The sequence below is a fragment of the Macrosteles quadrilineatus genome, unplaced genomic scaffold (assembly GCF_028750875.1).
Source record: "Macrosteles quadrilineatus isolate MER2022 unplaced genomic scaffold, UCM_ALF_1.0 Scaffold_4__1_contigs__length_99947679, whole genome shotgun sequence".
NCBI classification, from domain to species: domain Eukaryota; kingdom Metazoa; phylum Arthropoda; class Insecta; order Hemiptera; family Cicadellidae; genus Macrosteles; species Macrosteles quadrilineatus.
In genome coordinates, this window is record NW_026542597.1 from 33,760,897 (window position 1) to 33,893,730 (window position 132,834).

At 35.6% G+C, this 132,834-nt stretch overlaps 4 protein-coding genes across 4 annotated transcripts in view; 3 read left to right on the forward strand and 1 right to left on the reverse strand.

Moving 5' to 3' along the window:
* The window catches only part of LOC128992732 (CXXC motif containing zinc binding protein), an 11,951-nt gene extending 2,085 nt beyond the window's left edge, over positions 1-9,866 (forward strand). The window contains exons 2-6 of the mRNA XM_054416458.1: positions 1,037-1,104; positions 6,445-6,525; positions 8,055-8,193; positions 9,185-9,294; positions 9,663-9,866. Of these exons, the coding sequence (XP_054272433.1) occupies positions 1,099-1,104; positions 6,445-6,525; positions 8,055-8,193; positions 9,185-9,294; positions 9,663-9,815 (489 nt within the window). The 5' untranslated portion in view covers positions 1,037-1,098 and the 3' untranslated portion in view covers positions 9,816-9,866. The remainder of the gene's footprint in view (positions 1-1,036; positions 1,105-6,444; positions 6,526-8,054; positions 8,194-9,184; positions 9,295-9,662) is intronic.
* A 2,604-nt stretch (positions 9,867-12,470) lies between these two features.
* LOC128992837 (serine protease 27-like) lies at positions 12,471-22,237 on the reverse strand. The gene is made up of 8 exons (XM_054416581.1): positions 22,204-22,237; positions 19,219-19,342; positions 17,470-17,814; positions 16,614-16,681; positions 16,043-16,219; positions 14,559-14,723; positions 13,489-13,682; positions 12,471-12,758 (listed from the first exon to the last, which is right to left on the reverse strand). The coding sequence occupies exons 1-8, from the start codon at positions 22,235-22,237 to the stop codon at positions 12,471-12,473; spliced, it is 1,395 nt and encodes a 464-aa protein (XP_054272556.1).
* Positions 22,238-27,223: 4,986 nt separating this feature from the next.
* LOC128992839 (hemicentin-1-like) lies at positions 27,224-121,321 on the forward strand. Its single transcript, XM_054416582.1, has 62 exons — positions 27,224-27,313; positions 28,140-28,944; positions 46,056-46,171; positions 46,804-46,917; positions 47,518-47,640; positions 49,904-50,030; positions 50,642-50,760; positions 51,709-51,859; positions 53,175-53,359; positions 54,042-54,114; positions 54,396-54,540; positions 55,791-55,918; positions 56,767-56,898; positions 57,551-57,685; positions 58,360-58,532; positions 59,269-59,377; positions 60,087-60,271; positions 63,085-63,235; positions 63,758-63,904; positions 64,632-64,727; positions 65,114-65,280; positions 65,981-66,095; positions 66,458-66,596; positions 67,206-67,330; positions 67,753-67,903; positions 68,543-68,637; positions 69,520-69,655; positions 70,238-70,362; positions 72,252-72,399; positions 72,894-72,988; positions 73,619-73,772; positions 73,997-74,115; positions 74,480-74,617; positions 75,341-75,472; positions 76,056-76,174; positions 76,515-76,659; positions 81,229-81,368; positions 82,149-82,338; positions 82,683-82,815; positions 83,186-83,319; positions 84,527-84,790; positions 85,851-86,111; positions 86,956-87,131; positions 88,225-88,324; positions 88,926-89,065; positions 96,362-96,512; positions 96,868-97,055; positions 97,496-97,680; positions 98,100-98,251; positions 99,108-99,241; positions 111,047-111,244; positions 111,850-111,985; positions 112,690-112,821; positions 113,444-113,573; positions 114,702-114,862; positions 115,421-115,549; positions 116,125-116,244; positions 116,864-117,007; positions 117,494-117,614; positions 118,372-118,571; positions 119,427-119,508; positions 121,160-121,321. The coding sequence occupies exons 1-62, from the start codon at positions 27,224-27,226 to the stop codon at positions 121,263-121,265; spliced, it is 9,414 nt and encodes a 3,137-aa protein (XP_054272557.1). The 3' UTR covers positions 121,266-121,321.
* A 10,512-nt stretch (positions 121,322-131,833) lies between these two features.
* On the forward strand, positions 131,834-132,808 carry LOC128992840 (uncharacterized protein K02A2.6-like). The gene has a single exon (XM_054416583.1). It carries the CDS (start codon positions 131,834-131,836, stop codon positions 132,806-132,808), a length of 975 nt encoding a protein of 324 aa, XP_054272558.1.
* Positions 132,809-132,834: the final 26 nt, after the last annotated feature.

Consider the following 132,834-nt stretch of genomic DNA (forward strand, 5'->3'; position numbering starts at 1 on the left):
AATTTGAGCTTAGCGAACCGACATATTTAGATCCCTACCATATGTTATGTTTTTTTTGTTCCCTATTTTGGAGTTACCCAAAAACTATGATTTTTGAGAACTACACCTTTTCCACTTTTATTTCAGAAAGGGTCAATTGTATTTCAGAATAGTCATTTGTATTTCAGAAATGGCAATTTGTATTTCAGATGTAAGATTTTAATTTTAGAAAGTGTCAATTGTATTTCAGAATAGTAATTTTAATTTTATAAATCATCACTTTTATTTCAGAAATGGTCATTTATATTCCATTAAAATGATTATTTGCATTTCAGAAGATACCAATTGTATTTCAGAAATAATTTGTGTAAACAACTTTGTCATCAGCATTAGGAATTAGCTATGAATTTGTTATGAGAAAAACCCTTCAGTTAGTATAATTTTTATATCATAGGATGAGATTCAACTCGGAAAAATATCTCATTAGGCCCTGGTCAAATCAAGAAAAAAACGTGATAAACTTTTCTAGGCTAACCTAATTAACCTAAACTTAACCCTGGGCTTTTTATAAATTAAATTTGAATCAGATCCACTACGACTGTGTAAAATTGTCTAATCAATCATTTCTGAAATACAATTGACTTTGTCTGAAATACATTTGACTAATCCTGAAGTATATGTGACAATTTCTGTAATACATATGATACTTCTGAAATTCAATCGATGTTTTCTGATATAAGAGTTACTAGTCTGGAGTTACTAGTCAGTTAGAGTTACTGGTTGCATCATTCTGAAATGCAATTGATGCTTTCTGAAATAGACTTGACACGTTCTAAAATAGAATTTGAAAAGGTGTAGAAACTTCCGTTTTCCGCACAATATGATGAAAACATATTTTTATCATTTTAACAGATATGGTTTAAATGTTTTTCTTGGGATCTTTGCAATAGGACTATTTAGCTAACTAAAACAGGCCTTCTACCATACATCTGCTTGCTTTTTTAGCAACCAGTATATCAGCAATACATTAATAATTAATAATTATTTTTCATTACAGGTCTAGAACAAAATATTATATTTATTCAAGAAGTTTAAAACATACATCATTGACATTGCAGTATGGTGGTAAGTGACTTAGTAAAAGTTACAAACTTATAGTCCGTGAGGTAGGCGAAGGACTCTGAGGGATTAACGTCCCTTCCACCAATGCACGCGCACTCGACAGCAGGGCCCTACCTACCCCACGTTGAGTGACTCATGTATGTGTGTGTAGGTGTGTCTCTGTGTGTGTGAGGGCTGTAATCCCTTAGAGTCCTTCGCCGGCCTCACGGACTATAGACTAAATAAATCTAGCTATAAGCCTAAGTTAAAGATAAAAAATAAATTAAACTGTTAAAAAAAACTTTTTATTTATAGGGGCGGCCCCAGGAATAATTTTTTGGGTAGGCCTGAGCTGAGAAGGATCAAGAAAGAGTTTGGAAGGGGAACAAGAGATTTGAAGGGCTTTCCCCGCAAAAAGGGGAAATTTTAAAATTTAAATGCAAAATAATTAGTTTGAATGCTTTCCCTTTATTTATCTATTATCTATTATATATTATTAAAGTGATACAATCAAATTTTATGTAAACGGTTAACCCCTTCGCTTAAAGCGACGGCGATTCGCCGTCGTGCTCCCGCGAGCCATTGTGTGAAGCGACGGCGAATCGCCGTCCGCCATTAAAATCAATATTTGCCGAGTTAGTTCCCAAAAAATCCAACAGATCGCATATGCTTCTTGTTCTGCAAGCTTCAGGCTTTCATTTGGTTGTATTTTCGTCGTCCACAGCCTGCCCAATCGGCAAAAACAATCAATTGAAAATTACGATTTACCAGCTGACGTTGGGAACGTTGTCTTGGCAGCTGTCTGCCTTGTTTGTTTATGTTTACATCGTCATTTCACAACAGTATTTTATTTATATCATGTTGAATTCTATTTTTCGTTTGCAAATAGTTGTTTTATAAAATAAATAAGATGAGTAACTTTTTATTTGTTGATGAGTGTGGAAGGGAATTGGACGAAAGTGAGATTGCTAAACTTATTGAATGTGACAGTGACTCAGACAGTGATTGTTATTTATTTGAAGAAAGGCTTGAGAGTGATGATGAATTATTGGAAATAAACAATGAAAACGTAAGTGAAGCATGCAATAGTATAAGTATTGCTGACTGTGAACCTCAAGATTTAGCTGATAATGGTGTGACAGAGCATGCTAGCCCTAGGCCTGTTATAAATAGTGATTGTTTGCATGACCTAAGCCTGTAAATAATGATTGTTTGCATGACCAGCCCTCCTGTAGTTATGCCCGACCTATGTCCCCTCAAAATGTGCCTCATAGGCCTAGTCCTGTGTCCTATGAACAGCAAAGTTCTGACGATGAAAACCCTGTTGGATTTATGGAAAAAATTTACCGAGGTAGGGTAATTGCACCTGCACTATCTCCTACACCCAGTGAGGAGGCTGAGGCTGATGACCCTAGTTTTATTGAAACAATTCCTTGTCAAGTACCTGAGTATAGTAGAGGTGCAACTATTGGTAGATCAAGGGGAAGGGGAAGTCAAAGAGGTAGGCCTAAAGGAAAAAATCCTAGTTTAGTGGTACCTAAGCCTACTAAACGGTCTAAGGGCCAACCTAAAACAGCTAAGAAAAAGAAAAAACAAGGTTGGAAATGGACCAACACCATAGAAGACAATAGTATTTTCAAAATACCTTTTACAGGCTGTCCTGGTGTCAGGGCAAGCTTAGCAAGAAATTTAGGTCCTTCTCCATCTGAAGTAGAAGTATTCAACGCGTTTGTCGAGGATGATTTTTGGCAACATGTTGCTACAGAAACAAACAAATACGCCGAAGAGACAATTGAAAAAAATAATGCAAGTGGTAAAGATAAACATCTACTCTCTGAATGGTTTGAAACAACTCCTGATGAAATGGCATGTTTTTACAGTCTATGTGTTTTGATGTCACTTGTGAAGAAAAGGACCATTCAATCGTATTGGGCCCCTACTGCTACTACTGAGACTCCGTTTTTTCGAAAAGTTATGCCTTTTCGTAGGTTTTTGCTCTTATCAACAATGTTCCATATTTGTGATAATAAAAATAAGCCTCAGAATGACAAACTGTGGAAACTGAGGTATGTCATTGATTACATGAATCAAAAGTTTTCACGGTTATATTTGGCCGATGAAAACATTGCAGTAGATGAAAGCTTGATGAAATTTCGTGGGAGGTTGGGGTATGTGCAATTCAACCCCAAGAAAAGAGCCAGGTTCGGAATCAAATTTTACAAATGTTGTGAGTCAAGCAGTGGATACTGTACAAAATTTAAAATATACACCGGTGCTGAAGTGAAACAAGGCGAAACAGTGGAAGAAGGGGGTGGAGACACTGCTGAGGGTGATAAACTTTTGGTGAGTGAGGCCATTTTTTTTTGTATTATATGGTATAAAAAAATAATAAAAATACTTTTAACCAATAAAATGTTTGTTTTTTTAAATCTAAATTCAATTCTGATTAGAAAAATAACAGTATTTGATATACAAATACAAAATTCTGAGTGCAGGTAAAAATATTGTAAATTGTGTAAAATTAAACAGAAATAATTCATTTTTTTTGGCCCGGTTAGGTGTAAAAATAAGTTTAAGCGAAGGGGTTAAGGCTATTTACCAAATAAAAATATAGGTAGTCATTGAAATGGTCAAGGAATGTTCCGGTAATGGTCATACCCTCACAATTGACAACTGGTATTCCTCACCTCTCCTCTACTATAGATTGAAACATATTGTTTTCAATGTGATTGGGACGGTAAACTCTTGGAGGACAAATATGCCTGACAGTTTCAAAAGTGGAAAACTTGAGGTCGGTGATTATGAAGCTGCGTTTAGCCATGACATGATGGCCCTTAGATGGCAAGACAAGAAAGAAGTGTGTCTCTTGTCTACTTTCCACAGTAAGGGAGACAAAAAAACAACTGGAAAGAGAGACAGAGTCAGCGGTGAGGTGATTACCAAGCCTGAACCCATCCTCTATTACAACAGCTCGATGGGCGGTATCGACCGAGAAGACCAACAGCTTGCTTCTTTTCCTACGATGAGGAGATATGCTAAAGGGTATAAGAAGATTTTTTTTGGACATAGCTCTCTTCAACTCTTATGTTGTTTTTAAAAAAATCACCCAGAAGAAGATAGGATTTGCTGAATTCAAAAGTAAATTTACGGAGCAAGTGTTCCAGACCAGACAACTACCGGCCTACAAACGAAGAGGGCGGCCATCAACATCTGAAACCCCTCTACGGCTTCAAGCAGCTTCTTGGGGTCATTTCCCAAGACAAATCCCACCTAATGAAGTAAAGCAAAACCCATCAAGACGCTGTAAAGTTTGTAGTGCACAAGGGAAGCGGAGTGACAGTCGGTGGGAGTGCGAAATGTGCCTTGTTGCGCTTCACCTACCCGAATGTTTCAAGACATATCATACTAAGTTGAACTTTGCTTGATATCTTTTTGAGTCTACAACATGCCAAACAGTATTTTAAGGCAGAACAGTAAGATATTTTTAACTTTTATAGTCAACAATTTTTAAAAAAGGCAAAAAAAAAAATTTTTTTTTAATTTTTTTTGTATTATATGGTATAAAAAAATAATAAAAATACTTTTAACCAATAAAATGTTTGTTTTTTTTAATCTAAATTCAATTCTGATTAGAAAAATAACAGTATTTGATATACAAATACAAAATTCTGAGTGCAGGTAAAAATATTGTAAATTGTGTAAAATTAAACAGAAATAATTCATTTTTTTTGGCCCGGTTAGGTGTAAAAATAAGTTTAAGCGAAGGGGTTAAGGCTATTTACCAAATAAAAATATAGGCATATGGCACATCAAAATGAACCTTAGAGTGTTTAGATTTGCCGCAAAGTATTTATACGGACAAACTTCCTAAGGGCTCTTCCCCACGGGCTGATTTCCAAAGGGCTACGCCTGGCATGCTTCCAAAGTTTACATGATTTAATTTAATTCAGTAATGAAACAGCTGGTCAGTACAATGAAGTGGTGTTTGTTTATTTACTCGAAAAAGATGTTTGTGACGCTTTATGTAGATTTAGGAGGGTTATATTTGGTTTTAAAGAAAGGTTGTATACATTTTTTAAAGCATTGCTCAACATTCTGTAATTTATATAGTAAGCTACATGTAAAGAGTCTTGACTAAAGTTGAAGAATACATTATGGTATAACATGTAAAACATGAATTTGCTGCAGGAGATTTTTTTACCTTAGAGCAATTGTATTCTTTTATTATTGATGTAGCATAAATCATAAACTTTTCTATTCTAATATAAGGCCGCGGAGGAACAAAAGTGGCAACATCCCTGTCAGGGCAATCCAGAACAACTTTTGCACTGATTTACAATGGAGCGTAGGCATATGCGCAATGTTAATGTTTCCACATTTGTTATTACCATTGTAATAATTGTGGATGTTTATAGGCATGTACTGTGGATGTGATGCTCCCTGGTGTGGATTGACGTCCGCACTAGTTAGGACTACAGCTATCCACAGTACTATCCTGATAATTAGACCAATCCGTTAATTACTAGAAAAAATGTTGTTCAGATTCCTTTATAAACTGTTGGTCCCTTATTTGTCATTGGCTGTATGGGCTATTAACAGCTGTGTCTAAGGATTGTGTCGGTCTTAGTCACTAACAAGACTACAATATCGCTCCACTCATCCTTCACTGATATTTGGGTTAAAATACGCAAATAGTGGAGTCACCACCTTAAATACTTTTTTTATACTTTTCAATTAAATGGCGACCATACAAAGTAGGTACAAAGTGGTGCGATCTTGTGGTCTTGTAGTGACATATTTCTTAGACACAGCTGTTAATTAATAGCCCATACAGCTAATGGCAACTAATTGATATAATAGGCATGCCGGTGTGATGTTGCCACTCACCAACACCGTGGCCTAGTATTAGAGAAGGCTATGCATAAAGATGTGGTATTAACTTTAGGCCTACTTATATGATAATACCAGTAGCATATTCCGGTTTGCAATCATTTTGGAAAAGGCAGTTTTAGGGCAACCTCAGGTTACATCATTCTTTGTTAAGTAAGGTTAAGTTATACCATATTGAACATACAATACTCTTCCAAGATATACCACAGAAAATATACTACTATTACCTACTATTACCCAGAATGCTAACCTCGTGTTAAACACTGTTAAGTACTCGGAGAGAGCTTTGCCTGTCAATTCGTAGGCAGCGCCACCAGCATTGCTATGCCGGTGCATTGTATGCTGGTGGCTCTGCCTACAAATTGACAGGCAAAGCTCTCTCCGAGTACTTAACAGTGTTTAACACGCGGTTAGCATTCTGGATAATAGTAGTATGTTTTCTGTGTCAATACTTATATTACAATTTTCCCCCAGCTTTTCACTCTTCAGGCAAAATGCAATTTAGAAGGAATTCAAACACTCTACACCCCAGAAGATTTTACTTGGGTGGTAAAGGTAAGTCGTTTTAAATACAAATCCCTGGGTAATTCTGAGCAATTACTTGGTCAACCCCAAACTTTACTACGGTCATAAGAAAACAAGAAACATATAATGTCAAGCCCCGCAAGGCTAGGTTAGGTTAGGTTATTAAGTAACAATACGTTAGCATTAATTGTGGATTAATTAATTGAGGAATAAATTTTTAGGTTTTGAATTAACCTAACCTAACCTAACATAACGGTACCGGTAAAACTGTCACAACTGGCCTTCCGCGTGTCTCCCGCAAGCCACTGTTATCGCGTGGACTTTGAACCTGCATATCGCTCGGCAATCTGTGTGATGGTCTTGCGGGGCTTGAATTATATGTTTCTTGTATTCTGAAAACATCCTTATAACCGTAGTAAAATATGAAAAAGTTTGGGGTTGAACAAATAATTGCTCAGAATTACCAATCTTTGTTTCCTCTGGACTACATTTGAAAGAAAAAAAGGGATTTTTGCAATCACAATTTGTCCTCATACTTTTAGTTTTGTTGTGAACAAAGGTGGAATAACTCATCTATAGAATAAAAAAGTTTGTTTATTAAGAAATCTTTGAGTAAGTTCTTAAATTTTTCAATATTATTTTCAGACTTGCATAAAAAAAACCCAAATATGTTGGTTTTTTTCTCGTATATTTTTTATCAATGATGAGTTAGGATTATTTCATTTTTATGTCTTGTATTGGTGTTGTGGCATGTGGAAGATTTATAACTTACTGCCTCGTTTTTAGAAATAAGTATGCAGTCATAGATGTATTGTGCATTTTAAGATTTACAAAGTGTTTCTCTTTGGCTGATTGATGATAATTTTGTTTAAGAATAATTTGTATGGATCTCCTTTTGTTGTTTTAAGATACAGTCCAAATTTATTTTCCGTGTGGCTCCAAAAAGGCACCATCCAAAACTTTAGTGAAAGTGAATATATGAAAATAAATATGGCAAAATGTGTAGAATCCACAGTATAACGACATTTTCCTAAGAGCATATATTCCAGTGTTAATTCTTGTTACCACCTTACATGACCATTCCAATTGAAACTCTGGCACTCGGCACATTTGATTTGTTAATATCCGTTGAACTGGTTTGATTTAATTGTTTGTGATTTCTGCGGTCCTGTAAGTCATTACTGACTCTGTGGTTTTGAAGGATAAGAAAATTTAAGCTATAAGAAAGACACATTTGATATCAGTGCACTCAAGGTCATCAACATGAAATGCACATAAAAAGAGGATTACAATTTAACAATATAATGAGAAGTCTACTTGCATATATACGACTCTCTTCCACACACAGAGGTATTCCTTCTTTGTGGAAGATATTTCGCTAATTTACAAAGCTTTTTATATATCTATGTTTATATTAAATTTGTATATTATTAAAAAACCAAACAATATTGTAAAAAAATTTTTATGGGACTAACATGATGTAATTTGTAAATATTTTGGCGGAATAAATGCTTTTTTGATTTGATTTGACTGTCAATGCTTATGATCTGTAATGGCAGGTGAAATGCTCTGCCTGTGGAGAAGAATCGCCCAACTGGCACACAGTAAATGCCCAGGATTCTTCGGAAGGCAAGGGTGGAAGAGGGTCTTTCAACTTTGTCTACAAATGTAAATTATGCAGTAGAGAAAACAGCTTAGGTGAGTTTTTTTACTACTGTTGAATCTATTTTGTAATTACTCTACTTGCAAAAAGTTCATTGGTTACTGCTAGAGTTTAAAATTATTATTTGTACGAACCTAACACAGTGACATTTTGTTGAAAGAGAATCTAAATGCTTTTAAGGAAAAACTTTCCAAATAATTCTTACACCTAAATTCGAGACAACTAAGCTAGCAATACACCAACAGATTTATTTGAAAATGGAATTTATGTAAAAATTTAAAAGCCAATATTCAATTTATATTTTGATTTTATACGTTCATACTTTATGGGGCAAATGGCCAGGTCACAAAGAATCAAGACGTGTCAGGGGTTGGATTATGTTACCTTTTCTTCTAATCTAATACATTGTTGTAGTAGTGATAATAATACAGTACTTACTTTGTTTGAACCCCAAATATACTGACAAATACAATCATAAGCATCTGTAAAATAGCATTGACAGTGCTTTATTCCATAATCAAATGTTGCATTGATAGTATTTCACATGCATACCATTGGCATTTTTTCAGTTTTTTGTGATGCAACAGTAGTCTTGTTACTATTTATTTTTATGACCCATTGTTGAAAAGTGCTGTTCATGAATAGTCAAACGGCAAACGGAAACTAGTTTCTGAATCAACCATTTATTATAACTTATGATCAAAATTTGGATTTCAAGGGGAGCACGGAATGCTCCGGGCCTCATATCCAAGTCAACTAGAAGAGGCTTTATATACAACTTCCTTGGAAATGACAACTACCAGTAACAAAAGTACCTACAGCGATATTCAAATTCAAATCAATTTATTTCAGAAATAAAAACATTACATTGATTACATTGAAGCAAAGCAATGCTTAAGTGCAGGGACCGAGTCGCAACATCAAATGAATAGTAAATTAATTTAATGTTGAGCACCATCGTTAATTAGATTTGTACAAGACATCATTTCTTTTATGCTTAGTGGTTATGGCTTACTTTTTTTACAGACATAATTTCAACCTCGGTGAAAAGAATAGAGGCAGAAAAATGTAGACATTTTTCACCGTTGGTTACTTTTGACTGCAGAGGTCTAGAGCCCATTGAATACAATCCTGGGGTAAGTTACTTATTTGTTTCTTAGTATTATTACATGCTTACACTGAGCGTAGGATAAGTACTTTTTTTCAATGTGGCAACTGAAAAAGCTTTATTGATTTATTTTGTTTTTCAAAATAAATGTGATTCTCAAGATTTAATTGTTAATTTTTGTTTGGTCGTGTAGAAACACTTTTCTGGATTTTAAAATAGACTTTAAAATCCTACATGTTTACATATTTATCCTACATATTATAGCTACATACTACACCAACGGAAATATGCTTTGTCGGACAATATTAATGGGACAACACATTAAAGCACCCTAAACCTTTCCTCCCTGTTCTCCTATTGACTTCAGTAAAAATGTTTTTCTAAATTTGATTTCAGATGGGATGGATAGCAAAGGCTGAGGAGAGTGGAACTTGTTTTCGAGATATCGACCTAGGGGAAAAGGAATGGGTTGATTATGATGAGAAGGGTCAGCAATCTGTAGGTGTTTATGAATTTGAGTCACAATTTAAGACTGATAAAAGTAAGTAAAAAATTATATTCAATTTGATTTTTAATAAAAATGTATCATTGTTTATTTACCTTTTTGTGATAATCATTACCCTCATACTTTTACAATCAGATATTTTATACTGAAAGAGTAGAAATAAACAGACTTAAATACAGTAGACATCTAAAACACATCGCTCATAAGAACAATGGTAACATTTTGTCTGAGTTGTTTGATACCAACTTGCTTCAGATCCTTGTACGCAGCACTAGACTATAAATTAAACCAGAAAGAGGTACAACCCCAGAGGTCCATTTGAAACTAGTCTAAGAAGTTTGAGTAAAACACATTCTGACAGTAGTCTTCATACATTTAGGCAGAACTGAAAAACTTGTAAGTATGTAGTTTTCAACAGCAATTTTACAAACAAGTTTCTTACTACTTACTACTTGGACAATTTTGAGTCTCTCATAAAATTCATGTTACAAAGCACCGTGATTTTTTTAAATAGCTTTGTCTACAACTGTTAAAGATGTAATTTATTCATATTATAATGTCCATAATAGTTAACTAGAGTCTAAACCTTCGCTAAATCATCACGATGTTGCCCCCTGGCACTGCGGAGTGGGGGAAGCAAAGCATTCTATTGGCTGAGGGAACACCATTACCGCAACGATACGGTTTGTAGGCACCGGCCTCGGTGGTCAAATGGATAACGTGCCGGGCTGAGGATCTGAAGGTACCAGGTTCGAATCCTCTCGGTAGCACTAACTTTTTGTCTAAGATTTTTGCATTATCAGCAAGTTTGGTTAGTTTGGTTAGGTTATGACAGTTTAATTTGTTAATTAAAACATTATAAAATTCAATTTGAGCTATTATAATTTTAGAACTATTTTTTTCTATTAGTAAACCTTGTTCGATTTTTCATTATCAGCAAGTTTGGTTGGTTTGGTTAGGTTATGACAGTTTAACTTTATAATTAATAAATTCTAAACATTGAATTCAAGGCATTTATAATTTTATTTTATAAACAGAACTATTTTTTCGATTAGTAAACCTTCATTCGATTATTATTTTATATATTTTTTTATATAATCAGCATGTTTGGTTGGTTAGGTTAGTTTATGACAGTTTAATTTTATAAATATTCATTTTTTAACTTATTGAAAAACTGCAGCATAGGTTTATGCTTGTAAAACAACGCGGGCTTGTTTGGACGCCGTCTAGAGGGGAGGTGGAGGGAGAATCATTTCCTCCACTTTGCAGCGCCAGGGGACAACATTGTGATGATTTAGCGAAGGTTTAGACTCCAGTATAATAGTTATGTTAGAAAAGAACATATGATGTTTCCTTGGCAACAGAGTTTAGTTGTTTGATATATTTTGATGAAGTAAGATGTATACACAAATCTAAGTTTTTCATTCTATCAGTTTTACTATTAAATTAACTTAATTTTTGATCCACAAGACGACTTGTTATTTTAGACGATATTTCCAACAACAACCAAACAAAAAAAGGTTTTTAATTATCACTTAAGTTTTAAAAGATAATCTACAAGTTTTAAAACACCTTCTTGCACCTAAATATACAAATTTATACAGTCTTACCATTGACTAAAGACACAGTTGGTAAATACCACACACCCTTTGTAACCTACATGTTTTGGGAGTCTAGATGCAAAGACACTGGTTGGATTTGCCTATATAAACCATGTGTAAGTGTTGAAAGGCCATTGGTTAAGATCAGCTGGGTCAAGTGTAGAAATACGCTCCAGCTTGGACACAACTAGAATTATCTTTTGATACCCAAATCTGAATCGGAAGAAGGCATTTTATAATGGTTAGGTCAAACAACATATGCTCCTTTCACACTATACAGATTTTGCCATCCAGTTATAAACCGTACGATGTTGTGCCGTGTCAATGTTTCTTTCATATTTGACAGTTTCTGACTGTTCTGCGAGATTGAAATGTGCAATTTCCAGTTCGCTAACAAAAACAATTAACTGTGAATAACTTTTGGCATTGTGGTTGTTTCATCGACGTTATAAAAAGCGTCAAGGAATCGTCTTCAATGGATGTATTAAATAAACCTCATTGTAAATTTTATCCTATAGGTTTTAATTCAATTAGGTCAATTGACATTTTGGCTTCTATATAAGACATAGCTAACAATATTAAAATGTAAAGAAAAACACTGTAAATGGTAAACAGATATACACAATAGTCAAAATACAAGTAAACAGTGGGACAAGGATATTTAAAAATTGACAAGGACATTCTCACTAACCCTATTCATCATACGGGTACATATATGATTAATGGAGAATTTAATTTCATTTGAAGGGGCTGGTGGGCTTCCGTCCGACTAAAAACCGTGCAGTGTGCAAGCTTGCATTTAACTACATAATCCACTAATGCAAGGCAAAGGCACAACAATAATGCTAGGCACTGGCAAGTCAACCGTCTGGTTAGCAGTTGCTGCACGACAGCACAGTACTCCGCTGCCATCAAAATTTTGTAATTTGAAGGCTGTCGCACTCTTCCACACATTAGTACAAAGTTTTCTTGTACGGTTTTTAACCTGGCGGCAAAGTATAGTGTGACAGGAGCGTTACAATATTTTCTTTCTAGACGGGTATGGGATATCTAATGGAGTAGCCTATGGTACGGCTTATCCTATAAATGACGGAGATGTCATGTTGCACCCATGATGACAGGCTCCTCAGCCAAATGACTAAGGTCATTCTTGTCGTTCTTGTCCCATGATGTCAACTGTTGTGGCAGGTTGAGTACATGTGGCGCGTTTGCTAGAACGTTTTTTCCGTTGTTTATGATGTTGCGTATCCAGTCTGTGAAGCAGGAGACCTCAGTGTAAACACCTGGCAGTTTAGGCCGAGCACAGCCGACGCCCCAGCTGACGATGCCACAGAGGTAGTAGTGTCCGTCACTTTGTGTACAGGCCAGCGGACCCCCTGAGTCTCCCTGTAAGGATGAGAAGTAAATTGATGTTGTGTTAGATCTATAGGCTCAACAACCCAGGGTGAGTTTACAAGTTTCTAGTCGGTGAATAAAAAGTAAAGCTTGTCGGTGGGTATAGATAGAACTACACATTCCATTCCCATGTTAAAGTTGTGGTCAGTTTTTTGATAAAAATTGCAAATGAGGTAGTTTAATTGATCACATGTTATTTTGCTTACCCCAACTTTTTTTGTAAGTCATGTCAATTATCAAATAATTTTTAAAAATACAGGAGAAAATGGAGTTTGGCCTGTTGCAAACCCTGTAAATGGCTCATTCAAATATATTCTACTAGAATTAAAAATTTGCTTACGGTGGTCCACATAGACAGGACCAAAAGAACAAGAACGCTGTCCTGACTTAATCTTAAGCTTGAAGAAGATAAGAAACACTCAAAATCATTCAAGTTTATCCAGCTCTACAGATTCATGTCAAATTAGATCAAAATTGGACCAAAATTCCTCAATTTATCATTTTTTATGGACACATATGTACACACACATATAAGTATGTAGGATAGGATATCTTTTTTTTCAAAATAGATAAATGGAAATTTGAACGAATGGTGTAATTGTGTTTTTGATCAAAATGAAAATTGAAAGGTCTTAGCTTGCCTACGGTAGTTGCTACTTCCCTGTAGTTAATTCGCTAAAACTAACATAACTAACTTGTATAACTAAAATATATCTTGTACCTGGCAAGAGTCGAAGCCTCCCTCCTCAAAGCCACTACACATTTGGCAGGTATGAGTGAACTTGCTGTAGCCCGCTCGCTTGTACAGTGAGTGACAACGTTTGGTGTTGAGTATCGGTAGAGTCACATGCTGCAGGATGTGAGGTAGGGAACCACTCTCACTCAGCCGTCCCCACCCAGCCACTGTACTGTCACCTGTCACATTGACATTGTTTTGTTAGTGGCAATGACAACTTAATCCACTATCACCTTTACCAGCTTCTATAATAGAGTAAAGTCTATCTAAACCTCCATGTTATCTTGTGATATGACTCTCCTTTTGTTGTATCATCTAGTACCGTCGGACCATGTCTTTTTTTTAGCTAGACTGTACACCATAGCATGTGCATTGTCATCACCCTAACACTGCCACCCGGACCCGACTGTACTCAGAAGATATGCACTAACCTTCACTCACCTTTATTTGACTTTATTGTAGACTGCCTATTACACACTTTAACTCCTCATATCTGCAATCCTCTTTCCTACATGCCTTAGTCTCGGGGAATATTGTGGAGTTGCAATCTCAGTACAAGTTGGAGGAAGATTTGCTTCTAAAAATACTTTGAGATTTGGTGACAAAAATATTGAAAGAGCTGGAAAGCAATCAGTTGAGAGCATTTTTGAGTTTAAAGTAATTTTTTACACCTTATATTTCACATTTTTTTCAAAGTGTCAAAAGCTAAGAAAGAAAATAGCACACTCTGTAAGCGGCCCAATCAACTATGTACTATTGGACTGAAACATTTGCCAAAACATACATGGGGTGTAGACTCTAGTATCCCAAAGTCAATGCTACAACACTAAAAAATTATCCAATTCTTAACATTAAATAAACAGTAGTAATTAAATCAGCGAATTTGTATACTAACCTACAAAAACAACTAATTTTTTTTTATTCATGGTTTTTGGTTCATGGTTTACCTTGAGGGAATTTAGTGATCGCAAAACTAAATTGAGTTAAATATTGGATCAAACTCTCATATGTGATTTTTTAGAATAATATACTGAAGATTTGAAGTTTGTACTTACCTTTGAGAAACTTAGTGCCTGGCTCTGGGAGACAGATAGGTGCGATCCACTTTCCATCTATCTTGAGTGGAGCGGCCAGTTGGAGCAATGCGATGTCATTGGTGAACGAGTCTCTGTAATATCCGTTCACAATGACTCTGGCAACTTGAGCTCGCTGTTCATGACCTGTAGTCAAATTATCAATAAAAAAATGTTCCTATCGGTTTTTTTCACCGTATTGGTTTTCTAATCTCCAATACATTAACAGCAGGTGGAATAAGCTGAGCTAAAAGCATTTTTCCTACAGTCACCCGACAAAGTTGGCTTCCCTGTACTGTTTATAGTACAGAAAGCTGCTAATTGCTGCATATTTATACTTTGCCGTACGGTTTATACTTTGCCGCACGGTTTATACTTTGCCGCACATCAGGATTCCAACCAAACAATACAAAACAGCGTGGTTTTATTATGCACGTAATCCGTGTACGCTTGGAAATAGGTTGGCAACACTTAAAGATAATAATACTATGAACAGCTGATTGACTATTATAACTACGATTTAACCTGTCATTTCGTGTTTATAGTTTTGGTATTTCTGAACTTTCTGGACTTTTCTTTTAAACGTTTTTAAAACATTCCTACGGTCTTAATAAACAAGAAAATACCTTTAAAGCATTTTTTTTAGGCGCGGAAACCACTTCAAATTACAAAAACATACGGAACTATATTCTCAAAAGACGGAGCACATTTCTTGCCGAGGAAAAATAGCGGAGTGATACGGACCACGGGTACTACTTTCTCCAGGGCACCATTTGTGTAATTGTGTTGCTAGCTGAACCTAAAAACGTGTTGTATAGTGTTTGAAAGACTAATTATTTATGTTTTATAGTGACTGTAGGAAAAATATAATGTGTAACACGAGTGAAAAAGGCCTTTGCTGCACTCGAGATCATTCCGCACGAGCCTGCGGCTCGTGCGTAAACATTGCTCTCGTGTGCAGCAAAGTGCCACTTTCACCACTAGTTACACAAATAACTATTTACACACTGTCAAAAATGTTGGTTGATCTTGTCAGGGCACTACTTCTTGTTAGTAATATAATAAGGGCTAGGCATGGTTTTCTATCCCCATCTTCACACCCTAAAACACTAGACTCCAGCCTGCAACAGTTTCACGTTACTTCAGACTAGGCTTAGAAGGTCGCGTTATTATCAAAAAGATAAAATCCTTTGGTGATTGGCAGGATTTGAACCCGGTAACTTGGGGACACCGAAGTCATGCGCTCTACCACTATACCTACCTGCTTGTTTCCCGAAGGCTTGGTATATTAGGATTGTCCAACGTGAATATTTTTTAGTCATGACAATAATAATGTATTCCATATTTCAAATTTACAGAATATTTTTATCCCTGTTTCCACAGTCCCAACACTCATTACCCACCTAACTATAATGATACGAACTTGGTAATGATCTAGTTTGACCTAAATTACCAGCTTGAGGCACCTTCAGGTAAGTAGAGGTCGTGGTCGCCAGCTACGATGGACAGTTTCTCTGGTTTGAGCTCCCAGATACAGTGGGCCGCTGTGACGACCCAGTAGGCAGCCAGGACTGCCCCTCCGCAGATATATCTGGTCCGGCCTCCGACCTGCAACTGCAGCGACACTTGCCACGGAAACTCTCCTGGGAACGATCACAAAATCATAATAATAAATCATGGCAAAAGCTTTTACGAAAAATATTTATCTTTAATTTAAAATGTGACATTATTGTTTTTCTTGGCACTCTAATTTCAAACAGGAAAAAAATTGGCTGAATTAAAATGGTCTAGTGAGACTAACCTTTTTGGGTTACAGCTCTATAGGCTTTGTGTCAGCCGATATATCAGTCAATTGATCCACTCGAACAACTGAGGTGTGACAAGGTTTTTTGAGGATAAAAATTGATTGGGTAACAATTTACCACTTGTGATTTATTTCAAGTTGCTTAATAAAGTGGCTTTTGAATTTCTCAGTGTCTGAATAACAACCTTCTTTCACTTACAATATAAACTTAATAAATACTTAAAGGCTCTTACCAGGTTGAGCGTCAGATCCTCCGACAATCCTAACATCATATAGGGTTCCCCGAATCCCACAGGATCCACTGAAACGTGAAATTTATAATTATACCATGTCTGGATCTACCTCCACATGATGCGAAAGTCATTGAGACTGGAGGGTCAGTATGGTGACTCCAACTTTGATAATGTTCAGAAAAGGAAAAGAAACTACATTGGGGTGGGAAAATGATAGAAGGGATCTTGCCGAACACACTTGTTTGTCCAATGTCGTCTAGTCCCAAATATTTTGGAATACTGCTGGAGCATTTTCTCCAGGGGGGTACTGAAAGAGAAGATTGACACATGTGATGTTCCATCCCATCTAAACCCAGTGTAACATCGTGGATGAAGTGCTATCTCTGGTGTATGAAGGTACCCTCTTGAAGTATGGCAAACAGGGTTTTCGAGAGTGCTTATAGTGCCTGAACCGATGGGTGGGGGAGAATCCTACACACATAGATAAATACACTACGACCTGATGGTGCATATTTCATTTTTCTATCATAAAAAAACCACCCTTGGATCCACTGTAACATAAAACATACAGTTAATGGATAGATGATAAAGATTATATCAATTATTTAAGATGGGGCGCCACTATGTGCATGTGTATCATCCTTTATTACTAGGGTCTGAGTGTCTGTTTTGCTTGATAGGACATAATGTCTTACCTCTTTATTAGCTTTCATTAATAGTTAAATAAAAAAATAAAAAATAGAGTAAATGACAAATATGTTGCAACAATAAGCCTTACATTCCCATTTTGTTTGCTCTGAGAGATTGTAGCAAACATTAAATAAGATCTTCCAAACTGCATGAACCCAGATCATACCTGGAGGTGCTGTTGTCTTCGGGAGGTTTAGGCTTGTGTGAGATCTGCGTTTGTGTGTGTTCCGGCGTGTGAGATACTGGGTGCGTTGTAAGATGAGCTGGTAACTGCGTCTGTGTGGACACGGGAGGTGGTGGGGGTGGTGGTGGTGGTTTGTTTGCAGGTTTAGGCTGCGTTATCGGTCGTGGAGGTTTCTCTGGTGGTTTTTGCGGAAGTTGCGTCGGTCGCTGAGGAATAACTGGTACGACAGTCGGCTGCTGAACCCACACAGGTTGCTGAGGCCATTGTTGCAGAACAGGAATAGGGACCGGCTGCTGCAAAGGCAACTGTGGCTGATTAAGCGGGTTGCTGAAATAAGAGAAATTTGGTTATACAAAGGTGTAATTAGGTACATAGGAATTTGTCAAAATATGGCAAGAAAATTAAAAAAAATATTTTTTGAGAAGGACGTCTTAAAAATTATAACTTAGAATGGTTACGTTAGATCTTGAATCTGGTAATTCATATTGTATATATTACAACAGATATTGCTGAGAACCCTACAATCTGCTTATTTGTTTAATAGTTTTGTAAATATTTTTCATCACATTATTGAACTGTCTTACCTCCGTATTATTAATGCCGTATTTTACAATGGCATTCTGTTAAGGCCAGGGTTCTTCTGACTAGTATTTGACGACAGCAGCTCCGTTTCTGATTCTTTTACCCTTTACCCCGTTTGCTTAGTTTAATTTTTCTTAGGCTCAGTAAAATCCTGTTTAGAAGCTTCAAAACAATATATTGATATTCACATGTACTATATAGACACTTGTTCTTCATAATCTTTTTTATCTGCTGACCATTTCAAAATAGGTAGGTGCTGTGTTAACTAAAGTTGGGTAGACTGGTTCATATACATCAAAGTAGCCACTGAACTTAAGGTTTCACGCTGTTGTTTCCTCCTCACAAAATGAACAACTCAACGGTATCAGCAATCTGACACATACTTTCTCCCATTAGCTTAGGCACCAACAACTCTTATCAAGGGTAAAGGATGGGAGTAACTTTGATTTTGATGGGGAAAATCGCAAAAGTTGCAATAACTTTCAATCATTTTAACTTTTAACTAACAATTTTGTTTATAGTTAAACGGATTGTAACGTACTAACTTTTAATAAAAACCGGCGAACTATTTTTTGGAATTCCTTTTATCTGTTGTTTTATGGGTGTTTATGGAAAAATCCCCAAGTTAAAAAAATCAAAATTAAAAAAGGGAAAACACCTCGAGATTCCATGGGTTACCTTCAAACCAAATGTACATGTCCACACACACACACACTTAACATCACTTCAAAAACCAGCAAAACAATTCAGACACAATCAATTTGCAAGTTAGGGAATTAGTGGTCAGTGAGGCTTTTAACTGTTATATGTTTAGATACTGTGTAAAACTTATTAAGGACAAACATTGACAATGGAAATAAGTAGACTTTCCAGTCAGAGTATTATGCTATCAATTATTCAATTATGTCTCTCTTTTACACCATTATCAAGCCAAAAATAAAAAGACAACTTGCACGTAAACTATATCATATTTTCTGTTCCGTATCATCAACCATAAGAGAATTGAAAACTTGTGGAGAAAATCAAAATTGTACAATACCAGACCAGTAGCTAATCGTTGAACTATATGTTCAATTTAAATAAACATTGGCTAGTGGATAAGATGTATACTTTGGTATCCATAGTCAATGGTTTTACACAGCTACTCACAACTGAGATGCCGGGTTCTGTGAGAAGTAATTTGACAGATCACCCAGCTCACTGAGGTTCTGTACAAGCACGAATGTGAAGTCATCCTGGCGAGGATTAAAGCTTTCCTGACTTCTAGCAGAACCTGCTGAGAAAAAAACAAATAAACACACAAATACTTTGTCATTTAATGATTTGTTTGTTTCTTGTGGGCCTACATCGACGAGAAAGAGATAGGTAAATCTATATAATATAATATGAGTAACGGTTGTGCACAATTATTTCAAATCGGCTGCTATGATTTTCCCCAAATTGTTAGAAATATCTTTAGTTTTAGGCTAAAAACAATATCCATGCCAGGCTCTGTTCTGGGAAAATTAATTTCTCGTTTAAAAACATAAAATGAAATTTTAATATTTTTAACATTAGTCTTATTGGTCTGATGGACTGTCAAGTAGCTATGACACAGTTTTACGAAAATGTAAACAAATTGATTGTAGCACATGCTTGTAACAAATCATCTACACTACAGTCGCAAATTACAAAATGCAGTACAAAGGAAAAGGACATTACTGACCTTACTGCTATTGAGCATTGTTTATATAATAAATTTGGATTTTATTATAATAATTGCCACTGTTCAGTTCAAAAACTTTAAGTGTTTTACCGCGAAACTATTCACTAATAATATTGAACTAAAAGTCCTAAAGGAAAGGCGAAGGACGTTTCTTAGTTTTCGACGATGCGTCGCTAGAATTGATGCGTTATTCCACGATCCCGTATTTATAGTTGTGACACTACGTGATCCCAGTGACTAACGCAATAACGGTCAATAGATTTTACGTATCATGAGTTTTTATATTGAAGCTTATCGTATAAATTGTATAGATTAATCGTTCACATGAAAAAGTTTGTTAGGTAAATTTAGAATGATGGATGTCTACCGAAAACGAATTGACTTTACATCGTAATTAATCGTAGCAAAACTGAAAATATGTGTAGGCTTTTATTTTTTACTCCTTGAACAAATCAAACACCTCGAACAATGGAACAATGCTCGGTCCCCTGGTAGGCTACTAATATAAAGCACCAAGCAAAAAATAAATAAATAAATAAAACCGTTTGTTTATTTTGATTTCAATCTCTCACCCAAAATAATCCAATTCACAAAACACCAAATGTTGTAAGAAAATAATCCATTTTAAAAATTAATAGAATTGTTATTGAACGTACAATGTCACAGTTATTTGATAATAAACGGAATCAGCAATCTGATACAAACTTGCTTCCTTTCTCTTATTAGCTTGTCAACAACCCTTTATCGGTAAGCGGTGGGAGTAACTAAAATATTTTAAGGGAAAAATCACAAAAGTTGCAATAGCTTTTAAACCGTAATTTCTAAACCAGTGGGTATTATTGTGCCATTTTTTTTTTCTAAGTTAAATGGGTCATAACATACTATATTATAATCAAAATTGTTTGAGCCGATTTTGTGAAAGTCTTGTTTTCTGTTATTTAATTGTGTTTTACGAGAAAACCAGCATTACAAATCAAAATCTCAAAAAAACCTTGGAGATACCATGGATTAGTACCTTCAATTCGAACAAAGGTTCATCAAAATCGTACCACAAGCGTAGTCTGTAGCTCTGTACACACACAAAGATATCTCTTCGAAAACCACTTTCGTCGAATTAAAAATGTACTGGTATATTTCTACCCAAAATAGTTAGTTTCAGCTCAAACTCGAAAATGTTGACGAAATAGTTATTTGTGTAACTAGTGGTGAAAGTGGCACTTTGCTGCACACGAGAGCAATAGCGTTTTGAGAATATAGTACCGTATTTTTTTGTAATTTGAAGTGGTTTCCGTGCCTAAAAAAATGCTTTAAAGGTATTTTCTTGTTTATTAAGATCGTAGGAATGTTTTAAAAACATTTAAAAGAAAAGTCCAGAAAGTTCAGAAATACCGAAACTATAAACACGAAATGACAGGTTAAATCGTAGTTATAATAGTCAATCAGCTGCTCATAGTATTATTATCTTTAAGTGTTGCCAACCTATTTCCAAGTGTACACGGATTACGTGCATAATAGAACCACGCTGTTTTGTGTTGTTTCGTTAGAATCCTGATGTGCGGCAAAGTATAAACCGTACGACCAAGTATAAACCGTACGGCAAAGTATAAATATGCAGCAATTAGCAGCTTTCTGTACTACAAACAGTACAAGGAAGCCAACTTTGTCGGGTGACTGTAGGAAAAAACACATTATTCTCTTCTGCATTCTCATTCCATTGCAAAGCAAGGCATATCAGTTAATTTTGGACTTTTGGAAAATCAGCTGACTAATTTCAATGACAGGCAAATATACCAGGTGACCAGCTGATTCTTTTTTGTCTCAAGTAAAAATAACTTTAGTTCCGCAACGCATAATTTAACAGCCGTTGGCTCTGTATAACGAACAAGCTATTTCATGTACAGTATAATTTTAGTTTCAATCAACATATTTATTTTCCTACAGTTACCTAACAATGTACATGTTCTCTCACTGATTTGAGAAAGCAAAGTGGCCAATTCGCTCATCAGTGAGACAATGTTAACATTGTCTCACTCTAATTACTTTGTCTCACTCCAGATTTGCAACGTGAAGGCACGAAATAGTGAGCGCGTAACATGCAGGCAACGTCGTATGCGCGCGAAATACGTTGGCAGCACTGGCTGTAAATCAGCTGGTCAGCTGTTGTACTGTTGTATTTGTCACTTCGCATTAAATGTTATATTAGAAGTTCACTTCTGTGTAAAAATAGGTTATGTTTCTTCACAAATTTATTTGTTTTATGGTAACTGTAGGAAAAGTATAATGTGCAACTCGAGTTCAAAGTACAATTGCCTCACTCGAGAAACCATTCCTCACTCGCCTATGGCTCGTGAGTAAGGATTTCTCTCGAGTGAGTCAATTGCTCACTTTTCTCACTTGTTGCACAAATAACTATTGTTTTCTGTACTTACCGATCACAACAAGCACAAACACAAAACACAACATGACGTTCACTCAGCAACTCGGTTACTAATGAACTTCTATCATCTCGACGTTTATCTTAGAACAACGTTATGTTTCCAATAATGACATCTACTCAGGACGTTGTGTTAGAATTTCCAGGAAAACGGCGCTTGTTTGGCCAACAAATTACAAATCCAACTTGGACCATTTTGGGAGATTGTTAAGATTGGTGAGGATTATAGGTGTATTATCGCATTTAATTTAGGCCAAAGCATCGTTCTGCCTTTGTTTTGTATTAATCAACATTTTAACGTTAATCGTTGCGAAACAGTTTTTCGTGAATAACTGAACGAAACAAGAGCTTGTATTTGACAAATTGCGTTGTTTAATTCGTTTCCTTGAAAGTTTATTGTGCCGTACCAAAAACGTCGATTGGAAATCAATACCTACAATAAATTAATTCAATTTATACTTTTAGGTATTAGGTATTATAGTAAAGGTCCACAGTGATGGTGGTTTTAATTCTGACACCATTTAATAGTTTGCATTTTGAAATTTATTTATTGGAGTTTTTTTTTATGGTATGAGTGAAAAAGTAGGTTTACAGTAGCTTTCCTTTTTCTGTATGGAATTTCTTAACACAATTCATTAACAACATGATCATTTAAATTTTGAACAACTAAAAGTGATACATGCAATTCTGGGCTAATTGTAGTCCAAAAAGTGTAAAACATAAAATAGCTTCTTCTCTAAATAGAAATTCGTTAAACACCTTTATGACAATTTTAGCAACAAAACTATTCGGAAGGTCAAGTGAATGGATTCCTTAAAAATTATCATAGGTAATAAAAAACAAAATAGCTTTCTTTACAACCACATCCAGCTTAACAGAAGGTTTGTAATCATAAGAAACGCTGGTTATTATAATAAAAATAAACTACAACTTATGCTTACTTTTTCACCCCCACATTGGAGGATTTAAGAATCATTGGTAAGTAATTATATGATTTGACTTGCTGTTGCAAATTCGAAAGCTTCGAAATTTGCCATTCATTCAGCCTGAATAGTTCAAGCTGGTGACTAGCAGCTCGTTATTTTACAGTTAGGAACCAGGCCGATATCTTCAGGCTATAAACAATCAATTAACAAAGTTGAACGAACTTTTCTAATGTTCCTGTTCGTCAATTGTAAAACTACATCCCCTTGCAACGCTCTTAAAACGGATGGCGTCTTTGGCCTCTGGGAACCTGAAAACGAAAAGTAAATCGGTCTCGGGTCTATGGGTCTATGATACCTACGGTGATAGCTTTTCCCTGATGGGAGACTCGCTAAAACTCTTTTTTATATCTAAAACATTCCGGCTTTTTGTTAGAGGGACTCTTCCGATGCTCTCCTATGGAGAGGCACTTTAAAATGCATTTAATTTACTTAATCCATAAAATAAAAATAACAATTTTAATATTTCTAAAAACAGTGTTGCATTCGGAATCGTTTGCAAATATTACAGTATCTTCCTTATGAAGGACTGGTCAACATTCTTCATCCTTTCTCCATCTCCAGTTACGATTTATCACTCAACATATCTAAAGTGACAAGTGACAGACGGACAGACATCACTCTGTACCCAGATACCAGATGAGGAAGGAAGATAAGCTTGCCTAACACAAACAACAGTATGTTGTCCTGTGCACACTGCACCAAAAATTTTAAAGTGGTCATTAAACTTAATGTAATTTAAAAAATGAAACGTAGGTTTTACGTTTTACTCATACAAATTTATATTTTGTTTATATTTTTAAATAAAGACTAATTTTAGAGTTTACATTTCAATCTAGAAATTAAGTTTCATACATTGTAAAATAAAGGGAATCTTTGTGCCGTAGTATGTGTTTTTGAGTGAACAAGACGCTGACATTTTACACAAAATACTGTTACGAACCTAGACGAATAAAAACCTCAAAATGTAATTTTACAGTCAAAGTTAATTCCTTCAGACTATACTCCTTGTGAATCAACGTTTCGAGGCCAAGCTTTTAAAGTGCATATTAATTGATTAGACTACTTTTATCTCAACTAAAGAAAAATGTTTTAATCCGCTTTTTAGCCTGCATTTACTTTGGCTATGAATTCTGTGAGGTTTTAACTTTTCACCACACTACAGTACGATGTTATTAGCCGTTCTACAAACGTTTGTTGGAGGCCAAAAGCTACGTATTGCTGTCTAACCAGCTGTCATCGTCATTTGGGGACCGAGCAGGTTTTTACATCCCTAAATCCACTATACTGTATTATAAAAACTTCAAATTAAATACTCAATCCATAGCATTGCAATACATGGAATGTATTGTCACCGGTGCCTGGCAACTATTTATTATTATTTTTGCTGATTCCTCAAATTATCTCTTCACATAACCTTACATTTGTAGTTGTGTTGACTATTAATGTGCATTATTATTGTGGTGAATAGTGATAATAGGGTATAGTGTGGTGAAAAATAGCGTTCGTACCACGGACCGAAATAGTTTTGCAGCTCTCGATCGCGTTTTAAGTTCTCGACTTTTTCTCGAACTTAAAAACTATCTCGAGCCGGCTAAACCTCATTTTCGGCCCTAGTTACGAAATATTCTAATTATTCCACCTCACAAATTATGATGTTGTACAAACGGATGACAGCTGTTTAATGCGATGATTTAATGCTTCTTTAATCTTCAACTGTGTTACTGCCAATCTCAGTTATAGAGATGGATGGTGAGACAACAAAATTGGGAACCGCTGATTAATAGTATTTTCAAATCCAGTGACAATGAGTTTCAAGGTGTAGAATTTGTTTGGGAAAACTGAAGTACGTAATATCGGAAGCACAACTTATCAAACTATATTTTGATTCTATTTTCCCTTAAGTTTAGTTGAGACCTAACTTAATGTGGTACTTTCCTGTTAAAGGGAACATTCATTATTATCGATGATTTTTTCGATGTATCGATATTAAAAAATTGAAACATATCAGCTGACAAACTACGATAAATAAATATATTGTTCAGAATCAACAAACAATATTTAAAAAAAATTTGAAATGAAACTGTTCTAAACTAACCTAACAAAACTAACCAAACTTGCTGTAACATTTAAAAACTTGGTTTAATATTCTCCTATCGCCTTTTCTGTACCCTTAGTCATAATCGCGAACCTCTCTGTCTATTCGTGCGATCTTAATACAATCCTATAGTCCTCCTCTCCGATATTACCATTGACTATAATGGGAGTATTGCACGACGTCCAAAATATAATTCTTGAGCTGCCTGACGACGTCCAATATAATATATTTGACAGTTTCACGACTACTAATCTCGTGGCGTCCAGAGCTTGTAGAAAGACTACGTTTATTACAGTTGCTGTACTTTTGGTTGGACATTGGGAGATTTGGATGGAATCAATGACATAATTAACCTCAATGGTTACATTAGTTCACTTTTCCTCTGTTTACATTTCAAAAGGTTGTCGCAATTTGAAAGCTAATTGAAACGAAGCAAAAACAACATTTTGTGAAAAAGTAGTATAATTGGTATGCTGATGTTTAGATAACTTTGTAGTAATTCTTTCTGAATAGCAAAACAACTACTTACAATAAATATGTCTAAATATCCCTAAAATTGCAAAAAAATTAAGCGAGTTACTGAGGAAAAAGTTTAATAAAAGATTGTGTTCGTTTCAGTGATCGACTCTTTCAAGTGTATCGCTGCTTGAATGAATCGTACAATCCAATGACGTAACTGATCATAGTGCAAGAATAATCAAGTCCTAATACGGTATAACATTTCACCCAACTGATTATTGTCATTATCTCAATATTTCTCGACCGTTACACAGTTTAAACTTAGGTTATTGTTCCCAGCTGTCATTGACGTTGAATACTGCAAAATAGACTTTTACGCCACACTACATTATTTTGACGAACTTCCCACGCAAGGATTTAGTCCAGAAAACAGCTGTTTGCCGCCAGCTTATTCAAATGGGGTTTCATTGCGTACTACTGTTCTGCAATGAGTTTTACCGGACACCAATCAGCTGATTATACTGTATTTAGGTGGCAATGAGTGGTTGGTTATAAACAAAAACATAACCTCTACTTAGTTGGTCTTAGTGATTTTTAGTCCTTTAGTTGGTGGAAATATATAAGGATTTGTACAGAGTAGTATGGCGTAAACTATCGTACGTAACTCGTCCAAAATGTGTGTACCGGACTCGTATGGTAATCCCGTACTCGACTTCGTCTCGCACGGGAACAACCACACTCGTCCGGTAAACACTTATTTTCAGGACTAGTAACGTAATATACTATTTCATCATATTGTAAAATCTATGCGTGTCTCGATTTTTATAGGTGATGGCGATTAAATGTCACTCTCTCATTTTGGAATATATTTTACAACGAACCTTCTTTATAGCCTAGAGAACTATAGTTTACAATTAGGGCTTGTATCTGGTTGTATGCTTGTTGAAGTTACTATTCATGTCTTGATATGCCATTACCTTTAACATTAATTCAATTTATTAAGACGAATAGTTTTTTTAATATTGTTCGTCCTCTGAAAAGAATGTACCAAAGATACGCACGTTGAAAAAATAATCCAAATTAAGAGATACAGTAGTCATAAACACCAGGTAGCCTTTACACATACTTTTATACCAAACAAAGCAATATAATTTACAATGGAGTGAGACTTTTATGAGTAAACTGAATTTTTGCAGTATGTGCTTACTTCTGGGAGTACCCATAACCCAATTAACCAATGTCTACATATCTATGTTTTGGCAAAAAAAATTAAACAGAATTCACACCAATGTTCCCAATGTTAACCATAGTTTTGTTATTAAGTTGGTCCTTGAAATGTAAATGTGTACTTTAATAGGCTACTTTTAATTGAAATGGTGACCATACGAAGGTAGGCATTTTGAGCTGAGTATGAATGGAGATGAGTGTAGGATGAGTGGCGTGATCTTGTAGTCCTGTTACAGACTTTGGCCGACATGTTTCTTATAGACAGGACTGTTAATAATAGCCAGCCAGGCATCTTAAGGGACCTACAGTTTATGGTCGAATCCGAACCTCTTAGCTGTGTAATTTTCGAATTGTAATGTACATCATAGTTTTCAAATGTTTATCCTGCGAAATCAGTAATTGGCCTACTACATGAAAACTGTCACGCGGAATAAATTAATCATATCCTCAGCGCAAAAGGATAAGATTTTGTCCGATGATTTCTTACACTGATCTCTAGCTTCGCACAGGAAGCTCCGAGGATAAGACGATAAGATGTTCCAGCATCCCGTCTTATCACGCTGATAATGCATCCCAAGAACAAGGACATGTTTGGTGATAATATTTAGGATTGTAAATATGATGTAGTAACGAATAAGTCAAAACCAGGTCAAAATCTCGTTTAAGAATAGTTGACCTGAATCTAAAGAACGATTTCAATAAACTGAAACGAAGATATTTTCATCTGCTGGAGCTCTGTATGATTAAAAAATCAAAACAGTCTAAATGTGAAGTAATTATTTTGGAAAATATAGTAAAATAATTCGTGGCGTGTGACGTTTGTTTGGTAAAAAAACCAGTTTACTTACATTCGAGATTCGACCCATAAGATAAGTCATTACATCGAAATACATCACACACCCTAAATCTGGTGGTGGAGCTTAAAAAGGGAATGGAGGCAAAACAAGTGAATTGGTAATGTTTAAATTAAGTCATGACCTTCCCTTCTAACAATAATGAGTACCAAACCATGAATTAGCGGAAATATCATATCATATCTTTTCACAAATCTGTCTCCATGTATTTTTGGTTAGTACTAAAATTTACAATGAACTAAAATACAAGAAGAGAAACTGTGTTAGTCAAAGCATAGTTTCAAAATACACACAAACACTTCTTTTGAAGATATCGAAGCCGTATCTACAATGTTGGTTCAAGAGCGGCCCAAAATACTTCACATCAAAGCCAGACCAAAAGCGGCAAGAGCGGTTTACGGGATTCAAAACATGTGCTCTGACGAGGAAGTGTGAGATAACAGCTGGCTATCAGCTGATAACGGAGAGTTCAGAAGGCAAGGCAGGCAGTCAGTCCCTAGCCATGTGGCCGTGTACGTGCGCGTGTGTGTGGACGTTGGCGTGCGTGAGTGTCGTGTCAGGACTCGACTACGACGACAGTTTTGAGACTTTCAGTGGCTACAGCGAAGACTATCCAGGTAATGTGAGTGAGCATTGGGATACTTTGGTGAAGTTGTTGGGTAACTCTACAAATCTGAAACTTCTTGAGGATGAAAGTTCTAAAAATGTTTCAACTGAGACACTGAAAGGATTGAGCGACAGTGAGATTTGGAGTGCGATGATCAACGATGAGGGTTCAGAAGTGATGATGAACGATGAAGCACCTACACTAGATCAAGATTTTTCGCAAGAGAGTAACGAATCTTTGAACTCTCAAAAGCTTGAAGCGACTGACAAGTTTGCCCAGGAGAAAGTCCTGGACGGGTTGCTGGAAGATCCAGACGTGCAGAGTGACTCAGCAGGTCCAAAGGACGCCAAGGGTTCCTCCACTTTGGCTTTCGTGTTTGACACCACAGGCTCCATGTGGGATGACCTCGTCCAGGTGCGTCATGGAGCGGCTAAGATCATGCAGACGATGCTGGAGCGGCCTGACAAACCCATCGCTGACTACGTGCTCGTCCCCTTCCATGATCCACGTAAGTGACTTGCCATTCCTATAAAGTAGACGGGTTTAGAATAAGAGTAATCGCGGTTAAATGAAACCACCTGAACCACCATGATATGCTGTAAAAATTGTTGATTTCTGCACTACGGAATTTTAAACTGAAAGGACCACTTTCAGTAGGCTAAATAATGTTTGTGTCATCAATTAACTCTCAAAGTATCGATGGTTAGATAGTAATAACGATAATAATTTATCATTACAGTATGTTGAGACAAGGAAACTTTGCTTCGTATGTATCCTTCCTTTGACAGTGACAGTGTAGAATGGTGAGAGATACATTGTTGCGTTCCTACCATGATCAGCTGTTCCTTAGCTAACAGCCTGTGACTATACTTCGTTCACGATATTTAGGCGGTTTTTGGGGACGACTATCCCCTCCACTTGACTCTTACTTTTAAAATAATAGCTCAACAGCTGATTAAACATTACATTAAAAGAAAGTGGTGAGGGAACTTCTCCTCAAACCATATATTGTAAACGAAGTATAAGTTTACCTCTAGACAGTTTTCTTTTTGAGAAAAATCCTTTAACAGCTGTTAAAGGATGTATGTTTGATGTATTTTCTAAGGATAATTTCAAATCCATTAGTTTGCGATTTGTGGTCTTCTTAATTGTGCAATATACATATCCTTTTATTGTTACAGATAAATCATCTGGGATGCCTCATGGTTATGCAATATTTTTGAATTGTTCAATGAAGATGACAAGTTGTAGTTTTAGATAGAGGCAGAGACACTAGTTGGTTACAGATAGATAGAGAAAATCTGCATCATCAATAAGCAGCAAATATTAGACATTTTGTACATCTTCAGGTCAAATATTCAATTTAATTTAATGGTTTAAAATGTTGTTCTTTGACGAAGTAATGACCATCGATATATAACTACTACTGTAGTACTGTACTACTGTAGTGGTTATATATCGATGGTAATTCGGTACTTAACTAATCCTGTGCATTTTATTGCGTCTGGGTATAGAATGAATAAACACTATAAATCAATCTATTTTATGACCTGAGTTTTGACTTCCACACAACAAATATACCGTCCGAACATCACATAGTGCTACAGACGATACAGTAGCAGCCTTGGGCGATATGACCAAGAAAAATAATAAGGCTTATTGAGTTAAGATGAATTAAGAAAGTTGAATGGCCAAGGCCGGCAAGGAGCAATGTCCCAAACTATTTTTTCCATGTACAGTGTATACGGACTATTCAGACTATAGTCAAACAATTGACTAAGCGTATGTTTTATCTAAGGTCAAACTGAACCATTCGCAAAAAAACTATGACTACATAGATATTGGAGCAGACACGGAATGGATCATAAACATAAACAATGGGTGTCATTGACTCGAAGCATACTTAAAAAGAAAAAAATCAATTATAAATGCCAAAATATAAACAATACAGTATTTAAGTTCATTTGTTTACATTCGATCCAGTTACGCCATTTGTTGTTTATACCTTGAGTTTCCGTTCTATTATTACCCTAGTGATTAATAAAATGAAATTCAAATTCCCCGAAATTCGTCACTGTCAAAACCGAATTTCACAAATTCTTTCCGAGCCATTTTGTAGAGCTTGTAAAAACAAATAATTTATTACATTCAAGCGTGTTGTACACGCTAAATGGTTACAAAATATACCCCCGCCACAGCAAACCTGCCGACTAAGCGAATTTCCATTTATCTGAATAGATTTTCATTTAAATAGCTAAACTAAATTTAGCTAATTTAAATAACATTAAGTTGAAAAAGTACCTAGGTTTGCTGCTACAAGGAAACTGATGAAGTGTGTTTATTCATAAAATATTAGGCCTAATAGCTTAGTATAGAATAAATAAATTTGCCAAGTTTGATCAAAATATATATAAAATAAACAAGCAAACTACAACATTTTACAATAGATTAATCAGTGTGGCAGATTGCGTGTAATAAATATAAAGGTTACTTACAGTCTTCGCAATCCTGTTAGTTGAGCACTACGGCCGTTTCGGAGATAACTCCATCGTCGGGTGCGTAGTCATTATAATGACTACGCACCCGACGATGGAGTTATCTCCGAAACGGCCGTAGTGCTCAACTAACAGGATTGCGAAGACTGTAAGTAACCTTTATATTTTACAATATTCTCCTTAAGACACAGACATGGGAATTTACATGGGAATTTTTAGTTTACAATTTTTTGAATTTTCTCCGTTGCCAATAACTGTACAAAAACACTTTGATATACTAAATTATTTGTTTTCTTAAGCTCTTTAAAAAGGTCTAGAGAGAAATTGGTAAATGTTGTGGTTTGAAGGTTAAAAATGAGAAGACACATTTTTCACCCCATAAAATGGTTCCCATGATCCGATCATGCTGATTCGCGAACTCATTCAAGTTTATCCCGCCTTACACCTTTAAACCAAATTTCATCAAAATCGGACAATTATAACTCAAGTTATCGCGTTGACGGACGTATATATATATAAATTCAAACGAATGGTGATTTTGGCCTCTGGGAACATCAAAATGAAAAAGTAAATCGGTCCCTCGCCTTGGTCTTACCGTGCCACCTACGGTAATATATACTTCCCTTTTGGGAAATTCGCTAAAATCTCAAAAATGATAAATGAAAAGTCCCATGTAATTTTTATGGAAAATAATATTTAACTGTTGTTGATTACTTGTTCGGGGGTTCCTTGTAGAAGCAAACTTGTATTTACTAAACCTAACGTTATTTAATTAACGAATAAATAAGCCATGTTTAAGGATATATTTTAGTAAAAATCTGATCAGGCAAATGGATATTCGCTTAAGCACGGATCACGCTAGGCTGGCATCAGCGGCGAATTGAAAGAAGCCGCGACTGTCAGCTTAAGAGGGCGTTGGAGTGCGGCCATGTTGGATTTTTACCTCCATAAGAACAATGTTAAACTTAAACCCAGATATCTCACTTATTTGCCAATATAAAATTATGAACTATGTTTCAAATTAAAGGCATATTTGATACACATCATTATTGCGGGAGACTTTTTAACAAAAGTAAAGGGATTTCTAGGAATATAGAATGTGAAACCTATATATTCATCAATTTATTTTAGCTTTGCTAGGACGTCATAGAAGAAACTATTCCGCAAACATGATCCGAAATGTTATTCAGATTAAAATAAAATATATTTCAAATCATTAAGTCAAACAGTAACAAAAAAATATGCTTTTAAGTGAAGGCATGTTCCGCACGTTTCAATGGGAAATTGCCACTGGTTTGCCTGCGCTCTCCTGGCATCGTTAGTGTCAGCGAAGATTTTTAATCTGACTCCAACTTAATGTGACCGCAAAATTTTCAGCTGACACTGAGCTGACTCAGCCTGGATTGGTGAGCCGGTGATGCTGGTGCCAGCTGCTGATCACCAGCGGCTGGCGAACAGCCTAGTGTGGCCCATGCTTTAGTCTGCATTTTTTCTGCGGTGGGGTATATTATTTTATCAAAGAGATTAAAACTGCTTGCCTTTCGTAGTGATTATAGAGCCACTCATGACATTTATTGGCCTATCAGTCAAATATTTAAAACGTACTAATATTATTATTAAATCACATATTTCATATTCTACATTTCATTTCATTTTAGCAGGTTAGTAATAACAAGGAAAGTTAAAACTATAGTTCGGCCGCTTAGAAAACGACCTGCGCGCTAATGCTAAAGCAATGCTAGAGGAGGTCGCTTTCTAAGCGGCCGAACTATAGTTGAAAATTGTCCGTGGATAACAAAACAAGCAGAACAGTGGCATAATTAATCCTTTGAGACCAAACCGTGTGTAGGTTATCTAAATTGAGTACGACTTTCAATGGTATTGGCATCACAACAAACATTCTCCGTCTTACACCTCAGTACATAGTAAGTCCATTGATGTGAAGAGAGCAGCACTGTAGGAGCACGGCAAGTGGCGCTCCTAACGGAGATTAGTAGAACTACTAGCGCAAACTTAATCGATTGAGATAAGTTAAAACCAGTTAAACTTTTAATTGTTTTTAAACAAGCGAATCTGTAATCTTACTCGTTGATTTTACGTAAATTCTTATCTTATTTGCATTATTATTTAGACACCATTTAAGTACGGTAAAGTTAATCAAAAATATTACGTGTGAAGCTGAAGTAGATGTTGGTTTCGATAGTACCTCGACTGGGAGTCGTGGCGTACTCCTGTAATCCAGCTACTTGGAGGTCGGGTGTTGTGGATGGTTTGAGGCGGGGGGTCCTGGACTCAGTCATCCCATGTTGACTGGACGTCCGCACTAAGCTCGCCATCAACATGGGTACCCGGGAGGAGTCCTGGGTGTCCAGGTTGGCTAAGGAGGGGCGAACCGGGCCAGGGGGGAAACTCAGCAGCCAAAAGTCCCCGTGGTGAGCAGTAGTGGGATAGCGACCGGGAGTGGGAACTGGGTTTCAGCCTCGCCAATACAATCAGACCAACATCCTATTTTTATATTTTAAAAATATTTCATTTTTAATGTTTAAATTTTTTTTATCTGCACTGGAATAGGAAATTTTTCATATACCATAATACGATTTATTTCTGTTCGGATCCCTATTGTAAAATTATTTAAGCTATCTCTTAATTTTTATATTTTAAAAAATATTTCATTTTTTATGTTTAAATTTTTTATTTACACTGGAATAGGACATTATATAATACCATAATATGATTTATTTCTGTTCGGATCCCTAAAGTAAAATTATTTAAGCTATCTCTTAATTTAAGCGCAAATTTAGAAAAATATGAAATGTTCACTTAGTAAAGACAATTTGTGTAGGTAATATAATTTTACTTGTCTGCAATTGTATTCCATAGCAAGCGAAATTGAATCTATTTCTCTATATAATTCAGTTTTAAAAATCTTTGTACAACTAAATCTAGAGTTCTACTGGACCGATTTTATTAATTAATGCGTCGTTGGAAAGCTTAGTTCGTGTGGATTTGCAAATAATTATGAAAGTTTGTTATTGTTATGATTTATGGTGAAAAATTATAAAAAAAACATGTTTTCCATAAGAAATACATTGAAAACGGTGTTTTTCACACTTATATGGGTGCGACTGTTGGCTGCTTTATTTGAGTATTTCCAAAAAGTCCACGGTATCAATTTGTAAGAAATTTTATCCTCTTTCAGAATATCACCTTCCACTTCGGTCGATTTCCTCACCATTTGAAAGTTATTTGCTAAAAAGCTAAGCAACCTCCGAATTTATAGTAATGAGGAAATACTGAGTTTTTTTGTTAAACTTTGTACAACTAAAGCTAGACTTCTACTGGCCCGATTTTGTTAATTAATGGGTCGTTGGAAAGCCCAATTCATGTAAATTTGCAAATAATTATGAAAGTGTGATTTTATTAAATATTTGTGGTGAAAAAGTAAAAATAACAAAAACACATTAAAAACTGCTTATTTCAAGTGTCTGTTTTCAAGTTTCTATTTGTAGCCAGCTTTTGGCTGCCTTTATTAAGTATTTTTAAGAAATTCATAGCAGTTATATGTAGTAAATTTTATTCTCTTTCAGGATATAACATCCACTTTGGTAGATTTTTCCTTAATTTAAAAGTTATTGGCGATAATCTAAGTGATCTCCAAATTTATAGTGGTGAGAAAATACTGAATTAGATATATTTTTGTTAAACTTTGTACAACTAAATCTAGACTTCTACCGGACCAATTTTGTTACTTAATGGGTCGTTGGAAAGCCTAATTCATGTAGATTTGCAAATAATTATGAAAGTTTGATTTTATTAGATATTTGAGGTAAAACAATAAAAATAAACAATATAACATTTAAAACGGTTTTTTTCCAAGTTTATATTTCCACGTTTATATTTGCAGCCAACTTTAGGCTGCCTTTATAGAGTATTTTCCAGAAATACATAATAGTAATTTGTAGGAAATTTTATTCTCTATTAGAATACCACCTTCCACTTTGGTCGATTTCCTCAACATTTCAAAGTTATTAGCAAAAACGTAGAGCAACCTCCAAATTTATAATGGTGAGAAAATACTGAACTAAAGATTTTGTTGTTAAACTTTGTACAATTAAATCTACAGTTGAACCTATCACTTGATTTTTGAGAAGCACTTTAGATTCTACTTAGTTTCAGAGAAATATCGTAGTCCAGTTCCAAGCAAGACAACATTTATTTTCAGACGTGATAACAATCACTTAAAAAAAATTCCCATTCACTAAACAAATTACCCGCAACTCATGTCTACGCACAGGCCCTGCCTAACATATAAGTTGATTAGGTATTTTTTTTTATCTCTTTGTGCCATTTAGTTATAATATTATTTTGTAAGTTATTTTTAAGACAAGGATTAAGTAATTTATTCTGTAAAATACCATGAATTGTACTTTTTAGTTAGGAAATAAACATCATTTCATTTTCATTTCATTTCAGTTATACTGAACCAATTTTATTAAATAATAGGTCATTGGAAAGCCTAATTCGTGTGGATTTTCAAATAATTATGAAAGTTGATTTTTTAAAGATTTACTAGGTGAAACCCGTCAAAGTCTGACAGTTGCTGTTGAGGGTTCAAGCAAGACCGTTTGATTATAAATCGATGATAAATAACTCCATTTTTTGTTCGTGATTTAGCAGTGTGCTTTAGGTACATCCGATCTTAATAATAATCATTCAAATGGAAGCTGGTATTTCACTGAAGGTTCTTAGGTCAAAACAAATGGAATAACGTAATTAGAATTGAGTAAATATATCTAAAACTAAATTCCATATCAAAGATATAATTAAATTTATGTTTTGATTGAGCGAAACAGTATCTTTAACTGATTAAAACTATCAATATCTCAAGTGAAAGCCTTTGAAGTATTATGAGACCAAGACATATAAAATAACTGAAATAAAATTTGAGTTCCGTATCATTGATTGCAGATAAGTACTAAAACGATTATAATTATTGTTGATTTGTGATTCAGCAGTGTGTTTAGGTAAGATTATTAAGATCGGAATCTTAATAATCAATAGCTCAAATGAAAGCTGGTACAGTATATTTCACTTAAGATTTTTTAGACAAAAACATATAGGGTAATATAATTAGAACTGCTGGAATACATATTTTATTAAAATAAAAAAATAAAATTTATATTTTTTTGTTGAGTAATACATTAGATAAATTAATAATGATGCTTGAAAACAAATATGTGCTTGCATAGTTTTATTTTAAGATCAAAACAATGAAAATCGGTCAGGTAGAAGAGCCAAACGAACCTCTAAAAAAAATTTAACTCCCATTGGAAATGTACAGGGACGCATTTTGTGCATAACTCGAAATATACGTCAAAATGGTTGCCGATGATTGATGGTAAATGTGTGGGTGCGTCCATACCTTTAGTTTAAGGCCAAAATTATGAAAATCGGTCGAATAGAAGACCTTTAACCCAACTCGGAAAAGACAAACCTATAATTTTTATAGATGGTTATGTCGTCACTGTACGTGATTCAATTCCTTTGATATCACGGACGATTAATATCAAACATTAGAAATGACCAAATAAATTTTAACAAAAACTAGGTACCTCTTTATTTTATTCAACAAAACAACACACTAAACTATTTACTGTTTTTTAACAAAACAATTGAAAAAACATATGATTGTTTATTTATTAATCATGAAACAGTCTTTGGGCAAATTTATATAGAAATATCTATTGAGGGTTTTCTTTATAGATATTAATCATCGTACGTCAATCATCCCCCAAAAAACCCTCAATATATATTTTAAATCTTCCTCTTTCTAGACCTTAAGTTGTAACCAGGTAAGGCATCGTAATGGTCTTCTGCTTCTAGTTCATTATCTTCGGCTTGAGTCGCTTCACGGAGAGTTTGCGGAAGTATTTTCAACTCCGACATGTGTACCTTAATTGGTGGATCAGACCTCAAGAGGTACACTCCCTTCCCTAGCTTGTGTTCCACCTCAAATGGTCCAAGCCATTTCCGTGCCATCCCTGCATGCACATTTTTAAGCTTATTACTCAAGGGATGGTTTCGCCGAAGAACCAACGTACCCGGTTTCAGGTCCTGCTCTTCAGGTGCATCGTTTCTCTCTGCTTCCCTCTTCGAACTCTCCTCGGCTTGTCGATTCATATGTTTGATTTGTTTTGCGTTTTCTTCATGCCATGCAGTCAAATTCATAGTTTCAGGAGACTGTTCATGCATAAAGTTCCAATCACCAGTTCTTTTTATTTCCCGACCAAGAAAAAGTTCTGCTGGGGAGAACCCTGTGACGCGATTCACTCGCTGTCTGATGGCCAGGAGAGACTCATGCAAGTGTTGATCCCATTTGGTATGTTCTTTGTCGAACAAATGAATCCTGAACAGCTTCTTAAGCTCCTGATTTCTCCGTTCAGTAGGATTGGCCTGAGGATGGTATATTGGCGTTGTCCAGTGTTCAATAGCCCACTCAGTTAAAGTCCGCAACCATTGTTTTGACGTGAACGGACTGCCATTATCTGTGAGAAGACATCGTGGATAACCATACCGACTAAAGACCTCTGTTCGTAGGAGCTGTAGGATTCTTCCCGATGTAGCTTCAGGAATGGCAAATGCTTCGACCCACCTGGTAAAAAGGTCTGTCACCACCAAAATTCCAGTCTTCCCTCGAGATGTTCTGGGATATGGTCCCATAAGATCTAGAGCAACAACCTCCCACGGCTGGTGTGGCCGACGCCCTCTCATGCTTGTACTAGCTTTTTGGTTGTTGGCCTTGGTACAGGCACAAATAGTGCAGGATTGGACGTAGTTCTTGATGTCCCGATGCATATTTACCCAGAAGAAACGACGCCGAATCGAAGTGTAGGTCTCGTCTTGTCCTGGATGGCCAGCTTCAGGGCTGTCGTGGTACTTCTCTAGAATCCTTACGGCCTGAGACTTCGGAACAACAATCACAGGAGAAGATTCTGATAGATGAGATTTATACATAAGTATACTTTCTTCCAAGCGAAAGTTTTTATAGCATGTCTTGAACTGGAATGGGACAGCTTCAGAATTTGTGTAACGTTTGGTTATCCAGGATTTCATTCTACTACAAGCTGCATCTTCATTCTGCCATTTCTTTATCAGTTCCAAGTCAATGTCACAATTTTCCCGTTGTGCCACCATAAGAACAGGCTCAATCTGTTTTAACTTCATTGGGACTGGAACTTCCCTCTCCATGAGTTCTTTGGATATCTCACCACTGTCTACCGGGTTTCTTGATAAGCTATCAGCGGCTTGATTTAACTCTCCTGGGACGTGATGTATTTCAAAGTCAAAATCGGCCAAAATTAAGGACCATCGCATCAGTTTTGACTTGGTTCCGGATACTTTGTTTAGCCACTGTAGTGATGAGTTATCAGTGAATAATTTAAATTTTCTTCCCTCGAGATACCCCCTGAATTTCCCTACTGCCCACACTACCGCTAGAGCCTCCTTTTCAGCTGTACAATAGCTTTTCTCAGAAAGGGAAAGTTTCCTGCTTGCATATTCAATGATATCCTTGCCTCCTTCTATCCGCTCTTGAAAGAGAACAGCCCCAAGACCTACATTACTGGCATCTGTCTGTAAGAATATTTCCCGACTGGGGTCCAAATAAGCTAATCCCGGAGAGTCACAGATGGATCTCTTTATCTCACTGAAAGCTTTCTCTTCCGTCTCGGTCCATTTAAAAGGTTTATTTTTATGAAGAAGGTCAGTTAGAGGTGAAACCTTGGATTCAAAATGAGGTACAAAACAACTGTACCAACCGCACAGGCCCAAAAACTGTCGAACTTTACGCTTCGTACCAGGTCTTTCGTACTCTTCAATAGCCTTGTTTTTCTCAGTTTGCCTCTCTAATCCTTTGTCTGTTAACACATGACCCAAATATTCTACTGAGTTGGACGCAAAGTGACATTTCTTCACCTGACAGGTAAGTCCATGAATTTTCAATCTTTCTAATACTCTAGCCAAATGTTCCAAGTGATCAGAAAATGTTTTGCTGTAAACTAGTATATCGTCCAAATAAACTTGATAAAATTCACCAACATAACCTGACAAAACTTTGTCCATCAGACGCATGAATGTTGCTGGGGCATTTTTCAATCCAAAGGGCATAACACGGAATTGTTATAGTCCCCTTGGTGTTGAAAAAGCGGTCATAGGCCGAGATGATTCTTCTACCTCTACTTGCCAATAGCCAGAATTTAAATCTAAAGTTCTAAATACTTTGGCCCCACTAACTTGCTTAATCAGATGTCGTAGATCAGGCATTGGGTAAGCATCAGCAATAGTTTTATTGTTGACTTGACGTAAATCCACACAAAGTCTGTAATCTCCGTTCTTCTTTTTGGGTAATACTATTGGTGAAGCCCATCCTGAAGACGATGGTTCAATTAGTCCTTGATTTTCCATTTCCTTTACTTTTTCTATGACAAACTTCCGTTTGTCGGGGTTAAGAGGGTAAGGTTTCTGTTTGACAGGTGTGTTATCTTTACAAGAGATCATATGTTTTACCGTAGTAGTGAACCCAATTCTGTCTGTAATTACCTCTGGAAAGATACTGAGTAAGTTAATCAAGTCTGTTCTTTGATTGAGATCCAAAATTCCCGTTTTCAGTTCATCCAAAACGTTGTTTTCTAATTCTGCTCCCAAATCAAAGTGTTTGTCCTCTAACCATCCCAATCTAACTCTATTCTTAATGCCAAAAAATATTTCATTTGCTGTGTAATCTATCAACACACCGTATTTAACAAGGAAATCATGCCCTAGTATGATTTCCGGGATTAAATCCTTAATCACTTTTACTGGAATTTGAATATATTCTTGAGAACATTTGGCTTCAAGAAAAGTAAATCCTTCGATTTTGTAATTTATATCTTGTACTGCACCTTTGACAACAGTTACACCGTCTGGACAAACAGGTTTTAACAATTTAGCCACCGTCATGCCAATAAACGAATGTGATGCTTGAGTATCAAGGGCTGCAGTATAATATTTGTCACCAATCTGTAAACTAATTGCCGGACGGGGATTACCCACACTCTCACTAGAAATTTGACCAATATACGTTTTTTCTGACTGGTAGTTTTGGGACTTAGAAACTTTTCTAGAACCATTCTCGTCCCCATTAGAACGGTTCTGGTCTAGTTTTCCGGACAACGGGCCTTCACATGCCCAGTTTGCCCACATTGATAACATTTAAAGGAGTTATCAGGGTTCGAAGTTCTGGTTTTTGAGGAATAAAAGCTTACCTCTTCGTCTAGCTTTGCTACTATGCTCCTGAGTTCGTCAAATGATTTTGGTTGAGCTACCTTAACTAGAGACCTAATCTTATCATGTAAAAGTTCTATAATATAAGTAACACTCTCGTCAATACTCCCACCATCATTCATTCTCTTAAACAACTGTAACTTTTGAATAACAAATGCCCCAGCTCTCATGCCACTAGGTTGAACATCCGTCAAGAATTTTTTTAGTGATTAATGCTTTGACAGCCTCTGAATTAAATCTCTGCATAAACTCATGTTTGAATGTGTCCCATTCTAGACTTAGACCCTTAATGTTTTGCCACCAAGTACCTGCCGAACCCCTCAACTGTTGGCTCACAATCTGCAGATATATTTCTGACGGTATACACGTCCGTTTTAACAAAGACTCGCACGTAGCTAGGAACGCTGTGGGACATTCCTCCAACCTCCCATGAAATTCCGGTAGGCTGTCTTTGATAATTTTGGGATCTACAGTAGGCATGAATGATAGTTGGGATTCTGGATTATTCAAAGTAATTGTCTTTTCCTGTGAGGATATCTGTGTTCCAATAGCTTGCATTTTATTGTTAAATTTAGTTTCAATGTAATTAATTTTAGTTTCCAATTCATTTAATTTATCAGAGTTACCAACAAAATTTGTTTCTAATTTCGTAATTTTATCAATGGTTACGACAACATCTGACTCCAATGATTCGATTCTATTGTCTAATTTTGAATAGTTTTGAGAAATTTGTTCCATAAAAGATGACATATTACTATTAATATCTGCCGACTGTGTGTCAAGTTTCTCAGTCATATTGGTAATATCTGCCGACTGTGTGTCAAGTTTCTCAGATTGGATATCTAGTTTCTCCGAAATTTTGGACAGTAGAATACTCACCGGGTCAGGTTGTGGTATTTGTTCTGCCAACTGGGTATTCCGTCCTACCCGTGATCGAAGCTCGTAGGATTTGCTGCCTGTCCCCTTCTGCTCACCTTCTTCCAGGCCTTTCTCTAGCATTTCAGTTGTTAATTCTTCAACTCCTAATTTTGTCATTTCTAAATTAAAAGTCCTGTCACGGTCGCCAATTTATGTCGTCACTGTACGTGATTCAATTCCTTTGATATCACGGACGATTAATATCAAACATTAGAAATGACAAAATAAATTTTAACAAAAACTAGGTACCTCTTTATTATATTCAACAAAACAACACACTAAACTATTTACTGTTTTTTAACAAAACAATTGAAAAAACATATGATTGTTTATTTATTAATCATGAAACAGTCTTTGGGCAAATTTATATAGAAATATCTATTGAGGGTTTTCTTTATAGATATTAATCATCGTACGTCAATGGCAATAATTAGTTTACCAGTATGCATATTCTAAACATACGAAACATGCGTTAAAAATTTAACAGCTTATTGTTATATTGTTATTTAACTGATTTTTCTTCGATTAAATGTTGTTGTTAACAATTTGCATTTGTGTTTAAAGTGAGTTCCTTATGTTAAGTATGCCATTCAAATATGTTATGTGCTTAATCTGTACCATTAATATTAGTGAGTAAAGTGGTGTATAGATTTCACAACTATATTTTGCTAGAGACCGTTGTATTTAACCACAACGGGCTCTGTTGCTAGTTTAAAATAAGAACTAGTAGGAGGCGTTCACAGACGCGCTCACAAAATTGAGCGGAGTCATCAGGGCATTAAAATGCCATTGACCCTCACCATCAAGCTTCAAAATTATTTTAACCTACAATTTAAAATATAATGATTGTGTAGAGATAACCTTTATTGATTGGTCAATTAATTTCAACGAATATGAACATTTCAAACTAAAACTAAAAAATCGTTATAACAGTGATGCCAAACGTATCTTCGACTAGTTTCTTTTTCAAACGTTCTTTTGGAAAGCCTGGGTCGAAAAGCAGTCCATATATATCGTTCGGACGGGCTCACTGCAACTATGTCAACCCAGCACTGAATTCTCTTGCCCAATACAGTATACACAACTGCTTGGTTCAGGGTCATGCCTTGGAATTTGTGAAATATAGGTGTCAATAAAAATGGGTTTCGGGTGCATTTAATGCCACGTTTTACAAGTTACAACAATAGGGACAATCGGTACCACATTATTGTATAACGTGAGTCCTGTGTATAATTACTTAATTCAACTAATACACATAAAAGCTGCATTTTCAAATGTGATAAGACTTCTTCACGTTCGTATAAAATATTGTGGACAGTGCCAACAGCATAGACTAATCCTGCATCGGTCCAAAGGTTGTGGCCTCTTAGGCCTCTACATGACTCTACATCCTTTAATCTGATGATATTTTCAAAAGATTGGCATTTATCGAAACTCAATATTGCGGCTATTGAAGGTTTGTTTATGACTTGAATGAATGCAAAAGAACTATGCAGCTTAGCCAATTCATTAAAGGGTGTCAGTTGCCAGCCACGTTAGCACATCTTCTTTTCATGCCATGATCCGAACAGCGTTGCATGTTTCTATGATTTTGTTGGTCTGAATCAAAAGAATATAATCTTCCTCTTTTATCATTCCATGAGCAATATTAGTAAGAGAGCAATACGAAAATGACGGATCTTTAATTGCTGGATTGACGCATAGTTTTTATTAGTTGATTGTTGTAATTGTTTAGAATGTGTTCGTATGCAAACCATCCATGTGTGTACATATCACGGATTTGAAAGATAAGAAAATGATGCAGTTTGCTTTTTTATGGATATATTTTGATCAAACTTGGTAAATTTATTTACTTTATACTAATGTTATTAATATATTGCTAAAAATCACACTTTTTACCCCCCCCCCCCCCCTATAGCAGCAAGCCTATATGAACTCATAAAACCTAATGTTAATTAAATACATTAATTGAAAATCAATCCAGGCAACTGGAAATTATCTTAGTCGGCAGGTTTGCTGCAGCGGGGGTGTTTGATAGTACAGTGAGTACAGTAGTTGGTAGTGCAATGAAATATTTTTTTTTATACAGCTTAATGATTGATAGGGCAGCATTTTTTTTAAACCTCAAAGCCCAGCTGTCATACTTGTTTAAAACCAGCTGTTTATTGTTGTTGTCTGTCGTTCAAATAACTATTTTGCTGTTTGTTTACGTTTAATATCAAGATCATTGCATTCAAAGTGTAAGAAAGAGCAAGAGCAAGATCATTGTACCTATTAGTCTGTTATTTTAAGTCGGGAAATTAAAAAACAGAAACAAAGGTAGTGAATTCTTAGTATTCCTCAAATAATGAACAGTCCTATACAGTATACACATAAGGGAGAGACATTCCCTATGAGGATGCCATTGAATTGTCAAGCTCAAGCACCTAGTAATTTAAAAACAATAGACAGAGACAGTTGAACTTTCTATGACTCTGTGTGGAACAAAAGATAATGAGTAGTACATTGTAAGTAATAGCTTTACTAAGTTTCAGGGGTAAATATGCATTTTAGGGTTTGCACGCGATTTTTGAAATTTTTTTTTTCATTCTACTCGAAATTTAACGCTGATTCCGAAAATGACGTTCTTTTTCCGCGGAAAACGACCATAACGCGGAAAAACGACCAAAACGACCAAAAACTCTTTTTTTACCAAAACACGTCATGTGGGTACTCAAATTAACCGTAATATTAAGCAGATCACGACTATGCAAGAATTTTTTGGATCCGAGGTCAAATAAGCGAGATTTTCACGTAAATATGCGATGCTATTTTGGATTTTTGCTCTAACTTTTGTCCGTGTTAAAATACCAGCTGATCAGGATCAGCTGGTCATTATTTTATTATAATTGTTTATGTTTTAATTTAACAGGTAAAAGGGATGATACTATGCATAACGTAACTTAACCTAACCTACCCTAACCTAACCAACCTAACCAAACCTAACCTAACCAACCTAACCTAACCTAACCAACCTAACCTAACATAACCAACCTAACCTAACCTAACCAACCTAACCTAACCAAACTGACCTAACCTAACCTAACCTAACCTAATCAACCTAACCTAACCTAACCAACCTAACCTAACCAACCTAACCTAACCTAACCTAACCTAACCTAATCAATCTAACCTAACCTAACCTAATCAATCTAACCTAACCTAATCAATCTAACCTAACCTAACCTAACCAAACCTAACCAAAATAACCTAACCAACCTAACCTAACCTAACCTAACCTAACCAACCTAACCTAACCAACCTAACCTAACCTAACCAACCTAACCAAACCTAACCTAACCAACCACACCAACCTAACCTAACCTAACCAACCTAACCTAACCAAACTAACCTAACCAACCTAACCTAACCTAACCTAACCTAACCAACCTAACCTAACCTAACCTAACCTAACCTAATCAATCTAACCTAACCTAACCTAATCAATCTAACCTAACCTAATCAATCTAACCTAACCTAACCTAACCAAACCTAACCAAAATAACCTAACCAACCTAACCTAACCTAACCTAACCTAACCAACCTAACCTAACCAACCTAACCTAACCTAACCAACCTAACCAAACCTAACCTAACCAACCACACCAACCTAACCTAACCTAACCAACCTAACCTAACCAAACTAACCTAACCAACCTAACCTAACCTAACCTAACCTAACCAACCTAACCTAACCTAACCTAACCTAACGAGCAACATGGCAGTGCTACTACAACCAATGAATAGGTTGGTACTGAAAAATTTCCCAATTTCAAGCATATCTCCCATAATTCTCCCGACTAATTACCCATTATTTTTTACACATTAAATTACAACGATAAACCACGTTAGATGTCTCCCCCACCCAAAACCCCGAATTCCCACCTGTCCCCTAGTGAGTTGGAGTTATTGCTGGTAGTATCACGTTTTCGTGAATATCTCGCTTATTTGACCTCGGATCCAAAAAATTCTTGCATAGTCGTGATCTGCTAAATATTCCGGTTAATTTGAGTACCCACATGACGTGTTTTGGTAAAAAAAGAGTTTTTGGTCGTTTTGGTCGTTTTTCCGCGTTATGGTCGTTTTCCGCGGAAAAAGAACGTCATTTTCGGAATCAGCGTTAAATTTCGAGTAGAATGAAAAAAAAAATTTCAAAAATCGCGTGCAAACCCTAAAATGCATATTAACCGTTTCAGGATCTGTTGTTTTCTATGGCATCAAAATAAATACCTATTGCCTATGTTGTGGACCATAATATAGCTGACCTAAGTTAGCGGCTGCACTTTACTTGACGTCCTACACTCATTCGAATGAAAATATCGATCGATATATCGATTAATCGATTGCTTCATTCGATATATCGTTTGGTTAGTTAGGTAAGGTTAACCTAAACTAACTAACCAAACGATGTATCGAATGAAAATATCGAATAAAAAAAAACAATCGAATGAGTGTAGGAAGTAAAGTGCAGCCAAGTTAGCATTTAATTGTGTTTTTACGCCTTTGGCTTTTATAAGGCGTTTTTTATAAGGGAACGGTCCAAACCCTGGTCTAAGATCTGCCTATTTACTAACCTAAATTCAATAAAGTAACATTTTACCTGGTGGTTAGAGTGCGGGACTTGGGTCCCTGAGGTCTGGGGTTCAAATTCCATCAGGTCTAGTCTAAAGTGATGTGTAAAACAATATGGGGCTTGTGCCTAGTAGCGCCCTAGGAAAAAAAAATAAAGGCTAAGGTACACCCCAAAGTTACTTGTTGTCTCCCAAAACATTTACCTCAAATCCTACCGCATCACATTCTTTTCAGCTTGGTATAGTTTGATTTAACAACATATGTGTGTTTGCAGTGATTGGGCCTGTGACGGTGACCACCGATCACAAGCTGTTGATGCAGAGACTAAACGAGATTCAGATCTATGGTGGAGGGGATTGTCCAGAGGCCTCCGTAGAAGCAGTGCTGCAGGTAAGTCCAAACCAAGGAGGTTAGAAAAAATCATTAAAACATGGGCTGCACTTTAGTTTACGTCCTACACTCATTCAAATGAAAAATATCGATATATAGATTATTTGATATATCGCTCGATATATTCATTCGAATGAGTGTAGGAGGAGGTAAACTAAAGTGCAGCCAAAACATGCAAGAAAAGAATTACGGTAGCAGCATTAAGTTCATATGTTCTAACCGGTGCGTAGCCTAGATAGTTCTCAAGCATTCTGAAACCCGGAGGTGAAAAGTTATTATTGGACTGGTCAATGTGTTCAATTTAAAATGTGTTTTTAGGAACCTCAGCTGTCTATCTCTCTAAAGAGGCCTTCTTTTAAACATTTACAAAATTTTCATAAAAAAATCTAAACAAATTATTTCTGTAGGCCTACCTTATTGTTTTATTAAGTTTTGTTGTGTTGCCTATGGACAATTTGGTCAGAACACAGGGATAATAGGGATGGTGGGTGATGGATACCAGCTCTGGTCAGGTCTACCACCTTAATAATACTAACGTGGATGAGGTGAGAAATAATCAATGGGTTTAAGCTTAAATATTTAATTTAAAATTTAAAATGCATATTGAATTAAACCAATATGTTTTTCATCAGGCACTCCAGTTGAGCCGCCCCAACTCTTACATTTACGTCTTCACAGATGCAAGAGCCAAGGATCATCATCTGATCAACCAAGTGCTTCCTCTGATTCAGAAGAAACAGTCACAGGTGAATTGTTAAAAATTGTTTTCTATATTTGTTTTGTAGTTATAGGACACTCTCTCAATCAGACATCTCACCTTCCTTCCCTATTGTTTAAAAGATAAATGAACCGTTAGAAGTCAATATGTTTGACTTAAAAACAAAAGTAGTAAGCAGTAACAGTAAGTAATATAGCAATAACATCTGCACCTAATAAACAGCCCTAGACAAACAGGTTGTGACATGTTTATTGACGTCCCTATGAACATAAACAAAAAGAATTGCACGTGTGTGAAAAATACAGGCCAAAAATGTATCAGTTTCAATTATTGTTTCCTTTTCTTTTCGATTGTATTAGATTTGCACAACACCAAAACATCAGGGTTTGTATTTTAGGGTGAAAATGACTGAAGTGTTGAGTGATGAGATGATAGCTTTGTTACTGACAGCTGGTTCTTTGATCAGGATCAACGAAAAAAAGCCTAACAATCAAAGATAGCTGGCCCAACTTTCAAACCATCATAAAGTTAGTGACATGCTCCAGGATCGACTGGCAACCACTTATAAAAAAGTTGAGATAATTGTATCTTACCTCAATTATTGCATGACCTTTGTTGTCTGTTGCAGGTTGTGTTTGTGATGACTGGAGACTGCGGGGATCAGACCCATCCTGGCTACCAGGTGTACCACAAGATAGCAGCTACCAGCTCTGGTCAGGTCTACCACCTTAACAAAACTGACGTGGACGAGGTGAGAAATACTCAATGATCAGCATTATGATGAAATATTACCCAACAAATAAATCTATTTTTTGATGTTTATTTGTTTTCACGTCCAGTGCCTTTGGATGACTGAAATCTGTCATCACTTGCTGATTGGTTCCTGGAATCTGGAACCCAACTTCAGCTGTCTCTAGTAGACATTTCTGAATTTCGATACGACTAATCAAAGTCATTTTAAACTTAATTGAGGTATAATTAATTAATCAACGTATATAGTCTCTGTGAAATCTTGAAAAGTAGGGCACTCTTGACATTGTGGATTGCTAAATTCTTCCACTGTCACACAGAGTTTGTAAAAGCGAGTCGAACGCTCGTACTGCCCAGTGAATGCTGGAAACTCGCAATGAACAAGTTCCACGCAAAACACACTTACTGTTGTCTGGTAGTGGTCTTCGGACCTATCTACCACTGAAGAGACTAAACAAAGTCGAAACAACAGAGCACACTTCTATCCTTAAAGGCGGATAGTCGTATTTGACTTAGCGCAGGCTCAATCAAATTTTGAATCCTCAAACCACACACTACACATGGATCGGTCACACCCGAGACGGTATGTGTGACGATTCCGATGCTCGGAGAGGTCGGGATTTGGTATTGAGATTTAAAAGATACATTCTGAGTGAATGTAATTCTTAAAATTGGCAAGGGGTTCGTCCCCATTTACCTTCTAAAATGATAACCTGTAATTGAGCGCTAGTCAGAACGGGAACAATATCACGCGTACATACACTCATTACATTCACTCAGAATGTATCTTTTAAATCTCAATACCAAATCCCGACCTCTCCGAGCATCGGAATCGTCACACATACCGTCTCGGGTGTGACCGATCCATGTGTAGTGTGTGGTTTGAGGATTCAAAATTTGATTGAGCCTGCGCTAAGTCAAATACGACTATCCGCCTTTAAGGATAGAAGTGTGCTCTGTTGTTTCGACTTTGTTTAGTCTCTTCAGTGGTAGATAGGTCCGAAGACCACTACCAGACAACAGTAAGTGTGTTTTGCGTGGAACTTGTTCATTGCGAGTTTCCAGCATTCACTGGGCAGTACGAGCGTTCGACTCGCTTTTACAAACTCTGTGTGACAGTGGAAGAATTTAGCAATCCACAATGTCAAGAGTGCCCTACTTTTCAAGATTTCACAGAGACTATATACGTTGATTAATTAATTATACCTCAATTAAGTTTAAAATGACTTTGATTAGTCGTATCGAAATTCAGAAATGTCTACTAGAGACAGCTGAAGTTGGGTTCCAGATTCCAGGAACCAATCAGCAAGTGATGACAGATTTCAGTCATCCAAAGGCACTGGACGTGAAAACAAATAAACATCAAAATTGATGAGTCCGTCCACAATAATTTAAGAACAATGAGTAATACTCATGTGTGAAATAAATCTACTTGGACTCAAACTAAAAGAGAGGTTGAAGAACTGTCTCTCAGCTATCCATTTTGGCTAGTGTTTTCATGTATAGTTTTGTTTGATAACTTAACTAAATCTCACTTGCGGTTCCAAGAGAAAGAGGAGGAAGAGGAGGGCAATAGGGGCTAAACCCCACCCATATCAGGGAAAAATTAATGTAAACTTACATCTCTTCTTAAAAACGCAACAGAGGTTTTTGGATACAGTTCTACAGGGTAAAAAATGGCTTAGAAAGTCATCAAACTACTTTAAAAATACCAAATTTTCCAGAGCTCACCCCTCTGTTCTTGGGGGTTGTGAGACACCTTGCGGTAGCACCCCTTGACAAGGTCCTAGAACTGCCAACCTACTAAATCTTAAAATATCCAGTTTGATTCAAGCACATAGGATCATCCTTTTATTAGGGTCGAGTGGTTGGGAATAGCTACTCTTTTTAGACTTTAGCCGAGACCTCCAAATTACATATTCAGAATAATTCGGGAGGAAACAACAGTTTACGTGGTTTAATTTTAGAGTATACCAAGTTCACAACTCTAACAACTCTAGTTCACACATATGGGGGTTTTTAAAAGAATGTAGAACAGAGAAAAATCTTCTTACTGGATAAGTAGATATTTTCTTTAAGGTATTCTAGATACCTGAATCTACGCATGGAAGGCCACAGTAGTATCAAACACTTGAAAGTCATTGATTATTGACAGTGGGTCTCCAGAACAGAAGTCCAACACTTACTACACCACTACACTACACCAGCTGTGTTTCTGCTTTGGTTCAGGTATGATCAAATCAAACCATTATTTGTGCTTCTAGGTCTTGAGCTTTGTACGAGTATCGCTGCAGTCGCGGAAGGTGAACCTGTTGTCTGTAGAGAGACCTCCGGCACAACGACCAGCGGATCTGCCTCTTCCCATCGACCAATCTCTGAAGGAGTTTACAGGTAGATTAAGATATTAAGATATTATTAATGGCAATTTGAAAATGCATTCTCACACATTAAGATGTTAATCAAAATATAAATATATATATAGCTATGGCAGGTGAAAGTTAACAGTCGGTCATAACATTGACTATTGACTAGTGAAGTAGACATCATACCTTATCAGCTGTAGCCAATTTTTTTTATCTAAAAAGAACATAGTCGAATGAACTACTCAAAGAGTGTGGTTCAGTCAAAAACTCTATTTGACAAAACACAGTCACAGACAAAGGCATCTCAAAACACAGATTAAAACAAAAACTCTACCTTAGATTTTCTTACTCAGATAGTAGGGGTGACATAAATGACGCTATAGCTTACAAGAAGTTGGATTTCAGTTTAATTGGCTCGATAACAAAGTTATCATTTGACAGAAATCACTAGGACCAGCACATTTTTTGTGTTGCCCAAGCCATAAAATTTTTAATTTACTGTAATTAATTTTGTTTTCTCAAAACTACAATTTTACCATGGGAGTTTAATATCTAGTTCTATCTATATCCAAAGGTTATACTGTCTGGAAATGTTAGCAATAGTCAAAATCTGTGTCAATTTCTTTACTCCCATTGCAGTGTCTGTGTCGGGATCAAACGCGTCTATTGGAGTGGTGGACCCGGGAGGTCATATGGTACATTCACCACAGCTGACTCCATTGTTGGACTTGCAGAATGTCAAGGTCGTCAATGTCAAGGTTAGTGAAGGTCGAGCTTTTATCATGATAATGGTTAACAGGGAATGTATTTTGGAAATGTTTGAATGGTTACTTAACAGATTCTAATGGTAAATGGATGTTATGTCTAATATTTAATTTAACCTTCTTGTAAGCTTATATAGAAAGGGACAGACCCCTAGACGCTTTATTCGGGCTTGAATTTTTATGCACCCCCAACAGTAAATGTCATCAAAGGTGGTTCATGCCAAGGTAAATATCGTGTCAATTAGGATGACATATTCGATGGATTAGGGAGATTCTTCCAACAACAATGAGAGACACACCACTAGATGCTTGTGGTATTAAATTAATCAAACATTAAATAATTGTCCAGATGAGAGTACAAAATAACAAAAAAGGTGGTGGGGGAGGGTTCTTGTGCATATTAACATCCTGCTTGCCGCTCTAATTGATACCATCCAAAATACATAACAGATTTGAGATTACCTACATTCTGTAGATCAGTTCATGTAGGTGACCCCTCTGGACAAGTTGTTCAAGGTTGCCACCCTACCTCAATTGCGTCGCTATCTTAAAGAAAGACTTATGAATGATAATAAAAGAACTCCTCGTAATCGAATGGCAATGAAAGAACTCCTTGTAATCTGGCATATGATAAGAAATCATATGCCTTATTTATTAAATAAATAAATTTAATATAAATTATTTATTTAAATGCATGCCTAGTGAACAGTCCTATGTAGTGTTTGCCTCATTTCTGTCAGTAAACTTTATTCAGTCTAGATTGTGCACAACCAAAAACCAATATTGTCGTATTGGGTTAAAGAAGAAAACGGTGTAAAAGATATATTATTTACCCGCAATAATATATCTTTTACAAACTTGACTCGAATATTGTCCTTAATGTTTTGGGAACATACCAAATTTGACTTTTCTGAAAATATTTTATGAGATGTAAATGTGCAGGAGCCCCCACCAGGTATGTGGACGCTGCAGGTGGGAAGTGACTCTCAACACACTGTACGATCTACAGGGCTGAGTGGTTCAGACTTTGTACACGGCTTCAGCGTTATCCCCACCACCAACATGGCCGAGACCTACCACCGCCCGCTCAAGTGTAAGTATTACAGCAGTTTGAATTTTGGGGATCAAAAGATTACATTCTTTAAAAGACTATCAAAGATATTTTCCATCACTGTTTGTTTAGTCAAATACACATTTTTTGGAATCACTTAGCTTTCAGAAAGGAACCTAGAATGGGACAATAAATATTATTTTAAATTGTTTGACTGCATTTACTTTAAATTAATCAATTAAAACCCCTGTGTTAGAATTATTGCTATTTTATTTTATTCTATTTATTTCAAAAATAATTTATATTCTTTGGATCATTTTTTAAATACTACACCATAAATAAATACTGTATTAATAACACGAAAAATGTATGACAAACTACTCTTCATTTAGAGACCAAGCAGATTGTAAAGTACAACAAATCTGACAACAAGTAGGGTTGAATATCCTTGAAAGCAAGAAACCTTAAAGCCTAAAATCTTTGTTGGTTCTTTAAAACTCGATTTCCCTGCCATATATTTTAATGCCATGTTATAACTGTTTGAATTTTCATCTGTTTTCAAGTGAACTATTTGCATTTTATCATCGTTACTGAATTAAACATCCCATCTATATGGACCTGTTCCATATATGTTCTGTATATGGATCTATATGGAGCTGTTGCCAACTGTTTAGATGAAAAAGAGCATAGTTACATGAGCCATTTACTTGTGCTTCAGTCAGAGCTCTGTTTTCTCTTTGAGTTTTTGGTACAATATTCCAAATAACATGCCAGGACTTAAATATTGGAATGGAATATGGAATGATTAATAATATAAATAGTCAATTGTTTGACCCACATCTATATATTTAATTCCGTTTCCAAGCAAATCGGTCCCCTCGAAATATCTCGAGCTAGGAAAAAGGTAGCATGGCTGTTGAGGATTCATTTTAAAGCTTAAGGTCCAAGGACAGTAGGGAAAAAAAGTGTCAAAAATTACCCCTGCTCTGCCCCACAAGCCATCAAAGATTCAGTCATTTTCTAATGGAAGTACTGCTATGGTGTTTTTTATAAGCTGCTTCAAATATACCAGCTGATGTAAAAATTGTGTATTTGTTTAGGTTTTTAGGTTTTAGATTGAAATGGTTATGCAGTGTTGAAATGGATTGTGTTAGGGAAAGACCGCAACTAGGAAGGAGAGTATTTAGGAATGGTGCACAGCATAGAGTTAAGGATAATGGTTAAGGACAAATTACAACGGAGGTGAAGGGCAGCAATCGCTGCTATGGTCCCCTAGTTCTGTTTAAATTTTCAAGCTAATTAACTCGCTATAACCAGTGATTGTTCTTATATAATGTGAAGTGCCTTGTGTATGCAGCCGGGTACAACTCAGTGCTGATCAGAGCCACTGAACCAGACGCTCTGTACAACCTGACCACGCTGGAGCTGGTACTACTCAATGGCACGGTGGTACAGACCATCCCGCTGTGTGTGGTCGAACATCAGCCGGGACTGTATAGCGGCGGACCGTTCATACCTCCCAACGAGTTCTTCTACCTAGGGGTACGTGACAGTGCATGCTTACAAAATGTGTTGTAGCTTTTACAATTGTAGTTTATGTTACCTGTATTGCCAAGTGATCCTGTTTTTGCAGTTAGACTCCCATGACAAAGACTTTATGTCTACATGGACATTAAGTGTAATTAATCCTTCAACGTGGATGGTGTGACGTGCAATGTCCTTGTAGAATTGACTATGAAGGCATAAAATCTTCACAAAGCATAAAGTCAAAAGAATCACTTGGTGATACAACAGTAAAATAACCTGTTGTTTATGCCACAACGAAATAGTTGTAGCTGTAACTAAGATAAAATACCAGCAATAAAAATATATCAGGTTTAAAATTAACTTGCCTATCCTCGTCACAACAAGATTTTATTACAGTAAATCATCAACAGAGCTGTCTTAAAGCTTGCTTAATTTAACTTTGATGATTTAAATCTAAAACATAACAAGGAAGTGACGTCCGATTCTATTAACAGTCAAAGCCAAAAGTTGGTGTTGCATCTGAGAATTGTAGTTTTTTCTTTAAATTGAGTTTGAATAAAAATATGGAAACTATATCTGAAAACGGAATGAAAATTAATTGTATTTAGTTTAGTCGTAGCTTGAAGTTCAATCACATTTACTTGCTAAAATAGTTAGGTAGTAATCAATTGGCATTGAGTAGACATATTTTCTTTAGGTTCATGGATTTGGTAAAGACAACTTCCCAGTGAAGAGGATCACGGCAACTGCTATCAGCGCACAACCACCAGGTAACAAAAAGACCACAATATTTTTAAATTCATTCATTTTGTGAACAGAATCATTTTTCAGAAATCTGTGATTCAAAACTGTCTTTCCCAAAAATACATAATTAAGTTACCAGCATTGATTTAATAACTTGTAAATAATTTTGGATTCCCAATACTGTTTAGTGTTTAGCGACATTTGTTTTTCTACCTTTAACCCCCCAAAAAGTCAAGTATGAAAAAAGTACCTGTTTGTCTCCACTTTATATCTTTACAAATTTTAAGTGTTGTCATAAACTTTTCAGAACTACCAACAGTCACTATCACTACAAGCTATGTGGCACAGATAGGAAAACCCCTGACGCTTTCATGCAGAGTGGAGTCTCTGGTTCCATTTGTTGTGAGATGGTACAAGGACGGCGCAATAAAAACTAAGGCTATGACTTACAAGTAAGATGTTCACTCTTGGAAATTCTTTACTTTAAATTGATTTATTGTAGCAAAATACACAAAAAACCTAGTTTTACTTCTTCACCGGGCCGAGAATTGTCTGTAGATGCAGCTGTCAACCCAGTTACATTTCGAGGTTATGTTATGATGGTTAGGTCGTGCCGACTAGGGTTCAACAGCCCTAGTCCAGAAGTTTATTAAGAGCAACTTTTCATCCTCTACTCTAATCATTCACCGAGTCATTGGATGTTGCATTGCAGCTAATAATGTGACTCTTTCCCCCTGCAAACACCAGGTACACTGAAGTCTTCTCAAAATAGTTTAACCTGGTTACAATACGGTCTGAAACGTACCCTGCCACCAATTAGGCCTGTTACAAATGCCACCATTAAAAAGTAACAGACTTTTAGCATTGGCACTGCCCCCATCTTATCATTTGTGGTTAAACGATGTAACTGGTGGAATTTTTTTTCACCAATTTCACTGGGTTAGTTTGTTTGTAATAAAAGGTTTTGTGTCTGGTGGGTTCTCAAAATCTGAACTGATGATCACAAAATCAGAGACTTGCAGCACTGGCATTTCTGGAAGATTATGACTAAAGTGAAAACCAAGTTTTAACCACTTCACTCATCACTTGTTCGACGTAAACATTACAAATCATTAATTTAAATTAATAAAAAATATCAATTGGCATGTGAATTTTGTCAACAAAAATCTGATATCACAGAGGCCAACTTACAACTGGTGGGACAGTGCAACGACAGCGCTCATTTTAACACTCCGCTGCAGACAAGGTAGGTAATATGACACTCTTGCTACGGTACTAAAGCTGAAATATCTTGAGGGGAGCGAGCTGGTCTAGTGGTAGAGCGTGGGGGCTTTGGTGCCCGAGATCATGGGTTCAAACCCCGCCCTCTATGTGGTAATGCCGCAACCCTCTAGGACTAGCTTGAAGTAATATTTTAAACAGTTCTTCCGGGCTGGAACTAGCGTCCTAGGATGTGAAAGTGGGGAAAAAATATAGCTGGAATACATACTGACTGTATGAACGTATTCTGTTGCTAAGATGGTAGTGACAGCCCAACCCTAAGTAATGAATCTTGTCAATTTGCAAAATTCTTATAATACATTAAATCATCGTATTGTAAACTGGTTTATACTGTAAATAAATTACGGTAATTGAATGGAAAGTGAAATGTTTGATATAAGCCACGGAATATCCATATTATCCACTGTATTTCATTTTTCAGTCAAACAGCTGAAGTTCCGCTGCAGATAGATTCTGTCAAGAAGACGGATGCCGGACGTTACATCTGTAAGGTTCACATTCCAAACATCCCAGGGACTGTTTTTAAGGACACCAGAGTGCAAGTAACAGGTAGATCTTTACGTTTTGTCATTGCCATTACATTTGTGTAGGTAATTTGTTGTTGCACTTAATTTATTTGACTTGAAACCTGTTGTGTATGGAAACAATAACTAGTAAACAACGGCAGTGGAAATGTAACATAAGTATTGAAGGTATGTGCAATTGCAAAATGTTTAGAATAATGTGAGATAAAAGAGCCACATTATGTTTTCTGTATCCTTTTTCATAGCATTGCAATCACAAGGTTATGAATAAAAATTATGAAACGATGTAAAACCATCTGCTTTGATTTTACTGTATAGTGCTTGATTTTAGACATGGAAATATTTGATCGTTTTTTACTCATTTACTAGTTAAAAGTGAATAAAAAAACGACCACTTTCCAATTGATATTTATTTGTCTGGGGTTTCAGTTTGTTGTAGTTGGCAAAATAGTGATTAAAATATTCAAACTTCCTCCCGGTGATATATTGTTTGATGTATGATCAATATTTTTTTGCCCGGATACATTTTTATAATATTGACTTTAAAAATTTTGTACTCATTTGTAAATTGATACCAACATAATTTTCAACAAATAGCGTAATGTTATTGCGTTTCCTGTGCCAGGATGGAACCATTCAGAAAAGTCTGCTATAGCGAAAAGAGTCCTTGTAGTCTTATACAACATGTGTCGTAAATAAAAAATGTATTAGCATTTTGTTGTTGTAAACAAGTGTAACAAAAGATTCCTCACATTATTATGAGACATATTTCAGGATAAATTAGATTTTTAAGATCACATTGATTGGTTGAATTGCCACTTGTTGATTTTAGTAATACAGTACACATTTAAATATTTTTGTTCTTTGTTCTAGGTCCGCCACCGCTGGTGGTAACTCCTAAAGAGGTGTCAGCACGACCCGGAGCTCCCATGGAGTTAACTTGTAGTGTCACCAGTGAAATGTCCTACAACGTCTCATGGTATCGCCTCAGCACTAGAGCCAAGGGTAACTTATTTTAGAAATGTAAATTATTTCCAATGTTTTTTATTGGTTTGAATTGATGTGATTTTCCGATGTTAGTCAAGATCACTAAGATGATTTAGTAAAATCGAGGAAGAAATTCCAATTTATTTAATGTAAAATTGTAACTTAAAGATTAATAAAAAAACATAATTCGTGCAAAAATTCAGGCTGATTTTTGGAATTTGTTTTTCGGAACAAGTTTCCCGGAGCAGTAAGCTTACCTAAGAGAATTTGTTGGTGATTACAGAGACATAAAACAGGTCATGCAACACAGCACTGATAATTCTACCCAGGACTTCTTCAAAGAGGTTGATTAGAAGTGTCAGATAAAATAAATGTTCACAAAATTTCAAGGAAATTAGTCCATTAGAATGTGTAATACTTTACAGACTTGCTGAATGATCAAAGTAATGTAGGATAGAAAAGTTTAGTTATTATAATCATGACTTTTAGTCTTGTGACAGTTCAATTAATTTCATTTATAACATAAATTCACAGTAGCCTGCAATGGTGGAGGTTCAGTAATGTATAAGTGATAAAAAACAGTGAGAATTGTCCTGTTGGTGGTAGACCAAGAACAGTCTTAAAATCTCAGATTGCCTATATTTAACAGATATATTTGTGATGTTTCTAGACACAAGTGGCAAAGCAGTGTTGGATCAGCTGACTGGATCCCCAGGGGTTGTGATATCTGCCAACAACAGTCTGGTGTTGACGTCTCCGGACATACCAGACGAGGGATGGTACATCTGTACGGCTCAGAACACAGGTAGAGAAACACAAACTGACACTTGATTCTTCCTAAACGTAGCAACTGTAAAACTGCATAACAGAACTTGTAATCACAACTATGGCAACTGAAATATACATCTTTTCCTGAGGTTCGCATATGGAGGAACAATATTATATTTCGTTACAAGTTATAAGTACCAAAATTTACGTTTACTGTTGTGTCGGCTCAAGTTTCATGTGTGAGGCAAAGCTGAACACAGAAAAAGCCAAATTTCTCAAACGAGGCAAAGCTGAGCATACTAGAGTGAGTTCCACATATATGGTGAAGCCAAGATAAGGGATAGTTAATTGGAGTAAGTGCCAGGAATCTTTCTTATTTAAGTGTAAGGAAATACACTTTTCATTACGATGCAAGTGCTGTTTATATTTAGATTGCTAAACAAACAGTAGAAACTGCTTATTTAAACTCTAAAAATAAATTGTTAAGTTCATATGTACCGTACTCTTGTGTAGTGGAACAATGGAGAACTAATTGAAAGCAAGGGAAAACCAGCTGGTGGGTGTTCCTTATTCTAAATTACAGCTTAGAAAACAATTTTTTTCTCTTGATATTATCCGCCAGTGCTGAAAAATGTTTTTAGGTTATGTGAGTGCATTTAGCAATGTTTGAAGTGCATTTTACAAAAATACTAAGGGCTTTTAAATTACAAGGTGGGCAGAGCTCTGGGAGGGTCTACCTTTCTATACAGCAGCCTCCAGCAGTGCGGGTAACTCCAGCACATCATCAGTACACTGTAGGATCTAGTGTGCATCTGCACTGTCAAGTGTTGGCTGGGATACCCTACCCTTCTGTCACCTGGACCAAGGATAACATACCTGTGCAGGTACAAGTAAGATTTTTGTACTCATTAAGTATCCTAGCAATGTCAAGATCTCTTGGCACCCAGGTCGGGTGTTATTGGGTATCACTTAACTGGCGGGGGGTGGGTGGAACTATTTAATGCTATTGTAGCTATTGTTGCTGAATCTTCTATTTATGAGCCCCGGGATTCCCCCCCCCCCTTGCTATAATAAACACTTTTATTCTTACTTTCAAAAAGTTACTGTTAGAAAATAATTCTTTATTGCATCTGATGACATAATGATGAATTTTTTATCCATACCAAACATTTGTATCATCTATTCTCGTTCAACGTACTCATTTTCTCTTGAAACATGTTGTCGAGGTGAGTTTGAAAGCTGATTTTTTAGAGACGCAGTTCTCTAACATCAGGGCTCAGATCCAGTACACTACACAGACCACTCCTTGACTCAAATTATTTTACTGATGAATGAATCTTATTTTTTACTGAATCTTCTTTCTTGTATGCATAATGTCCAAGCCAACGGGATCTGAACATACTAAACATCATTTTACAATAAAAAATGTGCAGGCTAACTGTTGAAAATATTAAAGGGGAGCCTCACAACAGTTCTCAAGTATCTAATCTAGCACACACTTGATTACATAGAAATCACAAGTCATAATAACGTCACTGATTTATTTTTTGGTTTGTAAATTCTTTCTCTTACCAAGCAATCCAAGTTTAGTCCAACGTTTAATCAGATCACATATTTTAGGGAGATGATGAGCCTAATGACAACATTCAGTGGACATTAAGGTTGAGGAACTTGCAGAAAGAAGACGAAGGAACTTACTTATGTGAGGCGAAAAACTCAGTGGGTTCTGGTAAGTGCAGTTACCTCCTTTTAGTCTCAACTTTCTACATTTTGGAAAAACATAGGATTATAGAAAAAATTAGGGAAAATTTTAAAAAACCCTATAACTTTAATAGTGGGAAGTTGGGATATAGATTTTATGATCTTGCTATCAGATTGCCTACTTGTTGCTTATGGTGGTGCTACTTCGACATTTGTGGCCATTTGTAGCACATCTCGGCTCAGTCAATTAGCCTTTGGCTCCTGTGGATTCCTAACAGCTGTATAATACCCATTTATTTTGTTTCCCTGGTATTTAAACCTTCTCTAGGTTAAAACTAGACAACCCAAGCCATAAATTTTTAGGAAATTGTAATGAAATAAAAATGCTTCTTTATTGAGGCAAACTTAAGACCTCATGGTCCTTACTTACATTTAACCTCTATATAATAAATTTCTGCAAATTCTGATTTTGTTGCAGAAAATATGCATTGGTCTCTCAGGCTAAGATCTATAGTGCTTCATTATTGTTTAGTGGCCAGTCAACAGCCGTATCAATGTTGGCTTTTTGAAGTATCAGAATTCTATTCCAATTAGGGGGATCTATCAGTATTTTTGTCAGTTCAATTCCTATTTTGGTCTTTCATACTCAATTATTCAGATACTTCTCCCAGTCTATGACTTTAGATTGTCCTAGTAAAGTAACTTGACAAGTTATTTTTCGTAATGTGTGTTGATAGCGCAGGGAAGTGCTGAGTTGACGTTGCTAGAACCACCCGAGGTCCGAGCAGAGACAGGCTCTCAGCTGGTCAAGCTAGGTGACTCAGTGAGTCTGCGGTGCTCAGCTTCAGGCGCTCCCACACCTCAGATCACCTGGTACCGGGACCAGACTCTGCTGACCGACGACTCACACCCGAAAATACAGGTAGGCGATATACAAGGACTGAAGACAGAGTCTCGGCGGACAAGAGAAACCTCTCTTGTCTCTTTCTTAGTTAAAGAAACAGCTGATAACAAAGTTACAGAAGGTATCTCTCTCCATCCACACTGATTCTTCACTTATATAAAAATATTATAATAGGTCGGCCGCTTAGAAAGCGTCCTCCTCGTAGTATTGGTGCGAGAGAGAGATAACAAGCTGTGGGAGTGAGACAGACTATGGTTCTTCCCCCACTCCGCTGCCCCACCCCCAACCTTTTATAAATATTAACAGCAATTAAATTATACAGCTGATCAAAATGTAAACAATTATGTTCTTCATAACTTGAGAAAAATAGGTCCTGCAAAAAATATTGTATAGCCTAAATCGCATCAATATTTGAGCATCATGAAATGTTATTATATCATTGTGTAAGCAGTTCCATTTGGTAACACAGGATTCCAACTCCCACGACACTGGGGCGGCGCCTTGTCAGTGCCGTGCCAGTGTCGTGTCGTGCAGTGTGAAAACGGCCATTGGCGGAGAGGGGGAACATACCCTCCCTCGCCGCTACCTCCCCTACATGCGCTAAAAATTTTGCGCATGTTGTTTTCTAAGTTGTACCGATTTTGTTGCAAAAGGCAACAAATCAATACAAGTTAACGCGAAGAACAGTCAGCTGTTTTGAACAATAGATCAGTATAGACCAGAATGCACCACGCACTAAAGGAGTAGAGGGGATAAGGTCTAGTCGGATGGTCATTTGCTTCCAGCAGTATCAGTTCCTCTCCAAATCTCAACGTAACTAGTTCGGTAAAACTTTCGTTTGTGCAAATTAAATTCATCTCGCGGCGTTTGGTCGGGCAATCTCAAATTTCCTTAAAGTCGTTCAGCCTATATCCCTAAGGGATATAATTGCCTCGCGATCGGAAATTAGAATTTGTGTTGTTGTCAAAAAGTGCAAAAGTTCGTTACCGGCCAAACGCGGTCCGCCATTTGAAAATTTCTCAAACGTTCACACGAGTTTCAATTGATCGCGTCTTGTAGAATACCGACTAGTTACATTTCCTCATCCTGATCCCTTTGTTTGTGTTATATTTGTGGACGTCCAAACTGTAAGTAATTTGTGTTATTTATTTGTTATATATTTAAATTTCAGTGAGTCGCATACTTTGTAAATTTTCCTGTCTTGTTTTGTTAATTCATGTAGAATAAGCACATGTTCCCCGGTTCGATCCCAATTCGCTGATTTTCATATCCATTCATATTGTAACAATCCTCTTTATTTATTAGACTGTGGTAATACAATAGCATTAAGAATAAATAGATGAAAATGTTTTTATAGGGTACTTCAGAGTTGCTTTGTAATATTTTTATATAGTATTTGAATTTTGCACAGAGTCATTATTAAAGGTACAATTCGTCAAGAGTGTCACAATCAGTATTTAAATTTGGGGGAATCAATTAATATCAAAGGAGGGATTAGGTAGCTGGTTCGGCTGAATCCGGAAGTGTTATCGGAGGCTGTGCCAGTTTGCATATAGATGAACCGCCAAAGTGCCAAATTAGCCATAAAACAATAAGCGACGTTCCAGTAAATATTATTACGATTAAACGCAATACTGTTTAATCAGTTGACCTTCGAGAATCGACCTTCATATTTACATCGTTGGCCAACGAACAGGACTTGCTTGGCACTGGTCATCTCAAATTAAATTAAAAACCACTCCTCCGTTGACACCTTCGAGATCGGTGTGAAACCGCGCCAAATATTCCCCTTTGATAAATCCATTCAACGTTCTCAAACAAAACAATTCAGTCTGATTGTATCACTCACGGTCATATTTTATATTACATCACACAATCAGAAATTGTCAAACCGAAATCATTGTAAATCTTAAATATTGCTTAATAAATCAAATTGTTACTCACTCTTTAGTTCTCAATAACCTTGGTAATTCAGTATATGCAATAGTATGTAATTGGTAAACAAAAGGTAATTCAGTAAATCATAAGCCACTACAAAAGATTCACCTTTTAAGTGCAACACTAAACACTAGTGTAGTGGTGAGCAAGTAAATTCAGTGTAGAATTAAGACTGGTAAATTGCTCTCATTAAAGGTATTACATTTTTGGAAGAACCATAACAGTACCAAGGGCGTCCCCTAAGGACCTTTGGGGAATATTTATATTTTGCAGGGCCCACACATATTTTTTATAACATCAAGCTTCCACTGCCAAAAGCTCTGTCTGATATTTTTATTTTCTAGAGTTCTTCCAACCTAGGGGCAACCAACATTTGTAAAGAATTCATTGGAGAGCATTGCAAGGAGTAAATATATTTAAATACAATATTTAAATATATAAAAGTAGTAGTAAGAAACTTTTTTAATTTTTCTTTACAAAGTGGCCGACCTATAACCCCATTCTCTATTCAACAAGTGTAAGAATTTGTTGTTAAGATATCAGTCTCAACTTTATGGTAAAGAGTCCACAAAGAAACACAAAATCGTATACGTGTCTCTTTTGCCCCTATGTTTTTTATGTTTAAAGGTCCATCCTGGTACATAGAGCAAACGTACTGGGGTTTGAAGGAGTTTTGTTCAGACTTACCTGAATAGAAAACGGTTCACTCTGGCTCAAGAAAAACGTAATACCTTACACTGTATACAATAGTTAAAATATAACACTGTCACTGGCGACATTTTTAATCAAGAATGGTTTAGGCCGGGAAGATTTCTCTTAAAAGTGATACTTGTTCAGAAGCAGTTAAAAAATTAGTGAACATGCTGTAGGACATTGAAATTTATGTGTTGCAGATTTTGAACAATGGAGGATTAGAGATCTACAATACAAGTCCTGAAGACAGCGGTCGATACACATGTGTTGCCAGAAATAAGGTTGGAACGGCCAAGGACTTTGTAGACGTAGAGATAGGTTCTGGTCCTCGCGTGGTACATCTACCATCAGGTGGGTTTCCTCATTGATTTTGATCAGTAAAATTCTGTCATGATAAGAAATGTGCTAGGAAGGTGTAGGGTCAACTGTAGTACTACTGGTAGTACAAATTTGTTGGATAACGAAGGGGTTGAATTTTTGTTTTGTGTTTTGCCTAAGTAGCTATACTATGGCTCAGTTCAGTGGTATAGTGTCTTGGGTTGATAAGCCAGACTTTGCTGGTTTGAGACTGGTCGGTCGCCTATCACAGTGGTCACACCACTGGTTTGTCCATGTTATGTATGTTTGTTCAAACTTATACAGTATGGTGCACTGTCTTTATATCACCACAAATATTCGGTGCTGTTAAGTTAAAAAAATACATGTGTGTCTATATCACACAAAAACAAGATGACACACATACCCTGATAAAGTTCCTAGTACCGTATCCATTTTGATTTTTAATTAACCCTTCTAAAAAATCAACAACATGAGATTTTAAATTACTTTTTGGAATGAAAAGAAAATAATCTAAATCTTTGTTTGGAATCTTAGATCTTGCAGTACCAATTGGAGGCTCAGCGAGTGTTTTGTGTGCTGCTATTGGTAACCCTGTGCCACAGACCACTTGGTCCAGAGACGGACGACCACTGCAGAGCCCCAGAATGTTTACCTCGGAACAAGGCGAACTGTTCATCAGAGGTGAGTTTGGTTCTGGTAATACAAACATTTATCTTAACAATTAAATTTTCTCAACTCTATGCTCTAAGGTAACTTAAATTATAAACACTTGATAAAATATTGGTAACAATGCTAATTGATGTTTTGTTCCGATATGAGGGTGAAAAATGTAACATTTATATAATTTGTATTCACTATTCAGTGTGCATTTGCATAATATCTGGTGTGACGACCACTAATCAAAGAACGCTTTTTGCTGTTGGATTACTGTACAACCCAATCTGAATCTATAATCCAGTTGTAGTGAAACTATGTTTGTGAACGTTAGAGTTTGTAAAAATGACTGTCTAGAGCGGTTTGATTTTTGTTGTACTAGTCAAGATATTTTGGTAACAGTACTGATACTACTGACTTTGACTAAGAGATTAATTAGGTCTTGGAGACGTTAACTGGGGAGGGAAACAAACTTTTTTATCTCTTCTGCTATTGCTGAAAGCTGCAATATTTAAGAAGAAAATGCACGCTGCAATGAAAAATCTCACTATCTATTGAATACATTTAACAGAAACTGTATTGCAGATTGTACCTCACAACTAGCAAGATTTTCAATTGGGACGTGAATTTCCAACTTGAATTTTGCAAGAGTGGACAACTTAGTGACACTTCTGCTGCAATGTCTTAGGAGGGGAACATTTTTGTACTTGTATGTGTGTGTTTGGTGGCGATAATAGATTTCATCCGATTTTAGAGGCAGAGAAGGATGACGAGGGAAATTACACGTGCACAGTCGAAAACACCTTTGGGAAAGCAACGTACAGCGTCAACGTTAAGATTACAGGCATAGGTAAGCAAAGTATTAAAGCCATACTAACACTCTTGTTTACAAAGATTGATGCTGAGTCTATTTTGAGGATGGGTATCCTATGCTGTCAGATAAGTTTTTGTTCCAAAACAATTTATGAAAATTCTTCCATGGGCAACTTAGTACAAAAAAACTACTAGTCAAACAATTAAGTTTTGGATTCTGAAGAACACATCTCATATATTAGATCAATTTTAGGAATTTTTTTATGTATTATGTTGTGGGACAATTGGGCTACGTCCATTTTTATTCAAAACTTGCGACAACTTTAACATGGGGATAGAAATGTCTAGTTCTTTCAATAATCACAGGTAGAACCAAAGTTGAAGCCAACAAATAAAAAAAAAAGAGTTTGCTGGTGATTTTAGTGTCACCACGGCTGATGCCGGGAAGTTTACCGAGGTCCACCAAGGTTCTCAATGGCCGCAGTGTCCAACTGCTATGTCCAGTACTTGCAGGCAACCCTCCCCCCACCAGGCAGTGGTTCAAGGATGGTGCTCTCCTGGACAACTACTACAGCTACTTGAAAATCGGGGTATTACTTTTATTTTATGCTGCATTTATTACACTTCGTGACATTTTTCACTGTCCAGTTTCACCCATTTCAATTGATTTCCAACCCTTTATTTAGACGATTAAATTTAAAGTTTTTCAATTTTGAGGTGTTGGGTATTATAAAACATATACTGCAAAGGAATTTCATGACATTAAAATTATTTCTATTCCAAAGAATGGAGAGTAAAAAATAGACAGTGGTTGTCGTTTGGGATATTGGGTTTTTTTTTAGGACAATTGATTGATTTGTAGGATAATAATGATCTTTCATGACTGCAGGAGACAAAGATTATGTCTACAAGAATGAGGAAGATATTTAAGGTTTTACTGCAATCGCAAAAAATGATGATGATGTTTCCGTGAACGCGGGATACGATGATGTGTACATGATCGTGGGATATATTAATTTAACATTTTGCCGCAATCAAAAAAGACGATAATGTTGTTTTCTGTGATTGCGGGAGACAATGATGATGTTTAACGAGAGATGTTTTGGATTTGGTCGCAATCACGGCTTCTACCTTCTTTAATAACAATTCTTATTACTGTGCTTAATCGGCGATTTTCTGGATAGTTGGAGCTCTAATGTACAATCATCAGTATGTCAAGAACTGATTGACAACTAATTTATGTATTATGATCATCAGAATGGAAATTGATCTTTGTATTGCTGTCATCAGAATGATGGGAGCTTGTTGCTGGCCAATGTTTCATCTGTACACAAAGGCTCGTACGAGTGTGTTGTGTCCAACGTCGGAGGAAGAGACTCTTTCACTACAACTGTTGATGTTATGGGTAATCACTTTGAACTAAACAAACTAATATACTATCATCTGGCTCTAAACAATAGTTTAGTCATTATAGTCTTCTATTCAGGTTTTAATTACATCATTGTACAATATACTATGTCAACATCAGACTCACAAAGTAACCTTACAGAGAAAAACAGTTTTTTTTATACTAATACAAATTGACATAACATTATTTTTATCCTAAAAAGTTTAAACAGGTAGTGCATTTAGTGATTCTTTAATAGATGTTGGTTTCTACAATGTTCAAACTTTACTCTTAAGTATAAGAATAAAAAAAACTTTGATTTAACTTTTACTTGTAGATAATCTATATGTTTAACTGTTCCTTTCATTCCCTGTCAACAGTTCCTCCCAATATCATAGTCACGGAGCAGGATAAGAGAAGGAGTGCTGTAGAAGGCAGTGATGTCACTTTTGCGTGTCCAGTCACTGGCGACCCTACACCCAACGTCACGTGGTCTCGACACTTCAAACGCTTACCTACGTAAGTTATAATTGGATTGTAATATACTTGAAATAATTTATTACTAAACTACTCACGCAATTCTCGCCAGACAGCTCAAAAACAATATTTTTGTTTAGGACATGTTTCGTTGCTAGAAACGCTATCGTCAGATTAGGGTACTTGTGGAGTTGCTTGGTTGGTATTGTCACAACAGGTTAAGTTGATTTAATGTCAATAACAAAATTTACTTTGTTAATGTACAGGAAAAAAGTGTATATTGATACTATAATTAATTAAAAAGAGGTGTACAAAATGTTAGTGTTAACTAACAGATATTGTGAATTACAGTTATGTTTGTCTCAACTATATTGTTACCGACTTGTGAGTTTCAACTGTAATTTAGTATGAGTTTCAACTGAATCGTAGGATCGAGAATTAAGTAGAATGCATTCTAGTGTTAGATGTTTCTAATTATCAATGTTATTGCACTGGATGTTAAGTTAAATAAAATGTTTCTCTAAGTAAATATTCTTTTTATATACACTATTTAAAATTTTAAAAATCTACTTTTTTGATATTGGGACTTTTTATAGGTTGTCTGAAAACATTTTTACTCCTAGAAGCATTAGTAACAATGTTCATTTACAGATCTGGACCAAACAACTCATCACTCGTCCTGCGCAATGTCTCCTTCAGTGATTATGGGCCTTACACCTGCATGGCTATGAGTCCTGCAGGGTCAACTTCTATCTCTGTGTTCCTCAATGTACTAAGTAAGTGTGGTCATCTCCTACTCCATAGTAATATAAATATTTGTAAAAACCACTGTTATAAATAAGAAGCATCAATATTGTGTGAACTCAAGAGAGTTTATTTGCATGGTTCATGTATGAGGGTTTCCTGTAAAATGTATACAGAATATACCCCTGTTGCAGCAAGAGCCGCATTCAGTTTCATGCTGGCTAATATCTGAGAAAGTAAAAGTGTTTACATCTACTGTTTTACTGTATATATATTTTTTTCTTAGTGATTTTATTTTAGTTCTATATTATTGAACATAGTTATCAATAATTCAATATCTCTAGTCAAAAACAGTAAATTATTATTTAAAAACACTTTTCATTTTCAAACAAGTTATTTTTAATTGGAATCAACTTTAAATTTGGTAAAATAATAAAATGTGTACGTTTTCCAGTACCTCCAAGGTTTGACGTATTAAAGGAGAATATCACTGTCAACGAAGGTCACATCGCTCGTTTGGAATGCTATTTTCTTTCCAATCCTCGTTCAAATATCTCATGGTATTTTGAGACAAAATTGCTGCCATACTACGACCTTGTGGTCACGTAAGTATCAAACTACGTCAATTGTTGTTTTGTGTATGTGCTTTCAGAAATGTACAAACAATATGATCAAGCGTTGTAGATCAATGGTAGTGTTTTGCACCGATAAACCAGACAAAGTCACCATTTTTATTGTGGTTTACAGAAATACAATGGTTGCACCTAAATGTTTTGACGTTTCTTATAGACTTGCTAGTGGTTGTTTTGGTTCAATCAGCCAAAGCATCACAGTGAATGAATCGCCCATTTATTTTGTAATAATTTAAGCAACTTAAAATTATCATATTAATTTTGCTTCAATTAACCATGAAAATAAGGCCATCTCGGGCACTAAAACTGGTCCCACATAGTGTTAGATTCAAGGGAATCTACTCCTACCGTGTGGTTTCACATACATAAAATATCTGATCAGAGAATAATTAAACACTTATATCGGAATTCATCCTGTGTTTAAAACATTTAGTTAACCTGTCAAGAAGTACATATTTTTTTAAAACAATAAGTTAACAGGACTTCTTATCTGTTGTTATTTGGCTTTCTGTATGTTAATAACCTTACACTTAATGGTATATCCCACAGGGAATTAATTTGTTTTACTTTAATTTAACTAGTGTTCTGTTTCATAAAAATATCATTTTGCAGTTTCCCAGTAAATAGGACGTCTGCAGGACAGTACAAGTGCTTGGCTGAAAACGAGGTCGGATCATCCGCCAAGCTGATTAATCTCTTTGTCACTGGTAAATATTTTGATATGTCATATACCTTAAAGAGAATCTATGGAACATCGTCAATGAGTGGAGGTTGTATTATAGGATACTGATTTTAAGTTACAGATGAAGAGTGTCCAAAGGGAAAAACAGGTTAACCTCGCAAAAGTAAATTTTCCAGGAGAGTTAAAAGAAGGTTTTTCAAGGAACTAATTACCAGCCCATTGCTTTTAAAATTGAACGGAGGTCGCCACGTTCTTGCATACGCTCATTGTGGGTTGTCCCGTTCTTCCCTGGATGTGTTTATTTCAAAGGTGATTTACTCGTATAAGGAGCCCGTTTTTGTCAATTTCCAATTTGGCAAACTGTTTACATTTAAAAGATGTATTCAAAACCTTTTATAACAAAATTTTGCATTTTAAGGTTAGCCCACTTTTTCCTTGGACTCTTCAGATGCAATACTCTCACAAAAAAAATCTTTTTACGATTTACACTTGTTGTAAACTACTGTATTGTGAAGTTTTCTTATCACCATTATTTGTCTCTTGCAAGACGAAGGAGCGTGAGTACATAGGTATCATATGTACGTAAACCCCTTCATATTGCAAGTGTCAAACTAAAAGTTATTAAATTTTTTTGTGAAAGAAAATATTTATGTCATCCTGTGTTTTTATTAGGCTTATCTGGAATTTGTTTAGCAGCTATGTGTGTTTATGCTGCAGGGGGAGGTAGACTTTCTGAACTGAACTATACCTGCCCTCCCTTCAAAATATACTTTAATTGTGGCCCTCGAGGTCCTTTGGTCTATAATAACAGAACAATTTTTTTGTAATTTTTCACCTTCACCTGTGAATAAGACAGAAGGTAATGTATGTAAATAGTAATAGCTTATATGATTGGTGTAATCCGCAGTGGTGCCTCGTATTGACCCCCTGACTCCCACCAAGGTGGTGGGTGTGGCCGGGGAGGATGTGCAGCTGTCTTGTCCTGCTACAGGTCAACCCAAGCCCTCCATCAGCTGGTCCAAACAAGGCTCTCCTCTGCCAAGGTGCGTCATGGAAGTACAGGTTACTCCGAGTAGAATCAGTATGGACAAAGAACTACTATGTGTGCATTCAGTTGTGGAAAATGATAAGGCTTATGTTTATGTAAAATAGTATATGGCATGCTACTAAGTAAGATTACTACATTGCATAGACTTCAGGGATTCTGCAAAATAGTATTTACCTACTAAGTAAAATTGACTTTTTCATGCACCAATCAAAACTGTAAGTGACGTGCTACCAGTTAAAGATTATGGTATTCTGCTTTCTACTAAGTAAAATGAACCTGCTACTGGTGTAGTGATCCTGTCAAATGTTTCTTTTAGCTTTGACCACCAATACAATTGGGTGTGTTGCTAGCCTAGTGGTTAGTGTCTCGGCCTTCGGTGTGGAAGGGACGAGCGCTCAATTTCCGAAACATTCAAAAACTTCAATGGGTTTGGACCGCTTTCCCTTTTAAGCGTTTAATTTTACTTGATTATAAAAAGGCCAAAAGGGGAAAAAATAAACACAAGAAAAAAACACCAGCAAGAACTACTTAATACTTGGAGGATGTTAATATCAGACAATTCTTCTCTATGCTCAAGACAGGTGAGTGCAGACGGCTCTGTCATGTTGGCCAACCTGACCACAGCTGATGCTGGAACATATGTTTGCACTACTACCAACATGGCTGGCTCTGCAGTGCTTCCCATAGCTTTGGATGTACATGGTAAATACAAACTTACAGTTTATTGTTAGTGTTAAAATTGTGCATGGCTTTTGTATTGAATAGTATGACAAAAGCTCCCATTAACTTAAATATTATTTAGAGGTTGATTTTTAAACCTTAAGTATGCACCTTCTGAGCAGACCATCTTTTGGTACTACTGTAAGTAGTTTTGCTTAAATTATTGTGACACCATGTTAAAATTTTATTTTTACCACACCTCTTAAAAGTGTAATTAAATTGTTTATAATTAGATGTAAATGAGTTAATTGAATGCAATTGTTCATGTATAAGATATCTAGATCATTAACATTTGTTTAAATATTTAATATTACTTAGTTATTTTCCGTCTCCAGTGACTGTTGATTTCTGCTATTGCATGCTAGTTTGTGACAAAGTAACTAAACAGATTTTTCGAAATATATTTATTTTTGAATGTGCATTAAACACAAAGAAAGTTTCCTAAAAACATTATTAAATGAATTGAACTATGTTAATTGAATTGGTCAAGTTTCATACCAATCCTACCTCTTACAGTTACTGCATTTCAGTAATTATTTTGGTTAATGCATAGTTCTAAATAGACAATATTGTTGCAGGAATTAACTGGGCTATCATTTTTCTTGGGAGCAGCCGTAACATGTAAGAGGTATGGATTGTTTGGGTTTATTATTATATTATTAGTAAAGTTCTTAAGTCTTAACACTATTTTCAAATAGTAAAAATATCAATAGCATAACCCTTTGAGCCCAAAAGGTTTTATGTGATAAACTATGCTCACAAACCTAGTTTTGTGTAGTAAATTACACCACAGAACGGTTTATAGTGAATAATAATTTTTGATGTACAGAAAAAATTATACTTTCATTCTGTTGAACAATTCATATATCCAACAGCAATGCCATATTTTTAACATCCATAACAAAAAAAAACATGTTAGTAGTTTTTGATCCCTATGTGCCAACTGTAAAAATATTTTCTGTAATTTGGGGTAAGCACCAGACTTATACTATAATCTGTTAAAAAAAAATAGTAGTTTAGGGGATGAAATCTCTCCCCTCTTGATCCTACCATCAAAACATATCTCAACAGCTGAGATTTGTCAAAACGTCAATCAGCTACAACATTCATGAAGCAGAAAAAAGTGGTTAAGAAATTTCCCCTCAAACCGCCTAAATTGTGTGAACGGACTTTAATGTTAATTATCTATTTGGTTTTTCCTATTTTTTTTTACTACTGTAGTTGGACTATAAATAACTGTACTAATGCATTCTTTGCTTCAACCAAACACAACAGGATGAAACGTTTATAAAAAAACATTCAACTGACAGAAGAACATTCTAGTGTTACTAAACAAACAGCAACGGCATCTTAGACATAAGATATTCAAGTGATTATAAGTCTTCTTTTTATTTATGGCACATTCGTGCACTTGCACATACCTGTCACTTTTTCTATAAGAAACTAATCAAAACCCGTTTGTCCTCACACTGTTGGGTACAGATTTCATTGTGACGTTCTGATGTTATTTTTAGTACTGTACAATCCTGTAGTTTTTTGTTTTTTTTATGCTAGGCACAAGCCTGGGATTGTTTTTCATATTACTTCAGGCTAGACCTGTTGCGGCAATATCAGTTTGATAAAATTCATTGGTGATTTGGCGGGATTTGAACCAGGGACCGAAGTCCCACGCTCTAACCACTAGACCAGCTCGCTCCCCCACAGTCCTGGAGTAGTTTACACATAAATTTGAATTCATTATCCTATTATCTTCTGATAGTACAGACATCTTTTAGTTAGACAAGGATCGGGTCCCTAGGTGTCTGAAAGGGAGGGAGTCTATGGTAAAGGTTTGAATCAAGGCACTGTTTCATAACATGTGTTTGCCGCAGTGAAGCCTGTGATTGTCCGGTGGGAGGGGGAGGCGAGTGTGCTGGAAGGGGAAGTAGTCAACGTCGTCTGTGAGGCCGAGGGTGATCCTGTACCTTCATTTAAGTGGCTCAGCAACGGAGAAACTCACACTGTTGGCTCCACACTCAAGTAAGTTTTGGGCCAATTGCATCTCTTCCAGCATCCCATAGGTGACTTATATATTTATTGTAATCACAACATAGTAAGTACATTATTCTAGTCTGTTTTATTTCTATAAAAAACATATAAAGTGTTGTTAAACATTCTCAGCTTTATTTGTCTTTATTACAACCCATATTTCACTTTTGAAAAGGATTATTATGTACAAGGATAGGGATCAGCTAGCTTACCTGGTAGACAGAGTCAAGATTAGCCTTGATTACACATTAAACACATGACACAACACAGAAATGTGTTTAATGTGTAATCAAGGCTAATCTGGACTCTGTCTACCAGGTAAGCTAGCTGATCCCTATCCTTGTACGTAATAATCCTAACTCAGACAATTGGCCTTTTCTTAACTCCTAACCTTTTTAAAAGATTAGTCATCTGCCATTTTTATTCAATTTAGATAAAATATTAAAACCTTAAATTTTATCATTTCTTTATAACAATTGTTTTAGGTTCATGGTGAAAAGAGAAAACGCTGGGATCTACGTTTGTGTAGCAGAGAATAAAGTGGGAAGCGATAGGCAGAACTTCTCTTTGACTGTTATAGGTTTGATTTATTTCTATACATTATTTGTCATATGGAAATGTTAAAACCTAAACACTTAATGGTATACCATTCACTGTCTTTCTGAGGTCAGGAAAATAGATGAAGTCTGTGAACTGTAATAGTACACCTAACAATTAAAGTTAACAATAGTAGTTACTATCACCTCTTCAACTCATACAATTAATTGTATTTATTATAGTATGACTTTTAATACAAGGAGCTCTCCAATACTGAGGAAGTTCTTCTTATCTGATAGACTTGTTCTTTTTTGTTTTTTTGGTCCTAAATTTATGATATTTGTTGGTATTCCTGCTTACATTTCCACAACACTTTTTTAATACATATTTTCAATTAATACATTTTTTAATACATTTTCAATGAAATGGCGATATTCTTAAAGACTAACGATGCAAATGACGTTTTCTACTGTGTGGGATATTTAGTTTTTATTTTTAAATATGTAGGCCTACTGGCTGTGTTGGCATTGGCGCGACCAGAACGTTTTTGTGTTTTCTGAAAATATTCAAATTCGTCACTTGCAACGTTGTTGCAATTGATGATGTTTCATCCTGGATTCTTTTTGATATGTTTGACTCAGAATTTAGTGATTTAGAATGTCTTGTCCCTCAGTCCCTGCCCAGATTGTAGGCAGTGAGCAGGAAGCCGTGAGACTCTACGGCAACGGCTCCGACACTCGTCTGATCTGCGAGGTTGATGGTGTTCCTTGGCCTTCGGTCACTTGGTACAAGGATGGTGTCAATGTCACCAACGACAAACGGTTCAGGTATTTCAACTTTTTTAAATGTCAAGTTAAGTCTAGAACATTCTTGTAATTAACTAGCTCACTGGCTTTGCTGAATTAAGGCAATTAAAAAAATATTTACAGTTCAATTTTCTTATTGAAACAAATTAAATATAGGTTATATGACAATGTTTGCATTGCTAGTTTAGTAAAATATAAAGTGGCTGATGTTTATCTTCTAACTATTGCATAAATGATTGTTCCAGAATTGAAGGAAATGCACTTGTTGTATCAAACGCCTCTGACGATTTGGCTGGAACGTACATTTGCCAAGCAGAAAATGTGGCTGGGATAGCTCAAAAGATTTTTGAAACAGAATTCTATGGTAATTATTGCGTATTGTTATTTCACTAAATGAAAATTGACGGAGATCAAAAGTTGATAGAACTTAAATAATGACAATGTATCTAAACACCTTGTAAGTTTTAGAAGTAAGTTGCTAAAATTAAATTTCAAAGTAGTACTTGTAGTTATTGTTACAATTTGTGGGAAATAAGTAGGCCTATCTGGACGGCAAATAATTAAAATATTCTCATACCAGGAACATGTTAGTCACAGTTTAATACTGAAATTTAAGTTCAATAAGATTTTTAGTAAAAACACATACATGTGATTCCAATTTTACAAATAGCCTTTTTTTACATTTTAAACCATGATAAATTAGCTAATCGTGTGTAAATAATGTCCAGAACCACCTAGAATACTGGACACAAGCCCCACGTTAATCACCCTCAGGGAAGGGGATGACTACACCATCCCTTGTACAGCCACAGGTGTACCAACCCCTGATGTTAGATGGAGAGGGCTGGCTCCAGGCTTCCAGAATGGTAGGTACCTCTCAGCATCGACTTTCGATCTGCAAGTAGGAAGTACACTCAACATGTTGTAAAATGTGAAGTTTTGACGAATGTCTCGTCTGGTTAAGTAGCCTACATTTTCAATCTGTTTGATGTTGACAACATTTTTTTAAAATTTTTGTTCTGTTCAGTTTTTCCATTGTGTCTTTTTTGCTAATAATTCCAAATGATGAGCAACAGCATTGACAACATACAGAATAGGGCGAATAAAATTCTGATCCTAATCTAAAATGTGGAGCTTGTTTTGATAAGTTTGAGTGCACTTATGTTACTATATTTTTCTTTGTTCGGTACACCGTTTTTGCTTTAGTCTTATGCCATAATTCCAAGATAAGCAATGGTTAGTAAATAAATAGTTTTTCTTTTATTGATGAATATATGTTTCGTCAAATATATTATCTTTGACATATCATGAACTTTTTAATATTTCAAACTACAATCAAATGCAGTAGGCAATCAATCAACTCGTTTTGCTGCAAAAGTTGTGCCCTCAGGCTAACATTCATGTCCAATACATCCTGACGGCACACCATTTTGTTGTGACTTCTCGTTGCTGATAATGTAGTAATTGCTTGGTGCTATAAATTCCCATAGTGAAGTCTTACACCATTTTAAATACTTGCTTATTTTTGAAGGTTACCATCATGACACCATAATAAAGGATTTATTGCAAGATGATTGTGATGTTGACAGATGAAATTGTTGTGATGAAGGACAACCTGCTGGTGTTGACTCAGGTGACAATAGCTAGCGAAGGAGAATACCAATGTGTGGCTAGCAGTGCTGCGGGTGTTGCGCAACGGAACTACACCGTCCACGTCGTAGGTAACTGGTGCATGTTTCATTAAGAATATCTTTATAGATATGCTTCCACGTTCTCATGCTGTGATTTGTGATCTTCAGGTGACAAATGTGTCATAGTTGGTAGCAATTAGGAGAGAACCAGGTGGGTGGACAGAAGTCTTTCATTTTGACACGGTCGTTACTCAAAAATCACAAACTTGAAGAATTCAGAGATTAAGTTCTTGTTTCTGCTAATGAACATATCTCAAATGGTAACCGAAGACATTAGACACAGTATAATTCTAGTTTGGGAATCACACCAGTATTCTTTTTTTCATAATCCCATGTAACAAGAATATTATTTCCTCAATTCAAATATACTCTATTTATAGTTGCCAGTGGCTAAGTAAGCAAAGATGTAGAGTGTGTGTTTGTATGAGGAGAAAAATCACAAACAGTTAAATATACTGTTTCCCCCAAAAATAATACTTCTAATGTTTTCTAATAATACTTCTTGTAAACATCTGGCTGATGAGTCATTCTAGAAGAAATACATTACATATGATCAATTTTGGTATATTTATGAGATTTTAGGGTCGTCAAGTTATTTGAATGTAATTTACAGTTCCTCCAGTGGCGATGAACAGTTCTGTGACCCGTGTGGAAATTGTTGAATCCAACAGCGGTATTTTGACTTGTCCAGTACAACACGGCTTACCTCACCCATCCATACAATGGCTCAAGGTATGGTAACTGTTCAAATCACATTATTGAATGAAGGTTTTTTAGTAAATAACAGAAGTGCATTAAAAGAAACTGGAAACGGTATTGCATTTAGTGGGTGAATGATGAACGTAGTGAGTGAATGATGAACTAAATTTGAAAGTAAATCAAGTTAGGGTGATTCTGCTGATCGTTTTCCCATGCCATGAGTTAGAAAATATTTTTACATCAGCTCTCAAAAAGGCTACAATCTATAGAATGCTGTTGTGAAAAAATATTTTTATGTAAGCTTATAAGAAAGTAAATATAGCAATTTAGATAGTATGATGTACTTTTATTTTTGTAATTACTTCAACGACAGGACGGAGTTCCTATCAGTTTTGTGGTGAATGAAAGAGCAGATGATACTCACTACATCTTGAAAGACGGCAGTCTGTCTCTGAAAATCGTAGAAGCACGACCGGAAGATAGCGGATTGTATGCATGCATTGCCACCAATCTAGCAGGTAACTCTTTGTGGCTGTCTTTACATTTTTTCACGTTTATATCAATAATTGCTGACTAAAATAATGTTTGGAAAAGATATTCAGTTTCTTATACAGTAGAACCTCTTTAATCCGAACTAACTAATAATAATGTAGACCTTAATCTGTTTATTGGAAATATGGATTGCAAAATTAATGTTATATCTATAAATGAACATTGGCTTGATGTTAAAAGTATAAATGTTTTAAATAAACTAGATGGTTTTGTGATTGCTGACTACTATGCTAGAATAGATCAATGGCGGGGGGGTTCATGTTTAATGATTGACAAAAATGTTAGTTTTAAGATTAGAAATGACTTAAAATTTTTAAATGAACAATGTTGTTTTGAAGGATCTTTTATTGAAGTCAAGGACTGGAATTCAGTTTTTATTTCAGTATACAGAATTCCAGGTAGGGACATAGATAAGATATTTTTAGAAAAGTTTGAAATGTTATTAGACAAAATAGCTTTGGAAGCAATGTCAAAAAATGTTTTTATAATGTCAGACACAAATATAGATTTATTTACCGATAAAGTAAGTACTGATAATTTACTAGAAATTTGTGATTGTTTTGGATTCAAACCTAACGTTCTTGTTCCAACTAGGGTAACGAGTATTTCAAGTACTTGCATTGACAATATTATTTCTAACTTGCAGACAAAAAAAACTAGCAGTTTAGTTTTAGACATAGGTGCATCAGACCACAAAGTTTTACTTTTGTCATTTGAGAAAATGTCCTCTCCAAGACTTAAGGGTGTAAATAAAAAACTTACTCGGAAGTTTACAGAAACAAATTTTCAAACCTTTGAAAACACACTAAATAATGTTGTTTGGAAACCTTTTGAAACCTTTAATGTAGATACAAATTACAATAAATTTTTTACAAACTTTCTAAATTCATTCAACGAGGCATTCCCCAAAACAGTAGATCGTCCAAAGAATAAACGTAACAAAAATAACTGGATAACAACAGGAATAAAAATTTCAGCAGAAAATAAAAATAAGTTGCACCAAGAATCAAAATGGAATCGTAACCCTCAGTTTTTAATCTATTACAAAAACTACAGAAAGGTCTTTAAAAAAGTAGTTGCATTAGCAAAACTGAAAGCTAATGACGATTTTATTAAAAAATCTAAGAATAAAAGTAAAGCATCTTGGGTAGTAGTGAAAAATGAAACAGGACTTAATAAACAAATATCTGATACTCCAGTTGAGATTAAATTCAAACATGAAAGGGATATACAAAATTGTGCAGTATTGGTAGCAAATAAATTCAATAACTTTTTTATTAATGTTTCTCAGTATGCCAACAAATCAACAGATAAATTAAAAGCCACTCAGTTACTAATCGAAAATCATCCACGTTCCAAATTAACATTTAAATTTAGAAATGTTTCAATTGACGAGTTAAGAAAAGTTGTTACATCTCTCAGTAACACTAAGTCCTCAGGTTGGGATGAAATTCCTCTTTTTGTCATTAAAAGAGTTTTTAAATTTATAGAACATCCATTATGCCAAATAGTGAATCAGTCCCTTGAGAGGGGGGTTTTTCCTGATAAGCTAAAGTTGGCTGAGATTAAACCTCTGTTCAAAGAGGGCGATGTCAACGATCCCTCTAACTACCGCCCCATCGCCCTTCTGCCTTGTTTTTCAAAGATTTTTGAAAAAATTGTAAAGATTCAACTAACAGAATATTTAGAAAGCAATAATTTAATAAATCCTTCACAGTTTGGTTTCCGCCCAGAACTCGGTACTGAAAAATCCATAACAAAAATGATTAACTACATTGCGGAAGCCTTGGATGGATCGCAGAAGACTGTGGGTGTGCTATGTGACCTATCCAAGGCTTTTGACTGTGTGAATCATGAGATACTCATAGAAAAATTAAGTATGCATGGAATAAAAAATACTGAATTAAAATGGTTCATATCATATTTAAAGACCCGAAAACAAAGACTTATTTTACAAAAAATGCAGAGAAATTATAAATCAGAGTGGAACATTAACCCCAATGGAGTTCCTCAGGGCTCCATTCTCGGCCCTTGTTTATTTATTATTTATGTTAATGATCTATGCAATGCTACTAAGATGTCCACCTTTCAATACGCAGATGATACCGCTTTAATATGCACAGGACAAAACAATGAGTTCATTCAAGCCTCAATAACTAAGGAATTTCAACTCCTTGGGGATTGGTTTGCAGTAAATGGCCTGTCCATGAATGTGGCAAAAACTCAACTAATTCAGTTTTCTGCATCCAATATTAAGCAAGAAATAATTGTAAATACAAACTTAACTACAATTCATTCACAACAGTCAATAAATTATTTGGGAATAGAAATCGATTCACAACTAAATTGGCAAAAACACATTAAAAACCTATCAAAAAGACTACGCTCAGCAACATTTGTTCTCACAATAATTCGGGATACTACTAATCTAGAAACACAAATAGTAGTATATCACGCATATTTTTCATCGATTATGAATTATGGAATTACTGTATGGGGCTCATCAAGCCAGGCCAAAAAAATATTTATTCTCCAAAAAAGAGCTGTAAGATTAATGGCCAGAGTCTCCCGTAGAACACATTGTAAAGATTTATTTATTAATTTTAAAATTTTAACTTTTTTTAGCTCTTATATTTACAAATTGGCATTAATGGTTAAAAGTGATTTCGACACATTCATGGACTGTCAACAATCTCATCCACATAACACAAGATTCAAAAATATTATAAAACCAGTTCAACATAGGCTTAAAATCTTTCATTTATCCCCTCAGTATATGGGACCAAAAATTTACAATAAATTACCCGCTGGGATTAAAAACATTGCCTCATTCTCTAAATTTAAACTATCTTTAAAAAATTTCCTTTTGGAGAGGGCATTTTACTCGTTAGAGGAATATCTGGAAAATGAGTATATTTGAAAGATATTGCTTCTCCCATAGGTTTGTAGCTTATTATATGCTTTATTTCTTTTGTAAGCTATTTTATTTTAAAATGTAGTATAGTACAGTAGAACCCCTCATATCCGGCCTTGGTTTTACCGGTCCTCTGTTTATCCGGCCCCTTCCAGGAAGCCATTAAGAAAATGTTTTTCTCGCATCTTACAGACATTTAGATGCAAGCACTAGTCTTTGCGTTTACTCAAGTCATAAAATGAATTGTTCTCACTATTTATCTGTTTGTTTATAATTTATTTACTGTGTCACTATACTCAGTTGAGCTAGTAGGCCTAACCTCTGAACAGTTGGTTGATTATTTTCCAAAGTGGGGTTAGTACAGTACAGTACCGTACCGGTACATTAATCTTTGTATTTCACTAAGTGGATAAGAAAGTTGAGTAACTTATAAATGCATGTACCATTTAAGTCCTAATGATCTTCAAGTCCAATTCATTGTCATTTTACCTCCATTATTGTTTAATATTTTTTGTAGGCCTACCTGGAATCATAGTATTTGTACTATCATTACTTAACGACTTTAGCTTACAAATAATTTTTTTTTAAGTTATAAACATGTTTATTCTTCTAAAAATAATCCCAGAACAGACTTGAATGATACTTTTGACTGCATATATTGATTAGATAATATTATTAGGTCAATGGTCATTTTCATAGTAGGTTGGTTTATCCGGCCAAATCGTTATCCGGCCAGGGGCTTGGTCCCGTGGTGGCTGGATATGAGGGGTTCTACTGTATTAGTATTAGACTTTGTGACAAATCACCTGTCAAGAGAATTGATGTAATGTGACGATGTTTAATAAATAAATAAATAAATAATTGTGACTGGGGGTAGTTCGGTTTATTGAATAGTTCGGATTACAGAACATATTGTTGTTTTTACATAACAAAGCTAGGGAAAAGTGAAAAGTGCTTTTTAAAGTAGAATACAGAATTTATATAATACAGTATTAAACATAAGGAATAAACAGTAGGCCTACTATACATTACAATTGAAATAACTATGGTGCGTATATAAATAAATACAGTATACATACAATAAAGAACTACTGTACTGTGTATAGAGTACAGCAATGAGGCGTTCGGATTAGTGGACGTTCGGATTACAGGGGTTTGGATTAAAGAGGTTCTACTGTACAATGCATTTGGCCGTCCACATGCCTGTGCATGGATCTTAATTAGCTAAACAAGAAGTTATCCAATACAATATACGTTTACACAAAGCCAACTACAGGCAGGTCATTTGCCTCAAATTACTTGCAATGCACTAGAGGTAAGTAACCTGCCGCCATACTGTCCTTGTGTAAACACGGTTTTTGGGAATAAACAGTACTAATAGATTGATGAAGGAATTTAGTGGCACAATCAGGACATGAACCCACAACATTGCTGTCATAGTTTCCCCGTCGCTCTAGTGACTCCAATTATTATTGTACAGTTGAAATAACAATGAATTAATCAAATGTCAGCTTCAAGCAAATAACTTTAGTTGTATACGTTTTGAGATCAAGAATGCTATTCTTCCCTACGATAATATTTGTAATTAAAGAAAAAAATCAACACCTATATATTTCCCAAGGGAGGAGCCAAGCTGAGTTTGATGTAAAGATCCTTGCGCATCCACACTTCCTGGACGAGTTCCCAGAAACGGAATTCGTAAAAACTGAGGGCGAGCGGCTAGAACTTAATTGCAGCGTGGGGGGAAATCCAGAACCCAAGGTAAAATATTGTGTGATTTCATGTTAAAATTGCAATATGTGCAGTAGGCCTATTACAAATTTTACCCAATATTGAAATCCCAGAATGTAAAGAATAAATCTAAAATCAGGGATGGACAGAATTGTACTTTTGGTTAGGGATGCAATTTTTATTTCCCTCCTGATTTTCAGGGCGGGATTAGGATGGGATTCTTTCCCCTGGGCAAAACGAAAACATTACAGTAGTTTGATTTAAGAATCTTAAGTTGATATTCTTACGGATTGCAATAATGACTAACAAAATCAATTTGCAGTACTTCTGAAAATTGTGTTAAAACCAATTAATAATTGGTTAAAGAACATTGGTAACAAAAACCGTTTGTAAAAAATAAAAATTATATCTTAATTTAAATTTTCTTTTTCTGAAACATAACTATTATTATAAAAAGCCACTAGCCAATCACAAACAATTCAGTATTCAAGCTAACTCCCATTCATTTCTAAAAACTATGTAGGGTATTAAGACCTGATATGAAGGATTGTGTATGTCATGAAAGACTTTGGTGCATTGCATTTTCCTTGGCGAATTTGGCTACGAAGATAACGTCTGTGACCTTTGCGTGTTCAGTTGGTGCCAAAAATACAGCCATATTCTAACGACAGGTTGGAAAACCCAACCCTAATCATTCTTAAAAAATATATTTCCCGAAAAATTCCTGAAATTTCAGAACCTCTCCATACTTAATAAATGTTATTGAAACATTTATCTTTGCCATAAGTTGACATGCCGATTGTATGACAGATCAGCTGGAAGCGAGTAGAACAGAATCTGCCCGTGAGTCAACACACGTCTCCTGGAGTGATGTTGGAACTGCCACACAGGTGGAGGCTGGTAATACCCTCAGTCAGGCCACACCACTCTGGCACCTACCAGTGTACTGCTACCAACCAGCTGGGCAGGAACACCAGGACATTCTCTCTCAGAGTCACCGGTGAGTCCCTCGATCAGTTAGGTATAGACACCAGGACCTTTTAACCAGAGTCACTGGTAATTCACTCAATCAGTCGGGTAGAGACACCAGGACCTTATCTTTCAAAGTTACGGGCACCTTGACCAGTTAGGTAGATCAGGACCTTATCTTTCGGGGTTACTGGTTCCATCAATCAGTTGGTGTGTAGTATTTAATGTATACTACTATATTAATTAACCTTTCATTAACGCTGATTTTTTGTTCCTTTTCTACTGTCATTTAAAATAATCCTGTTTGTTCCATCCCTGTCAATCAAAATAATCAAATTTACAATTAATTTACTAAAACATTTTTCAACTCTACAGCTCCACCAGAACTAGATGGTCCCAAGGAGGAATCCATTGACGTTTCCAGAGGAGACAGGTTGTCTTTGCAGTGTAGGGTGTGGGGTACTCCTGCTCCCAGCATTTCGTGGGAATACGAAGAAACGGATGCTAGGTCAGTAACAATATTTAATAGGCTATTAAAACTGTTTGAATCTAAATGTGTCATAATTTACATAAGACGTAACTAAAAAAGTATAATGGCTGGCAGTCAAGTAAGTTATTCGATCTCCCATCATCCCTGAGCAAGCTAAATTAAATCTAACTCTAATACTGTTTTACCTAGGTTATGCTAAGTTCTGTCTTACAATTATTTTGGATTTGTTTTTTGAAATATTTATAATTATTGTTTATATATTGGGTATATTTTCTACCTGTCTTGTACATTTTGTGTCAAAGCGTAAAGGTAAAAACACATGTTTTAAAATCTCCTTCTGTTCCATACAACAGTTATTAGTGTATGTATTTTATTTTCATAATTTCAGCAACTTCCAAAAGATTGAGAGTGAAGGTGTGGATCCCCGAATATTGGAGGTGTCTGCTCAAAGTGGACTGTACAGATGCAATGCTAGCAACTCTCTCGGCTCCGTGTCTAAACTGTTCAACGTAACCATCTCAGGTGAGCTCTGCACTCTGCATTCTAAAACTTGAATCACTGATAAAAAAGTTCTCATGTATCGAAAGGCTTGGGTGCTGTATTAAATTAAAGTGTTAATTATTAAAGAGTTTTTTTTTATTTAAATCATTTTTTTGTTTTTAGCGAATTTCCCTATAGGGAAGTAGCTATTACCGTAGGTGGCACGGTAAGACCTAGACCCGGGACCGATTTACTTTTTCATTTTGATGTCCCCAGAGGCCAAAAACACCATTCGTTCAAATTTTTATATATGTATATATATATATATACGTCCGTGAACGCGATAACTTGAGTAATTTTTGTCCGATTTTGATGAAATTTGGTTTAAAGGTGTAAAGCGGGATAAACTTGAATAAGTTCGCGAACCAGCATGATCGGACCATGGGAACGGGGCTTTACGGGGGGTTTTATGGGGTAAAAATTGGGTTTTCTCACTTTTGACCCTCAAAACACAAAATTTCCCGATTTCTCTTTAGACCTTTTTAAATAGCTTAAAAAAACAAATAATTTAGTGTATAAAAGTATTTTTGTTCTATTATTAGTAACGGAGAAAATTTAAAAAATTGTAAATTTAAAATTCCCATGTTATTCTTATGGAGAATATTGTCAAATGTTGTAGTTTGCTTGTTTATGGATATATTTTGATTTTTGATCAAACTTAATTTATTTATTTTGTACTAAGCTATCAATATTTTACTCAAAAACAAACTTTATTAGTTTCCTTGTAGCAGCAAACCTAGGTACTCGTTAAACCTAATGTAATTAAAATATATTTAACTGAAAATCAATTCAGACAAATGGAAATTCGCTTAGTCGGCAGGTTTGCTGCGGTGGGGGTATTTTACTTTAATGGGGGATATTATTTCATATGTTGTTGGTGTTGTAAATAGTAAAGAAAGACAAACAGGAAGAAGACTTGGCAATGTTGTGGGAGTAGGCAGGAAGAACAATAATCTGTTATGCTCAACCACAGAGAGCTGTTGTTTTAAGTACCAGTGTATTTTTTTCAAGGCCATTTTATAAGAAGTGAAGAAGTGGTAATGCAGGGTGTTTGTAAGTTGATGAGGCTGGAGCCTAAGGCCTTTAACCTGGTTGCCAATAGGCCTTAAAGCTTTATTTAAGTCTTCAAATAGCCGAATAGGTACAAGAACAATATTTCTTCAGAAGAGTGAATCTCTTGGTGTTACAGAGCCACCCATGATAGCTCGCTCCGATCTGACGGAGGAGTTACGAGTGAAGCTGGGCGGAGACCTGGTGTTGCCGTGTGAAGTCACTGGACAGCCGACGCCCTCCGTCACCTGGCTACATAACGGCCACGTTCTGCCCGATGGCCACAGTCTCGGCCACACACTGGTGCTCGGCCCTGTCACCACTCGCAGCGGCGGAAAGTATGCCTGCGTCGCCTCCAACAAGGCCGGCATAGCCGAAAAGACATTTAAGGTTAAAGTTCTTGGTAAATCCATTTTATGTTTTTGATTATTATTTCATTGATTTTTATTTTTAAAAGGTAGTTTGAATTGTATGTTTCCAAATGACCATTTACCGTGAAATAGTTAGTAAGCTCAACATAAAGCTGTTTTAGGTTCAGAGCTGTATTCCTATTTTTTGTAGTAACCGCATTATTTTGTATTCAAATAAATATGTTTTTATAAGTAAAATTGAAAATACTAACCATTTACTGTCCAGGAAACTAATGTAAATGGATAGCTGGATGGATTTAGTGCTTTCCTAGTAATTTTGAGGTTTGAGAAGGTTGGCAGTTTAGGTTGAAGTTTGATCTTAAGAAAAGTCAGAAGGTTTTTTATTATTCCTTACTCTGCTGCCTTTGATAATTTAAGTTTATGATTTTCATTAATGGCACTGGCTTAAGGACTAGCTGATCTTAGTGGCAAAGCTGTCTTCTCGTCCATCACTCCCTTATCTCCACCTAAAATTACGCACCCCGTTGAGTTGGGACAAGTCTAATGTAATCTCCCAAGAAACGGATCTAGAAAAGAAACACAATAGAAATAAACAGATCTTGTAATCTACAAAGACAGTTGTATGACATATTTTTCCATCACCATTTTGGTTAAGCATTCTGTTTTTGCATTGACTTAAAATATTTTCCCATACTTACTCCTTTCATAAAGCCTTTCTTTATCATTATATAGAGCAAAGTTTATCATATAGCAGGTTTACCTGTACGGGGAAAAGTCGACTACGCCACAAGAAAAACAAAAAAGCGTGTATTATAACTGTAGAAACACTGTACAATAAAGCTAAACTATTTTACTACCACTGACAGAATTTACAACTAAGGAAGAGTTTGGAGTTTGGTAGAGAGAATCTGGTGTAAATTTTTTATATTTTTTATATTTCTTGCGCCAAAGTTAAATCTTTCCCCATCAGGTAAGCCTGATATTCTAACCAAATTGCTCAAAACATAGCCCTTATGCTCTATGTTACATCAAATCCATTATTTAGTTATAGTTACTGTATTATTGCATTTCTAACCTGATGGTTTTCCACAGTGCCTCCGCGGATATCAGAGACCTACCAGTTCTCCGCCGACCCACAAGTGGCGGTTGTGGAGGGGCTTCCTCTCACACTACGTTGCCCCGTCACTGGGACTCCTCCCCCCGCCATCGCATGGGTCAAGGACGGGGCACCACAGGATGGCGGGGAGATGTTTACAGTGGCTGCAGCAACGTCTCACGACGCTGGCAATTACACTTGCACTGCTACCAACCACGTTGGCAACGTGTCCAAATCATTCATTGTTGTTGTGCACAGTAAGTTTTCTGTTTGATACTGTGCTGTAAGTGGTTCATGTCAGAGCTAAGCTGTCTTATTTTCTGGGGGTTTAAATTAAACATATTCAGCTTGTTTATGATTGACTGAAATCCACTAATTTTACTAGGGTTCACAAAAACATTGACCATGGATTGAACTATACATCCATGTTAAAGTTGTTACAAGACTAAAATTATATAGTGCTCGCCTTCAAATCTGAAGGTCGCTTGTTTGAATCCAAGTGAGATCGTTTCCAGACCCAGATGCCATTTGTCATTGGGCTTTGAATTAATTATGCTATTTGACAAAAAGGTCGAAGTTAGATAGTAACAAGACCAGGGTTTGGACTGTTTTCTTTTAAAACGTAAAAAATGCCACTTTTTAGAAACACAAAAATAAAAATATAAAATAATAATCAATGTTGTTTAATTGAGCAACCAATAGAGTGGGCGGATGTAAATTGTTGATGTCCGTTAACTACACAAATCTTTTAAACAAGCCAACCTGTGGCATCTTATTTTAAACCATAACAATTTATGTTGAAAATCTTTGTGAACTAAATTTTAGATCACGGGTCAAGCAAAAGTATTATTTTAGGGAACAAGTTCTCAATGAGTTTCATAATGAACGAATGAATGAATGAATGAAAATACTTATTTATTGAGGCGAACAATTAGGACCACATGGTCCTTTCTTACAGTTAACCACGTAGCTACCAACAAGTTATGAACAAGTTTTAAAACAATATTCATTCATGAAAATGTTTACAGACCAGTTTCTTAGCAAACAAGTTATCAAACCAGTTCATCGTTGAACATATTTCTAACTATTTACCTGCTACAGGTGCACCAAAGTTTCTAGACGAGGAAACCTCTCCACAAATTGAGCTCCTGAGCAAGTCTACGCTCCGTTTGAACTGCTCCGTCTCAGCCAATCCTCCACCCTCCATCATGTGGCTCCGAGGCTCCAACCATGTGAACTCCTCGGTCGTCAATCTCTCTAGAGACAACCAGACTTTGGTATATTTCAGCTGGTTTAATCTTGTAGTTTTGTTTGTCTAACTAATCACTTTAAAATAGCACCACCCATACAAACCCCTAGCTATGATCATACATTAAACATACTCCATTAGTAAATTTGTCTTCCTCATAGATCAGCTGACAAATTTTATTGTTAGCTCCGTCTGGTGGGGCTAGGATCGTGTTTTTGTTTACAATTTTTTTCTTGTTATTTTAGTAATTATAGTCTCGTTTAACCAAATAAAACGATCTAATCATAAACATAACTTGTCCCTTAGTTATATAACCAAACAGTAAAGCACAAACCATGAAATAAACCCAAAAATAATAGAAACAACATTTTGTCGACACTAGCGCCCAGTGTCACCAACATGAACTAGACATGAAAAACAAGGTTCAGATTTGTACAATAGGAGGAGAAGTCTACTTGTGTTAATTAGTATATGCTATTACCACTTACTATGGATAGAATTGGTCATCTCATTCCTATGTTAAAGCCAGAGATGGTTTAGAATAAACATTAACCAAGTCGATGTGAGTCACTGACTGTGTGTGCTGATGCCAATTAATGATTTTTGTTGAGTACCGTTTTGTTGGTATGTAAACTTTTTAACCGAGCCAAACTGAAATCACCACTTATTGTAAACCAGAGCATCTGTTAGTCACATTAACAGTAGGTATCAAATAGAGGATTGGTTACAGCTAGTTCATTTAGATGAGATATTTGCTTCTCTGTATCGAAAAGTTAATGCCATTACATACGTATACCTTTACATTTACGTTTTCTGTTACTTCTGGGTCTGGGCTTCAACTAAGTATCTTTATCATCTCCTATCCCTCCTGAGTTCCTGTACTTCTACCATCTGTCATTTTATTACCTTATTCTTTATTACCGCACTTCTCTCGTTTCCTCATCCATCTACCTTCTTCTGGATCATCCTCTCGGTTTCCTCCCATCTACAATTTGAAGTTGTTAACTGCTCATATTTAAACCACAAAAAATTATGTTGAATGGTTTAATCCTCTTATGACTTCTCATTTGATTTTCTAGATCTTATGAATTCATTTAAAACTACACTTGATTTTTTTGCAGACAGTAGACAGTGTAGGATTGGATGATTCTGGCCAATACTCTTGTATCGCCTCAAACATTGCTGGAGCCATGGAGAAAACATTCAGTGTAAATGTCCTAGGTAGGCCTACATAGATTAGGCATAATTACTAGATTTTTCAGCTGGAAGACAGTTTAAGGCAACAATATTTCTCTGGTATTATAATGAAAGAGTAAAGTTTTGACTGTAAAATAATGACCCTGAAAAATTAGAGAAACCTTTAGTTGACATCAATCCACTGAAGCATTACCGAACATGAAACAAATGTTAAAACAAGTTTCAAATTTTACAATAGTTGGATGATAAGCCCATTAGATTGTAAACAGATTTGCTAGAGAGAAATTACATCAAAAAAAAGTTTGATTCCACATTTCATTGCACTGTCACCAAACATTATTTGTACTTTACTGAACAACTTGTTTAAAAAATTAGCTTTCACTTTATTGTTTTTTTAATTTTTTGATTAGATGTAGGCCATATGATCAATTAACCTTTGGGTCAAAAATGCTAGTGAAAATATAAAATGACAGTGAAATTGTATATTTTGTTCGTATTATAAATAATCTTTTATGTTTCTTGTGTTAGTTTGGGCTCTTTAGCATTCAGGTAGGCCTGCTATCCTCTCAGAAGTCCTAGACTATAAATAACTACTTTTCACCATTTTCAATTGTTCATTGTGTAGAGGCGCCTAGTGTGATGGGAGACGAGGCGGCCGGGAACACTTCCTCCCCTCCGTCTCCCCTCAGAGTGATGCTGCATCGTAAGATTGTCCTGGAGTGTCTAGTGTCCGGCACTCCCCAACCCAACATCACCTGGTACAAGGTACGTCAAGTGCTTGGGTGAATAAGGAACATTTAGGTCTGGGGGTTATACTCGTAAGGTCCAATAAACAAGTATAAATGTAATAATTTATACTACAGAACTATATAACTTCAATAGGATTTAGCCTAAGTTAAAAAGAAGCCATTTCATTTCCGTGTACACCACTGACATTTTATTAATGAAATAAATGAAATCATAACAACTATATACTTTTCATTTAGCTAAATTATACCTCTGTATCTCAGTCCTAAATAATTATTTAATTGAAACAATCTTACTTTTTGTTCACCTTCCGTAGAACTCTATTTTAATACAGGAACTCGTAATGTCTACGAGATTTTCCTGCCATGAGATACAGAATTATGAATGAAATCAAACTTAGTGAGGGAAATGAAAAAAGAAACAATGTTACCACTACAAACAATTAAAATAAATCAATTATGCTTCTTACATACTATAACTAAATTTGCTGGATTTTTTTTTTAACAAACAATACAAGAATCAGTATAAATTTTCCGCCACTTCAAAATAAAAAAAATCATAGTAAATTTAGTTCAATTTTTTTCCTTAATAACAAACAACAATAATATTTGCAAAATTCAATATCTATGAAATACACAACAATGAAAATAGAAATAGCTCGCCTGAATACAATATCCGGTTAGTTCAGATAACCTATTAGTATAAATAGTTTGTCACTAGAATGCGCCTGCCTTCAGTTTTGTTGCTTTTCAAGTTATATAAAACCAAATTAAATTGACTTAAAACATTTCTTTTAACTAAACATTTTTCTTAGTAATTTCATCAACTACTATTTTAAAACTACATATAAATAAATACAAATCCATTTATTTGATTCAAACAAAACTTTCCTATATCCCTTTTTTTTAAACAAGACGGATTATTTAGCAAACTATGCCCAAAAGGAAGAATGATAATGATCACGAATACCAAAGATAAGATAAAACTGCTTTTAACTGCATTCATTTTAAAATCCTGTTTGTTCAGTTTAGTTTGGAACAAGTAGAAGTGCGTGCGTTTTAGTGTGATGTGTCGTGTTTTAGTTATAAGTTTAGTGTATTTAGTGCGCGTTAAAGTTTGTGTTTTGTATGGCCTGTCGTATAAGTGTATAAGTAACAGTTTTGTGTCAAGTGTTCAGAGTCACGTATCCTTATTTACTAATTTTAGTCAAAACTTTCACACACATTCTCACCCATTTGATCAATCCATTTGCTCACATTTACACTCACATTTGAACTATACATTTACTCGAACACATTCATTCATCCTGATTCACTATTTTAAATGAATGCGCTATATTTACTAACATTTAATTTTATTTAATTATTGAAATTTTGGTTTTCTTTCGCCATTGTTTGCTAAAATAATTCGCTTTTCCTTATGTATACCTCCTTAATAAAAATATACATTTCCTGACATTACTCTAAAAAAGTAATACAATCTTCTGAATTAGTTTCAGTCCTCTCAGTCCGGTATAAGCATCGGGTTTGAATCACATTCATTTGTCTTCTGCTAGTTTGAGGTCCACAATGTGTACTTTCTTCACGTCTTGATAATTATTCACGTTCTGTATCAAAACTGTTACGTCCGTGATGAAATACAATATCCTATATGGTCCAGAATATTTGATAGCAAGCTTCTTAGAAAAGTTTTTCACTTTGTTGCTCAAATAGTGAGTGCGGACATAAACAATAGAATTGACAGCGAATGGCGATCTTGGATTCCTGTATTTCACACGTTCTTGATTTTTCTTAATGCTTCTCTTGATGTTGTTTATAGCTTTGGTTAGATTTTCTTTCTTCTCATCTTCAGTTAGCTTTGTTGAAATCAAATCCTGTATATTCCAAACATTTGATAGTGCGTTATTACATTCATGATAAAACATCATTTGGAAGGCTGTTTGACCTGTAGACGAATTTACAGCTGTGTTTAAACTAAGTTGGACCAAACCTAAATTGTCATCCCAATTAGATTGATTGTTGTGGTAAAAACATCGCAATAGTGTAGACACATCTCTGATAAATCTCTCAGCTCGATTTCCATTTGCACGCTATACGACGGTGCTCAATGAAATGTTTAAACAAATAGGCCTTGAATTCCTTGGATATGAAATATGAAGCGTTATCAGACACTAATATCCTCGGAGTTGAAAAATTCACAAAGGTTTGCTGAAGTTTTGCGATTATCAATCTTGAATTACAGTCCTTAAGAGCGTGAAGCCATAAATATCTAGTGAATGCATCGACTATCACTAGAATATATTTATTTTGTCCCTTTGATCTCGGCAATGGTCCTAAAATATCAATAAAAACTGTATTCATGGTTTGTTCAACTGGAATTGAAATTAGTTTACCCTCGTATTTTCTTTGTGTGGTCTTCGACATAGCACATATTTTACATTGTTTTATCTTCTGTTTCACAGTTTCATTTAAAATCGGATTGTAAAAATATTCATTTATTTTTCCTTGGGTCCTAGAGATTCCCAAATGACCTCCGATCATTGTGTTGTGGTAAAATGTAAAAACCAAATTTATTAAGTTATCTGGTAGATAAATTTTACTTTTTCCAGATTGGTTTTTGTACATCAAAACTTCATTTTTCAGGTAGTAACACTCTTGATTAGTATTATTTTGTACGCTTTTAATTATCTCTGCACATTTCGAGTCATTTCCTTGGTGATACTTCAAGTCATTTAATGCCATTGGTATCTCTTGAATTAGATTACAAAAATGTATATCTTCTCGTTTGTTTCTCATCATTTTCTTATTACTACTATTTATATGATTTATTTTATTTACATTTCTCTTCTTGTTCCTAATTTCTTCCCTAACAATATTTACAGAATTATTTATCTTCAACGTAGAGTCCTCTTCTGTTGTGATGTCTTCTTCATCAAAAAGTCTTGATAAAGTATCCGCTAAGATATTTTCACTTCCCTTTTTATGTTCGACAGTGAATGGGAGGTTTAGCAGGCGTTCTACCCACCTTGATAATCTTCCCAGTTTCCTCCGAGTGTTTAGTACGTAGCTGAGAGCTTGATTATCTGTTATCAATTTAAAGGGCTGTACTTCCAAAAATTCATGCCATTTTTCGATGCATAATATGACACTGTAGGCTTCTTTCTCATACACACTGTATTTGAGCTCGTTATCATTGAACTTTTTGGAATAGTAGGCAATTGGTAGTAGATCTTGATTTTCATTTTCTTGCAATAAAACTCCTCCTGCCGCTATTTGCGATGCATCCGTTTGTAAAACAAATGGTTTTGAAAAATCAGCTAACTGCAAAATTGGGGGATTTGAAATTTTCTCCCTCAACGTATCAAAGGCAATTTTACACTTTTGGGACCAAATGAATTTATTTCCTTTCTGTTTCAAACTGTGTAAAGGTGCACATATATCGGCATAGTTAGGGATATATTTAGCCCAATAAGAACACATGCCTGTAAATTGCCTCACTTGTCTTACATTTTTGGGTTCGGGAAACTTTTGAATGGCAGTTGTACGTTCTGGGTCGATTCTTACAGTGTTGTCTTTAATTAAGTGTCCTAAGAAGCTGATTTCCCGACAAAAAAATTTTGCTTTGTCAACGTTTACTGTTAGTTTGTGTTTGGCAAGTCTGTCAATGACCTCCTTAACGTGTGACATATGCAGAGACTTGTTAGTGCTGTAAATAACTATGTCGTCACAGAAATTTACCATGTATTTAAACTTTATATCTTGAAAAACTTTATCCAAGTAGCTTGATAGAACGGAGCTTCCAACCTGGAGTCCAAAACAAACACGTTTCATGCGATATTTTCCAAAAATTGTAGAAAATGATGTGATGTCTCTAGAATTTTCTGCTAAAGGACATTGAAGGAAAGCCTTATTTAGGTCGATTACTGTAAAGTAACTAGCCCCTTGTAGATGATGATACATATTTTGGAGGTCACCAATTGGATAGTTCATTTTCACTAATTTCTTATTCAACTCTGAATAGTTGACTACCAATCTATCTTTTGCCGTTAAAAATGCTGGGCTGCTATATTCACTAGTGGATGGTTCTATTATACCTTGGGCTAACCAATCGTCTACTATAGCTTTCATTTTGTTCAATGTGGGCGGACTTAGAAAATAAGGGCGAATACATATAGGCTTATCATCAGTAAGCTTTAGTTCTACTTGTAGGTCAAGTGCCTCACCAATCTTATCAGTAAATACATTGGGATATGATTTTACTAGTTCTTCTATTTCTGTGGTCATCTCTGGAGTTCCAATATGAATATTATTTATTGCTAATTTCTGCCAATTTTCATCTCCACACAACTTTATTTTGTCAGAAGGTGCGAATTTAAAATAACAGTTGTTGTCATTTAAATCAATAATTAGGCCTTTATTCCGAATGAATGGAGCTCCCACTATCATATGATAATAGTTTTGTTTTATCACCAAAAATTTTTCATACCAGGAATACTTGCTTATCTTGATTTTTATCTTGCATTCATTTATGATGTCCAATGGTTCTTCGTTTGCAGCTAACATTATATCAGTCCATTTCTTAGTTCCTCTAATTTTATTTACTGCGTTTAGTTTGTCATAAAGCTCTTTACTTATAAAGTTTCTACTGGCTCCAGTATCGAGTAGAGATTTTACATGTATATTCCCAGTTAATTTTATTTGCATGCATGGTAAAGAATGTATTGTTTTACCTTTGGTTTTAGTTATGCTAGGTTTCTTTAACTTGTTGTGCCCTTTAACTAGTTGTCTCAATTCATTTTTGAATGCGAAACTATGATTTGTATCATCACTAACATTTTGTTTTCTGGGAGGATAAGATACGTGAAGTTCGGTTCTTACACCTCCCAAGTTTATGAGTTTTTTGGTTTTCTGAAGCACTGTCTTGCTGTATGACCTGGTCTAGCACAGTTATAACAAACCCTGTCTCGTGGATATGAGGTCCCACTTGACGTTTGTCCATACCCATGATTTCCCTGATTTTCAACTGATCTATTATGCATATGTCCTGATGATGTATTTGACGTAGTAGGAAACATATTGTGTCTGACATAGTCATTAAAATTAACGTTGTTTAGGTTTATGCACAGTTGGTCTAGATCTCTGAAGGTTATCGGATTTTTTTCAAACACTAATTTATTTCTGATTTCCGGGTGGATGCCATTTTTGATGAAACAAACCAATTCTTCTTCAGTGAGATTTCCCTTCAATACTTGATGATTTGTCTTGACCTCATTTATGTAGATTGACAACGGTTCGTTTGTTTTTTGCGGTCTAAAGATAAGTTCTTGTTTCAGTTTCTCCTTCAGTGTTATTGGTATGAAGGTATTTATGATGTCTGTGTGTAGTCGGTCTATTGATTGATTTGTGTTCTTGTGTTCTAATATTTTATTCGTGAGTGGTTGAGAAGTATATGTAGGCAAGATTTCAAACAGTTGGTGTGAAGTAAGATTGGTCTCGATGGTGATGGTTATTAGGTTTCTTAAAAAGTCCAGCAGAGGATAGATTTCTAGTCCATTACAGATCCTGAATTTTTGGAGATAATTTTCTAACGGATTCTTAATTTTTCCGAATACATTTACATTTTCAATCTCTTGAGAGGGGCCTGCTCGTGGTTGTATTTGTGGACCAAGGCGATTGTTAAATGGAATTTCTATAGGCTTGAAATCTTGAACGACTTCCAATGTCTGTGTGTTATGTTGGGTAGGGGTAGAAGATGTTTGTCTACCATGAATAACATGCTTATTTATCTCTGAGTCGATTTCCTCTTCGTCCAAAATAGAGGTGTTTAATCTTTCTTCAAACTCCGCCAACTCCTCCTGAGGGATGTCATTTAGGATAGCTTCAAATAGCGACGTGGATTTTTGCAATTTATCCACATATTCAGTAAGTCTATTTGTAAAGGATTCTTCTAGTTTACACAGTTTCATATGTGAAATTCTTAAGGCTAAATGGGCTAGCTTAGCTTTGATTTTGGCTACTAATAAGTTGCTATTAGCTTCCTTGCACTGACCTATTAGTTCCTCTACACTACATAATTTGTTTTCTATCGTGTCAAATTCATCTTTAAGTATAATTTTCCCTTTCAAATTAATAACATTTGTTGGAACGTCTTGACATAACCTTAATTGCCTCCTTAAACTCTGAACATCATTGTTGATAATATCTTGTCCTCTTGATAAGAGCTCATATGTTAGCTCTTCTTTGATAAGGTAATTCAAGTTAAATTTAGACATGTTTATGAAATTATCTTGCTATAGATTCATGCTCATTTAGTAATTAGGCTGTAATGTAATATTTCACTCTAGGCTAGTAAAAATTAGGCTTGGTTAAAACTTTAAAAGTAGGCTATAGTGATTTCCTGATTTTTTGTTATATTTTGTTGTTCTGTACAGCAGAGTCGCGCATATATTTATACTCGTAAGGTCCAATAAACAAGTATAAATGTAATAATTTATACTACAGAACTATATAACTTCAATAGGATTTAGCCTAAGTTAAAAAGAAGCCATTTCATTTCCGTGTACACCACTGACATTTTATTAATGAAATAAATGAAATCATAACAACTATATACTTTTCATTTAGCTAAATTATACCTCTGTATCTCAGTCCTAAATAATTATTTAATTGAAACAATCTTACTTTTTGTTCACCTTCCGTAGAACTCTATTTTAATACAGGAACTCGTAATGTCTACGAGATTTTCCTGCCATGAGATACAGAATTATGAATGAAATCAAACTTAGTGAGGGAAATGAAAAAAGAAACAATGTTACCACTACAAACAATTAAAATAAATCAATTATGCTTCTTACATACTATAACTAAATTTGCTGGATTTTTTTTTTAACAAACAATACAAGAATCAGTATAGGGTGTAGAAAGGAAATAGTAGTAATTGGTTTTAGAGAGTGCGAGAAACAAAATTATAATTTCTAAAGAGGTTTCAAAATAGTAATCTATCCCAGTGTCTAATGGATTAAAGGAGAGTTGTAAGAAGTATCAATTTTGGCTGTGCAAAACTTGATCCTGAGATACTTATTTGAAATAGCTTTTTTGTTGTTGCTGCACATGAGTGGGTAATTATACTGTTCACTGTCAATACACAATGGTATAATAGTTGAGACGTTAGACTTATTGATTCCCAAAAACGTTGAAAATCTTCCAATCCATGGGACAATTTTTGCAACTGATTCCCTTGGCTAAAAGAAATTGAGGCAGTATGGACTATTTCTTTAAAGCCTCCTCATTAATGTTAGTACTTGCGCTGTTGCAGGATGGAGAACTATTGTCTGGATACCAGACAAGCACAGATGGCCGAAATCTGCATATCATGAACGCAGTCACTAGACATGGAGGAAACTACAGCTGCAGAGCGGAGAATCAAGCTGGCGTGACACAGCTGTTTCTACCTGTGATTGTCATAGGTGAGTCACACTTAACACACTAACTCTTATAGTCAGCCAAAAGAGATAGTTTGAGAGTTCAAGTACAAAACATTTGGCACAACGTACTTATGTCGCACAATTTCAGGTTACAGTAAAACCTCACTAATCCGACCTCGGCTAGTCTGACTCCTCTTGCTAAATCTGACCATGTCATTGATGATGTTATTGCAGTAATATTGGGATCATTTCCCATGAGGTTACATTGTCACTCCTGATTATGTTTAGTTATTTTGTCCGACTAGTATACTCGTAGTGCAAGGAAAAAGCATTCCGTCTCTTCTACTGTCTCCCCAGTTGTTCTCTTACTTTGTTCTTAACTGAATTCCGTCTACAGTGCCTCTCCAGTGGACCGACTGGACAGCTTGGACAGTCTGCAGCAAGAGTTGTGGAGGAGGGAAGGAGTCAAGAGAGAGACAGTGTGGACACAACACCAACACGAGTTCTGCGTTTGTAGAGTTTGACCTGTCAGAATGTGTGGGAGACAAAATACAGAGCAGACCGTGCAACGTTTTACCGTGTCAGGTAAAACTATTTGTTCCTACTCAGATATGTATTGATTGTTTTGAAAAGAAGTAGAATTATGTTGATGCTTTTGTCTGAGATGAGAGTCTGTGCAAATATTCAATTTCAGATGAAAGTTGGAACTTGATTCCTCCTCCTTCTAGATTTATTTAATGTGAAGCTTAAGGCTTCAGTATTTGCATATAATCCAATTTTTAAATAAACATTTCAACATAGATTTTTTCATATTTATGCTAGGCTCTCAATGTGATTGAATAAAGTCATTTTTGAAAAAAAGTATTATAAAGTTAAAGAAGGTGAAAGCCAGGTTTAAGAGCTTAAGAATTGATATATAATCTTTAACATAAACACTTACGAGCTAGTGAGTTTTGTAGTGTAGGAAACTGAACTGATCAAACATATTCCTAATGTATGAAATCATCATGTCCTGCCTGCTATAGGTGCACGGTGGATGGAGTGAGTGGACGGATTGGACATCATGTTCAGAGTCATGTGGCCGAGGCACCAGACGGCGCTACCGGCGTTGTGACTCCCCTGCGCCGGCTCTAGGCGGAGATACTTGTCTCGGCTCCGACGGTGAACAAGAAACCTGCACCATCCAGCCTTGTCCTCAACAGTCGCAGTGGTAATACTGTCAATTTTTTTTTTTAAAGAGATAAGCAGAACTTCTGTTCCAGAGGTCCGGGGCTCAAATCCTGCCAAATCGTCAATGGATTTTATCTAATTGATGATTCCTTAGGTGTAGTCTGAAATAATGTGAAAAACAATCTCGAGATAAACCCAGCGTCTTAAAACAAAAAAATTTTACTAAGCTAAGAACTAGCTAATCTTGGTTAGTGACTAAGCTATTATCTCACTTATACAACAAACACTCTTCATTTACATTTGTCTTAAAATATGCTTCCTAGTGTATCAGCTTTGTATGGATTCAATTCAAATCACACCGTGATGTACAAGTAGTTATCAATCACTGATAGTTTGTCAATCAATCCCACTTAAATGTTAATCAATCTGTGTGTTGAATGTGAGTGTTGTGTGCTCTAGGAGTGAGTGGACATCCTGGAGTGAGTGTACGGCCAAGTGTGGTGTGGGAACTAAGTTCCGCGCTCGTCAGTGTGTCCGTGGCGAGGAAGTAGCGGATGATTGTGAAGGCCCTAAGCAACAAGTCAGCAACTGCTCCAACCGAAAATGTCCCGGTGAGTAACAGATATTTCATATATCAGTCAAGATTGTATGTAAATGTTAAAAGAACAGTCGGCTGTAGCTGAAGCTGTAGAAAATCATAATTTCCTAACACAGGACTTACTACTTGTAATCTGAAATTGAAACAGTCCAATGCTTATCTCAAGTTGTATAACTTGTTCATTGCAAAAAAACCTGAATTTGATATCAAAAGAGATATCAAATAAATACATAATTATATGATTTTAGACAAAATAACCCACCCAAGTATTGTGATATCAAAGAGGAAACATACTTTTCACCAATAAAAACGATGAATTAATATTAAGAATAATAGTAGCCTACTTTTACCTTCCTAAAACTTTATTTTGTTTATGTCTTATGATGATCTTAAACATCTGAGGAACTCCACCATGAGATATTTTTAGCAATCTTGTTTTAAGACAGAAGATATGCTCAACTTTTAACTGTAGTTAAATTCACCTTCCAGTTATCAATCCAACAATATGTGATTGACTCTTTGCACAGATAACTTAACTTATTCTGAAATTCGTTCTAAACTTGTGTATTCAATCACTGGTTGTACCACTAAAGAACCTCAGTACTTTGGAAAAGTCAAGATTTTTCCTATGACGTGTGACCAACAATATTTGTGAATGAGTATTCAGCTAGTAGAGCACTGGGCTTTAATCCTTGAGGTCTTGAGTTCAAATCCAGCCAATCATCAATAGTTAACCTTTGGGAAATAGCTGTGACCCTTTAGGACTATCGTGTACAAATGTGTAGAGCATTTCCCTTCTAGAGCCTATCATCCTAGGATGTGAAGTAGGACATAACAAATTGTTTACGAACACGATGCACTCTGTACAGTGGATGGCAAGTGGACGACTTGGAGTCCGTGGTCGTCGTGCTCTGTGACCTGTGGCAGAGGACTGAGACAGAGACATAGACTCTGCTCTCGCAGACTCTATGGTGGGAAACCCTGCTTCGGAGATAACATTCAGGTAGGAAATAAAATATTAAGCACTATTCCACTACTGCGAGACAGCCTGGTTTTTTGTGATTGCATTTCAACTTTATGCATTTCAAATGAATTAAATAGAAAAATTTAATTTGTTTTTGTAAACACCACGGTAAGTAAAAAAAATACCTGTTTATCTTGATCCAACACTTTGTTTTATCTTTATGTGTTAAATTTATAATTTTAATAGGTTACTACAGTCAGTGAAAAGTGAAAAAGGAACTTTGGAACTGGCTTGTATACCTATTAGCATACTCAATCAAGGATTTTTTTCATCTAAAAAGATTATGGAAAACCAAAGAAACCAAATAACTATTGTAATTCAAGAATAACTTTCTACTATATGTATTTTAACACTAATTTATTTAAAAAAAACTACTAATAAAGATGTTTGTATATATTGTCCATAGTGTTACTGTTCTGCATTGAGAGATTCAGTGTTGTCTCAATTAACTTTTTCTACAGTACAATGCAATTCTTGCATTTTTCTTTTCTTACTTTTAATAGTAAAATATGGTGTGACACACTAGATAGTTTGGTTAAATAACGCCAATCCAATCAAACAGGAAACAACCCCATTTTTTGTTTTTTTTTACTCAGCAATTACAAATATTACCATTCATAACGCTATTAGTAAACTTGAATGTATATGTGTCAATTCATTCACCTTGATTTATATTTGATCTCATTCACAAAAACTCCAACAATATCTAACTCTGGGTTTTGGTATCTTCTCAAAATTTAATTTTCTCCACACTTCTCTCCTTCTTCTTGTTCTTCCACTTTTCCTCGTTCCGAGGATTTTGCTGTTGATAACTTTCTTCAGAAGCTACCTTGAACAATTTCCTTGGTTCACTTCACGTTACTCCTACTAATACTCGTCTGGTATTTTCATCATAAAGTTATAATTTAAAAGTTATCAATTTGTAGAATATTCAAGTAATGTGTGTATCTGGTAAAATGACTCTTATTAATTACAAAATAATTAATAAATGCACGCATATTAACTCAACACAAAATCTAATTCATGAATGTTTACAAAACAAAAAACAATAGAAAAACATATGATAGTAAAAGTAGGTATAAATGAATTATTAACAGTCTTAGAGAAGACATAACAGTCTCCCCCACTATTTTGAACTTGCAGTGTATTATTATGAAAGCACAAAGTCCTTGTATCAGCCCGGCATTTGCCTTTGTCGCCTTGATCTCTCTTGATTCTCAGGAATATGGCCATTGTTTGTCTCTGTTTCCTGAACTTCTGGAACCTCTGAATTGTTTTCTTTGGAAGTTGGCGTTTATTCGGGAATTGGTGGTCCTTCGGGAGTTGACGGTCCTCCGGGATTTGATGTCCTTACGGCAGTTGATGGTCTTTCAGGAGTTGACGGTCTTTCAGGATTATCTAATTGATTATAAGGAGTAGCAGCCGTAGTGTTTCCTTTGGTGCTGTGTTTAGAAGCCCGTGGAACATCAAATATGTGGATTGGTCCAGCCCTAACAACCTTTGGTTTTGGTATCAAAGTAGACCGCAATTGATCAATGTGTCGTTTTATAAGTCGGCCTGACGTATCAAGGGAAACTAGGTAGTGTCGAGTTCCCAACTTTTTATTTACCTCTCCAAACTCCCAAACGTTCTTGTTGTTCATGAAGAGACGAACCTGAACCCTCTCCCCCTCATTGAATGAACGTGCAGAAGGAGCATTTCTAGTTGAAGCTTTTTGTATGTTAGGAAAAATGGCATCCATTTGTATTCTTAACTTCCTGTGGAGGTAAAGTTCAGCGGGTGATTTGCCACATGCTAGAGGAGTTGCTCGGTACCGCATTAAGATCTTCTGGACCTTTATTGCCATTGGTATGTTTTCCGAAGCTGTGGACTTCAGGCGGTTCTTTAGTGTTTGAACAGAGCGTTCTGCTAAGCCGTTTGTTGCTGGGTGTCCTGGAGATATGAATTTCTGGAAAACGCCATGCAATTTGCAATAAGCTTGGAATGTATCACTTTGAAAAATTGAGGCGTTGTCAGATACCATAACATTCGGGTAGCCGTGTGTAGCAAAGATCTGTTCAAGTAGATGTATGGTATTGGAGCTGGATGGTGCATCTTTGATTACTTTTATCTCCGCCAATTTTGATCTAGCATCAATACACACGAGGAAGTTGAAGCCTTGAAACGGTCCTGCGTAGTCAATGTGTATTCTTTCCCAGTTCTCTTTTGGGATTTCCCACGGGTGGATGGGAGCTTTGGGTGGATTTGACCGTGTGAGTGCACAATTTTCACATCCTTTCACAAGATGTTCAATGTCCTTGTCAATAGTTGGCCAGTAAACATAGCGCCGTGCTAGCTGTTTCATTTTTGTGATTCCCAGGTGACTTTCGTGAAGTTCATTTAGAATTTTGTTTCTAAGTAGTGATGGAATGTAAACTCTTTCTCCCCGGAAAATAATGTTTTCGACCAACGTAAAATCAGAATCAGTTGAATTGGTGAGTAGGTCTTTCAAAATCTTAGAGAGAACTGGATCTTTGGCTGTCTCGTTCTTAATGATTTCAGCTGTGATTTCATGGCTTGAAATTTGAAAAATAACTTGGCTGCAGATTTGGTGTACCTCTTTTCCGATTTTCTTGTCTTTAGTAGAGTGAGTCTGTGTAAGAGGAGCTCTCAAAAGACAATCCACGTTTTTATTTTCCATGCCCTTTTTGAACACCAACTTGTAATTGAAACCTGACAGATATGATGCATATCTGAGTAAACGAGCTGAAGTCATTTGTGGTAAAGCCTTGTCATGTCTGAAGATCCTAGATATGGGCTGATTATCTGTTACAAGTTGAAATTGAGTTCCGAATAAGTAATAATAGAAGTGGGAGACACCAAAAACTATGGCCAATGCTTCCCGGTCTAGTTGACTATAGTTACATTCGGCATCAGTGAGTGAACGTGAGGCGTAAGCAATTGGTCTCTCAGTACCATCTATTAAAGTGGCTAAGAACTGCAGCTAGTCCAGTAGGTGAAGCGTCTGTGGTGAGGACTAACGGTAGTTTTGGATCGAAAGGTACGAGTATCTTGTTACTGCAGAGCTCAGTTTTGATTCGTTGAAAAGCCTTTTCACATTCTGGTGTCCATTCCCATTTCTTATTTTTGCGTAACAAACGTCGCAAAGGAAAAGTGACAGTTGAAGCATCTGGAAAGAAACGAGAGTAGTAAGGAACCATTCTTAAGAATCGTCGTAATTCTTCAACTTTTGATGGACGTGACATTTCTTTAACAGCTTGAACTTTGGTAGGAGATTTCTTTATTTTGTTTAACTCCACCACTCGTCCTAGATATTCTATTTGTTCTTGAAAAAATGAACACTTCTGTTTGTTTATGTGTAAGTCAAAGTCTGAGAGTCGTTGAAGACAGGCCTGTAGATTTCTTTTGCACTCATCCATTGTTGAGCCATGGCAAATTATGTCATCAAAGTAGGCCTCGGTTTTAGGCAATCCCTTCAAAATTTGTGTAAGAATTCGGTTGAATTCAGAAGGTGCTGTCTTTATTCCGAAACTTAGACGATTGACACGATATGTTCCACGGTGTGTTGACATTGTCTGGATAGTACTGGACTCTTCGTCGACCTTGAGGTGCAGATAAGCTTTGTACAGATCAAGTTTGCAAAAGTAACAAGATCCTCTCAAACTATCGAGTACATCGTCAATTCTTCGAATAGGATGGTTTGCCTGGACTATTCGTTCATTCACACCACATTTGTAGTCGACACAGAGACGAACACTTCCATCTGCCTTAGGTATCACGACTAGTGGTGACCCCCAATCACTTGACGTAACAGGCGAAATGATTCCTTCATTTTAACCCTTTCCACTCAAATTATTTTGCATGGCTGTTCCCTCACACTTGCATTTAATTTAAAGAAAAATGGCATGTTTTTGGTTTTTAGTGTTTTTTTTATCTAATATTAGTTATTTAATAAGGTTGAGCTATTGATTCTTATTCAGCATAAATTATTATACAATATAAACATAAAATTACAATTTTAGTTTTAAAATTTTATTTTTGGTATGGTCATAAATAAACAAAAGCAAAATACATTTTTACAAAATCCATACGGGTTATTATCTAATTGTGGGACAAAATGGGGGAAAAAAAATTTAATGTTTTTTATAGAGAAAGTAAATTTATTTTTTGTTAATTGTTATAAAATAACCTTACAAACATAATATCAGCCTTAGCATAGCTTAATTTTAATATTTACAATTTTTTTTAAAATTTTTACTGGCCGAACATAGAGATGTTTGTCAGATCGCTAACGTTCTTATTAAAATCTATAAAAATCCATTCTTTAAAATTAGACCTTAAAAAGTATAGTTTTAGGATAAAACATACCTACAACAATGTATTCTACATATAATTATAAACATTTTTACGTTTTATGTATACATAAACGGTACAAATAGACGAATATTAAACCAACTGGCATGATTAAAACATTTAAATTTCAAGTAATGTTCGAATCTAAATTTGTATGGATTAGATTTTTAGGTTATGTGTAAGAACAGATTAAATTATTTCATGTTATTAACCTTAAATATGAAAATAAATCTATTTTACTGGATTTTAAGAGTTTTTGTCAGCGTTAGCGATCTGTAACGGCGTTAGCGATCTGTAACGGCGTTAGCGATCTGTCACTGACGTCAGCGATCTGTCGCGGTCTATAGTAAAACAATCAAAACTACAGTATTACGTCAATCAAAACAGTAATCCTACAAAAGAAAGAAATACAAATGACTCTTGGGAGATTACAAGAACAAGATAATTACAATTCTAGAAATGAAGGTGACAGTTTTCATTTTAGAACCAGTATAACAATAGCAACAAAAATTTGGAGTATTACGTAAATCAAAACAGTAAGCCTACAAAAGAAAGAAATAATAATGACTCTTGGGAGATTACAAGAACAAGATAATTACAATTCTAAAAATGAAGGTGACAGTTTTCATTTTAGAACCAGTATAACAATAGCAACAAAAATTTGGAGTATTACGTAAATCAAAACAGTAATCCTACAAAAGAAAGAAATACAAATGAGTCTTGGGAGATTACAAGAACAAGATAATTACAATTCTAGAAATGAAGGTGACAATTTTCATTTTAGAACCAGTATGACAACAACAACAAACATTACAGTTGTACGCAGTTTTTGAATTTATACATAATGGTTCCCCTCTTTTTTACAACTGATGGGCTTGGCAGAACTCCAACAATTTGATCATAAGAAACATATGATACGTCTTTTTCGTTCATTACGTACACTGACTTATCTTGCAATATGTTTTTCATGAACATCACTTTCAGTTCATCCTCACTGTCAACTTCTGTTTTCACAACCGCAACAAAATTAAGCGGTTTTTTCTTTTTCTTTTCACTTCCCACAGAAACAACGACAAAACAGCCTTTTACCAATGACGACTCATTGAGCACAGGTACACATTTAACCAACTCCTCATCGTCTGAACAAGAAAAAACCTCTTCAACTGTTAATTTCTTCTTTGACGTAGAAGAGGAAGCCAAGCTCATCTCTTTCTTCACCTCTGGTAACCACTCCTCCTCTGAAGAAACGTCTTCCAATTTTAAGGTTTTTGGTGTGGAAGTACGTGAAGCAGAAGCAGCTCTTTTCTTGGAAGTAGAAGACTTTGTCACGTTGTCTCGAATTTCCATTAAGTGATAGTGCTTGCACGGCTTTGATGTGTCTAAGCACTGGAAGCAAGACAGTTTTGATCCGAACATAAATCCCCTGCTGTTCCAGCTTACTTGTCTCACTCCCATGATACCTTTTAGGGCAATAAGATTAGTGGGGAGTAGGCTTTTCATCTCCACGAACTCGCCGTTTGACACCTCGGCGAGCATTACAGAGCTATTCTTACTTAATACTCTAACTAACTCTGCTGCCGAAGATATGTCATTACCATGCTTTACATAGTCGTCTGCAGTCCTTTTAATTGACCCACCTACTCCGTCCATCGACCCTTTACCGTGTCCCGGTTCAGAAAAGTTCCAGGTAAAAACCTTTAAGTTTTTAAAAAAATTAGGTAACATTTCTTTCATTAAATACAGGTTGCCCTTATTCCTGTACTGTGACGATGGACCATCGGAAAATATGTGGACGGTGTGGGTTAAGGGGAGCCTTTCAGCTGCATCCTCCAGCACTGGTCGCATGTGGGCCCAAACCGCGTGACATTGGTGTTCCAAATTATCAGCAACCGTACAAAAGGATTTGCAGACTACTTCTCCTTGAGAAATGTAGTGCATTACACCGGTATGTAATGACACTTGTTTTTTCGAAGCACCAAAATGCATAGATTGGACTTCGGTTCCCAATTTACAAATGTAGTTTTGGGAGAAATCTATTTGTAGCAAATCTCTCCCTCCTTAAGGTTTTCTCTAACCTTTTTCAGTTTGTTGGCCTGGTGAAGCATGCTGAAAACATGTTTTTTATATATGGGCAGTGCTTTCTGAAACATGTCAATGAGTTCTGAAACTGGAGCCACTATTTCCTCCTTAACAGTTCTTTTAATATTCTTCTTTGCCCCCTTAATGGTCCTTTCTTCTTGAATATTTTTCCACTTGGAGTACTTCACGTTTGCTTCGCTGTCATTTACATTAAATTCAATATCATTGTTTTTGCATTCTTTGCATTGTTTTAACATGCATTTCTCATTCCTCGAGGAACAAACAAGGGATTTAAGTACATCTCGGCCACTCTTTTCTTTGATAACATTTGCTGAACTTAATGAAGAAACCAGGAATTCAAAATTTTCATGGATGACGCAGGCACATGTTTCTCTGTCTCTAGCTTTGGGGCGAGTCACCCAAAACGGACGAGATCTTACAAACGTAGTATATCCTATCTTAATGTTTGGATTTTCTTTACAGAATTTTGTATACAAGTTCTTCATGTTGTCTAGCAAAATACGGCGTTGTTTCTTGTTTTTCCCATTTCGTACGAAGTCTTTTTTACCGGGGCACATCTTTGAAACTAGGTCATCTTCAAAAAATCGCCTTAACGTCAATGCCTCTTTAACTCGTACAGTCTCATGCTGCTTTCTTGTGTAAGTTATATCAACTGTTTGACCATAAACCTCTTTCTTTGCTCGTTGATTGTGTTTATAAGAAACAATGTTTTTCAAATATGTCTGGACTCTATACCGTTTCAAGATTTTTGTGCCTATTACTTTAGTCATAATCTGTCTTTCTTTCGCTCTAGGATTGACCCCTGCTATCTGGTTTTTCAGTTGCTTTTGCAATGTGAATCCAACATAAAGTTGTTTTTTAACTTTAGGCGAAACACGTTCGGTTCCAATCAATTCTTTAACTTTCTTGTTCGGAGATGGCGAACCCGGTGAATTAGTTTTATTTTTGATCTCTCTTTGCAGTCGTTTTTTGAATTTTTCTACTTTCCGTTTCAACTTTTTAATTTCATCCGCCTGCTTGTTTATTGTCCTATATGCCTTAGCTCTATCTCGACGAACCTGTTTTCGCCCTTTTTCTTTCTGTCTTGAAACTACTATTTCGGGATTCTCTTCCTCATTCGCAGAAGATGGAGGGGTTTGATTTAAGACATTTTTCAAAGCTCTTTGTTTCTTCCTGTACGTCGTACAATACTTTTGCCATTGCTTTCTTATTTTCTTTTGCTCAGACGGCTTCATTTCTTTTATCGGTTTAATTTTCTTTTCTTCTTTCAACCGTTTTAGTCTATCTCTGTCTCTTTTTCTCTTCTTTTCTAGCTGCTCTTCGGTCATTTTGGCCTTGAACCGACGCTGTCTCTCTGCTGCTAATTTCTTTTGTCGCTCATATTTTTCCGAATTCTGAATATGTTTATTGTTCACCTTCTTCGCCATTGCTGCAAACTTTACCAGCAAGTCTGAAAACAAGATACAAAATCGCAATACTCACTTGTTTAAACTTACCTGATATCATTCCAGCATTAATAAAAAATTGGGAAATACGGTGAAAACAATAAATCATTTTGAAATATTTAACCATCCAAACAGTGTCATTACATTAAGTTGTTTTTAATTAATTCACAGATTAGAAAAGTGTACTTGCTTTGTTATGTTAGCATGATAATGTTAACTAAAAACGGCATGAACCACCACTGTGACACCATAATTGGTACCAACAATGAAGAGACGCAAAATTTCATAATCAGTTGAAAAAATTTCAAAAAACACCGAAAGACTACTTTTGATACCTAATTTAATAGACTTCGAATTCCATGTAAAATAATATGGTACAAAATCTGAAATATTTTTAAATAACAATGTATCGCTACGTGAAGAAAAGGGTCACGATCACGTCCTTAGCTGCATGATAGCATAGTACGACCATGATATAAACTAATTGAAGGGATAAAAATAAACTTGAGAAATATTTAGGCTAAGAGAGATTTAATGTAAACATTGTGCAATACTGTTAAAACGTAAACTTACTAAAACATAACGTCATTCTTGTAACAATTATACAGCTCGTTAACAATAGTAGACAGATCGCTAACATCAGCAGACAGATCGCTAACGTTATCGGACAGATCGCTAACGTTAGCGACAGTTAAACAGATTGAAAACGTTAGCGAGCTGTTCGTTAGCGATCTGTGAAATTTAGTTGTTCTAGTAACTAGCGCCTTAATACGAGCATTGTGGCGGGAAAACAAACTTTGAGGTTATGTTGTTCACTACGTATTCTTACATTACGGCGTTTTCGTTAATGTTCATCTGAAAAGTTAAAAGTTATGCACGTTAGCGATCTGTTGCTTAATTAACATACTGAGTAGAACTTACCTTGATTTTTGATGATAAACTGGTAAACACGAAGATTAACTGAAAGAATAGCATACGATTTCACTTCACTAAACAAACTGCAATCACTGGTGAAGAGGGTGCTTCTTGTGAGACGCAGAGTGAGTAATGGCGGCAAGTTTAAAAAGTGCGGGAAATTTAAATTGAGATAGCGGGACATTCAAATGTAATTAAAAAATGCTGTTTCATATTTTCGTTTGCTTTAAAATAACCTGATGAATTAAAAGATCCATATTCAACGGTTATCTTAAAGTTGTTATTACATTTTATTTTTGTATTTATTTTATATATTTGCAATCTTCAATCAGCCATGTTGCACTTCGGGACCGTTAGCGATCTGTTTAAAACACTCTTTGGGAATATTTTTCATATTATTAAAATCATTTTTGTTTATATTTTATGCATTTATATGGTAGCTGTTATTATATGCTATGTATGACAAATTTAATTTTTATTTTTATAAAATCAAAAATGGTTGAAAAATTGGTGGGACTAAATTTTTCCCACAATTTGAAATTCACCCATATATTTAGGCAAAATAAAAATATAAAAAAAGTATTGAAAAAATATTATTTAGGCCTACATTCCTTATGTAAATACAAACAAAAAATATCAATTACATAAACATTTACTTGTATTATTATGAATAAAATAGGTATGTAAATTTCTAAAATTTGAGTTTTTGGAATTTTTGGTTTCCACGGCGACCAAACTTATTTCAAAGCCAACTAAATCGTTCATGGTTGTTTTCTTTGATCCAAGGGCAGCTAAAATAAATTGAGAAAACCATTGATCAGTCTTTCTTATCATTTTAAACATTTCTGCACTATATAAAGTGAGTTTAGAGTCGTTTAAAACAATGTCGCGGCAGCCGCGACATTCAAGTGGAAGCGTCAAAAATGGATGTCGCGGCCACCGCGACATACGAGCGGTAAGGGTTAAAGTAAATCTAGTTCCTTGTTGACCTGATCAATAAGAGCATGAGGTACGTTCCGTTCACGATTGAAAATAGGCTTTGCTCCTGATCAAAGATGTAATGATACTGTAAAGTTTGGAACGCATCCAATTTTTGGCTCGAAAATTGGCGCAAATTTTTCAAACTCAACTGAATTTACTGGTTGTAATTGAAGGGTAGTAGCTGGTCGGTTCATTTCAGCGTCAATTTCACACAGTTCAATACCCAGTCCTCGGATCCATTGGCGCCCTAGAAGTGCATCATGACCTGAAGGGACGATGTGAAGGTCACCTTTGAACTGTTTACCCTTGTATGATACAGAAACTGATACCTTTCCCTCTGGTTTGATTATGTCTCCAGAGTAAGAACGGAAAGCTAGTCTTGATGGTTCTACAGGTACGTTCAGATGTAGACGTTCAAAGTCATTCTTCGCAAGGAGAGAAAATTTAGCCCCACTGTCAACTTCAAAACATTGTAATCTTCCATTTATAGTGACAGAAACAATGTCCTTGTCTGAATCATATCCAACTTCAAATAAATCTACGACATCAAAGTTCTGGTAGATCGAATCAATTTTGTGCACTCCGTAATCAGAAGAGTCGTCACTAGAATAATCGTCATCATTTGATCCTGAATGTAGGTTGTTGGTTGAATTTAACCTTGATGTTGATTTCTTAGTCCTTGACATCAGTGTAGTTATGCAGACCGCAGAGACATGTCCTCGTTTTAAACACTCTCCACATTGGAGTTTATACTTGTGTCTGTTACAATTTGCAGCAATGTGTTTGTTACTTCCACATCTAAGACAGAGGCTTTCTATTCCGAGAGCATTGAAGTCAGGTCTTTTGTCATTTGAACGTTGTTTCCAGTTGAGAGATGTCTTGTTGGATGTGCGATTGTTAGAGAACTGGTGGGATCGTCTGGAAGACCTTGTAATTTTGTGCACTCCAGCCGAATCCATATTAAAGTTGTTAGAACATGCATGTTGGTGAAATTCCTTGCTTTCAACCTTTGATGCTTCAAGGGCAATAGCTTTCTCTAGAATGTCATCAAACTTTGTGTAAACGGATTGTAAAAGGTGTTCCCTAAGCCAATTGTCCTTCAATCCTTGTATGAACTGTGCCCGGAAGAAAACATCAGCAATTGACACAGATGTTCCACATTCATCGTTGGAACATTCAACTGCAAATTCACATTCTTGAAGATCACGTCTGAGGTCAGCCACAAACTCTGAAATTGACTGGTTTTCTTTTTGAAAGATATTTAAGAAATAATGTTGAGCAACAACAACACTTTTCTTTGGAATCAATAGTTTCTTGAAGTCATTCAACAGAGTTTCATAATCTAATGATTTGAGTGGCTTGTCTGGGCCCAAAAATGCAGATAGGTTGTTATAATGTTCACTACCTATAGAATTACACAAGAGCTGAGCAATTTTCTTCTTATCAGTCAAACCTTTCATTGTATAATAGTTTTCGAAACGTTCTAAATAGCTGGTAAACTTTTCTTGTTTGGCATTGAAGTTTTTGAATGTAGCAACATTTGACATAGTAGATTGACAGCTTTCTTCTCTAGGTTTTCCAATTGATGTAACAATCATTTGAATTTGAGCTTGAAACATGTTTGACATCTCACGTACAAGTGCTTTTTGTTGTTCATTGAATGTGTTTAGAAGGAAGGTAAACTTTGTGCATCCATTATAGTTTGAACTGTATAAAATATTAATGTATCTTGAAACTAGAAATTGAAAGTAATTTTGAAAAGTAAATGTGTTGAATTTTTCAGTGGCTAGTTGATTTTCACACTCGTCGCCAATTAAAATGACTCTTATTAATTACAAAATAATTAATAAATGCACGCATATTAACTCAACACAAAATCTAATTCATGAATGTTTACAAAACAAAAAACAATAGAAAAACATATGATAGTAAAAGTAGGTATAAATGAATTATTAACAGTCTTAGAGAAGACATAACATCTGGTTTCCAGATAGAGAAGTGTGTGATGGAAGAGTGTGAGGCTCCGTTGGATGTAGGTAAAACTGCGGCTCAAAAGTCTGCTTCCCTCCGTATCAGGGGGGAAGTGAACGGTCGGCGAGTGGAGGACATGTACTTGGACGCTCAAATTCAACAGGATGGGCCCAAACGGAGAGTGACGGCAACTGTGAAAGACATTCTCAAAGCTCAGGTAAGACTATGACTAAATCCATTCTCCTATTTTAAGCTACAAACTTAAAGTTCTATTGAAATATTCCACAATATGTGGTAGTTAAAGTCTTTATTAAAACCTGTTTTAGAAATAAAGTAAGGATACAAATGCCTATATTTTGTTTATTAATTTCAGTTATGTATGATTCTCAGAGCTAAAATCTTTCCATTTTCATTGTTAAAGTTGAATTTGTCTTTTGTATAGTTAGTTGTTAGCTTCAAGAAGTATGAAATATTTAGAGAAACAACATAATATTTGGAATTACCTGTTTTTCTTAATCTAAAAATAAAATTTTAATGAAAACTTTTTTTTAAATATTATTTTATCCCATAAATAGCAGTAATGTTTTTTGTTTGTTTTTTTAGCTAAATCCACACAAATTAGTGTGATTTTTAAAACATACTAATGCTCTGTCTCACTAATCTTTTATTTTTAGCAATTTGATCAAATCAAATTGTCCATTAAAGGGGTGCAACTTATTTCTAATTAATTTTTTTCATTCCATGATTATATTGCTGTTAGTTATTTGGTCATATTGCTTTTAAAATACTTTAACCCTATTAGACTATTACATTCCATTTCAGGCTAGTTGGTTTCCTTACCTGACGTTTTTGATGCCACCTCTCTCATGGAATCCAGCATCGGGAAGAGGTAAACCCCATGGCCAAGCCTTCAACAGTGGCAACTTCACTGAAGAGTCTAGGTTTCAGTTTGCCACAGGTATTTTATTAAATATTTATTTTGTAGATTGTGGTTGCTTAAAAGGCTTGTTGTATTTACCATTTCCAGGGGCAACTGAATATAGAATTTATCTGTCAATGCAAGGGATGAGCTCACTTTAAAAGAGGGAAAGTACAATGCAAATACGATAAGAGCATAATAAGTAACTTAAGAACTTGGTAATCGTTGATCAATATAGTTAGTTCTTAAAGCCGAGCAACACAATAAACATTTGATTTTAGTAATTTTTTTTGTTTTATATTTAGTTGCCTTGAGTTCTTGAAGTGTTACAGTATTTTTCTTATGCACTTTTCGGCACAAGGGGCATCTTCAGAGGTCTCTTTTCTATGTTGTAATTTACATCCTACTATACAAAAGTTCCTATCCTAATATACAAAAGTTTATACACAAAGAGTCACTGCACGGACGTTGTTACACACGAGGCCCTGCGGCACAGGTTGAGAGCGTGGGCGGCTCGTTTCCAGCACATCTTGAACCATAAGACTGACAGTGTATGGAGTTTGGACTGGTTGGGACGTGGGTTTCCTGGAATTGTTGTATTTCCAATGTTGCCTGGTTTCTTATTTTAGTTAATCAACTCCAACTTTTTATAAGAAGGTCAACATCCAAAATTCCTGTAAAACTTGTTACAACAAAAAGTATAACTTTAGCAAGATTCTAACTCGTAAACCTTTGTCCAACAGGCCAGGAGTTGATGGTTAAGCACATTGGCAAAGGTGTCGATAAGAAGGGAGCCCTCAAGGTGGACATCGAGGTGGTGGGGGAGGTTCCACTGTTACAGCCTACATCCTCCGTGATGGTGGATCCTTACTCAGGTAAAAGTTGAAAAAGTGTCTTTAAATCACCGCGTAAAATCGTAAAAATAACAAAAAACTTCATGATTCTACGCAATGTACAGACAAAACTGTTATTTTATTTATGTACAGTAGACTCCCTCTAAACCGACCATTAACCGATAATTTTACGCCCTCGCTCGTAAAATATTACAGTTTGTTGTAACCGACTGTGTTTTGAGAGCAGTTTGGTATAACCGCCGCATTCTATGAATTTCCGCTCCCACCCTGGACAATGGGAACAACACGATAAACTCCACAGGATGTTGTTTCCACTGAAATTATTGGACAAACCGTGTTTTGGGTTTACTTCTGATTTTCTATTGTCAACACTTAAGAAAAAACGAAACGATTGTACTGTAGTTTGTTTTGTAAAAAATATACACATAACTTCAAATGATTATAGCACCTTTTTTTAATGTTTAGTGATTACCCATTTTAACCAATCTTTTGAGTTGTCCAACCTAGGTCCAGTCCCGTTGGGGTCGGTTAATAGGGGGTCTACTGTAGATGGATTTAAGACTTTTATATTTTATTTAAACTTGTAAAATTTGTATTGAGATTCCTTAGATAAGCAAGTAGTTTAATGTTGGTGTGTTTGTAGAGGACTATGTGAAGACAGCTCTCAACGCTGTGTACACTGCGGCCAGTAGTGCTTTGGACGTTGACGGAGAAAAGGTTCCGTTCCATTGGAACAGAACCGTTCTGTTTGATGCTTCAAGAGATACTGTACCGTGAGTGTTCTTTGTCAGAGATAAGCTGTCTTTCCAGGATTAAAGTTTAACATTAGTTATAAAGGGATTAAGAATGGTCATAATTTTACAGCGTACCAGTATTAGTTTCCACTCTATATTTTTAGTGAGCTATATGGGATAAAAAATCAAAACAATGCTCACACACAGTACGCAACTCACTGAAAAAAATCTGTTTCAAACTTGTGGGTTAAAAATAGGTTTGGAAATTGTACTGTGTATGTTAACCTTAAGAAATGATTTTTCCTAGAGTTACCTAACAATGTACATGTTCTCTCACTGATTTGAGAAAGCAAAGTGGCCAATCGGCTCATCAGTGAGACAATGTTGTCACATTGTCTCACTATAATTACTTTGTCTCACTCACTCCAGATTTGCAACGTGAAGGCAGAAATAGTGAGCGTGTAACATGCAGACAAGGTCGTATGCACACGAAATACGTTGGAAGCACTGGCTGTAAATCAGCTGGTCAGCTGTTGTACTGTTGTATCATTAAAAATGTCATATTAAAAGTTCACTTCTGTGTAAAAATATGTCACGTTTCTTTACCAATTTATTTGTTTTATGGTAACTGTAGGAAAATATAATGTGCAACTCGAGTCCAAACTGCAATTGCCTCACTCGAGAAACCATTCCTCGTAAGTATTTCTCTCGAGTGAGTCAATTGCTCCCTTTGCTCACTAGTTGCACAAATAACTACAGTATTACATTTTGTTTTTAATAACTATGCAACATTAATCTGTTGTTAAAAAGAATCATGGTTATTTAAAGCTCAATGACAAATTAGTTTCAAAATTAATCCTTAATCAGGATGAAACCTGCAACCTAAATTTTTTTGAAGTTAACAATTTAAATTTAACCACCGTGCTATCCACCACCAACTATGGCTGTGCTAGCCATAATTTTTCATTTTTTCAGCTAACTCTATTAAAGATTTTGATACCTCCTAGTATCAAAATTCAAAATAAATCCCTTTTAAAATTTAAATCCCAGAGCGTCTTGTGTACTTGTAGAAATTTGATTGCAACTCCAATTAAGCATTGTTTAACCATCAGTTAAAATAATCATGCCAACAGTAGATACAAATCAAAATTAATTGACATTTTTCAGGTACTTAGTAGAAAGATTGTCTACAGATGAAGTGGCAAGTAAATACAATCCAGAAAATGATCAATTTGATTTTGAGGTATCGTCTGAAATGTCTAAAAAGTATCGTAACAACAATTGCCCTGTGGGCTTTAAGCTGGACCCCCAGTACCACCATTGCACTGGTTAGTAAATTTTACTACTTTACTGAGTCTTTGGAACTTCTTTTTTATTCCAATATATACTTTGAATTGCCTCTATTTATACTCTGTACCTTATCCCATTAAATCTTTAGAAAACCGATCCCGACTGACGGTGGCGCTGAAAGAATATTACCCTGACCGGATGTCCGTGGCGTTCATTAGGCCTGACACATATTTCTTTATTGTTATCTTTGTTGTTTTATTTTGTTAATGCTTTATTATTATTGTTAGTTTTTAGAGGTTAACTGTAAGAAAGGATCATGAGGTCCTAAGTACGCCTCAATAAAGAAGGATTTTTCATTATTTGTTCCTAAATACACAAATGCTGTTTGTAACTATTCTTTGATATGAAAGTGGATTTTGCCTTTTCATAGAGCCTCAACTTTACCAAGATCCATTTGATGATTTTGCACTCAGTATAGGTTTCATAAGTCAGCAACAAACAATGTTGGCATTCTTCTTTCTTTATTTATATAAACTCAATATTTATTGTTCTACTCTTCAGCCTTGACTTTGACTTAATCTTACTCTTTTTTCTAGATATTGACGAATGTAAGGAAATTAAGAAAACCTGCCATTCCAACCAAGTGTGTGAAAACCAGTTTGGTTCTTACCAATGTGTTTGTCAGTCCGGTTTTAGACTATCACCAAACAGAGCAAAATGTGTCGGTGAGTTATTTACTACTTCTTTTTTTTACCAGCAGAAAATAGAATGTTTATCTTTATCTATAAGCATTACTTAATAATAGCACATCTACAACCTACAAAGAAACTGTTTTTGAATCTTATTGCAATTCATTGATTGGTATCTGAGAAATGTTGTTTACAAAAATACTTTGGCCTTTTGAAGTATTGATTGTTTCTAAAACTGATTTTCTCTTTTTACCCATATCTTTCCCCTAACACCATTCCCACTTGTTAAATCACTAAATCAGCCAATTTCATTGATGGCGTTTCTATAAAACACTAACATTTAGTAAGCAAAACATAACCTAAAAAATCAAACATATAACCTTAATTTCATTTTTATATACTTAACCAAAAAGTTAATCTCTATGTGCTATATTGAGTTTATTATGGTGGTAGGAAAAATCTTGTGTGTTTTGTGAGCACAGACAGTCATTGACGCTGTCGCAATGGCAGAACATCTACAGTTCTCAAACGGCAATGACGTACTTTGCTTTCTTAATACACAAATGCTATTGAAACTCTAGCTGTATGATTCATATAGTGTGTGATTGCAGACATAAACGAGTGTCTGGAAGGCAAACCCTGCTCTCACATGTGCCACAACACTCGAGGAAGTTTCTACTGCTCGTGTCCTCCTCAGTTGGCACTCAGCCATTCTGGGCTCACATGTAAAGGTAATTAGGAGCAAACAGTAGGCTGTAAACTGACATTGAATAACTGGACTTCAAATAAACTGAGAGGATGTCGTATAAATGACTTCCTCAGACACACCTGCTTAGCTTTTCAGCCAAATGATTATGTTATTCAAAATCTAGTCATAAAATGTTTGAGTTCAATTTTTCTTTAACTAACAAATTTTCTAAAAATATTTGTGATGTAGATTTGAAATTCGAGCAAACTACAGCAGACTCCCTCTTATCCGGGCACCTTTTAACCGGACATCGGTTTAACCGGACTACACTCGGCGGAAATTACATCTCTTTAACCGGACAATTTTTATCAGCACATTGGTTTAAACAGACAAGATCGGTAGGAAGTTTGCAGTACTGAAAAGACTGTTCTCGTGGGAAAGATTTAAGACCAGTGATCACATGTCTAAATACAATGTTCTCCTAAATTTAAGCAGAATATCACAGTAAACAGAGTTTTTGGGGACGTCGGTTTAACTGGAAAACCCGTTATCCGGACTGGCCTCAGCCCCGAGAAGTCCGGATAAGAGGGATTCTACTGTAGCTTGTCAAGGCAGTTAAAAAAATTATTTTCTCCAGTAAAAATTGTTTACTAATATTTCAGCTTGGGGAGAGCTGGACATGGAAGAGCCAGACGATGACTACGTAGAGGAAGACATGGACAGTAATTATCAGTTCCTGGAAGCTCCGGTAGAAACCTCAGTTAGCTGCAAACCCGGGCTTGTGTGGAGAAATGATGATTGTGTTGGTGAGTAGGCTATACTTACTTATCTTACAGCTTTTCACAATCACAGAAAAATTTTAAAATTTAACAATGTTCATTAACACTGAATGTAGTCTAAAGGTAATTTAAAATTGAATATAATCCTAGTTCCAAGAATGTAAGAGGTCTTAGTTTTGTAATATTAATAAATAACAAAATTTGGTGGAACAAGGCCAGAATTGTGGTTATCACAGGACTTTGGTTTGGGAAGGTTCAAGTTCAAGTCCTGCCAATCAAAAATGTGATAATTTCAACCATAACTGTAGATTCACTAGTAAAAAAAATTTCTCAATTTTCAACTTAAAGGATTTTTTTTTACTATTTAAGTTGCCTAAAACGTCTAACTTAATAGTTGGAACTACTGCCTTGGTAACTTAACATTCGCTCCTAACATTTGGTAGTTTCAGCATCACGCTTGTCAGAACTTCAAAAATATACTCATGATAAAATGTTTAAACTTATACATTTCAGATGTAGATGAATGTATCCGAGATGACGCTTGCAAGGAAGAGGAGACCTGTATGAACACTCCTGGTAGCTTTCACTGCCTCAAAACTCCCTGTCCTGACTCGTACTGGGACCACTTTACTAGGTGAGATTTCTTAACTTCTTATTTCTATGATAGGGAATAAGCTATTAACGTAGGTCTCGTGTAAGACCTAGTCCCAAGACCGATTTGCTTTTTTGTTTTAAGCCCCCAGAGGCCAAAAAATTCCGAGGCCCTTCCGTTCAAATTTGTATATAAAATATGTCTGTTAGTATGTTAGACTATAATTGATAAAATCTTGTACAAATGTAAAAACCTACGTTTAATCAAACCAGTTTGTGAACTAGTGTGATCGGGGACGGGGTTTTATGTAACCCTCGAAATATAAAACTTTGCAATTTCCAAACCATTTCGTAGAGCTTAACCCATGCAGGGATGGGTGGGTTAACAAAAGCAAATAATTTAGTACATAGTGTTGTACACTAAATAGTAGGGGAGGAATCCCCATGTTATTTTTATTGAGAATAAATAAACTGTTGTTGTTTGCTTTTTTATGGATATATTTTGATAAAGTTTATAAATTTTTTTCTCATTTCATACTTGCTAATCTATTGACATTTTAATAAAAACACCCTTTATTAACTTCCCTGTAGCAGCAAACTAAGTTACTAATTTAACCTCATTTTTGGAATGTCTAGGTGTATCCATAGTCAAAAGTAAATCGTCATCCAAAACAAGACCAAACGGATGCAAACCAGAGGGCGTCTACTGAGGAGCTCCACAATTCAAAGACAAATTGTGGTATTGTGAGTTTAGAGATAATGAAATTCGACTGTAACACACTCTCAACATGTTGTGACAGGTCGTGCATCAGGGTATGTGAGGAGTGGAGGGGAGGCTGCGCTGGGAACGCCGTGGTAGCGGAGTTTGTCCGCTACATTCCGCTCACCCTCTCAAGCGCAATGCTTCAGCCGTACCAAGAGCTGGCTATACTGCAACCGCTAGGGCTGCACGACGAGCTTTTGACGCACAGCGTGTTTGACATAACTGATAACGAACAAGGTATCGTATCAGTGTAAGGGAGAAATATACAATAGAAAGGCTCTGTTTAGTCACACTTCTACAAACTGTTTTTGGTTCTGTTTAAAATAGTTTTATCTTCATTTGTAGGTTTTTGTGGCTAGTATTTTAGTAGGTAGTGATTTTCTGTGTCAACCATGTCATCCGTTGGAGATTTATATAAGTAATTTTGCCTTTACTGAGAAAAGGCGTCCTTAGTGAATGCTTTTTCAGTCCCAGCCTAGATATTGATTACTGAGTACTATATTCAACGTTAGGGCATAAGGCCTGTTAATTCTGACAACGACGTGGTTGACTAAGAAAATCTCTACGATTCTTAAAATAATCTGTGTTCTGTTATTATGTCCCAGGGATTAGCATCAATGCAAATGCATCTCGCTTACAGCTTATCTCTTATTTATTGAGGCTAGAAAAATATTTTGGGTTCTTTTTTTGCTTTGGATTTTGAAAACTAGTATAAAAAGGGTAGAGCCACACATTCTATATATACATCAAATATCATGATCCAAACAAAACTAATCCAGCAGTTGTTACGTTTGAAAAGTTATAATTTTCCATAATATAAGGATAAGCGAGGCTTGGTTTCACATAAACTGTACACAACATAGAAAATTAAAGGTGCATTAGTAAATGTAATGTCAACAATCCATTGAAATTGTATTTTACCAACCAGATTGACTGACCAGCTGATTGTTTTCATAGTTTGCGTCTAACTTTGATTTTTTTGTGCCAATACAAGGTTACCATTTACCAGTTACTTTTTAATAGATCTGTTGAGAAAGTTAGAACTTTTTAAACATACTCTAAGGCAAGGTGTTATTCTCTTTTTGCTTTCAGATGTACCTTTGCGGATTAGGATTGAAGATGGGCAAGGGATACTCTACGTGATGAAGTACTTTGACATAAGCGGCATTTACAGGTATAAGACAAGTTATAGTTAATTTTAAACTTGATTAAAATCATTAGCCTACAAACCATACTACTTAAAGGTAATGTAGGGATGGTCAAGTCTCGAAATTTCGGGAAATTTTCGGGAAATTTTAAATCTCGTTACACGAGACGAGATTTCTTTTTGGCCGAGATTTTTATCGAGACGAGAATAAAAAAAAATAAAAAAAATAAAAAACGCCTGCAGAAAGTCAATGCAATACCCGCAATACAGGAGCGTGTTGTAGTTGCGTTTCCTTTGCGAAGGCGTTCTTATTTAATTAATTCTTTAAATGTAAATATTACTTTAATTATTTTAATATTACTTTAATAACATTTGAGAAGTTTTGTTAAGTGTAAGCAGTGTGAGGAATGTTTTATTACTGTACCGTACTATAAAAAGTCAAACAAGTAACTATTTTATAAAAATTAATATTGCTTTTATTTTATGATTTATTTTATTTTAGGATAAGTTGAACTCTATCCTAACTGATATCACTATGTTTTCTAATCGTAGGCATTTTTAATAAGTTAGGCGTGATTAATAAAAAAATGTTATGCTGATGTTTTTTAATAAAAGATTGTAAATATTCTTGCCTATTATCATTATTTTTGTATTTAAACAGTCATCTAACAATGTTACAAAATCAGGTAAAAATTTTGAACGTGCATTTCCCGTTGTGTATGAGAAGGGAAATCCCGTCTCGATCTCGTCTCGAAATTTTATGAGAAATAAAAAATCTCGTCTCGTCTCGTCTCGCACTAAAAATCCAATCTCGTCCATCCCTAAGGTAATGATATATTTGTTTGAAATTAGGGAGAGACAAGTCTCGAAATTTTTGATCTCGTTCCAACAAGACAAGAATTTCTTTATCAAATTTTTTTAAAGACGAGATTTTAAAAAAAACGCCTGCAGAAAGTCAATGCAATACTCGCAATACAAGAGCGTGTTGTAGTTGCATTTCCTTTGCGAAGGCGTTCTTATTTAACTAATTCCTTACATGTAAATATTACTTTAATTGTTTTATCATTTGACATGTTTTGTTAAGTGTATGCTGCTTTTATTTTATGATTTATTTTATTTTAGGATAATTTTAACTATATCCTATCTGATTACACCATGTTTCCTAAGTGTAAGTGTTATTATTAATAAGTTAGGCATAATTAATATACATTTTTTTATACTGATGTTTATTAATAAAAAATTTTAAATATTCTTGCCTAGTATTATTATTTTTTAATTTAAACGGTCATCTGCCAATGTTACAAAATCAGGTAAAAATGTCGAACATGCATTTCCCGTTATGTATGAGAAAGGAAATCCCGTCTCAAAATTTTATGAGAGATAAAAAATCATGTCTCACCTCGTCTTGAACTAAAAATCTAATCTCGTCCATCCCTAATAAATATATAAATTTATTGACAGCACAACTGCAAAACATGTATATCAAGAATATCATCACGAATGTATACTATGCCATAGTTGTATATTTATGAACACAAATCTATTTGAATGTATTAGTTTTGTTCCACCTAAAAAATTTAGTAACAACCACAAATTAATGTTTGTTTTAATAATAATATTTATATAATAGATTGAATGTTTCATAAATATGAGGTTAAAAAATGTTCTTTTCTTCCAGATTAACAGTCAAGGCGTCTTCATTCAGCAAAGACTACAAAACTGAACTGTACACCACAGATTTTGTTGTCTTTTTATATGCAGAATCCAAAGATATAGATAACTAGGTTCGTCATGTTGTAGCGTTAACTGTAGGGTAAGAAATGTAATTGTAATATTTAAAACGAGAATAAAAACTTATTTATTTACTAATAGGAGAGTTTAATGTTCATCAGACCTCATCTTAAACTTTGAATTACATCAACATTCTAGTTCTGCAACAATAGTTTTACTAGTAGTGAAACTTGGTCTGGTTTTTGAGGCTTACTTTCGCTTTTAGGTAAAAGTTAGAATAATCTTTACAAGGTAATTCATGATTGGCAAGATTTGAACCCGGGATCTCAGGTACTGAAGCTCCATACTCAGGGACGTTTTTAGGTATCAGCCGCCTCTAGGCAACAAAGTTTGCCGCCACCCCTCCCCGCTCCCCCACCCACTTTTCAGCGCACACCCTGACCTCACTAATATCACCCCAATGGCCAATACATGCCCTGTCAGCTGATTTTGTAGAAAAATAATCGGTAATATTGCATGCTGCATCAATAAATTTAATAACTTTTTCACCACACTATGATGTTTTTAGCTGTTTTACATGCGTTAATTGGTGGCTGAAAGTTGCGTTTTGCCGGCCATGCCAACTGTCATCGTCATTTGGGGACCGAGCAGGTTCTTACGCTAAATTATTACTAGGGCCGCAAAATCAGCTGATCGCTTACTTTCTTAAAACATGAATGCATATTAAATACACAATCAGTATCCATAGCATTGCAATAGAATTGTTTTATTGTCACCGCTGCCTAGCAATTATTTATTTGAATTTTTACTGATTCCTCAAATTATTTCTTCACATAACCTTAAAGTTGTAGTTGTGTTGCAGATCAGTGTGCATCATTATTGTGGTGAATACTGAATAGTGCTAATAAGATATAGTGTGGTGAAAAATAGCGTTTGTACCACGGACCGAAATGGTTTTGCAGCTCTTGGTCGTTTTAAGTTGACTTTGTCTCGAACTTAAAAACTATCTCGAGCCGGCGAAACCTCATTTTCGGCCCTAGGTACGAAATATACTGTTTCATTTCGACCCCTTTTAACGGACGTTTTTTGCACCGTTTTTATGCAAAACATTCTGACTGGGATAGGCCTACATGGAATGCAACTTTTTTTTATCTAAACAGCATTTACAATCCCATTTTGCGGCTTGAAACGGCACACAAATTGTCTGTATACAATGGTTCTTATAACGTTTTTCATTGAACACTTTTAGTCAGATCCACTTGAGAGACGTGCTATTGGCTTTGATTTGAAATGAAAGAAATATGTTTACTTATATTATTTCTTAATTTACAAAAAACACATGAATCGCAAAAAAAATTACGTACTTTTACAGAAAGAATATACAATTTTAAACTAGTTAAGTTTGGTACATAGTAAGTATTTTGTTCACACTTTCCTTCTTGATTTTAACCTAGCAAAAGACACTTGCAGCTAGCGCTGCCGCTGCGTAGTGGTGTATGAAGTAAACAAAGGGGAGTGTTTTCTTCGTTTGTCACTACATAGCGGCCGGCACGGGGACCCGCTCCCCCGGCGAGCGTGTCCGCCAGACCAATAGGGCAGCAAGGACAAGCTGTGTAATAAACTATTGACGTTTGTTTGACTTTAATGCGTTCTGAAATTGTTTTATACTTAATCAAAATATTTGAAATGGCTGTTTTGCCGTTCCCAGAATTATTTGCTAAAAATTTTTTTAGATTAAAACCTCTTTTATTTTATTTTTTTACCCTCAAAATTTTGCACTAGGCGGGCGCCTAGTCCGCCTATTTGGAAATATGTCCCTGTCCATACTCCATCACTATCCCAGCTCCCTGATCAACTACTCATCACTAATGACAAAATGAGATCAATAACTAATAAGAGTATATGAGTATATGAGATCAATAACTAACAAAAATAAATTGCTAGGTAAAATCATTAAACAAAAAAACATAACCTACCATAAAAATGTCATTAATAACAAAAGAAATTACTACAAGCAGAAAATCCTAAGATCAAAAAAATATTAGTAAAGATGTTTGGCAAATAATTCATCAGGAAACCGGCTCATATAAGTTGAATACAAAAAACATTCATTTAGAAAAAAATAATACCACTGTTACTGATCCTTTACAAGTAGCTAATACTTTTAATGATTATTTCATTAATATTACAAAGGAATCTTTAACGGGCAATAGTTTTGGTTCTGCCAATGAAAATTGTAGTCAAAGAGATAGGAATAATATCAAAAATTCTTTCCATTTAACACCAGTTGATGAAAAAGAAATACTAACCATTATTCAAAATCTAAAAAACAAACATGCTAGTGATTATAATGAAGTGATTATTAAAGTGATTAAACATGTTGATAAAGCTATTGTTAAGGTCTTAGTTCACTTAATAAACTCATCTTTTGTGTCAGGTATATTTCCATCAAAACTTAAAATTGCAAAAGTTATTCCTATACACAAAAGAGATTGTCCAAAAAAATCCGTCAAATTACAGGCCATTGTCAATTTTACCCACAATTTCAAAAATTTACGAAAAATCTGTCTATACTAGATTAATGTACTTTCTCGAAAGCAACTGCTTAATTAATGGCAACCAACATGGATTTAGGGCTGGAAAGTCGACCAAAACAGCAACTGTTCAATTTATTGAGTCCATTATTGATGCCATTGATAGGGGTGAAAAATGTATTGAACTATTTATGGACCTACAAAAGGCATTTGATAGAGTCTGTCATGGTACCATGGTTAAAATTTTGACACAGTTTGGTATTAAAGGCAAAGCACTTGATTGGTTCAGATCATATCTAACCGATAGGCAACAGTTTGTTGAAATAGCTTCTACAACTGGCAGAAAACAAACAAAAATAAATTAAAAAACACAGTGCATAAAATTTGGAGTCCCACAGGGGTCAATATTAGGCCCATTATTATTCATTATATACATAAATGGAATTAATGATATATTGGTTAATCAGAATGCCAACAAAGTAGTTCTGTATGCTGATGATTCAAATTTGAAAGTTGCAGGACCAACCGATGAACATATTAAAAGATCTGCAGAAGAAGAGTTAAATAACATAGTTTCATTTTTGACAAATCTAAACTTACAGATAAATTTTAATAAAACAAACTTTATAAATTTTAATACAAATAAGAACCAAAATGGGGTTTCAACAGAAATAAAATTAAATGACAACACAATTTCAGAAGTAACGGATGCAACATTTTTGGGTTTAATTGTGGATTGCAATTTAAACTAGAATAAACATATTAACAAAGTTAAAGGCAAAATGAATTCAGGAATTTATGTCCTTAGAAGATTATCTAAATTTTGTGATTTAGCCACTTTAAAAGTAATATATTTTAGTTTGGTTCACTCACATTTGGCATATTGTCCTGAGGTCTACATTAATAGTTTGTTTATTTGCTTGTCATCTGGTTTGATATATTATTGTTTCATGATTACTTTAAGTTTTGGTTTTTGTTAATAAATACAATGAAAGAAGTGGCTCTAACAAAATGGGTTTTAATTTAATATATTTAAGGGCACAACATGGTGGCAGCGGTAAAGACCCAATAAATTGAGTAACAGGGTGTCTAATATATATGCTGCATTACAATGTCAGACTCAGAAAACTCAGATATAACAGTAAGAAGACAAACATCTAAAATGACACAACATTCAGCAACATTGGGCTTCATTGATAAATACTCCTTTAAACCAGAAGATTGGGGCCCATGGTTAAAAAAGTTCAATAGGTACAGAAATGCTACCAATTTAGATCAAATAGATGGAGAAAAGCAAGTAAATTTCCTTATAATATCCATGGGTGATAATGCAGAAAATGTATTAATAGCAGCAGGAGTAACAGAAGAAGATGAAAAGACTTATGATAAAGTGATGGAAAAACTTAATAAGTATTTTACACCAAGGGTGAATTTGACCTATGAGAGAGCGAAATTCAATCAACGAGTACAAAAGCAAAATGAACCGATATCCGATTTTATAACAGATGTACATCAATTAGCTTCTTCATGTGATTACAAAGACATGAAAGACAGCCTTATTAGGGATAAACTCATTGTTGGAATAACAGATTCAAAGTTATCTAAGGAACTTCAACTGATGGCTGACCTAACCTTGCATGAAACAATAAATAGATTGAAACAAAGTGAAATTATAAAGAACCAACAAATTACTGTTAACAGATCAAGAGAACAAGATTTTGCAGAAATAGACCAAGTGAAAAAACATCCGAACTTGAAACAAAACATAAGACAATATACTTCTAATTGTTTTTACTGTGGAGGACAGAGGCATCCTAAGGAGGAATGTCCTGCTCAGAATATTGAATGCTACTACTGTGGATTGCAAGGACACTTCAGCCGATGTTGTAAAAAGAGACAGAATAATAAATACAGAAATCAGAACAATAAATACAGAAACCCAACCCTGAATCAAATTCAGGAAAATACCGAGAACAGATTGGAACAGGATAATAGAAGCGAGGACGGGTATTACATTAACAGAGCTGAAGTTAAGAAAATAAGAGCGACAACAAGGAACTACAATAAACAGAATGAATTTGAAATTGATGTAGGCCTAAAACTTGATGGGAAATTGGAACATTTAAAGATTGACAGTGGAGCCGACGTGACGATTGTGCCTCCAAGAATGGCTAGAAACAAATTATTGACTAAATCAAACATTGTTTTAAAAACACCTGGGGGGAAGTATTTAACAGTTTTAGGTAAATTTGAAGGTGTAATTCAGTATAAGAATAAAACAACTCGTCAAACAATATATGTGATCAATGGTCAAGAGGAAGCATTGATTGGGAAACCATGCATCTCAGCCCTAGGGTTCTTAAGGGTCATCAGAGGAGTTAAAAATGACATTCAGTCAAGTGAATATTGTAGCAACCAGAATATCAACACAGACCTACAGAAGATCAAGAATAAATATCCAAGTTTATTTAATGGGATTGGTAAGATGAAGAAAGGAGCTCAACTTAAACTGAAACAAAATGTGGTACCGATGGAGTTAAAAACTCCTAGAAACATACCTATTCCATTAAGAGAAAAAGTGAAAAATGAACTTAAAAGAATGGTTGAAGCGGGAATAATTGAAGAAGTTTGCGGACCTACGGAGTGGTGTCATCCAATGGTGGTAAGACCTAAACCTAATGGCAGTGTAAGAATATGCATTGATCCTTCAGCTTTAAACAACCATTTACAGAGAGAAAATAACGTTATTAATACTGTTGAGGACTTACTTGGATGTCTAGGGAATTCCAAATGGTATTCAAAATTAGATGCTAATTCGGGGTTTTGGCAAATACCCCAAAAAAAAATAGATAAATAGATAAATAGATGAGGGTTCCTCAAAATTGACAACATTTATAACACCATTTGGTAGATTTTGTTTTAAAAGACTTCCCTTCGGAATTTCAACAGCCCCGGAAATATTTTGTAATAGACAATAGACAATAGACAATAGACAATTAATCTTTATTTACACATTCATTAAGAATAGTAGTAGCGTCAATTTACAATTTTTCTAAATGTGTGGTTGAGGTGTTGTTTAGTCAAAGACCTGTTGATGGTATTCTTCTAAGGAATAGAAAGGTCGATTGATGAGCCATTGATGCAAAGCTGGTTTGAGGTCATCTTCTGACTTGCTTCTTAGATCTGGAGGTAGCCTGTTGTAGATTTTCATTCCTGCGTATGAAGGTTTCTTTTCAAACTGTGCCGTGCGATGTTGTGGAAGGTTGTACTGCATGGTGTTTCTCAGGTTGTGTTGGTGCATTTCGCCACGCCTTGTAGGGTTATTTCTTACTGCAAATAACACAACTTCCTGGATGTAGAGTGCTACAAGGGTAAGTACTTTGAGTGACCTGAATGCTTCCCTGCAGCTGTCGAGTCTGTGGAGTCCTGCAGTTATTCTGACTGCCTTTTTTTGTTTTCTGAGAACTCTTTGCATGTTAGTGGCAGAGGTTCCACCCCATGCTACTAGTCCATATCTCATATGCGACTCGAAAAGTGCAAAGTATGCTACTTTTGTTGTCATGTCATCTGTTGCATTTTTTATCTGTTTAAGAGCATAGATGGTTGAATTTAATTTTTTACATATATTGTCCACATGAGGGGTCCAGGTTAAATTCTTGTCGAGTGTGATGCCCAAAAACTTAGCTTCATCTTCCACTTCTACATCTGGGAGTCGTGGCACTTCTTGAGATTTACGGCCAAAAGCTATTTGAGTTGTTTTAGACGTGTTTACTGCGAGATCATTGTTATAGCAGTATTGGTAGGCCATACTGAGTGACACATAGGATTTTACTTCTAGATTTTCAGCTAGTGGTTCATTAAACACTAAGGTTGTGTCATCAGCATACATAAGAGTAAGGCAGGCGTCTCCTATTTTTTGCGGCAAATCGTTGGTAAAAAGAATAAACAGTACCGGACCCATAACTGACCCTTGGGGAACTCCTCGATTTATTGGTTGAAAATTTGATCTTGTTTTTCTTATTAGGCTGTTATCTCTGTGCCTTAGTTCTACAAACTGACTCCTGTCTGTAAGGTAGCTTTGAAACCATTCTCTTACTATCCCTGATACCCCCAGGGAATCCAGCTTTTTAATGATTAGCTGGTGGTCAAGGCAGTCAAATGCCTTACTGAAATCAAGAAAGATTCCTGTTGTTAGATTTCCTTCATCTAGGCTGTCAATCAGGGACTCAACCATCTGAATTATTGCTGTTGTTGTGGATTTCCCTTTTGTAAATCCATGTTGCAGGTTGTTTAGTAGGTTGTGATTTGTGCAGTGGTCTAAAAGTCTTTTTAAAACAACTTTTTCGTATATTTTGGAGAAGGTGGAAACGAGGGAAATTGGTCTGTAGTTGCTTGCTTCTAATGTGCTACCTTTTTTAAATTTCGGGTATACTTTAGTTATTTTAAGTAGTGAAGGAAAGATGCCTTGTTTTAGGGACTTATTTATCAAATCAGCCAATGGTAGTGCTAGTTCATTGCAGCAATGCTTAAGTATTTTTGACGAGATTTCATCAATTCCAGACGAGTTTTTTGCTTTAAGTTTGTTTATAATCATTTTAACTTCCTTCTCGTCTGTTCTTTGAAAGGAGGAAAACGGTGGACCTGTTTGAGTTACGTCAGGAGTTTGAGCTGTAGTCTTTAGGTGTTTTTGTTTCTCTACTGTTTTTTCTCCTACTTGTGTAAAAAATGTATTCAAATGCTCTGCAACATGGGTCACATTACTTATGAGTTGGCCATCTACTTGAAGGGTTATTTCATTTAGGGATGTTTCCTTTTTGGACCACACTGTGTTTATTGTTTCCCAGATAGCTTTAGATTTATTTTCAGCTTTCATCAAATGGTCAGAGTTAACCTTTTTCCGCATCGTTTTCAAGTACAGGTCATAGTTCTTTTTATTTTCATTAGAAACCCTTCTGTCATCTGGATTTCCCGTCACCTCAAACTTTCATAGAGCTTTAAGAAATTCGGCTTTAAGTCTCACTGCTTCTGGGTCCATAGAGAATTTTAGTTTATGTTTTCTTTGTGTTTTTATCTTCTTTTGGGGGCAGGCTGCATCCATAGCTACTCTCACTATGTTACTAAAAGTTTTAAAAGCTTCTTCGGCATTGTTTATTGAGGTAACACTAAGCCAGTTTTCTTGACTTAGAAGATACTTGAGGTCTTGCAGGTTTTTATTTTTTAGGCAGCGTCCAATTTGGGCTGGATAACTTGAGTTGATGTGTGAGTTGAAGTTTACAGTACAGAGTTGAGCAGTATGATCCGAAAGTCCTGCATTGATGATTTCTGGAGTGAGTTGGTTTGTGTCCATATTTGTACATATCCAGTCAATGGAGGTTTGTGTTAGATTTGTTATTCTCGTAGGTGGAAGCTGTAGTCTCTGGATGTTGTGCATAGCAAGAGTTTCATTTAACGGTTTATACTTTGCCGCACATCAGGATTCTAACGAAACAACACAAAACAGCGTGGTTCTATTATGCACGTAATCCGTGTACACTTGGAAATAGGTTGGCAACACTTAAAGATAATAATACTATGAGCAGCTGATTGACTATTACAACTACGATTTAACCTGTCATTTCGTGTTTATAGTTTCGGTTAGGGATGGACGAGATTGGATTTTTAGTTCGAGACGAGACGAGACGAGATTTTTTATTTCTCATAAAATTTCGAGACGAGATCGAGACGGGATTTCCCTTCTCATACACAACGGGAAATGCACGTTCAAAATTTTTACCTGATTTTGTAACATTGTTAGATGACTGTTTAAATACAAAAATAATGATAATAGGCAAGAATATTTACAATCTTTTATTAAAAAACATCAGCATAACATTTTTTTATTAATCACGCCTAACTTATTAAAAATGCCTACGATTAGAAAACATAGTGATATCAGTTAGGATAGAGTTCAACTTATCCTAAAATAAAATAAATCATAAAATAAAAGCAATATTAATTTTTATAAAATAGTTACTTGTTTGACTTTTTATAGTACGGTACAGTAATAAAACATTCCTCACACTGCTTACACTTAACAAAACTTCTCAAATGTTATTAAAGTAATATTAAAATAATTAAAGTAATATTTACATTTAAAGAATTAATTAAATAAGAACGCCTTCGCAAAGGAAACGCAACTACAACACGCTCCTGTATTGCGGGTATTGCATTGACTTTCTGCAGGCGTTTTTTATTTTTTTTTATTTTTTTTTATTCTCGTCTCGATAAAAATCTCGGCCAAAAAGAAATCTCGTCTCGTGTAACGAGATTTAAAATTTCCCGAAAATTTCCCGAAATTTCGAGACTTGACCATCCCTAGTTTCGGTATTTCTGAACTTTCTGGACTTTTCTTTTAAACGTTTTTAAAACATTCCTACGATCTTAATAAACAAGAAAATACCTTTAAGGCATTTTTTTTGGCACGGAAACCACTTCAAATTACAAAAACATACGGTACTATATTCTCAAAATGTGGGGAGCGAGCTGGCGTAGTGGTTAGAGCGCGGGACTTCAGTCCCTGAGGTCCCGGGTTCGATCCCCGCCAAGTCACCAATGGATTTTATCTAAGTGATAATGCCGCAACCCCTAGGTCTAGCCTGAAGTAATGTGAAAAACAATCCCAGGCTCGTGCCTAGCGTCCTTAGGACAAAAAAAAAATATACTCAAAACGCTGAGCATATTTCTTGCCGAGGGAAAATAGCGGAGTGATACGGACCGCGGGTACTACTTTCTCTAGGGCACCATTTGTGTTGCCAGCTGAACCTAAAAACGTGTTGTATAGTGTTTGAAAGACTAATTATCAGTGGTGATAGGTTACATTGTATCCATGTCCTGTTTACATTTGTAACAGGATGAAAAGTATTATTGGAGACATCCCAGGAATTTTGTGTTATATGGATGATATTTTAATTACCGGAGAAAGTAAACCCGAGCATGACAGCAGACTAGACCGAGTGTTACAAGAATTGGAAAAAGAAGGAGTTACCTTAGATGACAAGTGTGAAATAGGAAAAACAAAGATTTCATTCTTAGGTCACATTATTTCTTCTGGTATGATTCAAGCAGATCCCAAACACTTACAAGCAATAATCGATTTCCCCACACCCAGTGATGTGGGAAGTGTTAGGAGATTTCTAGGGATGTTGAATCATGTCGGAAAATTCATAGAAATCCTTGCTGATATCGTTCAACCACTGAGGGAACTACTAAAAAAAGATAGGGCTTTTGTTTGGGGTCCTAGTCAAGAACAATCATTTAAAACAGCCTTAAAGAGTTTACAAACAACTCCTGCCTTAATACCATTCAATTTGAAAAGGAGAACTATAATTTCGGCCGATTCATCAGCTTATGGTTTGGGTGCAACACTTTTGCAAGAACATCAAGGACATTTAAAACCTGTGGCCTACGCATCAAAGAGCTTAACACCGACTCAACAGAAATATGCACAAATTGAAAAGGAGGCTTATGCAATAGTATGGGCATGTGAACGTTTCAAAAATTTTATAACAGGATTGAAGTTTCAAATTCAAACTGATCATAAACCTCTGATTCCTCTTTTAAGTAGTAAGGGTTTGGATGAACTGCCGCTAAGAGTTCAGAGATTTAAAATGAGATTAATGAGATATTCGTACGACATATTGTGGGTACCAGGAAAACAATTAACAACTGCCGACACGTTATCAAGAGCGCCAATCAACAAAACTGAAGAGGAAGATATTGAGAAACTTGCAGAAGAAGCAGAAGCATGTGTAAGAACAGTAGTTCAATCAATCCCAGTATCATATAATAAATTAGATGTAATAATAAAAAATCAAAGAGAAGAATTACAGGAATTGTTAGATATTACAATTCAAGGATGGCCTAAAAATAAGAACCTATTAAATGAAAGATTAAAAGAATACTGGGATCATCAAGCAGAATTGTCGATCAATGAAGATATACTTATGAGAAATAATCAAATAGTGATTCCTCCATCCTTGAGAAAAGAAATGTTAGATAATATTCATCAAGGTCATCAAGGTATTAAAAGATGTAAAGAAAGGGCTAAAATGTCAGTATGGTGGCCCAAAATTAATCATCACATCGAACAAAAAGTAACCTATTGCCCGCAATGCATTGCTGACAGAGTGCCTCCTCGCCATCCTATGATTCCTACAGAGGTTCCTGAAAGACCCTGGCAGAAAATCGGAGTAGATTTTTGTGAATTCAACAATGATAAATACATAATTCTCATGGATTATTATTCCAAATACATCGATGTATATAAGGTATCTAACTGTTCAACGGCAATATTGATTAAATCAATGAAGACATCGTTTGAAAAGCATGGCATCCCCGAGTCAATTAGATCAGACTCAGGTGTGCAATTTCTATCAGAAGAATGGGAACTATTCAAATCAGAATACGACTTCATAGTGGAAACTAGTTCACCATACCATCATCAGTGCAATGGTCAAGCTGAAAGTGGTGTGAAAATCTTCAAAAACATATTAAAGAAGTGTAAGGATAGACATCTGGGCTTATTGGCATACAATACGACGCCAAAGGAATGTGGTTATAGCCCATCACAACTGTTAATGGGACGGATTTTAAGAACAAATCTACCAGTGAATAAAGCAACTCTACTTCCAGCCACTCCAAATCACAATAGATATAGACTTAGACAAATGGAAGAAAAGAGGAAACAGGAACAACAGTTCAATAAAAGACATAGAGTGACCCAGGTCAAGGATTACCCAGAAAACGCTAAAGTTTGGGTATCGGACCGAAGAGAAGAAGGGGTAATCAAGGAGAAGTTAGAGAACAGGAAATATAACGTTGAAACAAAAAAGGGAGGAAGATATATCAGGAATTCAAAATTCTTATTCCCTATGTTCTCCTCTGGAGGAAGAGAAAATCCTGATAAAGAAAACCCCCATACACAGACACTTACACCAAGATCCAACCTACATAATCATTCTTCAACCATACACAGACCTACCAGAATTGTTAAACCTGCCAAGAGGTTCATAGAAGAACTTTAAGAGGGAGATGTCCTGAGGTCTACATT

Excerpts from the sequence above, each read along its gene's own strand:
- LOC128992837 (XM_054416581.1), bottom strand. The coding sequence starts at position 22,237 with ATGTTGTGTTTTGTGTTTGTGCTTGTTGTGATCG. Across the intron at positions 16,682-17,469 it reads GAAGACAACAGCACCTCCAG|TGGATCCTGTGGGATTCGGG; the intron begins GTATGATCTGGG and ends TTCACGTTTCAG. Across the intron at positions 16,220-16,613 it reads AGGATCTGACGCTCAACCTG|GAGAGTTTCCGTGGCAAGTG; the intron begins GTAAGAGCCTTT and ends GATCGTTCCCAG.
- LOC128992839 (XM_054416582.1), top strand. The coding sequence starts at position 27,224 with ATGTTTCTTATAGACAGGACTGTTAATAATAGCCAGCCAGGCATCTTA. Across the intron at positions 65,281-65,980 it reads ACAGCTACTTGAAAATCGGG|AATGATGGGAGCTTGTTGCT; the intron begins GTATTACTTTTA and ends TGCTGTCATCAG. Across the intron at positions 67,331-67,752 it reads TGTGTTCCTCAATGTACTAA|TACCTCCAAGGTTTGACGTA; the intron begins GTAAGTGTGGTC and ends TACGTTTTCCAG.
- LOC128992840 (XM_054416583.1), top strand. The coding sequence starts at position 131,834 with ATGTCAGTATGGTGGCCCAAAATTAATCATCACATCGAACAAAAAGTA.